Source organism: Bubalus kerabau, chromosome 5 (assembly GCF_029407905.1).
Source record: "Bubalus kerabau isolate K-KA32 ecotype Philippines breed swamp buffalo chromosome 5, PCC_UOA_SB_1v2, whole genome shotgun sequence".
Classification (NCBI taxonomy): domain Eukaryota; kingdom Metazoa; phylum Chordata; class Mammalia; order Artiodactyla; family Bovidae; genus Bubalus; species Bubalus kerabau.
In genome coordinates this window covers 48,438,979-48,583,157 of record NC_073628.1, presented here as the reverse complement: position 1 = coordinate 48,583,157, position 144,179 = coordinate 48,438,979, and the positions used below count along the sequence as shown (strand labels likewise).

Genomic DNA, 144,179 nt, shown 5'->3' with positions numbered 1-144,179 from the left:
TTTGACAGATTTAAGAAAATCTATGGTTTATTCGGATGAATTTCCTATGTGTTTCTCCAGTTAGTTTATGTCTGTAAGAATGGTCTTCTTCTCTAATTTGAAGATTGTTGAGGATAGGAGTCATTGTTGATCCCTTTACTCTCTTTGGCTCTGAGCCCTGTTCAGTTTGGTCGCACAGTCATGTCTGACTATCAACACCATGGACTGCAGCATGCCAGGCTTCCCTGTCCACCACCAACTCTCAGAGCTTGCTCAAAATCATGTCCATCGAGTCTGTGATGCCATCTAACCATATCATCCTCTATCATTGCCTTATCCTCCTGCCTTCAATCTTGCCCAGCATCAGGGTCTTTACCAATGTCAGTTCTTCAAATCAGGTGGCCAAAGTACTGGAGTTTCAGCTTCAGCATCAGTCCTTCCAATGAATATTCAGGACTGATCTCCTTTAGGATGGACTGGTTAGATCTCCTTGCAGTCCAAGGGACTCTCAAGAGTCTTCTCCAACACCGCAGTTCAAAAGCATCAATTCTTCAGTGTTCAACTTTCTTTATAGTTCAACTCTCACATCCATACATGACTACTGGAAAAACCATAGCTTTGACTAGATGGACCTTTGTCGGCAAAGTAATGTCTCTGCTTTTTAATATGCTGTCTAGGTTGGTCAGAGATTTTCTTCCAAGGAGCAGGCTCTTTTAATTTCTTGGCTGCAGTTACCATCTCCATAGTGATTTTGGTGCCCCCCAAAATAAAGTCTGCCACTGTTTCCATAGTTTTCCCATCTATTTGCCATGAAGCGATGGGACTGGATGCTATGATCTTAGTTTTCTGAATGTTGACTTTTAAGTCAGTTTTGTCTCTCCTTTCACTTTCATCAAGATGCTCTTTAGTTCCTCTTCACTTTCTGCCATAAGGGTGGTGTCCTCTGCATATCTGAGGTTATTGATATTTTTCCCACAATCTTGATCTGAGCTTGTGCTTCATCCAGCCTGGCATTTCGCATGATGGAACCTGCATACAAGTTAAAGTTGCCAGGTGACAATATACTGCCTTGAAGTACTACTTTCCCAGTTTGGAATTAGCCTGTTGTTCCATGCCTGATTCTAACTGTTACTCCTTGACCTGCATACAGATTTCTCAGGAGGCAGGTAATATGGTCTGGTATTCCCATCTTTTTAAGAATTTTCCAAAGTTTCTTGTGATCTACACAGTCAATGGCTTTGACATAATCAATAAAGCAGAAGTGGATATTTTTCTGGAATTCTCTCGCTTTCTCTATGATCCAACAGATGTTTGCAATTTGATCTCATGTTCCTCTGCCTTTTCTAAATCCAGCTTGAACATCTCAGTTCACTATTGAAGCCTGGCTTGGAGAATTTTGAGCATTACTTTGCTGGTGTGTAAGATGAGTGCAACTGTGTGGAAGTTTGAACATTCTTTGGCATTGCCCTTCTTTGGGATTGGAATGAAAACTGACCTTTTCCAGTCCTATGGCCATTGCTGAATTTTCCAAATTTGCTGGCATTGAGTGCAGCACTTTCACAGCATCATCTTTCAGGATTTGAAATAGTTCAACTGGAATTCCATCACCTCCACTAGCCTTGTTCATAGTGATGCTTCCTAAGTCCCACTTGACTTTGCATTCCAGGATGTCTGGCTCTAGGTGAGTGATCACACCTTCATGATTATCTGGGTCATAAAGATCTTTTTTTGTACAGTTCTTCTGTGTATTCTTGCCACCTCTTCTTAATATCTTCTGCTTCTGTTAGGTCCATGCCATTTCTGTCCTTTATTGAGCCCATCTTTGCATGAAATGCTCCCTTGGTATCTCTAATTTTCTTAAAGAGATCTCTAGTCTTTCCCATTCTATTGTTTTCCTCTATTTCTTTGCACTGATCATTGAGGAAGGCTTTCTTATCTCTCCTTGCTATTCTTTGGAACTCTGGCAGCAAGGGAAAAACAACAAATAACACACAAGGGGATTCCCATAAGGATAACAGCTGATCTTTCAATAGAAACTCTTCAGGCCAGGAAGGAATGGCAGGAAATACTTAAAGTGATGAAAGAAAATAACCTACACCCCAGATTACTGTACCCAGCAAGGATCTCATTCAAATATGATGGAACTCTGCATTCAAATGGTTATATCTTTTATTTTCTCCTTTGCCTTTATTTTCTGTTCTTTTCTCAGCTATTTGTAAGGCCTCCTCAGGCAACCATTTGCCTTTCTGCATTTCTGTTTCTTGAGGATGTACTTAATCCCTGCCTCCTGTACAATGTCAGGAACCTCCGTCCATAGTTCTTGAGGCCCTCTGTGTATTAGATCTAATCCCTTGAATCGATTTATTACTTCCAATGTATAATAATACAGGATTTGATTTAGGTAATACCTGTGGCCTGCCACAGGGGCGGGGGCTCTGGGTGCAGCTCCCTGAATCACACAGCCTGTGGCATAAACCCTCTTTGAGGAAGTCGCCATTAACCCCACCCTCGAGGCACCATTAACTCCACCAAGGTGTAATATGAGCTTAATGAATGAATTTTGTCTTTGAGAGGACTCTATACTTACCTAAATTCATGACAGGAGGATCCAAACTGAGTAGCTAATTGACTTTTTATGATACATATGGTCAAAAAGAAAAAAAAAAAAAAACACAGGAGATTTCTATTTTTTGCTTGCAAGTGATAGAAATACAATTAAACTAATTTAAGCAGGGGGAAAAGGTTGTTTTCATTACTGGTTCAAAAAATTATTCATGTTGCTTTCTGGATATAGGCATGGCTATTCTAAGGTTCAGTGAAATTATTAGTGCTCTTTTTCTCTCAATATTTTCATTCTACTTCATTCACCCTTTTACAGACTATCTCTGTTGCAGCATGGCAATAAAATGAACCTTAGGTAGTTGTATTTGCACAAATTCTGAAGGAATAAGGGATTTTCTTAGAGTAAATTCAAACTCCTTGAATTACAACTGGCTGCCTTCTCTGAGGCCCACTGTATTAGCAAGATATTAATTTCATTCAACAAGTGGCAAGAAAACACAGAACTGAACAAAAAGATCATCATGACCCAGATCACCACTGTGGTGTGATCACTCACCTAGAGCAGACATCCTGGAGAGTGAAGTCAAGTGGGTCTTAGGAAGTATCACTATGAACAAAGCTGGTGGAGGTGATGGAATTCCAGCTGAGCTATTTCAAATCCTAAAAGATGATGCTGTGAAACTGTTGCACTCCATATGCCAGCAAATTTGGAAAACTCAGCAGTGGCCACAGGACTGGAAAAGGTCAGTTTTCATTCCAATCCCAAAGAGGGCAATGCCAAAGAATATTCAAACTACCATACAATTTCACTCATTTTTCATACTAGCAAAGTAAAGCTCAAAATTCTCCAAGCCAGGCTTCAACTGTACATGAACTGAGAACCTCCAATATTTCAAGCTGGATTTCAAAAAGTTAGAGAAACCAGAGATCAAATTGCCAACATCCGTTGGATCATTGAAAAAACAAGAGTTCCAGAAAAACATCTACTTAACCTCATTGGCTATGTTAAAGCTTTTGACTATGTGGATCTCAACAAACTGCGGAAAATTCTTAAAGAAATGGGGATACCAGACCACTTTACCTGACTCCTGTGAAACCTGTATGCAGGTCAAGAAGCAATAGATAGAACTGGACATGGAGCAACGAACTGGTTCAAATTTGGGAAAAGAGTATGTCAAGACTGTATATTGTCACCTTGCTTATTTAACTTCAATGCAGAGTACATGATGCAAAATGCCAGGCTGGATGACCCACAAGCTGGAATCAAGATTGCTGGGAGAGGTATCAATAACCTCTAAAGAGCCTCTTGATGTAGATGAAAGAAGGGAGTAAAAAAGCTGGCTTAAAATTCAACATTCAAAAAACTAAGATCATGGCATCTGGGCCATCACTTCATGGCAAATAGATGGGGAAACAGTGACAGATTTTATTTTCTTCGGCTCCAAAATTGCTATGAATGGTGACTTCAGCCATGAAATTAAAACACGCTTGTTCCTTGGAAGAAAATCTATGATAAATCTAGACAACATATTAAAAAGCAGAGACATTACTTTGTCAACAAAGATCAGTGTAACCAAAGCTATGATTTTTCCAGCAGTCAGGTACAGATATGAGAGTTGGACAATAAAAAAGGCTGAGTGTTGAAGAATTGATGCTTTTGAACTGTGGTGTTAGAGAAAACTCTTGAAAGTCCCTTGAACTTCAAGGAGATCCAACCAGTCCATCCTAAAGGAAATAAGTCCTGAATAGCCATTGGAAGGACTGACGCTGAAGCTGAAATTCCAATACTTTGGTCACCCGATGCAAAGAGCAAACTTACTGATACTAGGAACCTGATACTAGGAAAGACTGAGGGCAAGAGAAGGAGACAACAGAGAATGAGATGGTTGGATGGCATCACTGACTCAATGGACCTGAGTTTGAGCAAACTCTGGAAGATGTTGAAGGACAGATAAGCCTTGCATGCTATAGTCTATGGGATCACAAAGAGTTGGACACAACTGAGCTGTTGAACAACAATAACAATTTCACTCAACAGCTATAAAGGGTAGAAGAGGTAGAAGAGTCACAAAAGTGTATGTGGCTATTGAGAGGTAGAATGTTATATCTATATCATGATATCATTCTGCATGCTCCCTAAATTGCCTCAGTCATGTCTGACTATGTGGTCCTATGGACTATAACCCACCAGGAACCTCTGTTCATGGGCTTCTCCCAAGAAAAATACTGGAGTGGGTTGCCATGTCCTCCTCCAGGAGATCTTCCTGACCCAGGGATCGAATCTGCATCTCTTATATCTCTTGCATTGGCAGGTGGATTCTTTACCAGTAGCACCACCTGGGAAGCCTGATATCACTCCAGTTGTAGCCATGGTTTGTCAGATGGTTGGAGTTCAGCCTATGTACCACAGAAACATTAGTGACCTGGAATTAGGTTTGAATCAGGAAACACCATTATACCAACACTATTTGGTATTTTTAGAAATTGGTGAGAGTACTATTATTTATTTCAAAGTCAGGAAAGTGTTAGAAAACATGAGTTCATAGCCATATAATATAAATAAAACAAACAGACATTGTTTTTGCAGAGCTTAAATTATGGAGGTCCACTCAGACAAATAGGGAGGCAGTTCCAATAAACAGCATTGATAAGCTCTACAGTGAGACAAGTATAAAGTATTATGGGTGAATTTATGAGGGAGTGCTAATCTAATTAGCCAGTGGGCAATCGAGGATATGAAGTTAGACAGCACTGGAAAGGTATGGGAACAATATGTGAGTCGGTAAGTTGATTTTCAAAAGAAATATTTTGAAAAATATTCTTAATTACTTGTTTATTTGCTTTAACTATTAATAAATACCTATGTTAGAATCCTTGAAGAATTACCCTTCTTTCTTTCCCTCCACCAGTTGCTACTGCCTTATATGTAGCCCATTGATATGTACTGCGTTTAGTCGCTCAGTCATGTCTGACTCTTTGCGACCCCATGGACTGTAGTTCATCAGACTCTTCTGTCTATGGGGATTCTCCAGGCAAGAATACTGAAGTGGGTTGCCATGCCTTCCCCCAGGGGATTTTCCCAACCCAGGGATCGAACCCAGGTTTCCCACATTGCAGGCAGATTCTTTGCCATCTGAGCCACCAGGGAATCCCACTGATATAATGAGGGGGAAATATTTCCTGCTTTAATTTTTGGATCTCATTTGATTCTTCACTGAGAACTCAATGATTTCAGTTGTAAGGCAGAAAAGCATCTCTTAGAACATTGAAAGGCAAGCTGTAACAAGCCTAGCCTGGAATAGTACAAAGAATCCCTGAACAGACTTTTCAGGTTAGGCCCTTGTTGTAAAAGAAAGGAAATCAAATAGATGTGAGAGGCAGAAAATAATATAAAAAAGAGTTAAACTTTACAGCTAGAAAAAGCCTGGTAAGAAGCCACAGGTATGTTATATAAGTAACAGAATTTTCTCCTAAGTCTCAGTTTCTCCATCTGAACAGAGGTAATAACATTCATCTTCCAGGATTTAAACAAGATTCAAGTACACTACTACTCACTACTTAATACACAGTAGATCTTCAAAAAGCAGTGGTTTAGTTCTTGATTATTAATAAATGTTGATAGTTTTTGAGAAGTGAAAGTTATTATCAGTATATTCTATTTATAAAGATGACAGTTTGCAAATAAGAAAAAATCATTTATTGACTTTTCAATATAGGTCAGGCTTTGTTCACGTGTACTTTCTTAAGTGTTTTTCAAATGTCGTCTGGGATATTTGATTTTATCTCTTAATTTTAAAATCAAGAATAAGTGAAATTTCACTTGAGGAAGAATGGAGAATCAGAGTGGTCTAGTGAGGTTAAACAGATGTGTGTTCAAAATACAGCTCTAAACATTAATAGCTTAATGATCCCCTGATGTGCTTGGCACAAATTAAGTCATCATTGTTTTTTATTATTCATACTCTAAGTATTATAAATTGATTAATCTCATTGGGCTTTTGAGGAATATTGAGTATTACACAGGGAACGTGAAGATGTTTAAGCAAAGTGCATGGGATATAATTGAGACCTAAAAATTATTAATTAGCCTTCCCTTATTATATTCCAGGGAGAACAAAGCCCAGGATTATCTAGCAAAAATAAGGTGGAATTTGAAAAATGAGTATAAACTGGAGAGTTTAGTCCCTAAAGTTGATTGGAAGTTTTCACAAATTTTTAGCCCGGGTTTACTCTGTAATTGATTAGTCTTCTGCTTCACTTCTTTTGTCTTAAGATGAATTAGCATGAAATATGTGGCCTAATAAGCAAGGCTATGGAGAAAATTCAAACAGTGAATTCTATTTCACTAGTTCTCCCCATGGTTATCAAGAGGGTTTAGGGAAAGCAATATGTAGAGTATGTTCTATTGGGATTATTTCATGGTTAAAAGGGTGCCTCTGAAGTTTCCATTGGTGTATTTCAATTCAAACATCATTGAAGAGTACTAAAAAGCCAGAATGTATTGTAGTGAGCTGAGAGCTGGCACTCCAACTCTTGTTCACACACACACACACACACACACACAGTGTTAGATTTCAATGACTGGCAGTGTCTAATTGCTCTCAGAGATGGCGTCACAGAATTTATATGCAGAGCTGAAGATTCTCTTGTGCACCACAGACCTAAAAGCATTAACAAACTCTGCTGTCTAAGACAGCTTCCCCTGTAGGAAACAAATAACCTAACAATAATATTTATAGCAATAGCTATAGGTTTTATTGGGTGATAAATATATTGCAACAATATACAAAATTCTTATGAGTTTCTCTTTATAGGTAAAGAAATCAAAATTGAGAAAAGGTTACATAAATTGCTTAAATTATCCAATTGGGTAATATGGTTTCAAATATACATTCACTGAATTCAAAGCATGATTTCTTATCCACCTCATTTATGGCAGTAGGAAAGCTAGCCTGTTCTTAGGGGGCTCAAAGTGATTAGTGGTCAAGAGTTGACTAATTCTTTTCTCTTCTGACTCTTCCACTTCCTTTCAGTTAGCCTGCTGCTTTTCGAAAATATTGAAAAGTTCCTTGTTGCCTAGTGAATCAAGTACAAACTTCTTAAGGTTTTCCATAATATGGCCCAAGCCAGTGTTTCCAAAAAGCTTTCAGCACTCACTGAAAGCAATAGTCAAATTGGATTATTTATTGTTCTCAGAACCTACGGGCTTTCACATGATTGTTTTTGCTAATGATAGTCCCTCTGATCCCTAGAGAAGGGAATGGCTACCTACTCCAGTATTCTTGCTTGGAGGATTCCATGGAAAGAAGAGCCTGGCAGGCTGCAGGTCCACAGGATCGCCAAGAGTCAGACTGAGCAAGTAACACATACATACTGCCTAAAAGACACCATTCTATCAGTTAAACTGTTGGCTATTTTTCAAGCATCAGGTTAATTCTCTCTTGTCTAAGACTTGCTTGAACCCTACAGGCAGGTATTATCTCACTCATTGTAACACCCAAGGTACTTACCATTACTTTGCTCTGTACTGTGGGTGAGAAAATTCATAGAAAAGATGCAACGGTATATTTTATGGCTTGATAAAGTTGTGATCCTCCTACAATCCATTATTATGCAGAACTGATCACTCAGAAGAGGGTAGATAACATTAGAGGCCAAGTAGTTAGTAGAGCAACTAACTCTACTAACTCAGAGAAGGCAATGGCACCCCACTCCAGTACTCTTGCCTGGAAAATCCATGGATGGAGGAGCCTGGTAGGCTGCAGTCCATGGGGTTGCTAAGAGTCGGACATGACTGAGCAACTTCACTTTCACTTTTTACTTTCATGCAGTGGAGAAGGAAATGGCAACCCACTCCAGTGTTCTTGCCTGAAGGACTCCAGGGATGGGGGACTGTGGTGGGCTGCCGTCTATGGGGTTGCCCAGAGTAGGACATGACTGAAATGACTTAGCAATAGTAGTTAGTAGAGCAATGATTTAGAGAGAAGCACAGAGGTTACTGGAGAAGGCAATGGCACCCCACTCCAGTACTCTTGCCTGGAAAATCCCATGGACGGAGGAGCCTGGTGGACTACAGTCCATGGGGTCTCTAAGAATCAGACATGACTGAGCGACTTCACTTTCACTTTTCGCTTTCATGCATTGGAGAAGGAAATGGCAACCCACTCCAGTGTTCTTGCTTGGAGAACCCCAGGGATGGGGGAGCCTGGTGGGCTGCTGTTTATGGGGTCGCACAGAGTCGCACACGACTGAAGCGACTTAGCAGCAACAGCAGAAACAGCAACAGAGGTTACAGCTGAACTAAAACTTAAACTATGAGAAAAAGCTGACCACTTATGGAAACAGAGAAGAACACATCAGACAAAGGGAATGCCAGTTGTAAAAGCTAGAGAACAGAAAGAAGCCAGGTATATCCCTGGAACCTAGGACCAGTGGGGCTGGAGCCTCATAAATGAAGAGGGAGGAGGTGTAGCATGACGTGAAATTGGAGAATGAAGTGGGCCATGGAATGTCTTCTGAATTCAATGGATGGTAATGGAAGGGCATACAAACATTGAGATGGCATAATCTGATTTTCTGATTTAAATGTTCATTCTTGCCCTTTGTGTAGAGTTGAATGGAGGAAGGAAAAATGGCAAAAATCAGTTAGGAAGCCATTATAGTAACTCAGATAAAAGGTGTTGATACTTAGGCCAGGATAGTGTCTGTGGATATGAGAAGAAGTGTGTGGTTCTGGGTATACACTATTATGGAGATAGGTAAAAGCAGAATGGAGGTGGATGAGTAGAATATGCAAAGTATTAAAAAAATGAATTAAGAGGTGCTTTTGTTTTTTATTGTTTTGGCTGTGCTGGGTCTTTGCTGTGGCCTATGGGCTCTTTGTTGTAGCACACAGGCTTTCTCTTGTTGCAGAGCAGAGGCTCTAGAGCACATGAGCTCAATAGTTGCAACCTCCTGGCTTAGTTGCCCCGCAGTATGTGGGATCAAACTCATGTCTCCTGCATTGGAAGAAGGATTCTTAACCACTATACCATCAAGGAGGTCCCTAAGAGGGACTTTTAAAATGTTGTGATCTGCTGGGGCTGTGGGGCTTCCCTGGTGACTCAGTAGTAAAAGAATCTGCCTACAAATGCAGGAGGCTCATGAGACATGTGTTCAATCTGTGGGTTGGGAAGATCTCCTGGAGGAGGAAATGGCAACCCAGTCTATTATTCTTGCCTTGGAAATCCCATGGACAAAGGAGCCTGACATACTGTAGTCCATGGGATTGCAAAGAGTCAGATGCAACTGAGCAGGCAAGCATGACATACTGAGAACACAGGGGCACCAAAAGTTTTAGAAATAATTTAAAATGGTAGGCTTTCGGTGTCTTAAGATTGAAGTCATAATTGTAATAAATTTAGATGTAAATTATATGATTGGATATCAGGTGGGTCTAAGAGGAGTGATCAAGACTATATCTAAAATGTGTAAGCTAGCATATGTAAAGCCCAGTGAGGGTATAGATAAAAATAGAATATCCACACTGAGTCTTAAGCCACTTAACATCCAAAGGCTCAGTAGAGAAAAAGAGTCAGCAAAGGATATTTAGAAAAACAGCCAAAGTGAAGTGAAAGAAAAACAAAAAGAAGAGATAGCACTAAGACCTGGAAATGAAGTGTTTCAAGAAAGATGGTGTGGTCAGCTCCACTGAAAGCTACTCAGTGTCAAGAGAAGTGCAGAAAATGATGTATGCATCATTATTGTACCCTTAATAAAAAGCATTTCTGGGAAGTGATTGGGAGAGTGGTCACATGGGAATTGGTTAAAGGGTGACTGAGACTTGTAGCTTTGAAAAAAAAAAAAGATTAAGGTAATGTGAGAAATATTTACAGATGGCTAACTTCCTACAAGTTACATTTTAAACTTTAAACATAAAGAACAGAAGTCATAAAGATGGCAATGATACAAAAGAATGGTCAGTATAAGAACTGATACTGTGGTTGCCCTTTGGAAGATAATAATTACCAGTAACATAAGAGCTTGAAGTTTAAAGGCAAGGACAAAAATTTAGGTCCCCAAACAGGTGAGATAATACCGAAACACTTGCAGAAATTCTTCACCTATGAAGGACTGTATTTCAGGAAGTTGTTTTTGTGTGATGGAAAATAATCTCCCCAGAGAAAGCAAAATTAAAAGCAGATATTTCACATTATCCAAATGATCCAGATCAATATATACATTGACATCAACACCAGGGATACACCTATGGTGTCTGAAAGAAGCAATTATTAAAATAAACAAACACAGAAGCAACTGAAAATTCAGCCTGCAAGAAAATTCTTCCATGGAAGGGAGGAGAGGGGGCAATACAAACATGAGTCCATAATTTTAAAAAAGGCAAGAATGATTGTATTAACTTTCAAGAATATAATATCATATAATGAATTTAGCAAATGGAGATTGCAAAAAAATTATATTTAAAACAATGTCCCTTCTATAGATATATGAAAGGCTATATACTCTGAAAATTCCTCAAACTATAGATATTTTTTCATGCTTGTGAGGCACAAAAGAACTTTTAAAATATATAACTATTACTTGAATAAGAAATTGGAATTTTAGGGACCAATATAGAAAAAATATAAATGAAACCAGAGTGGTAAAGTAACACTGAAGCTCTGTTTAGTAGAGAAATTTAAAACATTAAGGATTTTTCCCTAACATTTTTATTATGAAAGGTTTTGAACATACTAAAAAGATGAACAGGGAGAATTCACATTTTCACCACCTAAATCCTGCCATTAACATTTATATTTGTGTTCTTACGTATCCACCCATTTATCAACTTATCCTTTATTCTATCTTATTTTTGATGCCTGCCAAAGTGGCTTCCCTGACAGTAAAGAATCTGCCTGCAATGCAGGAAACCTGGGTTTGATTCCTGGGTTGAGAAGATCCCTGGAGAAGGGAATGGCAACCCACTCCAGTATGCTTGCCTAGAGAATTCCTTGGATAGAGGAGCCTGTTGGGTTATAATCTGTGGGGTTGCAAAGAGTTGGACATGACTGAACAACTTTTACTTTCACTTTTCAAAGTAAATTACAGGTATCAGTACACATTACTCTCAATATTTTGGGATACACATCATTAATTGGAGTTCTTTTCATATAAAATCCAACATTTTTCTTTTTATATAAAATCTATATGCAATTGAAGGCATAATTTAAACTGAATTTTGGCAGTTGCATAGAACTGTGAAATCTAGCACCTATTAGGATACAGATTGCAACATATTACCAGTATTTCAGAAAGCTCTCTGATGACCATTCCCAATTAATATCCCTCCCCCTTCCACAGGGAACTATCTTCTTGATTTTTTCTTACCTTAAAATATTTTATATAAAAGGAATCACATTGTATATACTTAACTGTGTAAGAATTCTTTCACTTATCATTAATATATTTGAGATTTATTCATGTTATTGCTTCTATCCATTATTCACCCCTTTTAACTCTGAATATATTTTACTGTGTGAGTATACTATAATTTTATATTCATTTTCTCTTTAACAAGAAGTTTCAGAGGTCAATGCTATAAAAATTTCAAAGAACAAGTAGTATTCATTTTACATAAAACTATTTCAAATATATTACCACAGCTGCAATAGAACAATTTGAAAGAGAAAAATCATAGTCAACCTGGCTTATTAATATTGGTGCAAAAATATCTGTTAAGATTTTAGCAAATACGAGCCAATAGACTCTAACAGAAGAAACAAGCCAACAGTTTCGTCAGTCAAACACACATGCAAATAGTCATCACTACCAAGTGGAGTTTAATCTAAGAATATGAGGGCGATTTGCTTTTCAGATGATTATACATATTTGTAGATGGATAGGAAAGAAACATTGTATCATCTTCATGATTATTGCCAAAAAAGCATTTGATATAATATAATGTCCATCCATAATAAAGCAAGCAAAACCTAAAAAAAAAACAAAACAAAAACAAAAACAAAAAAACCTCTCAGTAAGCTAGGAATAGTTTGGCATAGCTGTATACAGAAGTATCTACAATCATAAGGTTGATGTGTATCAATCTTAGGTCTGTTTTTATACTTCTAATATGTGCCTATACAGAGAATGTAATAATATTTTTATGCTCAGTTTTTACAGAGAAGGCAGGAATTTAATAATGCTTATTTGTTTGCTGTTTATCCCCTTTAAAATTATGAATTTTGTAACCTCATGGACTGTACCCTTCCAGGCTCCTCTGTCCATGGGATTTCCTAGGCAAGAATACTTGAATAGTTTGCCACTTCCTTCTCCAGGGGATCTTCCCAAACCAGGGATCAAACCTGGGTCTCTTGCAACTCCTGCATTGACAGGCAGATTGCTTACCACTGTCCACCTGGGAAGCCCACCAATATTATGGATTTATCCATGTTGGTGTCTCTACTATAGTTCATTTGTTTTAATTAATATATCTGCTGCATGAACCAGATATAGACCATTTCTGAATTCTATTGAGGAACAGGTAAGGTTTTTGTTTGTTTGCTTGTTATAGAGATGTGTCCTTGTGTGTATCCCCTTAATGCACAAATTTTATCAAAGTAGTAGGGAGAACAAGATGGCAGAGTAGGTGGATGTGGAGTGCATCTCTCTCCACATATACATCAGGAATACAGCTTCAGACACAGAAGTGCAGGCAGAACACCAGCTGAGACAGGCAGGGGTACCTGACTGGCAGAAAAGAATATATAGAACCACACAAAACTCGGTAGGATGAAGGAACTAGTGGGGGAAACGGGAGTGTTAGTAGAACTGGACCTGCCCTCAGTGGGTGGAGGAACTGAAGCAGAAGTCCAATCCCCACATCTGGGCAATTGTCTGAGTCAGAGGAGAAACATGTAAGGCTGAGAGTGAAACAGCTGACCTGTGGCAGCCTAAATGAATGAGAATCAGACAGTCCTTGCCACAACCATGCATACCCCAGACAGGGACACAGGTCTCCTGGAAGGTGCAGAGGCTGGGAGCTGGAGTTCAGGGATTGTGGAACAATCCCAAGGCAAGGGCTGGTGTTGACGGTGGAGAGACAGATCGAGGGTGTGTGAGGGAGGAGACTGTGGTGGGAAATGCCTGTGGAGGAAAGCCAGGCACCATGGAAGCAAGGCGATACTGCTGAGTCACATGTAGTGGGTGCAGCCATCACCATAGCCTCTCTCTCCACATACCAGCATCTGCAGTTGAATAATAGAGAGGCTGGCCCATCAAACACCTGATGCACTGAACTACACAGAGCAGGACCCCACCCAGGGTGCCCCTTTAAGTGCCTGACACACCGATCTCTCAGCCAGGGGGCTCCTTTAAGTGCCTGATGCGCAGAACAGAAAAGGACCCCAGGCAAGGGGGCCCTCTAAATGCCTGAACTGGTGGAGCTATGGAGAAAGACTGGTCAAAGAGGCTTTCTGATCGCCAGCTACAAGAGGCTCAAGGAAAGACTCTGAGCAAGCCATAACTCCTGCTGTGAAGGCAATCTGTGTCCCTGTGTATATGGTGCCACCAGGGTCCCTGCAAGCCAAGAATCTGCACCACCTTCAGGGTGAACCCTCACTGGGGCAAAGCTGCCACAGGCAAAAAAAAAACCTCGTGTCAATGTGTGCAGGGTCGCTTCAGTCGTGTCCAGCTCTTTGCGACCCTGTAGACGGTGGCCTGCCAGGCTTCTCTGTCAGGGGGGTTCTCCAGGCAAGAATACTGGAGTGTATTGGCCAATACTGGTTGCTATACCCTTCTAGAGCACTGTATTTCTTGCTGCCCTAGCCGCCAACTCCCGTGAGTACCTGGTGCTGCCAGAACCCCTGTGACCCAAGCAGCTGCACCGCCCCCACACCTGGCCCTCTCAGGGGCTAACCCATGTCCTCCAGGGCAGCCTCAGGAGCAAACCCCAGTGCCGACTCACATGTAGAGGTGGAAATAAAACCACAGTTGAAACCCAGGGGCAGTGTGGCTAAGGAAAAAGGCTTAAAACCCTCCCACCAGTTCTACAAGCTGCAGATTAAATCCACAAGGTCAACTAGGCAGACTCTGTGTCTATGGAATATATAAAAGGACAATGAGCACTCCCACAAAAGAAAACTCACTAGCTCTGATAGCTGTGGACACTGAAGACAAGAACACACAGGGGTAGGACCAGATTAGAATCTGAGCCGCCCCACAGCAGGTCCAGAGACCAGTTCAGTGTTGGAGGGCATCCTAGGGAGGTGAGGTGGATTGTGACTTCCAGCGAGGGAAAGGACTCTGACAGAAGTGACTCAAGAAAAACATTTATGACTTTTATGTTTTGACTTGTGTAGATCTTTTGGATTTTTTTTTAATTTCTTTTTCACCTCTTTTTCTCCCTCTCTGTTGTAGTTGTTGATTTTATTGGCATGATAAAGTCTACTTAAGGTTCTGAACACTTTTACCCCCTCAGTCACATATTTTTTTTTAATTGTTGTTATAAACCTCTGCCTCTGTGTTGGGCTTTTGCAGTGAAGTTTTACTTTTTTTTTCTCTCTCTCTCTCTCTTTTTTTTTTAATTTTAATTTTTTAAACCTATTATTTTTTCTACATGTATTCCTTTGTTTTTCCTACTGTTCTTTTCCCCTTGCAGTTAATCTTAATGTATATAAATCTTCTTTATTTACCTCTATTTAAATTTGCATATCTATTCTTTCTTTCCTTTCCTCTCAATATATTTGTTAGTTTTGTTTTCATTGCTTTATTCCCCACTTGGCACCTTGCTTTAGTTTTATTTTCCAGTTTGTGTTTTCGTTAGTTTTGGATTTAACTGGTAGATATAGTTTTTGGTTTCCTTTGTTTGCTGGGTCAATCAATCTACTTTATTTTTGTTGGACTGTTTTGACTTTGATTATGGGTACATAAGTATATGTGTATATTCCATTATTTTAATTATTATTTGCCTGATTTTGTAACTTCCATTTGTCTGGGATTCATCTTTTGTTTCTCATTTTTGAGTATTTGTTTTAATCTCACTCAATGCCATAACAAACCACTTTGGGAATCTTTGTTCCTGACCAGATATCAAGCCCTGGGCCTTTGGAGTGGGAACACTGACTCCAAGACCCTAGACGACCAGAGAACTAACTCTAAGGGGTATCAGATAGTGAGAACTCACCCAAAGGAAACCACTTGAATATGAGACTCAGCATCACCCAACCACTAGTGGCATGCTATGCAGGTCGCCTCATCTAAACCACAAACAAAGCAAAAATACAAACCCAATTATTGGCAGACAGGATTACCACCTCATTCAACCTTATGCATCAGAGGAAATCAGTCAAAGGAAGAAACTAACAAACAAAAAACACAGCACAAATCTCACCCTATATGAAGTTAACAAAAACCACTGGACCAATCTTAGGAGGGCAGAAACCAAGAGGAAGAAAGAATTCAACACTGAAGCCTGGAAAAAGGAGGCCTCAAATATAATAAGTTAAAAAAAAAAAGGCAGAAATATACTACACAAATGAAGGAACAAACTAAAAACACAGAAGTCCAAATAAATGAAGACGAAATAGGCAAACTATCTGAAAAAGAGTTCAGAATAATGGTAGTAAAGATGACCAAAAAACCTTGAAAACAAAATGGAGAAAATGCAAGAATCAATTAACAAAGACCTAGAAGAATTAAAGAATAAATATACAGAGACAAGCAACACCATTACTGAAATAAGAAATACTCTAGAAGGAATCAATAGCAGAATATATGAAGCAGAAGAATGAAGAGCTGGAAGATAAAATGGTGGAAATAACTTTTGAGGACCAGAATAAAGTAAAAAGAATGAAAAGAACTGAGGATAGGCTCAGAGACCTCTGGGACAATATCAAATACACCAACACTCGAATTATAGGAGTCCCAGAAGAAGAAGAGAAAAATAAAGGGTATTAGAATATTTTTAAAGAGATTATAGTTGAAAATTTCCCCGACATGGACAAGGAAATAGTCAATCAAGTCCAAAAGGCACAAAGAGTCCCATACAGGACAAACTCAAGGACAAACATGCCAAGACACATATTAATCAAATTAACAAAGACTAAACACAAAGAAAGAATCTTAAAAGGAGCAAGAGAGAAGCAACAAGTAACATACAAGGGAAACCCCATACATTTAACAGCTGATTTTTCAGCCGAAACTCTGCAGGCCAGAAGGGAATATATTTAAAGCACAGAATATATATAAACTATGAAAGGGAAAAATCTACAACTAAGATTACTGTACCTGGCAATGATCTCATTCAAAATTGATGGAGAAATAAAAAGCTTTTCAGACAAGCAAAAGTTAAGAGAATTCAGTACCACTAAACAAGCGTCTGTCTACAGTGTGGGAGACCCAGGTTCAAGCCCTGGGTTGGGAACATCCCCTGGAGAAGGAAATGGCAATCCACTCCAGTACTATTGCCTGGAAAATCCCATGGACAGAGGAGCCTGGGAGGCTGCAGTCCATGGGGTTGCAAAGAGTCAGATATGACTGAGCAACTTCACTTCAAACCAGCTTTACAACAAATGTTAAAGGGACTTTTATAGTCAAGAAATACAAGAGAGGAAAAAAGATCTACAAAATCAACCCCAAACAATTACAAATAAGAATATATATATATATATCAATAATTACTTTAAACATAAATGGGTTAAATGCACCAATCAAAAAACACAGACTGGCTGAATGGATCCAAAAACAAGACCCATATATATGCTGTCTACAAGAAACTCACTTGAGACCTCAAAACACATATAGACTGAAAGTGAGAGGATGGAAAAATATATTCCATACAAAAAGGGAAGCAAAAAAAACCTGGAGTAGCAAACTCATCAGACAAATAGACCTTAAAATAAATGCTTAAAGTAAAAAGCATTCACAGATGAACAAGAAATAAAAGGAATCCAGATCAGAAAAGAAGAAGTAAACTGTTCACAGTGTGAAGATGACATGTTACTGTACATAGAAGACCCTAAAGATAATATCAGAAAATTATTAGAACTAATCAGTGAATTTAGCAAAGTCACAGTATACAAAATCAATACCCATAAATCACTTCCATTTCCATATACTAACAATGAGATATCAGAAAGAGAATTTAAGGAATCAATCCCATTCCCCATTGCAACAAATAAAAAAAAATAGAATTAAATATCTAGGGATAATCTTACCTAGGGAGACAAAAGAACTGTACACAGAAAATTATAAGATGCTAATGAAAGGAATCAAAGACAACATACACTGATGGAGAGATATTCCATGTTCCTGGGTAGGAAAAATCAATATTGTGAAAATGACTATAATACCAAATGCAGTCTACACATTTAATGTGATCCCTATCAAATTACTAATGACATTTTTCACAGAACTAGAACAAAACAATTTTACAATTCATATGGAAACCCAAAAGACCCCGAGTAGCCAAAGCAGTCTTGAGAAAGAAGAATGGAGCTGGAGGAATCAACTTCCTGACTTCAGATTATACTACAAAGCTACAGTCATCAAGACAGTATGGTAGTGGCACAAAAACAGAAATATAGACCAATGGAGCAAGACAGAAAGCCCAGAAAAAACCCTTGCACCTATGGGTACCTTATTTTTGACAAAGGAGGCAAGAATATATAATGGGACCAAGACAGCCTATTCAATAATGGTGCTGGGTAAACTAGACAGCTACATATAGAATGAAATTAGAACACTTCCTAACACCATACACAAAGATAAAATCAAAATGGATTAAAGACTTAAATATAAGGCCAGAAAGTATAAAACTCTTAGAGGAAAACATAGGCAGAACACTTGATGACATAAATCAAAGCAGTATCCTCTATGACCCCCTACTAGAGAAACAGAAATAAAAAGAAAAGTAAACAAGTGGGACCTGATTAAACTTAAAAGCTTTTGCAGAAGGAAACTATAGGCAAGATGAAAAGACAGCCCTCAGAATTGGAGAAACTAATAGCAAATGAAACAATTGACAAATGATTAATTTCCAAAATACACAAGCAGCTCATACAGCTCAATGCCAGAAAAACAAACCCAATCAAAAAGTGGGGAAAAGACCTAAACAGACATTTCTCCAAAGAAGACATACAGACACAGGAAATGATGCTCAACGTCGCTCATTATTAGAGAAATCCAAATCAAAATACAATGAGATATCACGTCACATGGGTCAGAACGGCCATCATCAAAAAGTCTACAAAAAATAAATGCTGGAGAGGGTGTGGAGAAAAGGGAATGGTCTTGCACTCTGGGTGTGAATATAAATTGATACAGCTACTATGGAACATAGTATGTAGATTCCTTAAAAAACTAGGAATAAAACCACCATATGACCCAGCAATCCCACTCCTAGGCATATACCCTGAGGAAACAAAAATTGAAAATGATACATGTATCCAATTTTTCATTGCAGCACTATTTAAAATAACTAGAACATGGAAGCAGCCTAGATGTCCATCAAAAAATTAATGGATAAAGAATTGTGGTACGTATTATTCAACCATAAAAAAGAACACATTTGAGTCCGTTCTAATGAGGTGGATGAACCTAAAATTTATTATACAGAGTGAAGTGAGAGAGAGAAAGATAAATACCATATTCTAACGCATATATACAGAATCTAGAAAAATGGTACTGAAGAATTTATGTACATGGCAGCACTGGAGAAACAGACATAGAAAATAAACTTATGGACATGGGGAGAGGGGAGGAGAGGGTGAGACGTATGGAAAGAGTAACATGGAAACTTACATTACCATATGTACAATAGATACTAATGGGAATTTGCTGTATGGCTCAGGAAATGCAAACAGGAGCTCTGTATCTGTGGGTTGGGGAGGGAGATGGGAGGGAAGTTCAAAAGGGAGGGGATACATGTATACCTATGGCTGGCTCATGTTGAGATTTTACCAAAAACCACAAAATTCTGTAAAGCAATTATCCTTTAATAAAAAAATAAATACATTAATAATAAAAAAGTAGAATAGCTAGGTGGAAGGTTTATGGGGATTTTTCAACTTTTTATATGCTGTTAATTTGCTCTACAAGTTATAGCAATTGATATTCCTACCACAAGAAATAAATATCCCTTTCTCCATATCCTTCCTAAAATCTAATCTTATCAATTTCCTTAATTTCTTTTTAAAAAATTCACAGGAAATGAGACTGTTTTCTATTCATGTTTAAATTTGGATTCTCTTATGATTACATTTTATTGACTAGTTTGGTTCCTATCAGAATGCTTGTTCAAAGCTTTTGTCTATTTTAAAAACCTGATCTATTCATCTATTTATTATTTATTTGAAAGGAAATCTTTATGTAGGTTGTATTTAAATATTTGTTGGCTACGTGATTTCTCATACCTTCTGCTTAATAGTTTATTCACTTCTGATATCTTTTATCAAATAGAATATTTCATTTTCAGTGACCAGATATACTAATCTTTTCTATTATGATTTGTACCTTTTATCTTATTCAAATATTTTCTTATCCTGGAATCATGAAGATATTTTACCATATTTTCTAAAAGTACTATGGTTTTCCTTTGTAGAAGCCTATAAAAAAATGACATTAAGTTAGGAAATATTTTCCTGAGTGATGTGAACTCAAGCATCATGAGATAAAGTGACTTGCTTTGCTTTGTATAGCTAACCAGAGTTAGAATTTGCATTGAAGTCTGTAGCCTTGATTCATAAGCCCAGATATACTTTAACTCTATAAAATCATTGGAAATTAAAATATTTTCTTCTTAGAAATACATGCATCTGAGCCTCTTTGAGATTTGGCACCTTATACCAATATAATGTAGCTGTAATGGACATTTCAGATATTTTGACGATCTTGCACAGATTCTGCTGCTGCTGTGTCACTTCAGTCGTGTCCGACTCTGTGTGACCCCATAGACGGCAGCCCACCAGGCTCCCCTGTCCCTGGGATTCTCCAGGCAAGAACACTGGAGTGGGTTGCCATTTCCTTCTCCATCACAGATTCTACCTTGAGGTAAATGGGAAAGAAATAAGAAACAGCAATACAATTTATAGTGTTATTTACACCACAATCACTATGTTTATCTTATAAGGATAGTTGATTTTGTAATACAATTGCAAGGTACTGTGTACTATGCATCTTAATTCAGTGAATTTGAAATTCATTTAATCCTGTGGCAGGTAGTGTCACTAACTTGAAAGAAGAAGCCACTGAGGAACAGAAAGGTAAAACAATTAGCCCAAGTCACAGAAAAGTTGAAATTCAAATTCAGAGAGTTTGATTTCAGAATTTATAACTACTGCATTGTATTTATTCTTTGTATATTAGATTCTGCTTACTTACAACAATTTTCTTTAAAATAAATCAATATATAAATTTATAATGATAATTTATGTTTATTATACAAAAATTTAAAATACAGATACAAATAACTAAACTCCTTACTATTCCATTTCCTCAGGGGTAGTTATGCTCTGTATATCCTGTGTGAATTTCCTCTCACAACATATCACAAAAATCATGTGTACCAACAAAAATTGTTTTTGAGATTTTTAAAGTAAGGATGAAAGATAGTTGGAAATTTAAAAGGATGTATAAGACATTTCATGGCGATAGTAACAAACTGATGGAGAATATTTAGGTTGTATACTGCAGTGTCCCACGACTGGAACTTGTATATAGTTATTTTCAGCTTTACCTGGATTAATACAAAATGTATCAGTTGTGATCGGATTTGGTTACATATGTCAGAAAACCTGAAATTTCAGCAGCTTAAGCATTGCTTTCCCTGGTGGCTCAGACAGTAAAGCATCTGCCTACAGTGCGGGAGACCCAGGTTCAATCCCTGGATCAGGAAGATCTCCTGGAGAAAGAAATGGTAACCCACTCCAGTATTCTTGCCTGGAAGATCCCATGGACGGAGAAACCTGGTAGGCTAAAATCCATGGGGTTGAAAAGAGTCGGACAAGATTAAGCGACTTCACTTTCACTTTCAATCATTGCAGTATTTATTAATACTCTCTAATTCCTATTATTGTTGCAAAGATAGATAGTTATACCCAAAAGCACAGTGATTGGCAGGCAGCATGCTATGATTATTATTGTTGATATAGTTATTGTTACTCTAACATCCCCTGATATTATTACTGGATTAGATGGATTAAATTTTTGAGTTATCAACCTTCATCTAAATGTCTTTCTGAACATCACAATCCAATATTAAACTCAAAGGGAACTAGAATTTTCTCTAAAAAAAAAAAATGTTGCTTTTGAAATTCAAAAGAAATGAAAAGAAAAAAAATTGTTAACATGGTAAAAGCATGTTAAAGAATCTTCACTCTTCACTTTAGTTTTTCTGAGATTTGCCTGACAATTCACATATGTTCCTGTAAAAAATTTATCATGACACGAAATAAGGGATAAATAAAATTGAGTAGGTACTCTTAGAAAAAGGCACAGATATTTAACCCTGACTTTCTCAACCCCACTCTCTTTTCCTCAGAAAACTAAAGAAAGCCTGTGATGAATAAAACTCTGAATTTTGATTAAAATATTAAGCTTGAAAGATTGTCAGATTTTCTTAAGTGCAATTAAGTAGGATGAGATACTAGAATGGATGATGGCACAGGCTATTCAAAGAAAAAATATTGTGTGTTTAAAGACTCTCTTCATAGTGATTGCAGCAGGGCTATAAACAGACCAAGCTGGATGAAAGTAAATATTCAGAAAATTATCAAAGAAAAGAAATCAGTGTCTTGGATGTCTGAGATTTTAGAATAAGCATACTCCAGAGATATGTAAAGGCTTCATGTTCTCATTTGAGAACAAGAGCTTATGAAAAGAGGAGCTACTCTAAATAATATAATATAGTACTTTTCATTCTAGAGCATTTGGTAAGTAGATATGAAAACTGTATTGATCACATTATTCTAGCAGCAGAATTCATTGGGCATTTAACCATTTCAGGTTACTATGCATAGGATGAAAGTCTGAAACAACAAAGTGCAATTAAGTAGCTTTTTTAAATAAATAGAATTGACTATATAAGTAGAAATTTCTTCTGTTTATTAAATATTTGATTTGAACAATGCATTTTGTGGAAGTATCACTTGTTACAACACTTTCTTGATTATAGGATTTCGGCAAGCTTTTCTGCATTTTGGTTTCCTCATTCCAAATAAAGCAATATATCTAAAGAAGCTCTGTAAACAGTAAGTTATATTATAAATATCAGTTGTGATCAGTAAGTTATATTATAAATATCAGTTGTGACTGTGTCCAAGACTGATCTGAACTCTGTGTGTGTGTGCAAGCACACACGCTTGTAGCTCAGTCTGAGTCTTTGAGACTACATGAACTGTAGCCCACCAGACTCCTCTGTCTGTGGAATTCTCCAGGCAAAAATACTGAAGTTGATTGCTATTCCCTTCTCCAGGGAATCTTCCCAATCCAGGAGTCAAACTATATTCTCCTGCTTTGCAGCCAGATTACCTACTGTCTGAGCCAACAGGGAAGCTCTTTGATTGTATACAGAGGCTAAATAATATTTATATATGTTGTACACTTAAGAACTTGTGGGAAAATGTCAACATTTCTGAATAGAGTAAAGAAACAGCCAATAACTTCCTGCTGATTATGTACTCTAGCACCAATTACATTGGATTCTAATTTTTGAGTGCCAGTCTCCCTTTGAGTGCCAGTCTCCCTTTGAGGTCCAAAGGAAAGTCTCTTGTGTCCAGAGAACTCTGCATTTAGTAAGCCCTTCTTACTGGATGCTTTGCTGATTGACTTAGGGGTTGACTAAGGGCCAGAGCAGGATGTCTATTATATGATCAGATACAGCACACTAAGCTAACAATTAACTGTATACCTCATCTCCTGAAAGTGATTTACATCTGTAACTATTGCTTAAATGAATGCTTAACAAATCTTTTATTTTTTTGTATATATAATTGACAAATAAAATTATGTAATTTTAAGGTGTACAATGTGTTTGATATATTTATATATTATGATATACTTATCACAGAAATGTGAGTGATTTTGGTCAACAAGACTGTATTATATACTTGAAAGTTGCTAAGAGACTAGATGTTTAGTGTTCCCATCACAACCCTTGTGGGATATCTCAGGAAAACTATAGACTCTCTCCCAGGTGAGGAATACCAGGGGAGGAACATTAGACACAGAGAAACAAAATCCTGCATCTAATTTTAGAGGAGCCTCAAAGCTATTGAAAATCATTGATGTGCTCTCTAAACATTCACAAACCTCAGATTAAGGATTCCTAAACTAAATTTCTAGTAGGAGAGGAAAATTTGAGAATATTTCTCTAGACAACTAATTTAATTACATTTTCACATCCAGCAATTTCATATATTCCTTTTTAGTCCTACTTTGTATCTTTAGGTTTGAGAGTTTATTCAAGTCAAGTAAAAATTGATTTTTATTGCCATACTTTGGCCACCTCATGTGAAGAGTTGACTCATTAGAAAAGACTCTGATGCTGGGAGGGATTGGGGAAGGAGGAAAAGGAGACAACAGAGGATGAGATGGCTGGATGGCATCACCGACTCGATGGACATGAGTTTGAGTGAACTCGGGGAGTTGGTGATGGACAGGGAGGCCTGGCGTGCTGTGATTCATGGGGTCACAAAGAGTCGGACACGACTGAGTGACTGAACTGAACTGAAGTTATCAAAACAACCTGTTTACTAACAAGTTCTACTTTATCTGTTCTAATATTTGGAGGGATTATTTCACCAAATCATGACAAGTGCCATTTAAGTCTGTTTCAAGGGAGTCAAAATAAGTAACATAAATATTAGATATGTATATTAGATATATACATGCACATAAGTGAAAATATGTATATGAAAAAAATATTGCTTTTTACCTGTCTCCTCTGCTTTAAGACCAAGAATATTCATTTGTTTTATTCTTTGTTGTAGCTCTAACACCTAGAGCATAGTTCATGGCACCCAAAATATATGTATAGAATAAATGTTTTATTAAAAATAAAAGGAAAATTTATCACTGTATGTTTAAGTACATGTCAGGAAAATTAAATAAATAGTCTTGTTTAGGCTTCAGAGACAAAGCAGAGCAGGCCTCTGACCTTGCTTCTGACCTGCCCCGACACTGCCCTGACTGCGACTGTGAGTGACTGCCTGCTGTGAGTGCAAGACTTGCAGCACCTTAGATAAGATGGGGGAGGAATCTTGAGATTGTTGAGCCCCTGGAGGGGGCCTGGCCAACCCAGCTCCAGGCTCAGCAACATCCAAAGCTTTCCATGGTAAAACCAGCAGCATTAACATGAAACCAAACTTGCAATTTGGTCACAGACTTATGACAATATCAGTTTGAATCCATCCTGAAATTAAAAGGGGGATACAATAGACCAGTTAGACCTAACTGATATCTATAGGACATTTCATCCCAAAACAATGAATTTCACCTTTTTCTCAAGTGCACATGGAACCTTCTCCAGGATAGATCATATCCTGGGCCATAAAGCTAGCCTTGGTAAATTCAAAAAAATAGAAATCATTCCAAGCATCTTTTCTGACCACAATGCAGTAAGATTAGATCTCAATTACAGGAGAAAAACTATTAAAAAATCCAACATATGGAGGCTGAACAACACGCTGCTGAATAACCAACAAATCACAGAAGAAATCAAAAAAGAAATCAAAATTTGCATAGAAACGAATGAAAATGAAAACACCACAACCCAAAACCTGTGGGACACGGTAAAAGCAGTCCTAAGGGGAAAGTTCATAGCAATACAGGCACACCTCAAGAAACAAGAAAAAAGTCAAATAAATAACCTAACTCTACACCTAAAGCAACTAGAAAAGGAAGAAATGAAGAACCCCAGGGTTAGTAGAAGGAAAGAAATCTTAAAAATTAGAGCAGAAATAAATGCAAAAGAAACAAAAGAGACCATAGCAAAAATCAACAAAACCAAAAGCTGGTTCTTTGAAAGGATAAATAAAATTGACAAACCATTAGCCAGACTCATCAAGAAACAAAGGGAGAAAAATCAAATCAATAAAATTAGAAATGAAAATGGAGAGATCACAACAGACAACACAGAAATACAAAGGATCATAAGAGACTACTATCAACAATTATATGCCAATAAAATGGACAACGAGGAAGAAATGGACAAATTCTTAGAAAAGTACAACTTTCCAAAACTCGACCAGGAAGAAATAGAAAATCTTAACAGACCCATCACAAGCACGGAAATTGAAACTGTAATCAAAAATCTTCCAGCAAACAAAAGCCCAGGTCCAGACGGCTTCACAGCTGAATTCTACCAAAAATTTAGAGAAGAGCTAACACCTATCCTGCTCAAACTCTTCCAGAAAATTGCAGAGGATGGTAAACTTCCAAACTCATTCTATGAGGCCACGATCACCCTAATACCAAAACCTGACAAAGATCCCACAAAAAAAGAAAACTACAGGCCAATATCACTGATGAGCATAGATGCAAAAATCCTTAACAAAATTCTAGCAATCAGAATCCAACAACACATTAAAAAGATCATACACCATGACCAAGTGGGCTTTATCCCAGGGATGCAAGGATTCTTCAATATCCACAAATCAATCAATGTAATACACCACATTAACAAATTGAAAAATAAAAACCATATGATTATCTCAATAGATGCAGAGAAAGCCTTTGACAAAATTCAACATCCATTTATGATCAAAACTCTCCAGAAAGCAGGAATAGAAGGAACATACCTCAACATAATCAAAGCTATATATGACAAACCCACAGCAAACATTATCCTCAATGGTGAAAAATTGAAAGCATTTCCTCTAAAGTCAGGAACAAGACAAGGGTGCCCACTTTCACCATTACTATTCAACATAGTTTTGGAAGTTTTGGCCACAGCAATCAGAACAGAAAAAGAAATAAAAGGAATCCAAATTGGAAAAGAAGAAGTAAAGCTCTCACTGTTTGCAGATGACATGATCCTCTACATAGAAAACCCTAAAGACTCCACCAGAAAATTACTAGAACTAATCAATGACTATAGTAAAGTTGCAGGATATAAAATCAACACACAGAAATCCCTTGCATTCCTATACACTAATAATGAGAAAATAGAAAGAGAAATTAAGGAAACAATTCCATTCACCATTGCAATGGAAAGAATAAAATACTTAGGAATATATCTACCTAAAGAAACTAAAGACCTATATATAGAAAACTATAAAACACTGGTGAAAGAAATCAAAGAGGACACTAACAGATGGAGAAATATACCATGTTCATGGATTGGAAGAATCAATATAGTGAAAATGAGTATACTACCCAAAGCAATCTATAGATTCAATGCAATCCCTATCAAGCTACCAACAGCATTCTTCACAGAGCTAGAACAAATAATTTCACAATTTGTATGGAAATACAAAAAACCTCGAATAGCCAAAGCGATCTTGAGAAAGAAGAATGGAACTGGAGGAATCAACCTACCTGACTTCAGGCTCTACTACAAAGCCACAGTTATCAAGACAGTATGGTACTGGCACAAAGACAGAAATATAGATCAATGGAACAAAATAGAAAGCCCAGAGATAAATCCACGCACATATGGACACCTTATCTTTGACAAAGGAGACAAGAATATACAATGGATTAAAGACAATCTCTTTAACAAGTGGTGCTGGGAAATCTGGTCAACCACTTGTAAAAGAATGAAACTAGAACACTTTCTAACACCATACACAAAAATAAACTCAAAATGGATTAAAGATCTCAATGTAAGACAAGAAACTATAAAACTCCTAGAAGAGAACATAGGCAAAACACTCTCTGACATACATCACAGCAGGATCCTCTATGACCCACCTCCCAGAATATTGGAAATAAAAGCAAAAATAAACAAATGGGACCTAATTAACCTTAAAAGCTTCTGCACATCAAAGGAAACTATTAGCAAGGTGAAAAGACAGCCTTCAGAATGGGAGAAGATAATAGCAAATGAAGCAACTGACAAACAACTAATCTCAAGAATATACAAGCAACTCCTACAGCTCAACTCCAGAAAAATAAATGACCCAATCAAAAAATGGGCCAAAGAACTAAATAGACATTTCTCCAAAGAAGACATACAGATGGCTAACAAACACATGAAAAGATGCTCAACATCACTCATTATCAGATAAATGCAAATCAAAACCACTATGAGGTACCATTTCACACCAGTCAGAATGGCTGCGATCCAAAAGTCTACAAGTAATAAATGCTGGAGAGGGTGTGGAGAAAAGGGAACCCTCTTACACTGTTGGTGGGAATGCAAACTAGTACAGCCACTATGGAGAAGAGTGTGGAGATTCCTTAAAAAACTGGAAATAGACCTGCCTTATGATCCAGCAATCCCACTGCTGGGCATACACACTGAGGAAACCAAAAGGGAAAGAGACACGTGTACCCCAATGTTCACTGCAGCACTGTTTATAATAGCCAGGACATGGAAGCAACCTAGATGTCCATCAGCAGATGAATGGATAAGAAAGCTGTGGTACATATACACAACGGAGTATTACTCAGCCATTAAAAAGAATACATTTGAATCAGTTCTAATGAGGTGGTTGAAACTGGAGCCTATTATACAGAGTGAAGTAAGCCAGAAAGAAAAACACCAATACAGTATACTAACGCATATATATGGAATTTAGAAAGATGGTAACAATAACCCCGTGTACGAGACAGCAAAAGAGACACTGATGTATAGAACAGTCTTATGGACTCTGTGAGAGAGGGAGAGGGTGGGAAGATTTGGGAGAATGGCATTGAAACATGTAAAATATCATGTATGAAACGAGTTGCCAGTCCAGGTTCGATGCACGATACTGGATGCTTGGGGCTGGTGCACTGGGATGACCCAGAGGGATGGAATGGGGAGGGAGGAGGGAGGAGGGTTCAGGATGGGGAACACATGTATACCTGTGGCGGATTCATTTTGATATTTGGCAAAACTAATACAATTATGTAAAGTTTAAAAATAAAATAAAATTAAAAATTAAAAAAATAAAATTAAATAAAAAAAAAAGGGGGGGGGAATCCCAAACTTCAGTCTTTGAAGTCTCACCCATGGAGTGGACTGGGACCTTTTCCCAACTGGGACTCCAGATGTGCTGTGACTCGGGCCTTACAAGCACTGCTTAAGTCTGGATGTTGGTCAAAACCCAATTTGGTGATGTATTCTCTGCTCTTTCTATTTCTCTTTCCTTTTAATGTTAGCATGTTGAAAGTAAGCTAGATAATTCTCTAATAAATATCTGTATATTGTATATAATGAGTGGCTTAGTTTGTTAACAAATTCTTTGAATCTTAGATGAAAGTGAAAACTTTCGGCAAAACAGTACACTACTTTAAAATGTGTATCTGCTAAATTAATATCCGTGTTTACTTTTCAGGAATTCCCTAATGACTGAGACAGTAAAGAATCTGCATGCAATGTGAGAGATGTGGGTTCGATCCCTGGGTCTGGAAGACCCATTGGAGAAGGGAATGGTAACCCACTCCAGTATTCTTGCCTGGAGAACAACATGGACAGAGGAGCTTGGTGGGCTATACAGTCCTTGGGGTCGCAAAGAGTTGGACATGACTGAGCGACTTTGAGAGAGATACAGTTTTCATGTGGCTCGTAACAGGTAAAATTCGCTTCTGCATAATAACATTTACCTTTATTGAATACTACTTTATACTAGATATCATTCCAGGTGCTTTATAAAATTAGCTTATTAATTCCTACAGCAATCTGCAAAGTGGGTATCATAATGCTAATTTTATAAATGAAGGCTGAAGATTCTAACAGTCTATAAAAAGTGAAACAAAGTATTCAGAGGCTTCCAATTTTACCCCTATCAGCCTTCACTTCAACCTTCATCTACATCCCTATGAGAACCTAAAAGGTGAGAAACTAAAGTAGTCCCAAGCAAGTAAACTATAAGAACAAATATGAATCACTATGTGCATATTGCTTTACAGAAAGTTATAAGCAAGCCAGGGTAACTCTTGACTATGATCAAACTAAAGGTGTTACATTTTCTCAGGGAAGTAGGCACATGAGAACAGAGTTGCTTTGCAGTCATGAAGCTCACACACAGGGAAACCATGGAGTCAAAGGCTGGCATGATCTCTCCAAGGAGAGGTCCTGGCTTCCAGGCAGATATTTCTCCAAAGGGGATACGGATGTGCATTTTCTGTATCATATCGTTTTTTATCATGTTCATTGAAAAATTAAAATTTAGGCATAAGATTTCATCTCTGGAGACATGACACACTGCAACAACCAGAAGAGAAACAGAGCAAGAAATGAGATCTTTAAAGAGGAGTCAAGTAGTTCACTACACAATCTGACAAGTTCCATGTGGTCAAAGGTGAGCAGTCACTGTAACTGGGGACTTGAAGTATTAAGTAAGATTTTGGATTTTGAGGACAATATGAGATTTGCATCACCTAATATGTATGCATAGGCAAATTTATGCTCTTCATTGTTTGTAATTGGGCTAACACATTCAACCCAGAGAAAATTAATTTAGCTATATTAAGTAAAATAGCAATGTGAAAAGGAAGACAGAAGTAGACTAGATGGGAAAATCAATGCCAGGAACACAGCATATTAAAACAGTTCTAATTTGTTTGTCTTTTCCAGAGGAAGTTGGGAAGAAATAGGACTGTCTGTCCTGTGCTATCTAATAAAGTCTTGCCACATTGCTACTTTTGAATTTGTTTAGCATACCAATTTTCATAATAAATTTAGAATTTAGAGGGAAACACAGATTCCAGTTGTCTGGATTCTGATTTGGTGGTTGCAGAGTAACAAAGACAATTTGTAGTGAAGAAATCAAGAAGCCAAGCAACCCATCCTAAGCTGAATTTTGTGAGATCAGCAGGATGAAAGGTGTATGAAGAGCTTAGGGATGGTAAATCCTGGGATTAGATCTTCAAGTGAACCCAGCAAGTCAGAACCCAGCTGAGAAAGAGACAGGGGAGTTGGTAGTTGCTGTGATATCCTGAATCTTTTGCCAAAAGTTGGAAGAACGAAAAAAAGAACAGGGAAATGCAATCCTGTTATGTCTATCCTGAGAGCTTGAGAATATAAATCATATGACAGTTATTCCGGTGAAATAAAATATAGAGCCTTAATCCTCTGAAATCCCTGTCACTAGGTTCACAGGGAAGCTTAGCCATCAGGATCTCCAAAGACTTAATTCTAATTGCTTAGATGGTTTCTTAAAAAAGACCAGAAACCAAGGGAAGGGGTAGAGAAGGACAGAGATTTAGATTAGATTTTCCTCTCAGAGAAGTAGCATTCAAATATGGCCAAGAAATCTTGTTTAGTTCAGCAAGCAAAATATTTACCACATGATTTTCTACTTGATGCTGTATTAGACACACTGTGGTAATTTTCTTTTTTTAAGTGCCAAAGGAGCTAGAATGCTAGATACTGTCATAATTACAGCTGTGATAAGTGACATAAAAATAAGTTTCAATTAAAAAAGATTAAACAAATCAACATAATATAGTTTCAGGAACTAAAGGGATTAACCTAAATTCTGTCCTGAAGAATGACAGGGATCAGTAAATATATGTGCAGAGACCATTCTGGAGGCAACATCAAGCAAGCAGGCTCTAAAGTAGAAAGTAGTTGGATATATGGAAGGAACTAAAAGAAAGTTGCTGTAGTTACCAATACCAAGTGAGGTAGAAGTGATATAAAATTAGTGAGGTAGAGGTCACCATTTAGTAAAAGCTAAAAAGCAGATAAATACTGATTATGTGTGTCTATATATTCACACATGTATATATAGCATATCTATAATATATACTCAGAGAAGGCAATGGCACCCCACTCCAGTACTCTTGCCTGGAAAATCCCATGGACGGAGAAGCCTGGTAGGCTGCCGTCCATGGGGTCGCAAAGAGTCGGACACGACTGAGTGACTTCACTTTCACTTTTCACTTTCATGCATTGGAGAAGGAAATGGCAACCCACTCCAGTGTTCTTGCCTGGAGAATCCCAGGGACGGTGGAGCCTGGTGGGCTGCCGTCTATGGGGTTGCACAGAGTCAGACACGACTGAAGTGACTTAGCAGCAGCAGCAGCCTAACATATACTATATTTATGTATATATGTGTATGTGTGTCATTATAATCATGGTCATCATTATAACTTTGGATGTTGGCCTTCTTCACTTCTGCACAACTTAGAAAAGTATTGAAACTGGGCTTGTCTGTGTGATGTTCACAAACACTAGTTTGCTTCCAGTCCTATGTGAGACTGTGCTACCCTGGACCTGTGAAACTAGGTGATGTCTTGTGACTTGCTTTGGACTATGCAATGTGAGCAGGACTATTGGCGTCACTTATAAAGATATATGAAGAGCTAGTGTGCAATCTTCCATGTCCTCTTTCTTGCTGCAGCAATCACAAAATTTCGTGTAGAAATCAGTTTTCTATCAGCCCATACCCATGGGTAACTAAGGTAAGCAGATTTCTCTGCTTGAGCTGCAGTGAAATGTTATGCTTATTGTATCACGAAGGGTTTTGATCATCAAATGGTAGTTAAAATCATCACTGTATCCCCCTATATTATGATATAGACATTCACAGAATTCTTACCACTGGACAATTGACTTTCAAAAAAAATAAATGGAAGGAATACAAGAGTGGAAGACTTAGGAAAAGCATGACCTTGTAGATGCTAAGAGTTAATTGTTCTTCTTCATTCATCAGACAGAAGTACTTGCACCCTGTCTGCACTTGTGTGCTGTGTTGTGCTAAGTCGCTTCAGTTGTGTCTGATTCTGTGACCCTATGGAGACTTTCCAGGCTAGAGTACTGGAATGGGTTGCGTTGCTCTCCTGCAGGGGATCTTCCATACCCAGGGACCGAACCCAGCTCTCCATGTCTCCTGCATTGGCAGGTGGGTTCTTTACGACTAGTGTCACCTGGGAAGCCCATCTGCACTTACACTCCAAAGCAATGGTTTTCAAAGAAGGAGGGGTGTGGCATTAGTATGTTGCAATAATTCTCAAGGTAAATCATACATAATAGATTGTGCATAACATAGCACTGAAGTTTGTAAATTATTGACTTAATCAGAATGAATTCAACACCATTCCCTTTAACTTGCATTGTCATTCTTCTTTGAGTGGGAAGAGTATATGGGAATGTAGGATATCTGAAGCTAAGTCTATGGTCAAGTTCCTGTGAGAACAACTGGGATTCTAGTTAGATGTAGAACCAGGGATAGATTTCTTATTCCCTCTGAGTCTGTGTGCTCATTTACTAAATAGTAATAACTCCTTCCAACAGGGGAGTTCGGTGTATAATATAGATTGATAGACACAGCCGTTATTATTATTAGTATAGTTCTATACCCATACGGATTCAGAAATGTGGACAGGAGGAAGTTTGACACTATGAAAACTCTGGGATTGTGTCCTCACAATGGGCTGTATTGACCCAGTTCACATCCCTCTTCATATATGTTGCTTTTAAATTCAGAAAGATGCTTTTAAATTCACAGTGCATTTACTGCAGTCCTAATACCAAATTAGAAACAGCAATTGTGGTTACAGGGGATGCTTGCTGATTATCTACTGAAAGTAAAGGAGAAGTCAATGCAAGTAAATGCAAATTATAAGGGACAAGGAAAAACAGAAGTGACATTTACTGAGTGCAAATTGAGGGCCAAACACTAGTAGACATTTTGCATACATATCATCCAATTATCAGAAAACCCTGCAGTGTGGATACTATTTTCCTCAATATAGAAATGAAGAAACTGAGGCTCAGAAGGTTTAAGTAAATTTTTCAAGATTTTATAGCACAGAAGTAGAAGAGACAGGATGTGTACCCAAACTGATCCGACATCAAAACCTCTGTGCATTTTATCAGTCCATTGTTCATTTTGTCAAAGATTTTACAAGCTGGTGGTGGTAGGAGTGAGTGTGAAGGAAGTAGAAATTATACACAAGTAACAAAATAAGATAACTTGTGGTAAGTCCACATTGCCAATATTTAAATTAGGATAGAAAGTCTAGCTGAAATGAACTTAAAAGATATACTATCTTTGATAGGATTAGATCCAGGACAGGTATAGCAATCAGCTTATTTTTGCCATGAAAGACTGTTTTTTTGTTTGTTTGTTTGTTTTTTCATCTCTGCCCAGTCATCCTCATGTTGCCTTTAATCTCAAGCTGAAAGCAAAATGGCACCAAGGGTCATAGCCAGACCCAACAACACACAGAGGCAAAACAGAGATTCTTCACGTGACTCTGTTTGATCAGCGAAGACACTTACCTCACGGACTTCCCAGTCATGCTTTCTTGTCTCTCCATCCACAAGTAGGTCACATTCCCACTACTAAATCATCTATAATTAGGAAGAATGGGTTGCTCTTACTAATACTACCAACATTTGTTGAGTATTTACTGGGTGCAGACAATGTTCTATGTGCTTCACCTACATTTGATGCTCATAAAAGCTCTATGATACCGGTGTTAGTATTGTCATGATTCACCACGTTAAAATTGGAGAGACTAAGGAAGACAGAATAAGTACTTTTCTCAAAGTCGGGAAGTGAGCATGTGACTCCACCAAGTCATTGATTCTGCAATGAATCTCAGCACTGTACTGCTTCATGTCATGCTACCCAACTACACAGACCACTTCTAGAGCTGGCAGAGAGGTCTGCATCCCTGAAGTGCACGGGACAAAACTGAGGTATTACATAAAAGAAGGAAAGAGATATATACCATAAGATACCAGGAGATAAAAGAGAGATTAATTTATTCCTGAGATAATCAGTGAAGATATAATGGAGGAAGAAGCATGGCACAGCTTTTTGATAGATAAACAGAATTTTCTTCTATTAGATGTGTATGGGAGGATTAAAAAATATTTAAAAAATTAATATTAAAATATTAAAAAATATTATTTAAAAAATATATATCAAACAATGTGCTTAATTATTTCATAGGTGATATTTATTTAATTTTTATAACCCAATATAGGGTTATTTCTGCTTTTACCATGCCATTTTTGTAAATGAGAAAACATCAGCTTGGAGAATGAAGGTACAAAACATGCCACTAGAAAATGGTAGAACTAGAATTCAAACCCAGTTCGGACTCTAACATCTAGCTCTTATAAACTACATCTGATTTCATGCATAAAACACATGTTTGGAACCTGAGAAAGGAGATCCCCATGATTCAGTGCAAACAGCAGTCCTACATCAATTCATGATTATAAACTCAATTGACCATCTAGGCACGCATCCATATAAATCCATTTCAAACCTCCTGACCTATCAACAATCAATAAAAGTAAATTTGAAATAAATAAAAGTAAATTTCTCATCGTGCTGTGTGATCCCAATTATATTATTTGCCAGTCTATCTCCAGCTAAGCTTGTGTAGAAGAGCAGAAATCAGGACTTTGATGAAACTCTGGGTGTCTTTCCCTTCTTCTTGCTTTACCTGTTGCCAGAGAAAGAGTCCAATATTCTGGGGATACTGACCCCTTCTATAAATCCACTTTGCTTGTATTCACAAAGATTGAGGCTGCCTTGAAAGGCTTGAAGCATGGGCCATGCTGGTTCACATGTTGCTTGCCAACAGATTTTAAGTAATTATAGCAGATAATCGGTCTGGCTCCATAGTGCTGTGTGCTGTGCTTAGTCACTCAGTCGCGTCCGACTCTTTGCTACTCCATGGACTCTAGCCTGCCAGGATACTCTGTCCAAGAGATTCTCCAGGCAAGACTACTAGAGTGGGCCATTCTCTCCTCCAGGGTATCTTCCCAACCCAGGGATAGAACCCAGGTCTCCCATGTTACAGGTGGATTCTTTACCATCTGAGTCACTAGGTTAGCCCAAGAATACTGGAGTGGGTAGCCTATTCCTTCTCCAGGAGACCTTCCTGACCCAGGAATCAAACCAAGGTTTCCTGCATTGCAGGTGGATTCTTTACCAGCTGATCTACCAGGGAAGCCCCTGGCTCCACTACAGACATTTAATAGTGGGAAAATAAATACTTTAATAGCTTTGGTAATGCTTTTGATGTTGAAACCAAAATCTGTAAAAATCTTTGGGAACCATATGCTAAGGGCTGTCAAAGAGAAGAAAAACAGGCAGTCTCTGTAATTCCACTGTCACTTACACACTTGCCTATAAAGTGGGATCTGTGCAGCTCGGAATTAACGTAAGTGGACATTCTTCTAACTTTAAACGGCAAATGCATACAAATGGCAGCAATGCTACAGTCGTCAGTGCTGATCTCCAGGCTGACGAGTCCTTTCATATCTGTTAGAATTTTTCTGGATACTCAACTTGAATTCTTTTAATGGTTACTTAATTAAAGGGAATTAGAACTTTAAGCAGAGCAGCAATTTAATTTAAAAAAATGAGAGAGAAGTGTCACAGAGACACCTTTCATTCATTTTAATGAGAAAATGTGTTCTCATCTCAGAGAATGTAAAAGAAGAGCTGAAAGCATTTTTCCCAAAAGAAAAGTGGGCTATAATAACATGAATCACAAAGTTGCCTCATATTCAGTTGTCATTTAGTCAATGTTATTAACTTGGTTTTATAATAGCTTAAGGGGGTATATTCTCATAGAGTAATTCAATCAGTAAGAGCAAGTTCCTTAACCCCTGTTATAGCAAATCTCTCCTATTGATTTATAGGGCATGTGGCAAATGAGAAGAAATGCAAAGCAATCAAATTGCTATGTGGAATATCAGACTTCACACGCAGTTAGTCTTGACCGCTGGATACTCATGTTTGCATGTTCTTTCTTTGCTACGTGAGTCTATCCACTAAGAGTTTTTAGGGTATTTCAGATACAGCTTCTAAATGCCACACACAATTTTAATTCCAGGATCATTTCATTTATTGGAGAGCACAATATATACAGCTGTGGGTCCGATTTCCCAACTGCACCGACATATGTGGCTGTAGCTCGCCTAATGGTACACATTTGGGAAGATGCACTGAGTCAAGGGCTCAAAAAGTTTGTTACTGTCTTCATTTAAAAGATGTTTGAAAATGCATCAGATTTTTTTTTTTAATTAGAATGCCCCAAACACAAGAATAGGCAATATCTGTGCTTTTTTTTTTATGTTAATCAAGTTCAGTTGGATGAGTTATTTTTATGCCACTGGCAATCAAAACTTTTCTATTCGTAATCATGTTTGTTCATCTAAAAACATCCAATTAGTAATTCAGTGCTTTTAAATAGAAGAAAAGGCATCCCTCCTTGGTGCTGAGAAGGAATGAAAGACAGAAAGAAATAAGGATTGCCGAGGCTTTGGAGCTAAGAGAGAATGCTCGATGGAAAGAAATGAACAAGAAACAAAATATATCTGGGTCTTCTAGGAATATCCTTTCAAAGCCCATGTATCATATTAAAGCAAAATCTGTTAGCAATTTCATTTAAAGTTATTTAAATGTTTGCTATTCAGTTTCTTCTCTAGCATACTATATATACTAGGAAAAGAGTATTTAAGAAAGAAAAGTGTGAAAAAGACCACATATGGATTCACCGCATATTGTGTTTGAAGAAAACTAAAGAGACTAGGCCTGTCTGGAGCAGGGGAGTGAGCAAAGGAGAATGGGAGATGCCCTTGGGAAAAAAGCCAGGATCTTGGCAATACAAGGCCAGGTAAGAACTTGAGATTCTTTTTTTATCCTAACAGGATGTCACTGGGGTGGGGGTGGGGGGAGGGAGCTTTGAGCAAGTTGAGATATGATCTAATATTTAACAATCTATAATTTCATTTTGGGCTTCCCAGGTGGTGCTAGTGATAAAGAACCTACCTGCCAATGCAGGTAGACATAAGAGACACAGGTTCCATCCCTGGATTGGGAAAATTCCCCTGGAGGAGGGCATGGCAACCCACTCCAGTATTCTTGCATGGAGAATCCCGTGGATGGAGGAGCCTGGTGGGCTGCAGTCCATAAGTGGCACGCAGAGTTGGACATGACTGAAGTGACTCACACAAACACAACTTTATTATATATTTTATTTGTTTATATATGCTATGTGAAAATATTCAAATATACACAAAAGTGAAGCAAATACGGCATTGAACATATGCAGCCATACTTACATTCAATAATTATTAAGAAACTGCCATGCTCACATGTTGATATAAGGAACCACATATACATATTCTTGCCATTTTTTTTTTCAAAATACTGTATTATATTCCATAAATGTGCCTTTCTCACTTACTGTATCTCAGAGGCTAGTTCCTTTCACAGTATATGAAATCATTTTCACTCAGCTTTACTGCTTCATGTTAGTCCATTAGTATGGCTTCAGTGGTGGTGCTAGTTTCTAATCTGATGGGATAATGTATTGTAAGATAGGGTGTTAAGTGCAGAAGGAAGGAGCAGCTAGAAGACTGTAGCAGTCGTCATATGAAAAATAGCTTGGATGAGGGCAGTGGTGGTAGAGCTGATAAGTAGTGATATTAGGGAAAAATTGGAAGATGCAGCCATTTGGAGACACTGCTAACCTGGATATGGACTGAAAGAGGAAAGTATCAAATCCACCTTTTGTGTCTGAACATGGTGGGGGCTGAATATCAAACACCAAAGGAGAAATTGTTACAAACATGTGGAATAGCAAATGTTCATTATGGGATTATGGGACATACTACTTTGAGATGCTTTTTAGATATGCATGTGGAAATGATGTATAGCTAATTATATGAATCTGAAATCTGAAGTCTAGCATAGAGTTCTAGATTTGGGAATTAATAATTTAATTATATTTCTTCACTTCCTACTGAGCATTCTAATGAAAATTAGAGTCTCTTTCCTGTTAGAGTTTGATTTGGGTCTTGACTCTGACACTTGCTATGTGATCTTGGACGAGTCACTAGACTATTTCAGTTCAGTTCAGTCGCTCAGTCGTGTCCGACTCTTTCCGACCCCATGAATCGCAGCACACCAGGCCTCCCTGTACATCACCATTTCCTGGAGTTCACTCAAACTCACGTCTATCGAGTCGGTGATGCCATCCAGCCATCTCATCCTCTGTCGTCCCCTTCTCCTTCTGCCTCCAATCCCTCCCAGCATCAGAGTCTTTTCCAATGAGTCAATTCTTTGTATGAGGTGGCCAGAGTACTGGGGTTTCAACTTTAACTAGACTATTTAAAACTGCTTTTTTTTCAGCCTATAAAATGGTGACAATAATTCTATCTACCTCAAAAAAGTTAATGATTGAAGATAAAATATTAATATGCAAAGTACTTACAATACTGTCTAGCATTTTGTACACTTTTAATTAATGCTGGATAGTACTATTTTTGGAGAAGGAAATGGCACCCCACTCCAGTACTCTTGCCTAGAAAATTCCATGGATGGAAGAGCCTGGTGGGCTACAGTCCATGGGGTCATGAAGAGTCGGACACGACTGAGCAACTTCACAACGACAAGTACTATTTTTAGTAGTCACTCCTCAGGGCAATCTCAAGATTATATAATTAATCCAGCAAATGTTATTTTACCTCTTTTTAAGCCACCAGTGGTCATGTATCTGCTGGGTTTGGATATATATATATATAACATAGCTCCTGCCTTGAAGACCTCATGGTATCATTATTTCTATATTATAACTGGAAAAATTGGTTCAAGGGAAGATTTGCACTTGTTTAAATTATTAGTTAATGGAGTATTATTTTTGCAGTCAGGCATGCTTTGAGCATATTTGACCAAGCAACAATTGATGAAGTATGAGAATGAATGATGAAGCTGAAGCTCCAAATCTTTGATCACCTGATGCAAAGAGCTGACTCATTGGAAAAGACCCTGATGCTGGGAAAGGTTGAAGGCAGGAGGAGAAGGGGGCAACAGAGGATGAGATGGTTGGATGGCATCACCAACTCAATGGACATGAATTTGCACAAGCTCTGGGAGTTGGTGTAGGACAGGGAAGCTTGGCATGCTGCAGTCCATGGGGTTGCAAGGAATCAGACATGACTGAGTGACTGAACTGACTGGGAACAAATTTAAATAAAAGCCATGCCTGACTATATTTTCATTTTGTCCTGAAAAAAAAAAATGTGTGGTCTTTTTATTTGGGATACTGAACTAGCATATTGATTTAAATAACCTAAAAAATGTGCTTATTTCATATCAATCTAATGGTAGCTAAATCAGTTGTTAGTTCAAATGGACAGGTGGATAAAACATAAAAGGTGAGAGGGTGAAGCCATTTATGTTAGAAGGTGGTGGCCCAAAGAATGAATGAATCTAAATGCATTAAGAAGACTGGGTGAAGCACTAAAGAAGAAGTTTTGATTCTGGCAATCACACAATAGGGAAACTGAAGTCAAGTGGTAAAAATATACAGAGAATATTTGCATAAAGAAAGGAAAGGTTTCTTGGCATTTGACTTTTACATATATGCCTTTTCTCATAATAATGATAATACTCATACCCATGAGAATTCTATTGGGGTTCCCACTTTAAAGATGAGAAACAGGATTTGGAGAGGATAAATAACTTATCCAGAGTCACTCAGGAAATGAATTCGAGTCCAGATTCCCAGTCTTATATAGTCACTACCACATTCTCACTCTGCTTATCACGCTGCAGTCTGAGTCCATTTATGACTCAGCAGTGAATTATTTCTTACTTCTGGTGTCTTTCCTTGTACTTCAGCGAAGCTGTTCACTGCATTTGGTTGCCAGGAAGTGACTCTAACTTTGAATGAGTATCACTATTCATTGAGAATTTAAAATATATTTCCCTGATTAATCCTCAAATTAACTCGATGTAGTGGAAGTGATTATTACTCGTTTTAAAATGAGGAAATCATGCCTTAGAGATTAAGTAATTTGTCAAAGTTCTCACAGGTCACACAGCAATTAATGGAGCCAGGTTTCCTTCTCAAGTTTACTGAATCTAGTCCTTTTCCTCACCCAATAGAGCTCTTGTGTCATAGGCCAGATGAATTTGTCAGTTTTGTGTGACATAGTTTCTGACTCCCTTTCTGATTCTTATTTATATTTCGTGGTGAAACTAAAGCATTGTTTCTATGATCCTCTTAAAAATGATCGAGCTCTGTACTCCCCCAATGTGTTCCTATGGCCAGTCACCCATGGCAGCTCTTCTCTTTTCTCCCTGTATTCTGCTGTAGTGATTTGTCTTCCACACTAGACAGTGAATTCATCCAGGCCACGAGGTTGCTTAACATACCTTTGAAACTGGAATGCACTAAGTAAATTTCTCTCTAGAATGCAAACATCATTGTTATTTAGAAGGTAATAGTTTTCCTTATTTAGTAGCTTAAAAAAAAATGTGTTAGTCATGCACACGTGTCCGACACTTTGTGATCCCATGGACTGAAGCCTTCCAGGCTTCTCTGTCTATGGTATTCTCCAGGCAAGAATGTTGGAGTGGGCTGCCATTCCCTTCTCCAGAGAATCTTCCCTACTCAGGGATCAAATCTGGGTCTCCTGACTTGCAGGCAGATTCTTTACTGTCTGAGCCACCAGGGAAGCAAAGGTATATAAAGCAACTTAAAATATTTTTGCAATGATGGAATCTTGTGGACACAAAAGGAGGGAAGAGTTAAAGTAGAGCTTCAGATTTCCTCATATTTTTCAAATTGTTGATTTATGCAGCTTCAAGTGAATATTGATGGCTTTAGTTCAAGGACTGACTACTAGAAACATAGAGATAACTGAGATGATTAGGTAACTCAGGATGCTGAGGTGTTTTTCTTTTTAATTAAAAGTAAAGGGTGGTTAAATATAAGAAGAGAAGAAAGAAACCAGTATAAATGATTATTTTTTAGTGTGTGGGGAATAGTTGAATGAAGCCTCAAAGCTTGCCCTAAGGATCTGATGCTACAGATCAAAAAAGATAAGAGGTTTACTAGTGGAAATACAGTGACACTAACTTCAGAGACCTCAGCAGGGGAGATTAGAGAGAAAGGAGCACCAAGGAGTCCAGAGGAGCTATTCTGTGCTGAGAAAATGGTGACTTAGAAAGGCTTAATATGGGGCTCCTATGGGATCCACGCTGCCAAAGGGAGCACAAAAGAAACTAAGGTAGATGCTGTATAGTAAGCTTTTATTTGATGGACAACTTCATGTGTAGAAAGAATATAGACTTAGGAATCTCCTTGACCTGACTGAAATCCCAGTTCCAACTCTTCCTTTTTAACTTTTAGGAACCTTACTTTCTGGGAGTAGAGTGAGGTGGGTCAAGTAGACAAAAGAGACACCTGCCCAGTGGTTCTTTTGGAACTATGGTTGACATAATGCATGTATAGAGCATAACTTAGTATCTGGCACATCCTAAGTTATTAATTTATCTTCCCTCCACAGTCTGCACTTCTGTTTCCTTGCAGATTATTAAAGCCCTTTCCTTCTCATTCTCTTGGCATGAGTTTAGAAATAGGAGCAGATATTGGAATCTCTTATGGTAATACAAGATAGACAAGGTAAACAAAAAGGAAAGGATGTAATAAAATATCAGTAGAAAAATACAGAGACAGTTAAAAAGAAGGCAGTTTTTAGAATTATTTTATTGTCAATGGAACAAAATTAGGATTTAGAGTCTAACAGTGGGACTGTGGTACACAACGACTAAACCTTTCTGTTCTTGAGTCTTCTGATGTTTATATCTGTCCAGTGAGTACAATAACATCTGGATAGCCGTATAAAGGGCTTCCCTGGTGGCTCAGACAGTAAAGAATCTACCTGCAATGCAGGAGACCCAGGTTCAGTACATGGGTCAGGAAAATCCCCTGGAGAAAGGAATGGCTACCTACTCTAGTATTCTTGCCAACAGAACTCCATAGCCAGAGGAGCCAGGCGGGCTACAGTCCATGGGTTCACAAAGAGTTGAACACAACTGAATAACTTTGAGAGAGTCATTTAAAAAAAATGGGGAAAGTAGAATATATGTTTAAGTTCATTAAAGAAGTTTAAGCCTACAATCATGAAACTGATTGGCATTCATTAAGTTATAACTGAACTGAATACTGCTACTGCTAAGTCACTTCAGTCATGTCCGACTCTGTGAGACCCCACAGACGGCAGCCCACCAGGCTCCCCTGTCCCTGGGATTCTCCAGGCAAGAACACTGGAGTGGGTTGCCATTTCCTTCTCCAATGCATGAAAGTGAAAAGTGAAAGTGAAGTTGCTCAGTTGTATGGGACTCTTAGCGACCCCATGGACTGCAGCCTACCAGGCTCTTCCATCCATAAGATTTTCCAGGCAAAAGTACTGGAGTGAGGTGCCATTGCCCTCTCCGAATAAATAGGCCTATTAAAATAGGAGACCTGGGTTTGATCCTTGGGTTCGGAAGTTCCCTTGAAGAAGGGAAAGTCTATCCACCCCAGTATTCTTGCCTGGAGAACCCTATGACTAGAGGAGCCTGGCAGATTACAGTTTATGGGGTCACAAAGAATGGTACATGACTGACACTTTCACCTTACTTTTGGGCTTCCCAGGTGGCTCAGTGGTAAAGAACCCACCTGCCAATGCAGGAGACACAAGAGACTCAGGTTTGATCCCTGAGCCAGGAAGATCCCCTGGAGTAGGAAATGGCAACCCACTCTAGTATTCTTGCTTGGATAATCCCATGCGCAGAGGAGTCTGGAGGACTACAGCTCATGGGGTTTCCAAAGTCAGACACGACTGAGTGACTGAGCACACACAGAACTCTCTGATTTTGAGTTTGTATCCTCAGAATTCAAGTTGCTGCAGACTTATAGGTTAGTTAATTTACCAGGTGTGTAAATGAAACATTTAAATCATTCTCCTATTATTAATGGGTAAGGAGCTGGAGATAATACCTGAATATAACTAATTTAGATGCAGTCAAACAAAACAAACTGTTCATTAAAATATCAGTGCTGTTATTAAGCATTGCCATAGAAATTTATTTTAAATGACACTTAAATTAATAATAAATAATATTAATGAATATAAATTCATAAAATATCATTATTAATCATAATGATAGTATTACATCCTCTTTTATTAAGCACCATATCTGATAGTCTCAACAATCCTGAAAATTGATAATGTTACCTCACTATTCCTATTTAATGGGTGAAAAAGATATGATGCTTAGAATAGCTTATTGGCTCTCAAAAGTCTTAAAGTAAGAATACAGAACCAGAAATTAACCAGTTCCTCAGAGGTCAAAATTTCTTGTCCTACTAGGCAAACTATGTTTGGAACATTTATATTTAGACAGACTGAGGGTTCTGTGTATCAAAATTGGAAATGCCATTAATAGGATTTAAGATTTTGCCTTTTAATCCTCTCTTCTAAGAAACTGTGTATCTGACTCTCTTCCAGGTCTCTATTCTTGAGAAGCCCCTGTATTCGTTTGCTAGTGCTGCCATAATATAGTGTCAGGAAGTAGATTGTCTAAACAACAAAAAGTCACATTCTCACATTTCTGGAGGCTAGAAGTTCAAGATCAATGTGTTGTCCAGGTTGGGTTCTGCTAAGTCCTCTCCCTGCTTTTAGATTTGTCCTCTTCTAATGTCTACACGTGGCCTTCCCTCTGTGATTGTGTACTAATCTCCTCTTAAAAGACACCAGTCATACTGAATTAGGTCCCACCCATAAGACCTCATTTTACATTAATTACCTCTTTATAGGTACTATTCTAAATACAATCTCATTTTAAGATCCTGGGAGTTAAGGTTGCAATATTAGAATCTGAGAAGGACACAATTCAGTCCTCTCCTTTTATCCTCCAACAGCATGTGTATGTGTGTGTGTGTGTGTGTGTGTGTGCTCAGTTGCTCAGTCGTGTCAAAGTCTTTGAGATTCCATGGACTGTATCCCCCGTGGCTTCTCTGACCACAGGCTTTTCCAGGCAAGAATACTGGAGGGGTTGCCATTTCCTCTTCCAGGGGTTCTTCCCGATCCAGGGGTTGAACACACATCTCCTACATTGACAGGCAGATTCTTTACCACTGAGCCACCTGGGAAACCCCCAGTTTTACTGAAGTATAATTGACATATAACATTATATTAGTTTGATACATAATGATTGGATATGCAGGTGTACCTTTTTTACTTGTGCTTTGCCTTACTGTGATTTTAGATATTGTATTTTTTTTTTTTTTTACAAATTAAAGGTTCATGGCCACCCTGTATCAAACAAATCCATTGGAATCATTTTTTCCAACATTTGTTTACTGATCTCACAACATTTCAAACTTTTCAGTAACATGTTTCTTAGGGTGATCTGTGATCAGTGATCATTGACATGAGCATTGCTACTGTGACTGGCTGAAGACTCAGATGACAGTTAATAATTTTTAGCAATATTTGTTTAAATTAAAGTATGCACATTGTTTATTTAGACCTAATGCTATTATGTCCCCAATAAACTACAGTATAGTATAGACATAACTTTTGTATACACTGAGAAACCAAAAAAATAAAAAATGTGTGACTTGATTCATTCCAATATTTACTTTATTCTAGTGGTCTGGAACAGAACCCACAATATCTCTGAGGGATGCTGTATATATATATATATATATATATACATATATATATATATATATACACACACACACACATATCTTGCAAAATGACAGCCACAATAAGTTTAGCGAACATTCATCGCATGTACTTAACAATATTTTTTCCTTGTTATGAGAAATTTTAAGATCTACTCTTTTAGAAACTTTCAAATATAAAATACAGCATGTTAACTATACTCATCATGCTATGTATTACAGTTCCAGGACTTATTTACCTCGCAGCTAGAATTTTGATCATTTCACCCATTTTTGCCTATACTCTCCCCCCATGTAGTAATCACCAATCTTCTCTGCATCAATAAGTTTGTTTTTTTTAAGGGTCCATGATATGTAAGATCATATCATATTTATCTTTCTTTACTTCTCTTAACATAACACACTCAGAGCCCATCCATATTGTTACATTTGTCAGGATTTTCTTTTTCATAGAGCAGAATTACATATATTATATAATATATGAGAGAGAGACAGAGAGAGATTTCTTTTAATCAATTCACCTGTCAATGGATGGTTACATAGTTTTCATGTCTTGCTCATTGTAAACAATGCTGGAAGAACATGAGAGTGCATCTGTTCCAGAAGTGGAATTACCACATGCTTTTTTGTTGTTCATACTTTGTTCTCCTGACTGTGGTAACCATCTTTATGACCATTATTTTGAACCCTTCATCAGGTAAACAACTCACCTCCATTTCATTAAGGTCATCCAGCCTGGCCCTAGCTTTCGGTTCTCTCTTAAACCTTTGTGATTGCCCAACAACTTTGTTGTTGTTGTTTTTAGTGGTTCTTAGTAGTTAAGGGTGAGCCAAGATCTCTCAGTGTCCCAAAGAGGAGATCTCAGTCAGTATCTAGATGCTGATTGGAAGTCAGCTTTTCAGAGAAAAGCTTTTAAAATAGATCTATATCAGGGAAATACTAGGAGCTGGGTGCTTCCATCGCTTTCCTCTGTTCTGAGCCCTGGGGGAATAGTCACAATAGAACTGTTCCTTTTTTTTTGTTCCAATCCTGTGGGACCCATGAATGCAAGCCCCCTGGCCAACAGAACCATAAGATCAAGCTACACATCTTAGCATCAGCTGAAAAAGTAGAGGCACCAGATGTATGTGTAAACTTGTTCCAGATAGACACCAGGGACCAGGAATGGGCAAGAGGGAAATTTGGAGATGGTCACTGCCGGCCTCGCTGGTTTCCAGGATAGACTGCAGTCTGTCCCTAGATGTTCGTTAATCAGAAATCAGCCATTGGGTAGCTGCTGCTAAGGTGTGCAAATAGGCCTTTTTAGGGGAAAGAATGGGAGCCAGACATTACTTTTTGCTCCTTTTGCATTAGTATTTCCTGGTAGCCCAACTGGTAAAGAATCCACCTGCAATGCAGGAGCTCTGGGTTTGATTCCTGTGTTGGGAAGATCCCCTGGAGAAGGGAATGTACTCTGACCTGGATAATTTCATGGACTGTATAGTCCATGGAGTCCCAAAGAGTTGGACACAACTAAGTGACTTTCACATGCACTTTTCTTTCCTTGCACTGAGTGCTGGGGGATAGCCACTTAAGAAGTATTCCTTTCATTCCTGGGTGGTCCAGTGGTTAAGATCCCTGATCCTTTCTCATGGAACTAAGATCCCACATGCCATGTGGTGCAGCCAAAAATAAATACAGAAATAAATAAACAAAACAAGCTAAGTCTTTAAAAAAATGTTAATAAAAAAATAAGTATTCCTATGTTTGTTAAAATCCTGTGGGTTCCCGGAACTTAAGCCCCACTAGCTAGCAATGGGAAGTGATCAAGGATACATTCCCTGGGTAGCAGCCAGTGTGCTAGATGTAGGCACTGGCAATCTGGATCTGGCCAGAGCAGACATGCAGAGAAGCCACCGGCAGATTTGTAAGTCTCTGGAGAAGATTCCAGTACGTCCCTAGAGGTTTCCTTAATTAGGAGAATGACCCTCAAATGGAGGTTCAGGATATGAAAATGGACCTCTTTCAGGAATAGTAGAGAATTATGATATATTCAGTGGCCTTACTGAGGATTATAAGCAGATATGGTTGGATTGCATGACTCATTCAAGGGAGATAAACTTGGGTAAACTCGGGGAGATGGCGAGCGATAGGGAAGCCTTGTGTGCTGTAGTCCATGGGGTCACAAAGAGTCAGACATGACTTGGTGACTAAACAACAAAAACAGTCTCTCGGATAACTCTGAAGAACTGTCCCAAAGACATAATGGAGGGGCCAGGATATAAAGGAGTTTTGCAAAAACAAAACACATCAAGAACAAAAAACTCATGCAGTTGAATATCAACAGATTATTGCTAATCGCACACACACACACAGATATCTTAAGTTAATGATTGTAGTACGTTTCTATGTATAAGAAGCTGCAGGAATCTGGATTTATTGAAATGATTCCTTTGATATGCATCTTATTTCTCCATCCTGAGTTCCCCTCAAAGTGCACAGTCTGGGGCGACTGTAGTGACTGACAGTTTTCTGGAGAAAGCACCTTTTGTTTACTGAAATGGCAGGCAGCATTCTGTCCACAGGGTATAGCCATGGCTAGACTCTGAGATCCCATTTAGAAGTGTTTCTTTCTTTAATTGTAGTTTGGTGGGTTTTTCAGCCTTGTCTAATTCCATGAAACTATGAGCCATGCTGTGTAGGGCCACCCAAGATGGCTGGGTCATGGTGGGGAGCGCTGACAAAACATGGTCCACTGGAGAAGGGAATGGCAAACCACTTCAGTATTCTTGCCCTGAGATCCCCATGAACAGTATGAAAAGGCAAAAGATAGGACACTGAAAAATGAACTCCTCAGGTCGGTAGGTACCCAATATGCTACTGGAGAAGGGTGGAGAAATAACTCCAGAAAGAATGAAGAGATGGAGCCAAAGCAAAAACAACACCTAGTGTGGATGTGACTGGTGATGGAAGTAAAGTCCCATGCTGTAAAGAGCAATATTGCATAGGAACCTGGAATGTGAGGTCCATGAATCAAGGTAAATTGGAAGTGGTCAAACAGAAGATGGCAACAGTGAGTGAACATTGACATTTTAGGAATCTGTGAACTAAAATGGACTGGAATGGGCAAATTTAATTCAGATGACTATTATATCTACTACTGTAGGCAAGATTTCCTCAGAAGAAATGGAGTAGCTCTCATAGTCAACAAAACAGTCTGAAATGCAGTATTTGGGTGCAGTCTCAAAAATGACAGAATGATTTCTGTCCATTTCCAAGGCAAACCATTCAATATCACAGTAATCCAAGTCTATGCTCTGACCAGTAATGCTGAAGAAGCTGGTGTTGAATGGTTCTACGAAGACCTACAAGACCTTTTAGAACTAAAACCCCAAAAAGATGTAAAGATGTCCTTTTCATCATAGGGGACTGGAATGCAAAAGTAGGAAGTCAAGAGATACCTGGAGTAACAGGCAAATTTGGTCTTAGAGTACAGAATGAAGCAGGGCAAAGGCTAACAGAATTTCACCAAGAGAACACACTGGTCATGGCAAACACCCACTTCCAAAATCACAAGAGATAACTATACACATGGACATCACCAGATGGTCCATACAGAAATCAGATTGATTATATTCTTTGAAGCTAAAGATGGAGAAGCTCTATAGAGTCAGCAAAAACAAGACCAGGAGCTGACTGTGGCACAGATCTTAAACTCCTTATTGCCAATTCAGACTTAAATTGAAGAAAGTAGGGAAAACCACTATACCATTCAGGTATGACCTAAATCAAACCCCTTATCATTATACAATGGAAGTGACAAATAGATTCAAGGGATTAGATCTGATAGACAGAGTGCCTGAAGAACTATGGAAGGCAGTTTGTGGCATTTTACAAGAGGCAGTGATCAAGACCATCCCAAACAAGAGAAATGCAAAAAAGCAAAATGGTTGTCCAAGGAGGACTTACAAATAACTGAGAAAAGAAGAGAAGCTAAAAGCAAAGGAAAAAAGGAAAGATATACGCATTTGAATGCAGAGTTCCAAAGAGTAGCAAGGAGAGATAAGAAAGCCTTCCTCAGTGATCAATGCAAAGAAATAGAGGAAAACAATACAATGGAATGACAAGAGTTCTCTTCAAGAAAATTAGAAATACCAAGGGAACATTTCAAGCAAAGATGAACACAATAACGGACAAAAATGGTATGGACTTAATAGAAGCAGAAGAGATTAAGAAGAGGTGGCAAGAATACACAGAAGAACTATACAAAAAAGATCTTCATGACCCAGATAATCATGATGGTGTGATCACTCACCTAGCGCCAGACATCCTGGAATGCAAAGTCAAGTGGGTCTTAGGAAGCATCACTATGAATAAAGCTAGTGGAGGTGATGGAATTCCAGTTGAGCTATTTCAAATCCTAAAAGATGATGCTGTGAAAGTGTTTCACTCAATATACCAGCAAATTTGGAAACTCAGCAGTGGCCACAGGATCAGAAAAGGTCAGTTTTCATTCCAATCACAAAGAAAGGCAATGCCAAAGAATGTTCAAACTACTGCACAATTGCACTCATTTCACACGCTAAAAAAGTAATGCTCAGAATTCTCCAAGCCAGGCTTCAATAGTATGTGAACCATGAACTTCCACATGTTCAAGATGGATTTAGAAAAGACAGAGGAACCAGAGATCATCATTCTTAGAATTATACGAGAAGTAAGAGAATTCCAGGAAAACATCTACTTCTGCTTTACTGACTATGCCAAAGTCTTTGACTTGTGGATCACAACAAACTGGAAACTTCTTAAAGAGATGATAATACCAGATCATCTTACCTGCCTCCTGCAAAATCTATATGCAGGTCTAGAAACAACAGTTAGAACCGGATATGGAACAAAGTTTACTGGTTCCAAATAGGAAAAAGAGTACAAGGTTGTATATTGTCACCCTGCTTATTTAACTTATATGCAGAGTACATCATGTGAAATGCCAGGCTAGATAAAGTGCAAACTGGAATCAAGTTTGCTGGGAGAAATATCAGTAACCTCAGATACACAGATGACACCACCCTTATGGCAGAAAATGAAGAGGAATTAAAGAGCCTCTTCATGAATGTGAAAAAAGAGAGTAAAAAATCTGGCTTAAAACTCAACATTCAAAAAACTAAGATCACGGTATCTGGTCCCATCACTTAAAGGCAAATAGATGGGGAAACAATGGAAACAGTGACAGACTTTATTTTCTTGGGCTCCAAAATCACTCTGGACAGTGACTACAGCTGTGAAATTAAAAGGTGCTTGCTCTTGGAAGAAAAGCTATGACCAACATAGACAGCATATTAAAAAGCAGAGACATTACTTTGCCAACAAAGGTCCGTCTAGTCAAAGCTATGATTTTTCCAGTAGTCATGTATGGATGTGAGAGTTGGAGTATAAAGAAAGCTGAGCACTGAAGAATTGATGCCTTTGAACTGCGGCGTTGGAGAAGACTCTTGAGAGTCCCTTGGACTGCAAGGAATTCAAACCAGTCCATCCTAAGGGAAACCAGTCTTGAATACTCACTGGAAGGACCAAGGCTGGAGCTGAAACTCCAATTCTTTGGCCACCTGATGCAGACAGCTGACTCATTGGAAAACACCCTGATGCTGGGAAAGATTGAAGACAGGGGGAGGAGGAGATGACAGAGGATAAGTTGGTTGGATGACATCACCGACTCGATGTACATGAGTTTGAGGAAGCTCCAGGAGTTGGTGAATGACAGGGAAGCCTGGTGCTGCAGTCCATGGTCACGAGGAGGCAGACACAACTGAGTGAATGAACTGACTATGGAGAAAAACACAACCAGAAAAGTGCAGCTGATGGGTCGATGAGACCGCTGTTAAGGTGATCAACTACCTTAGTTCGCCTGGGACTAAGGGAGTTATTGAAAGTTAAGACTTTGACTGCTGAACTCAGGATAATCTGCAGCAAATGAGGATGTTTTGTCAATATACTGCAAATTCCGGAAGTATTTTGGCAGGAAGTACTGGCTGGAAGTTGTCTCTTAGAAGGGACATTTGACCTAAGACCTGTAGAAGTGAGGGGGAGATCCAGGTATGTATTTAGGAAAATGTAACTCTTGGGCAGAGATTAAAGCAAATTCTAGAAGCCTGGTCCAGTAGCTCAATCACGTCAAATTCTTTGAAACCCCATGGACTGTAGCCCACCAGGCTCCTGTGTCCATGGTATTTTCTAGGCAAGCATACTAGAGTGGGTTGCCATTTCCTACCCCACCTAGAAACCTGCGAGAGATGAATGCCATGTGATTCAGAAGTAACAAGTGGGAATGGCTGGGAATTACGACTACTCTGTGCTATTACTGCCAAGGGCCCAGGTTCAATTCCTGGCTGGAGAACTAAAATGCTACAAGCTGCAGGCTGCAGCTGAAAGAAAACAGCAGCAACAAAGCAAAGGGGCTAGAGTGTTTGGAGTCTAGGAAGTGTAGGAAGAGAGTGGTAAGAAACGAAGTCAAAGAAGTGAAAGGACTGGGTCACGAAAGACCTTACAGTCAAAAGAAAGACATTAACCTTTACTACAGGCATAGTAAAGAACTCACGGAGGAACATAGGTCAAATATTGTCATAATCTGACTTAAATTTTAAAAAGATTATCATTGAGATTGCTGAAAATAAATTTCAGAGGGCAAAGGTACAGAAAGAGAGACTAGAAAACTGTTGCATTGTTCCAGGAAAGAAATGATGGCAGTTCAGAGAAAGAGGCATTGATGAGCTCTGGTGTTCTGTTTATATTTTGATTTGTAAACTGATAGATATCACTGATATAGTGGATATGGACTGTAAAACAAAGGAATAAAACTGCTTTTTAAGACATTAAAGTGGCGATACCGAGTAGAGTAGTTAAGAGTCTCGAATTCAGGGCCTATGAAGAGTGGAAGACATAAATTAACTCATGCCATTAGACCCTGACTTGTTGAGAAGATACAGAGTATATTACACAAAAGAAATCTATTCTTTACACAGAGGATTAGAGAAATATCATCTAAGTTGACAGGAAGAAAGAACATTTGCACAGGGGTGAGACATGGAGAAGGGAGTTTCTGGAAGTTCTTTTGTAATTGTTCTTGCTTTTTAGGTTTGTGAAAAAATATTAACTGAGAGAAAGGATGGGCTTTCCTGGTGACTCAGATGGTAAAGAATCTGCCTGCAATACAGGGGACTAGGATCCAATCCCTGGGTCAGAAAGATCTCCTGGAGAAGGGAATAGCTGCCCACTTCAGTATTCTTGCCTGGAGAATTCCATGGACAGAGGAGTCTGGTGGGCTAGAGTTCATGCTTTGCAGGTCACAAAAGAGAGAAAGGATGGAGAATAGGGGAATAAAGACTGGAGGTCTGAGGTGATAGAGAATATGAAACATCACATCAATACTATGAAAGTAAATAGTCCTTGGAAAGGTGGTAAAGTTGTTGGGTAATATTAAAGCTCACTTGAAATCAGAGGTTACTGTATTAAAATAGATTCAGACAACATGATCATGTGAATTTTATAGCTACTTTTAGCTGCACTGTATTAGACATGAAATAACTGGAAAACTGGATTTAATGGGTTGAACTTTCAACAAAATTAGTATTTAAAAGTTAGAAAGAGGTAAGAAGATGAGAAAATAAACAAGAAATTCATTTTTAAATGATTGACTTTGGAATTTAAGCTGAGCTAAGAGGGAAAAGAAAGGAAATTGTGAAAGTAAAGTGATAATGAAAAGGAAAGATAAGAAAAGTGGATTGTAGGCTTGATGTGGTGATAGCATATTTAAAAGCAGAGACATTACTTTGCCAACAAAGGTCTGTCTAGTCAAGGCTATGGTTTTTCCAGTAGTCATGTATGGATGTGAGAGTTGGACCACAAAGAAAGCTGAGCACCAAAGAATTGATGCTTTTAAACTGTGGTATTGGAGAAGACTCTTGAGAATCCCTTGGACTGCCAGGAGATCCAACCAGTCCATCCTAAAGGAGATCAGTCCTGAATATTCACTGGAAGGACTGATGCTGAAGCTGAAGCTCCAATACTTTGCCACCTGATGCGAAGAAAAGACCCTGATGCTGGGAAAGATTGAGGGCAGGAGAAGAGGGGGACGACAGAGGATGAGATGGTTGGATGGCATCACTGACACAATCGACATGATTTTGGGTGGACTCTGGGAGTTGGTTATGGACAGGGAGGCCTGGCGTGCTGCGGTTCATGGGGTCGCAAAGAGTCGGACACGACTGGGTGACTGAACTGGATTGTGGTGAAATGATTACTAAAATGCAGAAATAAAAGGTAATATGTATGTGGAATATAGCATGGATTCCAAGAGAATAAAGGGTCTGCAATATTCCTGGAATCAAAGATGAGAAAGTTTGCCTTTTCTGTGTTTCTGAGGTTGCACAATTTCTCATCTCTGTTTCTCTTTGCACACCTGCTTCCTTCTTTGTTTCTGAAGGGTTACTTTCTCTCCCTTTGTGGATCCGTAGTTATACCTAATCCACAATTACATTAGCCAGTGTCAGGGGTATAATGTCCCCTACCCCTCAGCATGTGTAGTGGGAACTGACTTCTGAGAAGAGAGTACAAGCAGACTTTTTAATAAGAGTGTGTAAAGGTTAGGAGGAGATTATTATTAGAGGACCAGTTGGTATTATGTGAAAGTAGAGGAGCCATCAGGTCATCATGGATTAGTTTCAGACTAGAGTGAGGAAAGGGAGGTAGTCATGCGTTAGCTGTCATTTGAGTCTGTAAGGTAGTGGTTATTTGCCATACCTTAGTTGAAAATGAGTTGATAATGTATGTCCACTGGGCTTTTCAGCCACCCAAGGCACCCTTGTCTCAGTCTTTGCTCTCCAATATCTCACCCAACTTTTGAGATTTGCTATATGTTCCATCTATAAGTTTCATTTCTCCAACTCATCTTGTTCATATGATTTTCTGAGCCCTGTATAATATATAATATCTATACCACTTCTTTAAATATCGGTCATTGACAATTTGGCATTATCTTTTAGCCTTCTATGTTTCCCATGTACTCTTCTTTCTTACATCTTACAAGTAGATGATGATTTCCTTAAGAAAAGGAGATTTATTTGTGTTTTCATCCTCCTCAATTCAGTGAATATTAATAGCTATTAAGCATCTTCTATATGCTCACACTCAGTACACATTTATATTCAATTTTAAACCAATGAGTAACCATTTATTTAAAACAAAACAGAACTACAGATATGGCACTATAACCACAGTGGAATATATTAAAGTGAAGAAGCATATAATGTCCTCCTAGACCTTTCATCTGATAGAAGTTCTCATTTAACTTAAGATGAATAAAGACTACCTAAAATAAAAAGCAACTTTGCTGGCATATTGAGTGTAGCACTTTCACAGAATCATCTTTCAGGATTTGAAATAGCTCCACTGGAATTCCATCACCTCCACTAGCTTTGTTCGTAGTGATGCTTTCTAAGGCCCATTTGACTTCACATTCCAGGATGTCTGGCTCTAGGTGAGTGATAACACCATCATGATTATCTGGGTCGTGAAGCTCTTTTTTGTACAGTTCTCCTGTGTATTCTTGCCACCCTGATGCTGGGAGGGATTGGGGGCAGGAGGAGAAGGGGATGACAGAGGATGAGATGGCTGAATGGCATCACCAACTCGATGGACATGAGTTTGAGTGAACTCTGGGAGTTGGTAATGGACAGGGAGGCCTGGCGTGCTGTGATTCATGGGGTCACAAAGAGTCAGACACGAGTGAGTGACTGAACTGAACTAAACTGAAAATAAAACCTTTGTGAGCAGAATCCTGAATCTGGCATTGGACATGTGATTAGAGAAGAGAAGCACTTCAAAACGGATATGATTGACAGGCAAACTCTTGGCAGAAACATAACCAGGCACTGTTTTATGGAGGCTCTTGAATGCAATGCAAAAGATTTGGGACTTTCCTTCCTAAATATGTGGGAGCCACCAGTGAATTCTGAGCTATGAATTGTGATCAGAATGGTGCATAGGATGAGCTCAAAATAATTGATAATTATGTAGTAGTGTTAAGATTAAAAGTATGAAAATGTAAGTGACTGGATGAATGACAAAGACTTATTGTCTTCACTTCCTCTGTGATAAATTCTGAGAAAACCAAGCTCCCTGATAAACAAAATGGGGAATATAGGTGGTATTTTACTTTTTATCTCCATCCTGGCAAGTTTTTTATGTATTTGTTATGTAGCATTGGCATCAATTAACTTAGAAGACACAGTTAATAAATGCAGCTGCTCAACTCTTGATTTTGGATGTAAGACATAGTATGGAAGATCCAGATGAAAGATACAAAGTTATTCTGCTCCATTATTTCCTTTGGCTCCATTCTGGCAGGCCTGAGCTGGTGTGCATTTAAGAGGAGTCAAGCACCATGCTATAGGATTCAAGCACTCTCTGACTACTATTCCCTTACTAGTGGTGCAATGGAGGAGGGCATGTCTACCCACTCCAGTATTCTTGCCTGGAGAATCCCCATGGCCAGAGGAGCTTGCCAGACTACAGTCCATGGGGTTGCAAAGAGTCGGACATGACTGAGTGACTAAGCACAGCACGAGTGGTGTGTGCTGTGCTCAGTCGCTTCCGTTGTATCTGACTCTTTGTGACCCTATAGACTTAAGCCCATCAGGTTCCTCTGGCCATGGGGATTCTCCAGGCAAGAATACTGGAGTGGGTAGCCATGCCTTCCTCCAGGGGATCTTCCCAACCAGAGACAGAACCTAAGTCTCTTGTTTCCTGCATTGGTAGGCAGATTCTCCGCCCCTAGCACCACCAGTAGGATGAAGTGCTTTCCTAGCTGGCATAGGGAAACCTGAAAATTTATGTTTGTGAGGGGCTGGAGAGAAATCTCCTTTTAATATCCCAGGAAATCAAGGGGTTAATTTCACAGCTCACATCCTTTATGAGGCAAGCAGTGGACCTATGTGGTGTCTATGTCAGTCAGTTAATTGAACTATGTACTGAGTAGTAGACCTTCTGGTTTTTCCTTCTTGTAGAGTTATATGCTGAAAATTTCCTAGTGTTTTACCTCCATCAGCTAAAATTTAGTAGAAAACTTCTATGGTGTAGATACCAATATCTCAGTGTATTGAAGACTTAAAATTGCTGTTTGTAAGAGCCATTGATGAGGCCACTGTGATTTAACAATAGGCTTGACTCTCAGTTGAATGAATGAGTGAATGATGAATACAATTTCGAAGTCTTTATATTCATTTAAGGCCATTTTTAATCTATGATTCAGCTATTTATGTGTGCGTGCTCACTCAGTCGCTCAGTCGTGTGCTACTCCTTTGTGACTCCATGGACTGTAGTCCACCAGGCTCCTCTGTGCATGGAATTATCTGGGCAAGAATCCTGGAGTGGGTCACCACTTCCTACTCCATGGGATCTTCCTGACACAAGGATCAAACCTGAGTCTCCTGAATTGGAAGGCAGATTGTTGACCACTGAGCCACCTGGGAATTCCCTTAAGTATTTATATTGCTAAACAAAGGCCTATGATCCAGTCATCTTTCCGTATTCTTGATTTAGCATACAATAGGCACCCCACTCCAGTACTCCTGTCTGGAAAATCCCATGGATGGAGGAGCCCGGTAGGCTGCAGTCCATGGGGTCATGAAGAGTCGGACACGACTGAGTGACTTCACTTTCACTTTTCACTTTCATGTATTGGAAAAGGAAATGGCAACCCACTCCAGTGTTCTTGCCTGGAGAATCCCAGGGACGAGGAGCCTGGTGGGCTGCCATCTATGGGGTCGCACAGAGTCGGACATGACTGAAGCGACTTAGCAGCAGCAGCAGCAAGGTATATTAGAAAAGAGATCTTGATGAAAGACCATCTTGGGCTTGAATTCTGGTATCAGGCTTTGTTAACTAAGAGGTTGATCAAGTAATTCCAGTGTTGTGACATTAACCTCCCCATCTGGGTAAACTTTTCTGGATTCAAATCCCAGTTCTATCACTGTCTAGCTTATAATATTGAGAGCACTCCGAACTTTCTGTGTCTCAGTTTCCTTGTCACTATAGTAATAGAATACACTGAACTCATAGATTTATTGTAATGTCTGTGATAGATAGATGGATAGATGTTAGAAAGATAGATACAGCTGCTGTTGCTGTTTAGTTGCAAAGTTGTGTCTGACTCTTCTTCGACTGCCACCTGGCTCCTCTGTCCATGGGCTTTCCCAGACAAGAATACTGGAGTGGGTTGCTATTCCTTCTCCAGGGCATCTTCTTGACCCAGCGATTGAACCTGTGTTTCCTGCATTGCAGGTAGTCTCTTCACCACTGAGCCACCTGGGAAATCCCAGATAGATACATAGAGAGATAGAACAGAACAAACATTAGGCTGATTTGGATCTGGGTCTGGATGAAGTGCATTTCCTCACACTCCTTTCTTGCATCAGCAGGAGGTCAGGCCATGGAGTCAGGCTAAGAAGTCCTCCAGGCATGACTCAGGGTGATGAGTAACTGAGATGCATCTCAGATAAAAGGTGTGAAGGTGAGAGAGTGACAAGGAGAAAAACTAAAAATAAAGTGAGACAGAAACTTTATACAAGATCAAGAGAAATAGTTTCTTGATATCCAATTTTACTGTTCATTGGAAGGACTGATGCTGAGGCTGAAACTCCAGTACTTTGGCCACCTCATGCGAAGAGTTGACTCATTGGAAAAGACCCTGATGCCAGGAGGGATCAAGGACAGGAGGAGAAGGGGACAACAGAGGATGAGATGGCTGGATGGCATCACTGACTCGATGGATGTGAGTCTGGGTGAACTCTGGGAGTTAGTGATGGTCTGGCATGCTGCGATTCATGGGGTCGCAAAGAGTCTGACATGACTGAGTGACTAAACTGAACTAAACTGAATTTTACTGGATACTATTTACTGGAAACTATTTCTTGGTGTTGGAGAAAACTCTTGAGAAACGCTTGGACTGCAAAGAGACCCAACCAGTCCATCCTAAAGGAAATCAGTCCTGACTGTTCATTGGAAGGACTGATGTCAAAGCTGAAACTCCAATACTTTGGCCACCTGATGTGAAGAACTGAGTCATTGGAAAAGACCCTAATTCTGGGAAAGATTGAAGGTGGGAGGAGAAGGGGACGACAGAGGATGAGATGCTTGTATGGCATCACTGACTCAATGGATATGTGTTTGAGTAAGCTCCAGGAGTTGGTGATGGACAGGGAGGCCTGGCGTGCTGCAGTCCATGGGGTCGCAGAGAGTCAGACATGATTGAGCAACTGAACAGCAACAATGCAATAAAATTACTGGAGCACAGAAAGGTTTAGAAGGATGAGAGAGAGAGGCAAGTGCCATGAGAAATTCCTTGGTTAACTGTTCTTTTCTGCTGCTTGAACTTCTAGGCTTTGGAATGGTGTGGACACCATTGACCAAACAGTTAGTGAGTGCCTTTCCAATAGTCTGCTCAGGTGTTGAGAAAGGGGGTGGGCCTCCTGATTAACTTACTTTTTTCCAAAGACACAGGTGCAGGTAGGGAGTTCTTGTTTCATCCTTGAGAAGGAAATGGTGTTGGAAGACACCTCTAAGTCTCTCTACCCTCATGGACTTCCTCCTCTCTACCAAGGAAGAATATTTACTGGTTAATGAAATTGGATCAGAGGTAAAGCCTATCCTGGCTTTTTCAATCTTGCTCTTTTTATCTGGGTCCTATTTGTATTCAAATCAATGGAGTTCATTTTCACTATTCCTGCTCACTATAAGTAGCCATCCACACCCACTGTCTGCCTTGCACCAGACACAGACAGCAGTGGGGAAGCTGCCCTTGGGAACAGCTGCTCTGCCTTGGAGCCATGCAGCGAAGGAGGAAGGGGCTCCTTGGTCTCCTTTATTAGGAAACCTCCTCTTTAGGTTATGAGGCTGATACCCTGTTTAGTGCTGGTTTCTAGTCGTCCATATTTCCTATCCTTTTGCACCTTATATTGGAGTTTAAACTGCTTAGTAATCACACCATTCCACCACTTTCATCACCTACTTATTTAATCAATTGAAATGAGTTCAGAGAGGGGGTGGAAAATGGGATGGTGATCTTCCTGATGCTGTTCCCTTCTAGGCATGGATAAATCATTCTTTCCCCCTTTTAAAAAAGAAAGAAAGGAAGAAAGGATTAGGATAAGTGTCATTCCCTAACAAGAACCAGTTTAAAATGATTGTGTTTGGATGTGACATATAAACATAAACTTAAGTTCCCATCTAACTCCATAGTTCTAAAATATTGATACTACTGATAAAATCCAAACTATCCACTGAATGCAATAAACCTAATATAATTTGTGTAGACCAGAGACAGGGCAGGAATTAATTTTAAAATGTTCAAAAGCTGCCTATTTATCTTTTTATGTACTAATCAATAGAGACATTTTATGCAATCCTATTCTCTAAAAATAAAGTCATGTTCATAGAGTGATGCCAGAGAGCAAATTGATCAAAGACTAACAACAAAAAGAATTGATAAATATAAATGCACCTTGTTAGGGTGTCTGGGTGAGTGTCATGAGAGTTGTAGTAGATCCAATTTAATTAGCAGTTTAATTCTCTCTTAGAATGGTGCAAATAGTAAAGGAAATTTGCAAATTAGGGCAGTTGGAAAGATATAGCACCTACTAAGAAAAATAGATACATTGCTTAGAAAAAGAAGTAGGAAAATGCCTGCTGAACAAATAAAAGAGAGCATAGCCTTGCCAGCTTCTTAACTTTCAGCCTGTATCACAGTGAAAGAATAAATTTTTGTTGTTTTGAGCCAATGGTTTGTGATACTTTGTTGTGGCAACCTAGTTAGAGCAGAGAAGCACTGCTTTAGAGTCAGAGGACCTAAACTCGACTCAATCAGTTTGTCACTAATTAGCTTTGAGCCACTGAGCTAATATTTTTGGGGTGCCTTTTTCAATCTATGAAATGGGCATAAGAAAAACCACAAGCTGCGGTATTTTAAATGAATAATTTTGGGTTTAGTATTTATAATTTTTTTAAACCCTTTTCATTTGTCATTATTGTTGTAGTTGTTGCTGTTAAGTGAAACTATACGGGTGGAACTTCTACCCAAGGGACAATCCTAAAAGAAAGCTGGTATCCTATCGGGAAAAATGTCATAGTTAACACGTCAGCCTGCCTACTTCTATGAGCTTTTGGCTGAATTTGGATTCTCCTCCTACTCTTTTGTCTATAAAATATAATTAGACTATTCTATAGGGATGAATATTACCCTTAGTGAACCTCCCTCTGGTCGTGGATCCCACCCTCTTTTTAGGCTGTCACCACCTCCCCACTGTGCTGGGATCATAGAGATGCCTTCTCTCTCCTCACTCACAGGGAATTCATTCTACAACATCAATTGAAACCGCAGCACAGCGCTGACCTTCCCGGGCTGGAATAGAGCCAACATCATTAACAGGCCAGTCTTTGTAGCTAACGGCTGCTCGTTTTCTCCTGTCAAGTTTCCAGTTCTTAGGGAGAGAGCTAGGGAAGATGAGGCAGAGCAGGCTTTTAGAAAGCGCTGGACAGATGGGTCCTCTGACTGTCTGGAGCCTAGGTAGGATCAATAGCAACTTGTCACACACATGCGCATACAAAGCTCAGTGTAATGAGTAGTGACTGATACAATTTTATTTGTACTTCTGCAAAATGTTTCTGGTCAGAGGTCAGTGTCTGTGGGCAAACTCTTGCCTCTGGTATTTACTAGTAGAGGTTGCTGGACAACTCACTGGAGTGGGATTTTTGAACCCTGAAAATACACAGACTGTCATTTCTTCCCACCACTGCCCACCTCATATGTACATTCACACAAAAACACCAAAACATATTTATCAGAAAATTTTTACATTTAGAAAGAAGAGGTTGAGAGCATCAAGTCTAGAGTCAGCCAGATCTGGGCGTCCTACGCACGGGCTGGATGACTGCTCAAAACCCCGATTCTCTAATCGACATAAAAAGGAAGCATTTTTCTAGTCTATCTTATTTCTGATTATATGTTTTTGGCTGTGCTGGTTCTTCATTGCCACCTGGGCTTTCTCTAGTTGTGGCGAGTTGGGGGCACTCTCTAGTTAGGACGTGCAGGCATCTCATTGGGGTCGCTTGTCCTGACGCTGATCATGGATTCTAGGGTGCATGGGCTTCAGTAGTTGTGGTGAGCTAGCTTAAATGCACCATACGATGTGGACTCTTTCTGGACCAGGGATTGAATCCATGTCCCCTGCACGAGCAAGCAGATTCTCAACCACTGGACCACCAGGGAAGTCCTATATGTAAAGGAAATTAGCAGCCTCAAACTCCTAGGCTTGTGTTGGTTTTGTTACAAATTTAGCTCCTCCTTTAGATTGACTCATTAAGAAGATAGTCTATATTTTATTTCTACATCTTCAGCCTCTAGCATAGTACTTGGCACATATGACACATTTCACACTTGCTGAGTAAAGGCTGCTGCTGCTGCTAAGTCGCTTCAGTCATGTCTGACTCTGTGCTACCCCATAGATGGCAGCCCACCAGGCTTTCCTGTCCCTGGGATTCTCCAGGCAAGAACACTGGAGTTGGATACCATTTCCATCTCCAATGCATGAAAAGGAAAAGGGCAAGTGAAGTCGGTCAGTCATGGCCAACTCTTCACGACCCCATGGACTGCAGCCCACCAGGCTCCTCCGTCCATGGGATTTTCCAGGCAAGAGTACTGGAGTGGGGTGCCATTGCCTTCTCCTAGTAAAGGCTAGATGATGCTTAAGTCAGGTTTGCTTCTTGTACAGTGTGTTGTTGTTGTTGTTGTTTTTTTTCCAAGTCACTTTACTTCTCTCTAACTCTGTTTCCCTAATGTGAGAACTATAATAGATAATGTATAAAATAATTTCTTAGGTCTTTTTCACTATTAATATTCACAGTGTCACTGTTTGTTCATTGTAGGGGGAAAGGAGATGCGTTTCCATACAAGAGTTTCCTTATCTGGATTTAAGTTCATAGCCATTGGACTCTTCCCCCAGTGCTTGCTCATATGTGTGTGTGTGCGTGTGTGTGTGTGTGTGTGTGTGTGTGTGCGGGTTTAGTCATGTCAGATTCTTTATGATGCCATGGACTATAGCCTGCCAAGTTCCTCTGTTCATGGAATTTTGCAAGCAAGAATACTGGAGTGAGTGGCTATTTCCTTTTCTAGGGGAGCTTCCCAACCCAGGAATTGAAGCTGTGTCTCCGGCATCTCCTGTATTGACAGGTGGATTCTTCACCATTGCACCAGCATTCCTGGTGCCTTTTCATGGTGGGGGCAAGGAGATACTGTTTCCCTGGGAGAGTCTCCTCCTTTGGATTTAACTTCTAGCCATTGCACTTTTTCCCCAGTGTTTGCTCATTTGTATCCAATGGTGAATACTCAACTGAATAAAATGGAATCTAGCAGAACATGCAGTATTTAGAGGAACCTCAGATCTTTGAGTGTCTTGCTTCAGTCTGAGTTAAGAATGAGGAATGCAACATCACTCACCACTTTGTCATGATCTACATAGGTGCTATCTTTTGATAGTTTTCACCCTTTTTTTTGTGGAATAATCACATTTCCTTGCCTTTTGGGGAGAAATAAGAACGAGCCAAAATGATACCGCTTTAGGCAAAACATATGCTTTGCATTTATCATGCTTTTCAGTGATATCTATATTGTCTCCATTGATAGTTTGTTTTAAGCTATTCCTGGTTACGTGCATTTCTTCTTTTAATTAAATATATCATCAGCAGAGCACTTTAGACTACTTCCTTCCTCCTATCCTAGGCTAGAGGAATTAGGAAATAGCAATTCTGGTATTTTCTTCTTTTCACACATTGGAAATCGGTCAAATTTAACTTTATGTATGAAAAGCAAAATGAGTAAAAGTGTATATTTTTCTGACTGGCTAACAAAGATGCAATCTTGCACTTTGAGGATTCAGAGAGAAGGCTCTGTGGTGTCATGAGGTGTCGTACATACAGGAAGTACAGGTGGCAGCTGGTTGTTGTAGAGGTAGCGAATGTGCAAATTCACTAATTAGAGACATGCAAATTTCAAAGGCATATTCTGTTATACCCTGGAGCCACGATGAAGCAGTCAACATAAGGAGGGCACTAGGACGCCGACGTTGGGGATCTTGGAGCCGAGATGTAGTTGGTTACACTTATTGGTACACCTTACAGCAACAGCTGCTGACTTTAGAAGTAGAGAAGTGGTATACAGGGAAAATTTCAATTGTGAAGACCTTTAACCTGATAGACCTTTAACCTGGGTGACCTTTTTGTAAACCATTTGATATCACAGAGTCCCATGTATTCCTAAACCCTGTCCTGTCTTTGATTCAGTCTTGGATAGTACAAGGTGCAGAATGTTCTGATCATATGAAATGAAAGGATTTTATTTCTGAACAAGTCACTAACTATGAGGAAAAAGATACTAAACTAGCGTTAGAAACATAAACAAATTTAAATAAATGCTTGATTGTTTTTGTACATGTTTTGGTTTTGCCTGATGACCTGTAGATTTTTTCCTGCACAGAATGAATTGACTTTTAATTAAATCAAAGTAATTGGCTGATCATTTTTAACATCAAGCTCCCTAAATGTTTGTCTTCCAGTGCTGAAGTCCTAGCATAAAGTTGTTGATTATCAGACTGTACATGTCAGCTGTTCGCAGTTTCAAGTTTACAGATTTCATGGAGATTTTTAAGTTAACGATAAGCAATCTATAAATAGCCCAGAAATCTAGGAAACAGTGCTTGTTAAAATGCATTTCTACCTTTTTCTAAAGGGAAGGTTTATGACTTCTAATGTATTATTATATGGGATCAATCCCAGCCACCAAATTTAAGAATGTTATTGCAGCTTTATCACTAAGATAGTTCAGGCAGCCTTGATTAAGTGTGTCAGCCCATTTCTCCTCAATCCCTTCATTTGCATTCATTAATGCAGGATCCGGGGGAGCTCACATTGCACAGAATATTTCATAAGTATAGACGTCAGACTCACTCTTCACATAGCCCTTAATGCTTTAACTCATAGCTTCCTGATATTTGGAAATCTCAGGTCCTTGCTACCATGATTGGATTCTGCAGGAACATTCTCTTTACCCTAGAGGGCAGGCTGTGGGATGGCCTTACCTATCCAACAGACACTCGAGAGTTGAATAAAGACCTGACATTTTCCTGGGCTAGGAAAATAATGTTTCCTCTCCTAGGCATTTTTCTCTTTCCTGTTTCTTTTTCTTCTTGCTTCCACAGCACTCAACTCCAGAAGTTTTCTTTCTTTCTTTGGTTTTTAACATAGGTTGACACTAACATGAAATAGGTAAAGGAATACGTCAAGGCTGTATATTGTCACCCTGCTTATTTAACTTATATACAGAGTACATCGTGAGAAATGCTGGACTGGAAGAAGCACAAGCTGGAATCAAGACTGCAGGGAGAAATATCAATAACCTCAGATATGCAGATGACACCACACTTATGGCAGAAAGTGAAGAGGAACTAAAAAGCCTCTTGATAAAAGTGAAAGAGGAGAGTGGAAAATGTTGGCTTAAAGCTCAACATTCAGAAAACTAAGATCATGGCATCTGGTCCCATCGCTTCATGGGAAATAGATGGGGAAACAGTGTCAGACTTTATTTTTTGGGCCTCCAAAATCACTGCAGATGGTGATTGCAGCCATGAAATTAAAAGACACTTACTTTTTGAAAAGAAAGTTATGACCAACCTAGATAGCATATTGAAAAGCAGAGACATTCCTTTGCCAACAAAGGTCTATCTAGTCAAGGCTATGGTTTTTCCAATAGTCATGTATGGATGTGATGGTTGGACTCTGAAGAAAGCTGAGTGCCAAAGAATTGATGCTTTTGAACTGTGGTGTTGGAGAAGACTCTTGAGAGTCCCTTGGACTGCAAGGAGATCCAACCAGTCTATTCTAAAGGGGATCAGTCCTGGGTGTTCTTTGGAAGGACTGATGCTAAAGCTGAAACTCCAGTACTTTGGCCACCTCATGCGAAGAGTTGACTCATTGGAAAAGACTCTGATGCTGGGAGGGATTGGGGGCAGGAGGAAAAGGGGACGACAGAGGATGAGATGGCTGGATGGCATCACTGTTTCGATGGACATGAGTTTGAGTGAACTCTGGGAGTTGGTGATGGACAGGGAGGCCTGGTGTGCTGGAATTCATGGGGTTGCGAAGAGTCAGACACGACTGAGCAACCGAACTGAACTGAAATGAACCTGAATCTAGAGCCTTAAAGGCAGTTTTGCATTGTTGTTCTGGCTTCACTATCCCCTGGTTCTACGATGTTGACTTCCTATTTTATATTGTCAAACCTCTGTTTCCTTATCTGTAAAATGAAGGCAGTGATCCACCCGTTGTTTTCTTACAGGGTTAATAGGGAAAAAAAATGAGATGACAATGAAAACTCTCTATGAAAATTTAAGTTTCTAATAATATAAGTGGGTTCTATTTAATTTAAAAGAGTTAATAAAGTTGTTCATTCAGGTAGAGAAAACTACTTCAGATCCTTTATTTTTATTAGTAAAATAACTCTTTGACCTAATAGGAAACTTGGTTTTCCATGTACCCCTGTGTATTAAATAAATAGAAATGCTGACTCAGGGATAAGAGCGTGGGTCTGAGGTTCAATGTTAGTATTTTGACAGCTATGAAAGGAAATGCTTTCGGTTTATTGATGACAATTTTGTGTATTTTTTTATATTATAAAGAAATATCACCTTATGAATATATATATATTTGAAGCTAGTTTTTGTGGAGTTCAGGAGAGGTTAACTCTATGGCTTTTGCTCCTGAAAAACATTTTTTGAAAATTATCTATATTGAGAGTTGGGAAAACATTGCAGGTCTAGTTTTATTCCATCTCACAAGGTACTACACTGCTGTCTTCTACTTCTTTTTTTTATTTGGAGCATAATTGATTTACAATGTTGTGTTAATTTCAGGTGTACAGCAGTCTCTCTCTCTCTCTCTCTCTCTCTCTCTCTATATATATATATATATATATATACACACACACACTCTTTTTTTCATTTTTTCCCATGCAGGCCATTATGGATTATTGAGTAGACTTGCCTGCACTATACAATAGGTTCTTATTTGTTGCTTATTTTACATGTAGTAGTGTGTATATGTCAGTCTCAGTCCCTCAGTCCCAATTTATCCACTCTTATCCCCTAGTAACCATAAGTGTGTTTTCTACATCTATGACTCTACTTCTGTTTTGCCAATAAGTTCATTTGTACCTTTGTTTTTTTTTAGATTCCACATATACATGAGATCATATTATATTTGTCTTTCTGTGTCTGACTTACTTCACTCAGTATGACGATCTCTAGGTGTGTCTATATTGCTGCAAATGGCACTGTGGCCATTTTTATGGCTGAGCAATATTCCATGGCGTATATGTACTACTTCTTCTTTATCTAGTCCTCTGTTGCTTGCTCTTTAGCTTGTTTCCATGTCTTGGCTATTGAGAATAGTGCTCCAAGGAACATTGGGGTACCTGTATATTTTTTAATTTTCTCTGAGTATATGCCCAAGTGGAAATACTGGCTTGCATAGTAGCTCTATTTATAGTTGTTTTAAAGAAATTTCATACTGTTTCCAGTGGCTGTATCAGGTTACATTCCCACCCACAGTGCAAGAGGGTTCCCTTTTCTCCACAGTCTCCTCAGAATCTGTTTGTATATTTATGATGATGGCCATTCTGATCACTGTGAGGTGATACTCCATTGTAGTTTGGATTTACATATCTGTAATAATTGCAGCACTTTTCCTGTTTCTTTTGGTCATCTCTACGTCTTCTTTGGAGGAATGTCTATTTAGATCTTCACCCATTTTTTTGACTGAGTTATTTTTTTGGTACTGAGTTGCAAGATCTCCTTGTATATCTAGGAGATTAGTCCCCTGTCAGCTGTGTCATTTCTAAACCACACTGTCTTCTGAGAGAGGCTGCCCTGTGGCAGAAGGAGAGTGTTTGCAACAACTGTGAGTGGGGGACCCTGACAGCTCCCTTAGTGAAGGTTCAGATCCCAGTTTCCAACCCACCAGTCAGAAAAGTGCGTTGACTACTTAGTGCCCATTTGGCAGTTTTTAGGTGCCTGCCCCAAGGATTTATAAAACCAAAGACCATTTCTTTCTGGATAATATACTTGTATGTGTGTTATACAAAGATAAAAATCTTGAAATAAAATATACTTATTAGGTATAAGGAGGTAATAATCCAATGGTTATTACCTCTTTGTAATATAATCTCAACCATTTTTTTTTAATAAAACAGAGACACCTAAACCTCATTAATTCAGGGGCTGTAATATATTGTTTGCAATTATTGGCCTGAATCATTCTGACATTTACCCTGGCGTTATATATGAAGAACAGACACAATGAAATAATAGAAAAAATACTTGCCTCTCAGTTTCCTGATACAGATCTGCCCTTCAGTTCCTAATATAGATTTCCTGAAACCCTAAACCTGTATCTAAATCTATTCTATTTCTTAACAGTGATATAATTTTTAAAGAGACATTTTTTTTCTCTCTTCACTTTTTATTTCCATCTTTAAAAACTCATAAGAAACTGATGGAAGTCGGGTATATCGATAAAATAACACGAGAACATCTGGCTTATGGCAGCCTGTTGATAGAAGCAGAGGAGCAGTGTGGTGTAGTAATGGAAACAGAGTAGTACTTGGGATTTGGAGAGATCTGACTTCCAATGCTGGCTTTGCTGATTTCTATGTGCGTGACCTTAGGCGAGTTTATTCATCTGTCTGTAATCCATCTGTAAATGCATATTTGTTTGAATAAAATAACATAGACGAAAATGGTGCATAATGCCTGACATATGGTAGATAGTGCATAAAAAAAATATGTCTGTTGTGTCAACCAGGCTGCTTGCATGTCCTCACCTACAGTTTATAATAAAATCCCAGCACACGCTGGTGCAGAAAAATAATACAACACTTACAATGTAATATAATTTACAGGAAAATTTAATTACCCGGAATAGAAAGCAAATAGTAATTTTTTTTTGGACTGATAAAACTTCACCCTATGTTAGATGAAGTCTGGGAACAGAGTCTTTGAACTTTACCCAGGACGCAGGATTATGTTCCTGGATCTTACGGGTTATAATTTTCACCTGCCTTGGACTTAGAACTTGAATTTAACTGAAATAGGATCCTGGCCCAAAATGTATACGATTATTTCAGTCAGATTCGAGTTCAGAGTCTCCAGAATCTTAGTTTCATCCTCCCAAGTTGGTTGTAAGTTATGGACTCAGAGGATCACAGAAAGTCAATGGCAATTTGACCACAATAAATCTAAACCTGATTGTAGCATCATTGTCATGACAATCCCAAAACGATGACTCCATTTTGGAGACACCTGTAAAACATCTATTATAATGACATGAACACATGAAATGTCTTGGGTAGTCTGTTGTTATATCATGCCAAACTTTTCTCCAAGAACTTTAAGGGAGATTATTTCTCCCCATTTAATTTTCACCCCAACTCTTCACTTTTACATTCTTATAATACATTTTTTAGGTTAAATTTTGAACTTCTCTATTAACAATATATTCAACATTTGCCAATAAATACAAACTATCTTACACATAGTATAGAATATCATTTCAAAATATCCTCAGAAATGTTCAGCAAGTCCAAGTTTACTCTCCAAAAGCATTTAATATTTCATAATATTTTCATTCCATGTTTAAATATACTAATCTGCTAGTAGTTCCATTGTTCAGTTAATCACTCTGGTCTAATCAATCAGTTTATAGTTTATCTGAGTCACTTTTGGCCTAACTGAAGGGCAAAATCCCTTTTCTACAGTATGTCTCACAGGTCTGTGTGTTTAGGGAGTACATACAATATCCCTGTCTTTGAACTAAATCCTGAGGATTCAAAATGGATAAAAGTTTCCTGTCATCGAGGTGCCCCCAGCTTTCCACCAGCTATGCAGTTTAAACACGCAGTGCGTATATGTCAGTGCTGCTCTCTCGGTTTGTCCCACGCTCTCCTTCCCCTCTGTGTCCACAGTCCGTGCCCTAAGTCTGTGTCTCTACTCCTTCCCTGTTAACAGTTCTTTCTTTAACGGACAGTCTAGATTCTAGAGGCAGACTAAAGGATATCATATCCTAAATGCAGTAAATTGTTTATTGCTGTTACTATTTAATTGACATTCTCCATTTTGAAATACACATTGTATACTGTTCTTTTGAGTACTTTAGATAAATGGGGGATGGCATTTAAATTTTATAAACTATAACCCACTTGAATAAGTATAATTAAATTAAGTTAAGCATGTATATATATATATATATATAATTTAGGTGGTGGTGGTGGTAGTGGTTGTTCAGTCGCTGTCATGTCACATTCTTTGTTACACCATGAACTGAAGCACACCAGGATTTCCCATCCTTCACTACCTCCCGGTGTTTGCTCAAACTCATGTCCATTGAGACAATGATGCTATCCAACCGTCTCATCCTCTGTCATCCCCTTCTCCTCCTGCCCTCAATCTTTCCCAGCATCAGGATCTTTTCTAGTAAGTCGGCTCTTTGCATCAGGTAGCCAAAGTATTGGATCAGCTTCAGCTTCAACATCAGTACTTCCAATAAATATTCAGGGTGATTTCCTTTAGTATTGACCAGTTTAATCTCCTTGCTGTCCCAGGGACTCTTAAGAGTGTTCTCCAGCACAACTTGAAACCATCAATTCTTCAGTGGAGAGCCTTCTTTATGGTCCAACTCTCATATCCGTACTGACTAGGAAACCCATAGCTTTGGCTATATGGACCTTTGTCGGCAAAGTGATGCCTCAGCTTTTTAATACACTCTCTAGGTTTGTCAGGAGAAGGCAATGGCACCCCACTCCAGTACTCTGGCCTGGAAAATCCCATGGATGGAGGAGCCTGGTAGGCTGCAGTCCATGGGGTTGCTAGGAGTTGGATACGACTGAGCAACTTCACTTTCACTTTTCACTTTCATGCATTAGAGAAGGAAATGGCAACCCACTCCAGTGTTCTTGCCTGGAGAATCCCAGGGACGGGGGAGCCTGGTGGGCTGCCGTCTATGGGTCGCACAGAGTCGGACAGGACTGAAGCAACTTAGCAGCAGCAGCAGCAGGTTTGTCATAGCTTTTCTTCTTCCAAGGAGCAAGTGTCTTTTAATTTCATGACTGCAGTCACCATCCACAGTGAGTTTGGAGCCCAAGAAAATAAAGTCAGCCACTGTTACCATTTTTTTCCCCATTTATTTGCCATGAAGTGATGGGATTGGATGCCATGATCTTAGTTTTATGAATGTTGAGCTTTAAGACAACTTTTTCACTCTCCTCTTTCACTTTCATCAAGAGGCTCTTTAGCTCCTCTTCACTTTCTGCCATAAGGGTGGTGTCATCTGCATATCTGAGGTTATTGATATTTCTCCCAGAAATCTTGATTCCAGCTTGTGTTTCATCCAGCCCAGCATTTCTTATGATGTACTCTGCATATAAGTTAAATAAGCAGGGTGACAATATACTGCCTTGATGTACTCCCTTCCAAGTTTGGAACCAGTCTGTTGTTCCATGCCTGGTTCTAATTGTTGCTTCTTGACCTACATACAGGTTTCTCAGGAAGCAGATAAGGTCTTCTGGTATTCCCATCTCTTTAACAATTTTCCACAGTTTGTTGTAATCTACACAGTCAAAGGCTTTCATGTAGTCGATGAACCCAAAGTAGATGTTTTTCTGGAATTCTCGTGCCTTTTTAATGATCCAGTGTATGCTGGCAATTTGACCTATGCTTCCTCTGCCTTTTCTAAATCCAGCTTGTACATTGGAAGTTCTCAGTTCATGTACTATTGAAGCATAGCTTGAAGGGCTTTGAACATTGCCTTGCTGGTATGTGCAATGAGCATACTTGTCTGGTAGTTCGGGCACTCTTTGGCATTGCCTTTCTTTGGAATTGGAATGAAAACTGACCTTTTCCGGTCCTGTGGCCACTGCTGAGTTTTGATAAAGACATTAATGTAATATATTTCTAGATGAAGCACTCTAATACTTTCCATTACATTGCATTTTAATCTATTCTGTTGTTAGTAATAGCCAGAAGAATCCTTGTCACAACCCACTAATTTAACTTAATGATATGATAATGGGCTGAGGTCTACAGTTGGGCCACGCTGAGGTATATTTGCAATATGGCCAACTAATTAAGAAACTGCACAAAGTGGCAAGTCACACAAATACATGTAAAGACGCCAAAAAAGGCTAGGGGGGTTCTGAAAAGCAGGTTCGTTGCCAGCAGTGGAGTGTAGTCCTTTTTTTACACTATGTATTGTTTAGCATTTGTTGGTTCTTAAGAAATGTGTGTTAAATGAATGCAGCTGGGTGAAGGTCTTACAAATAACTGCCAAGCACTCCATTTCTTCTTTGAGTTACGACAAAGAAGACAAGGCACGAGGCCTGGGCCACCGCCCTTGCCTGCTCATGGCAAGGTGATGATACCCCTTCTATGAACTGCGGATTCTTCCCCAGTACAAGGATGGCAGCAGCTTTGACCAACCTCCTGGATCTGGCTTGGATGAGGAAATATGCTTTTAGCATATTTCTTTACAGGGCTTTCCTGATAGCTCAGCTGGTAAAGAATCTGCCTGCAATGCAAGAGACCCTGGTTCAATTCCTGGGCTGGGAAGATCCACTGGAGAAGAGAGAGGTTACCCACTCCAGTACTCTGGCCTTCAGAATTCCATGGACTGGATAGTCCATGGGGTCCGCAGAGTTGGACACAACTGAGCAGCTTTCACTTCACTTTTATACCTTTGTATATTACTGACAGTTTGACCAGAGGCAAGTTCCCTTTCTCTCTGGACTTTCTCCTTCTTTAAAGATAAGCATGGTGTCACTTAATTCATTTCAACTCCAAAGATTGTCTAATTGGATTTCTGGCACACAGTGGGTTCACATATTGAAATGATATATATTTGTTAGAAATACATTCAATTCCACTTTCCCATCAAATGAGACTGTTAAATTGTGAACATATTTTTTGCTTTCCTGCTTCATAAAATATGAGCACTCTAATCCCAGATGGCACATCCTCCAGAAACATATGGACAAGACAATTTATAAGGAGTGCTCTTTCAGGAGCTGGTTTCACTTAGCCAAGGAGGCTGTGTGATTTTGCCAAGACCTTTCAAGCAACTCATTGAGGAGGGTGAGCAGGTCTTAGTCATGTAGCCAAGGGATTGAAAAAAGTCTAACACAAAGCCCGTTTTGGAAAAGGTCTGGGTTTTCACAGTTTAGGGAAGGAGTGGCATAGATTGAGGTGGGAAATTTCTCTCTACAGCACAGGGAGCAAAGACATTGTAGTGAATATAAAGCATGACACTGTTGTTTTCTTTTGTTTGTTACCTATGACAAAATAGACTATGCAGGTCATTCCAGTCCAGGCTTAGCTCATTTGCAAAGAATAAAAATGACCGGATGTTTACTTCTCACCTATTACACACCATTGTCTAAATGCTTGCGTTAATCTTTGTGTATTAAGAATGTTATATTCAGGATGTGCATCTGGTCCCAACACTTCATGGGAAATAGATGGGGAAACAGTGGAAACAGTGTCAGACTTTATTTTTCTGGGCTCCAAAATCACTTCAGATGGTGACTGCAGTCATGAAATTAAAAGACGCTTACTTGTTGGAAGAAAAGTTATGACCAACCTAGATAGCATATTCAAAAGCAGAGACATTACTTTGCCAACAAAGGTCCGTCTAGTCAAGGCTATGGTTTTTCCAGGGGTCATGTATGGATGTGAGAGTTGGACTGTGAAGAAGGCTGAGCGCCGAAGAACTGATGCTTTTGAACTGTGGTGTTGGAGAAGACCCTTGAGAGTCCCTTGAACTGCAAGGAGATCCAACCAGTCCACTCTGAAGGAGATCAGCCCTGGGATTTCCTTGGAAGGAATGATGCTAAGACTGAAACTCCAGTACTTTGGCCACCTCATGCGAAGAGTTGACTCATTGGAAAAGACTCTGATGTGGGAGGGATTTGGGACAGGAGGAAAAGGGGACAACAGAGGATGAGATGGCTGGATGGCATCACTGTCTGGATGGACATGAGTCTGAGTGAACTCCAGGAGTTTGTGATGGACAGGGAGGCCTGGCGTGCTGCGATTCATGGAGTCACAAAGAGTCAGACACGACGGAGCGACTGAACTGAACTGATTCAGGATGCGCAGTGGTATCGAAGTGAAACTACTTCTCAGGCTGGGCTGTGTGTGTGCTAAGTCACTTCAGTCATGTGCGACTGTGACCCTATGGGCTGTAGCCTGCCAGGCTCCTCTGTCCATGGGATTCTCCAGGCAAGAATTCTGGAGTGGGTTGCCGTGCCCTCCTCCAGCGATCTTCCTGACCCAGGGACTGAACCTGTGTCTCATGTCTCCTGCATTGGCAAGTGGGGTTTTTATCACTAGGGCCACCTGGGAAGCCCACTTTTCAGGCTGATGAGAGTCAGATGATGAGAAACTCTATGTACTATGCTAAGGGTTCGTATTTTCACTTGACACTGGGCAGGGCATAGGAGGTGTGTGTTTTCACTTCCAAACATACAGTTTACAGAGTTAAGAGCTGGGTCCCCCCTGGCTGTGTCACAAGAGGTAAGAAAGTTTCAAAGCAGAACTGCTGTTGGTGCTTTTAGGAGCACAGCCCCTCAGCACCAGAAGCAAGAAGGGCTGAGCTACGCATGAACAAGCCTGCTCTCTATATAAGCGATCCATAATGAACAGAGTTGGGGAGGGTTCCGGTTTTACTTTGCCCTGTGCACACCAATGTAACCCCTGTGAACAGAGTCCAGTAATGGAGCCAGGACATCTATCCTGATGTGTCTGGCTCTGGCACCTACGGTCTTTTCGTCGCACTGTGCTGCCTTTCCCGGTGAGCATTCTCTGCAGTGTCTGATACATACCGAACCATCCATAAGTGATGCTTGCATGAACAGGCATTGGATTGTTTCCATGAAAATTTCAATGGACTATTTCAGTACACCCCTCCACCACCACCTGCTCCCACTGCACATGTGCTCCCAGCACTTTCCCCTGACATTCCCTTTGCTTTTAGGTCACTGGCAGCTGGAACAGTTATTTATAATCCTTTATGTTGCCTTTTAGACTGATGGTCAGGCCAGAGTCCCAGACCCTTTGCTCCATGGCAGATCAAACAGTCTGCTGAGGTGTTTTTCCAGGTCCCTGTAATCCGATGACTAGTATTTGTAGGAGATCTAAATAATGTTTGCACGGTTTAGCAAGATGGGATCCGAAGCTTAAAATATGTAGTGAAACTTTTAGGGGCTTACAGATACATCACAGCTTTTATTTACTTTCTGTTGTTAACAGAAGTTTAAGTCCACACAGTCGGAAAAACATCACAGAGGCAAACAGACTGGGAGAGTTACTTTGTACTTATTTTATTTTTAGCACTGGGCAAAAAGCATCATTACGTTATTGTTTAATCCTTATAATCATAAGATGTAGGCATCATTAGTCCCACGTTTCTGATGATAAAGCAAATACCAAGGTTAGATAACTTGCCCACAGTCTTGCCCCTAAAAAGAGTAGATCTGAAAGCCTCCAAAATCCTGTACGGCACAGGTTTAAAACCCAGCAGTTGAAAGAGCCCTGCTTATTCTTCTGTAAATTTCTACCATCTGCCTAGAAGCTGGAGCATCACCTAGCCCGAACACTGTCTTATTATCAGCAAATAAATGTCAGAGTAAAGACCATGAAAATCATCTGTTACCTTCGCCTTCAAGAAGTGCATCCACTTCCACCTGACAGTGATGCTGGGAAACAAATAGATTAGCGAGGCTGGAGTCATCGGGGGTACGCAACCTTATGTTTCTGAACATTTAACTTATTAAAATTCACAAAGAGAGACCTTATGGTGCCATCATTTTACCCAACTAACATCTTCAGTAGGGCTCAAGGGCTGTGGCTTTTTACAGCCACCCTAGCAGCGGTGAACATATGGTTTTACTTCTCTCTCAAGCCTCAGGGCATCTGACGGTGCCTTTCATGGATAATGGATAAAGGCTACCACACCAGTAGGTAACTTCTGTTCCGTCAGTATTGCCTTCGTGCCAAGAATGCTGAATGAATTCCAGGCGCTTTTGAGCTGACCTAGGTCTATTCTGTCAGCAGTAACCTCCTCAGGAGCAGCAGGGGTCGTGTTTCCTGTTTACCTGCGTTTTGGAGTTTCTCTGTTTGCCTGAGCTCCTTAGAACAGAAGCCTGTGGAACACTGATAAGCCACAGGTTGTAGCTCCCCCAATTTTCCAGCTGTTGCTTTGATTGTGTTAGTTTGTTCTTTTGCTACTTCCCCTACTGCATTTGGGTGAGAAAGTGTTTTGTTGTAATAGTCTCCAAGAATTACTGCAAGTGCATTTTGAGAATATGTCCAAAGAAAGCAAGAGAAGAGAAAATGTTTTTGCACGTTATTTCCCAGGTTCCCTGTGGCATCTAAGCTACAAATGGCTTCACTGTTTGTCAGTGTGGTGTCTTCCTAGCAATTAAGTGCAATTCCATCTAATGTGTGTTCCACTGTCAATTGTTCAGAAGGTCAACATCCCCTTTCTGCATTCTCCCAAGAATGCTTAATATTCTGAGAAATAGTGCAGTGAATTTACCAAAGGCCTGGAAATACCCTAGGCTCAGCAATGGATTTTTCACTTACTTTGAAGAGGAAACGTGGGCAGTTTCTACGCTTTCAGGATTTACTATAGTATAGTGAATGCAAAGAGGGCAGGCTTTGGAGCCAAATCAAACTGGGTCCAAATTTAAACTCTTGTAGTATTCTGGGTTGGGTTTCCCTGGTGGCTTAGCTGGTAAAGAATCCGCCTGTAATGTGGGATACCTGGGTTTGATCCCTGGGTCAGGAAGATCCTCATCAGCAAGTTGCTTAATTTTCTGATCATTGGTACTTTCACTTCCCCTCTTATGTTTTGGTATGTTTTACACATATTCATGCATATTACCATGATTTAAATACTTGTTATACCATCCGCGATTGATTTCCTTAGTCCAGTTTCACAAATTGATGTTTAAATTCTATTCTGAACTTTTACCTTTTCTCATCAGCTTCAAAACAAATACTAGTCAAAGGCATCGTCTTGTTGATCTCTCTGCTTTTACTTGTGCATTCCTTACAGTTTATTCTTCACAAAATTTATCTCCATTATCACTCTATGGCCAAGTCAAGTAGTCAAAGTCACTCAGTCTTGTCCGACTCTTGCGACCCCATGGACTGCAGCCCGAAAGGTTCCTCTGTCCCTGGGATTCTCCAGGCAAGAATACTGGAGTGGGTTGCCGTTTCCTTCTCCACTCTATGGCCAAAGTAAACTTCAATTTTTTTTTTTTTAAATCATCTAATTCTTTAGCTAGAAGTCTTTCTTGGTTCAGATTAATATTACATATTCCTTGAGGTTGCTATTAAGACTCTAAATTATCTAGGCCCTTCTCTAGCTTTCTTTCCTGACCCCTTTCTACTTTTTCCCAGGACTACTCTGTTCCAAGCAAGCTAGCCATTTTGATGCTTCTTGCACTCACTGAATTCACTCCCATCTCAGGGCATTTTCCTCTGCTGTTCCATCAAACTGGAATTCCTTTCCCCAAGATGTCTATGTTAGATCTTTGATATGAATAAGGGGTCAGAGACCCCTCCTACGTTTATCATGTTAAAATAAAATGTATCCCTATCCTGACTTTCTATCCTATAACTCAGGTGGTAGTCCTTCATTTGATCACCACTTTGTTGGTGGTGTTCAGTCACTAAGTCGTATCCTACTCTTTGTGACCCCATGGACTGTAGCACACCAGGCTCCTCTGTTCTCCACAATTTGTTAGCTCAAATTCATGTCCATTGAGTTAATGTGAGTCAAAGATGCTATTTAACCACCCCACCCTCTGCCACCCCCTTCTTCTTCTGCCCTCAATCTTTCCCAGCATGGGGGTCTTTTCCAATAAGTCAGTTCTTCGCATCAGGTGGCCAAAGTATTGGAGCTTCAACTTCATCAAAAGTTCTTCCAATGAATATTCAGAGTTGATTCCCTTAGGGTTGACTGGTTTGATCTCCTTGCTGGTCAAGGGATTCTCAAGAGTCTTCTCCAGAACCACAGCTTGAAAACATTAGTTCTTTGACACTCAGCCTTATTTATGGACCAACTCTCACATCTGCACATGACTGCTGGAAAAAACATAGCTTTGACTATTGAGACCTTTGTCAGCAAGGTAATGTCTCTATTTTTTAATAAGCTGTCTCATTTTGCCATAGCTTTCCTTCCAAAGAGCAAGTATTTTCTCCCTTGCAGTGTTGCCATAAGGATTAGAGTTAAAATATAAGGGGACCAATTCAATGGACATGAACTTGGGCAAACACCAGGAGATGGTGAGGGACAGGGAAGCCTGGTGTGCTGCAGGCCATGCGGTTGCAAAGAGTCAGACACAACTTAGTGACTGAACAATAATAACAGCATAAGGGAGCTAATTATGACTGGCATAAGTTTCACATAAAGTATTGCTGTTACTACTAAAATGTGAACTAACTAAACTTTTAAAGACTGATCTTATTGGCAAGTAGTATGTTTTGAAACTACATAGAATGCAGTGAATCTAGATAATAGAATGGAGTGCATGGAGGTTTTTGAGTACTCACATTTTGACTCAGACACATTAGCCCTCGTGCGATTATTGAAGAAAATGCATTTTATTATATTTTAGATTTATATAACACATTAAAATTTTTGGACATGCACAAAAATGTAACATTCTTAGAATTGTCTGTAGCTTATTATTATTTATTAGTTTTGAAATCTAAAGAAATGCCAAGAGCACTAGCTGAGATTTGGGCGTAACTCACAGTGGCTCTAGCTGCCACTGTCTATATATGTGTGAATTTAGTTATGTGATTATCTGACTGTGACTTTGTCAGTATTATTTACACTGGTAGAAACACATTCAGATTAATATTAGCTGAAGTTTTTATCTATAATCGTTGTTTAATGTATCTCCCAATTGTCACACAAGAATTTCATATTGCAAATGATTATTTTGTGTGTATACTAAGTTTTGTAAGACAAACATATGCCAGTGGAATCCTCTCTTAGTTACTTTTTAAATCCATTTCCTGCATATTGACTTGTCTTTATTACTGCACTTTTAGTTTGAAAGATTTTATGACGTGCCTCTTGACATGAGTCCCCTCCTGGACTTTTGGAACCTAATCAGTCCAAGGGTCCTTTTCCTTGACAAACAGTGCAGAAAGGTTTACAAGACATAGAATGATATGGACTGTTCTTTCAGGCTTTAGTCCATTTGCTTTGGTCACAGTGGCCAGGGTACTTTTTGAAGCTTGCTCCAGCAGAGACCATCAGAGGCTGGCACACAGCTGACTTGAAGCCATCCCTGGTACCAGAACACAGCTGGCCAAGCTGCAAGGCTGCATTTGAGAGGCTTGGACTTGTGTGTGCAGCCACATCTGTGCCACTTGCTAGTGCTCTCCTGGAAAATGGAGGAACTTTCCACACCTATACCACTCTCCTTTGGCTGAGCACTGCAGAACTGATGCTTTTAAACTGTGGTGCTGGAGAATACCCTTGTGAGTCCTTTGAACAGCAAGGACATCAAACCAGTCAATTCTAAGGATATCAACCCTGAATATTCGTTGGAAGGACTGTTGATGAAGTCGAAACTCCAATACTTTGGCCACCTGATGTGAAGAACTGACTCATTGGAAAAGACCCCAATGCTGGGAAAGATTGAGAATAGGAAGAGAAGGAGGCAACAGAGGATGAGACGGTTGGATGGCATCATCAACTCAATGGACATGAGTTTAACAAACTCCAGGAAATAGTGAAGGATAGGGAAGCCTGGCATGTTGCAGTCCATGGGGTCACAGTTGGACACAACTGAGTAACTGAAAAACAACAACAACAATCACTCTTCTTTCCTAAGGTATTCTCCTTTGACCTGGGGAGAAGAGGGCTTAGTCTGGGTCACCAGCTCTTCTCCAGCAGACCCCAATGGCTATATTATGGGAGATGAGGCATTAAGTACACCAATGCCTCTCTGCAGTGCTGAGAGCTAAGGACAGGGGGTAGGAGGCAGGATCAGCTTCACTAAATTTCAGTTTCACTCCAACTTTTCCTTGGATTGTGTGTCTATTCACCTTGCACATCCTTAAATACATATAGCCTCTCAAGTGACTCTTCTGCACACGTCAACATCTGCATGAAGCAATTATTGATTTAAAAAAGAGAGAATAGCACCTACCTATATCTCATTATCGGTTGATAAATTTACAAAGCATGGATGCTTGGGGCTGGTGCACTGGGACGACCCAGAGGGATGGAATGGGGAGGGAGGAGGGAGGAGGGTTCAGGATGGGGAACACATGTATACCTGTGGCGGATTCATTTTGATATTTGGCAAAACTAATACAGTTATGTAAAGTTTAAAAATAAAATAAAATTAAAAAAAAAAAGAAAACAAAACAAAACAAAACAAAAATTTACAAAGCAGACAAACCATAAGGAACAACAAAATTTACTGCATGAATTTAGAGTGGTATTTTGTTGATCCTGAAAAATTATTCTTGACTTGAAGGTGTATTTTAAAATCACCGATAATTTTGGGATTTAGAAACTATCAGACAATGAGCAAGTGTGAAGTGAAAACTATTATTCCTTGGTATTTTGGTGTCAAAATGGAGAAATAAATAGGCAGAGAACAGAGGATTTTAGGGCAGTGAAAGTAATGCATATGATATTATAATGGTGGATTTGTCATGATATATTTGTCTAAACTAATAGACTGTACAACACCAAGAAAAAAACTTAAGATAAATTACAGACTTTGGGACATTATAAATGTATTGATGTAGGTTCATCTTTGATTAAAAAAATGTATCATCCTGGTGAGTAATATTGATATAGGGAAGGCAATGCATGTGTGAGGACAGGGGCATATGGAAAAATCTCTCTAAATTTGATTATAAAACTAAAAATCTTCTGAAAAGTAAAGACAAAATGAAAAGGGAGCTGTATGGCTTTGATGTTTGGAGTAACTCAAAGATAAAAAGACAATGGCCTTGTGACCTGTGATCTTTATCACCAAAGAAGGGGATGTGCTTACATGCATGCTCAGTCGTGTCTGACTCTTTTTGACCCCATTGACTAGCCTGCTAGTCTCCTCTGTCCATGGGATTCTCCAGGCAAGAATACTGGAGTGGGTTGCCATGCCCTCCTCCAGGGGATCTTCCTGACCCAGGGTTCAAACCCATGTCTCTTACATCTCCTGCATTAGCAGGCAGGTTCTTTACCATTAGTGCCATCTGGCAAGCCCAAAAGAAGTATCTGGGAATATAAGCGAGTTGAAAATCGCAGAAGCTGAGGAATGGATATGTGGGTCCATCACATGTGTACGCTCAGTCGCTCAGTCATGTCCGACTCTGCAAACCTATGGACTGTAGTCCGCCGGTTCCTCTGCCCATGGGATTTCCTAGGCAAGAATACCTGAGTGGGCTGCCATTTCCTTCTCCAGGGATCATCCTCATCCAGGGATTGAACCTGTGTTTCCTGAATTGGCAGGATTCTTTACCACTGAGTCACCTGGAAACCAAATAAGACTATGCCCATTATAAATCCTGAAATTCATCCAGGATAGGTCAGGCCTCTGCCCCATAGGAAGTCTCATAACTTATCCTTGATTCTGATTTATTTTAGTGGTGTTTTTGAGTTAAAGGAATGAAACTATTGTGCTGTTCTTCCAGAAGCTGCCAATAACTACAAAAGGCAGATCCAATCAATGGGATTCTGCTTACTCCAAATGCATTATTAGAAGAACAGGGTAAGCTGTGAATTTTTCCTGCAGGGTTCCAATTGCCTGGGATCTTATTTTATTAACAGAAGTAAATCCATAAATATATAACTTCAAGTGATTCTTCTTTTACACTTGTGTTTGGAAAAAAAATACTTCTCAGTTTATTGCAAGAACCCTTTCATAACAAATCAACAATAACAGACATTGTAAAATTTTTTAATCAAGAGGAGCTTTAAGCAAAATTTAATTCTTCATTTAAGTATCTCTTGAGCAATCCTTTCCTAGTTGCAAAAATGTAAATTGCTACCCATTGTCTGAGATATTGAGGCAATGCTGTTAAGTCACTTCAGTCATGCTTGACTCTGTGCAACCCCATAGACGTCAGCCCACCAGGCTCTCCTGCCCCTGGGATTCTCCAGGCAAGAAAACTGGAGTGGGTTGCCATTTCCTTCTCCAATGCATGAAAGTGAAAAAGTGAAAGTGAAGTCGCTCAGTCGTGTTCGACTCTTAGCGACCCCACGGACTGCAGCCCACCAGGCTCCTCCATCCATGGGATTTTCCAGGCAAGAGTACTGAGTGGGGTGCCATTGCTTTCTCCGATTGAGGAAATAGACTTACCTTTTGTGACTGATGAAGTTTAACTTTTTATTGTCACATAAGAAGTACTTGACTGCTTGGCATAAGAAGGTCTGGGAAGAAAAGGGCTGAGTCCGATATCTTTTCTTTCAATTTTTAGTTAGCAAATAGGTAAGAGAAGACTAGAAAACCATGCAGAAGGCCTTTTTGCTATTAAATTGTTAGATTCCAGAAGTTCATATACGCTTAGTCTTTAGTGATCGCATAGAATCATGATAACAGTATTGACTGCCCAGCACAGTTGGTACAGAATCTGTCTGCAAGTGCAGGAGACATAAGAGACGAGGGGTCAACCTCTGGGTCGGGAAGATCCCCCAGAGAAGGAAAAGCCAACCCACTCCAGTGTTCTTGCCTGGAGAATCCCATGGACAGGGGAGCCTGGAGGGCTACAGTCCACAGGGTCACACAGAATCAGACAGGACAGCATCACACACCAAAAATCGCCATATGGGTTAAATGAGACAGTGCATGCAAAGTGCTTAGAAAAGCACCTAAATGCTCCTATATTTGCCGTGACATCCACTCTCTGCTTTTTCTTTTTTCAGGGAGATAAACAAATTTAATCACTGGCATATAAACATCACTCAGTGAATGATAATATTGTGATTTTTATTAGCCATTAAACTTCTACAGTATATAGTGAACTCTATGATAAACAAAATCCTCATTTATGTTTTTTCTACAGTGTGGTTGATTTGCATTTATTAATGGAAGCAAATGATAATATGGTGTGCCATACATGAAGATTATTTAAAAAATAAATTTCCAGCCTGCACTAGGTTCAGTCTATTCTTTTTTCAATTCGAATTTAAAGGAAGTGATTGGAAACATGTTTGAAAAGGGTATTCTTGTCCTCTAAAGAAACTTTAGTAAAATCTGTCTTCCAATTTGATTGGAGAAGGAAATGGCAACCCGCTCCAGTGTTCTTGCCTGGAGAATCCCAGGGACGGTGGAGCCTGATGGGCTGCCGTCTATGGGGTCGCACAGAGTCGGACACGACTGAAGCGACTTAGCAGCAACAGCAGCAGCATCTTCCAATTTGAGCTTCCCACGTGGTGAAAATAGCAAAGAACCTGCCTGCCAATGCAGGAGAGGTAAGAGACTCAGTCAGCCCATGGACTGTAGCCCTACAGCTCCTCTGTCCATGGCATTCTCCAGGCAAGAATACTGGAGTGGGTTGCCACACCCTCCTCCAGGGGATCTTCCTAACCCAGGGATCAAATTCAGGTCTCCCACATTGCAGGTGGATTTTTTTACCTCTGAGCCACCTGGGAAGCCCAAGTACACTGGAGGGGGTAGCCTATCCCTTTTCCAAGGGAACTTCCCAACCTAGGAGTGGAACTGGGATCTCCTGCATTGCAGGTGGATTCTTTACCAGCTGAGCTACCCGGGAAGCCCCTACAATCCATAGGGTCACAAAGAGTCTGACATGATTGAAGCAATTTAGCACGCTTCACATCTTCCAGTTCTGCAGCTACGTATGAAAAGCACCCAGACAAAACTTCTTGACACTGCTGCTGCTGCTGCTAAGTCACGTCAGTCGTGTCCGACTCTGTGCGACCCCATAGACGGCAGCCCACCAGGCTCCCCCATCCCTGGGATTCTCCAGGCAAGAACACTGGAATAGGTTGCCATTTCCTTCTCCAATGCATGAAAGTGAAAAGTGAAAGTGAAGTCACTCAGTCGTGTCGGACTCTTTGTGACCCCATGAACTGCAGCCTACCAGGCTCCTCTGTCCATGGGATTTTCCAGGCAAGAGTACTGGAGTGGGGTGCCATTGCCTTCTCCATGTTGACAGTAGCTAAACTCAGATAGTTATCTGTTTGAAATCCACTGTTACCAGCATCCCATGTCTTGCTGCCTCTATATTTTTCTTTTCTTTAAGCAGTGATAAAATCTCAGGATAATTACCACTTGGGTGTTTGTTTTAGACTGAAATATATCAGATCATTAAATAGTAGTGGTAGTATTAGTCACTCAGTCATGTCTGACTGTGACCCCATGGACTATAGCCCACCAGGCTTCTCTGTCCATGGCATTCTCCAGTTAAGAATACTGGAGTGCCATTTCCTTCTCCAGGGAATCTTCCCAATCCAGGGACTGAACCCATGTTTCCTGCATTGTAGGCAGATTCTTTACTGTCTGAGCCACCAAGGAAGCCCAGATCACTGAATAAAAAGCAATGATTTGACCATATATAACGTATAGGAATAATATTGAACATAAACACTGCATGCAACTCCTTCTCCTCTGGTGGTACAAAGATCAAGGTGATGAGCAAAGCGACACGAGACACTTTTAGCAGAAAGGACATAAATCAGCCCCGCTACCACAGTGCACTTCCTGATCTTGAGTTTTATGGCATTTTTCTCTTATGGGTTTTCTTGACAATTTAATTTGTGTTTCACCTAACTCTTTACAAATCCTTCCAAATGCTTGTATGTTTTCTGGATTCTGAGCATAACTAGTAAAGTGTTTAAAGGGAGAAAAACCAACTGCCTTCTCACTTGATATGAAGAACCCACTTGTGACGATCTGGCTGGAAAGTCTCTTCTCTACACAGCTGTGCTAACAGATTGCTGATCAGTCAGTGACCTTTCTCACTAGAGCAGTTCAAAGCCTTCTTCCCAACTTTGCTTTTAATTTAATTATCATTTGAAGAGAGGAAAATCCTTTTATGCATCACTGAGAAAGAGATATATCTTGGAACTGCAATGATAATGATATTGCCTATTGTAAGGCCTGAGAACTGTCTGATAAATGCAAATCTTTGTTCCAGATCAGAGAAGTGTTTAGTTTAAAAAAGTTTTGGGTTGCTCTTCAAATAATGCAGAACTTAGATAGATTGAAAATAAGTAAATGTTCTCTATGAATCACAGACCCTACTTGGAGCAGCAAAATTCTTTAAGCTGAGGATTGTCTTGGTTTATTTGATTGGTGTTAAAAAAATCAGTTTTGTTCCAGTGTGAACTTTTTAATGTTGCTTTCCCACGTGAACTAGGGCAGAAAGTATTTCATGATCTTGTTTATTCTAACACTAGAAAGGTATGTGTGAAAAGATGAAAACTTAGGAAAAGCTAAGTGGTTTCTGATCAAGAGATTGATACTGATGATATATTCAAATTAGAAATTTCTTTTATTAACTTTGAATGAAGGTCTCAGATTCATAAATTTTCCCTTTCATCCCATTTTACAATGGTCACTAGTTATATGTGGATGACTGATTCATCTCTCGACATTTAAATCAGCCTATGGACCCCAGTCCTTTGGATCATATCCATTATCAGTTAATCCTTGAACAGGACTTTATCCTTAGCCTTGCTCTCTGAAAATCATATCTTACTCTGTCCTTTGCTTCCCAATCTGCTCCTGCTATTTTCCATTTCTGACCACATCAGTTCAGTTTAAATTGATATTTTTTATTTTGATGAAATATGTTTGCTTGTGTATGCTTCCTATATGTAATGTTAACCACCAAGGATACAAGAAGATACATCTTCCTTCCTTGAGACATTGTCCCATGATAATGATACACAAAATAATCATTTCAGTAAACAATTAGATATTAACAGATGGTATTCCACAGGTTGATTAAAAGACTAAGGCTTCTTTCATCATGTAGCTCTACCATCTCCAAGGTGTAGTCTATCTATAAACTCTTGGCTTCCAGTTGGTAGACAAGAGACAAAAAGAGAATGAAGTATTATGTGAGGTTTTTATGAGTTAGGTCTATTAGACACATTAACTTTATCAACATTTTCCTGGTCATGTCTTGCTTACGTGGCCATATCCATTTATAAGTTAGCTAGACATGTCAGCTTCCTATAGTTGCTGTAATGAATTACATAACCCACTCCAGTGTTCTTGCCTGGAGAATCCCAGAGATGGGGGGCCTGATGGGCTTCCATCTATGGGGTCGCACAGAGTTGGACACGACTGAAGCGACTTAGCAGCAGCAGCAGTGTTTTAACAGAATACAAATTTGTTCTCTTACAGTTCTTACAGTCAGAAGTCTGAAATCAGTTTCACTGGGCACAAACAAGACTGAGGGAAGAAGTAGTTTCCCAGCCTTTCTCAGCTTCTAGGGGCTGCCTGAGCCCTGGTTCATGTGGTCCCCTCCTCACATCATGCCAGCCTCTTGCCTCCATGGTCATTTCTTCTTCTATTGAGTTTTAATCTCCCGTCTCCCTCTTATATGGGTCACTGTGAACACACTGGGCTCAACTAAATCTTCCATTATAATCTCTCCAGCTTGAGATGCTTAACGTAATCACATCTGCAACGTGCCATTTACAACATAAGGTAACATACACACAGATTACTTTGTGGGCATCTTTTTGGACTATTATATCTGTCACAAGAGGGGAACTCTAGCTGGGAAGATGTGCTGGAGAAGGGATAGGTTACCCACTCCAGTATTCTTGGGCTTCCCTTGTGGCTCAGCTGGTAAAGAAACCACCTGCAATGCGGGAGACCTGGGTTCAACCCCTGGATTGGGAAGATCCCCTGGAGAAGGGAAAGGCTACCCACTCCAGTATTCTGGCCTGGAGAATTTCTGTATAGTCCCTGGGTTTGCAAACAGTCGGACACAGCTGAGCAACTTTCACTTTAACTTTCACTCATGACCCTAAACTGATGCTGACACTGGGAAAGGAAAAAAAAGAAAAGACAAGATTCAGGTCAGGAAGAATTCAAAAGACAAAAATGCAGAGCAGGGGCTGAGGCCTGCTCAAATCGTCAGCATATCCTGCACAAAAGGGCCTGGGTGACTCCCACTTCAACACACCTTTCTGAGGCGGCTCTGCTTGCCCTGAAGCCGGGGTCTTTCAGCCTCGGGTCAGCTGACCTCTATTCTCACCTCACCATACTGCACAGGTCAGAACTGCATAGAGCACCTCTTTAGCAAAGAGATTTTGACTTGTACCTACCCAAAATAAATCATGGTTTCTGTCTGGACTCTCTCATTTGGCAGAAATTAAGTGAACATGCCCGCACACGGATGACCCAAATGATCTTTTCCCGAAAAACATCAAAGTGAGCCATTGTGGTTTTGCACTAATAAGCACTGAGAAGGGCTGATCGCTCTTTCCCTTATTTTTTCACAGCAGCATCTGTTAACCTTTCCCTGACTTTCTCATAATGTCTATGCTATGTATAGAAGGAGACAGAGTGGTACAAGGTAACAAAATATGAAGTCATTTGAACAGAGTACAGTAGACAGTGTCCTTTAACCTAAGACCAGATTTCCAGACGTGAATATACTCAGCACATATTCAGTAAGGACCTATTCTTTACCAAACACCATGCTAGGTGATGCAGAAAATCTGCATTCTTGTACCAGCTTTGCTAATAATTAGCAATATGAATTTAAGGAAACAAAATTTCCTAAGCCACAAAGTTATAGTTTCTCAAATGGGTAATAGTTGTCCATCCATACTCAGGAATATGCTGTGAATTTCATATAGGGTAATATATATGACATCCCTTTGTGAACAGTAACAAATGACTCTATAATCATTTATTATTCATATAAATGTGATGAGCTTTACTTTCCATTCGAAATAGTATATATGGTTTACAAAATTGATGAAAAAGAACTTACTTTCTAAGCACAGATTCTGTGAAAATCATTGTTACTCTGTTCCCTCACATTGATGGGCATGAGATTTTCTATATTAATTTCTGGATAACCTGTAGGTTAAGCCATTACAATGTAATGTCTTTCTGGGCTACAGGGCAATTATATACAATACCAGCATTGCCAGCACAGGAGTGCACTACTCATGAATATACAATGTGTAACTATTCACCTCTGACATGTTTAAGTATATGCATGTTGAGTTTCCTGGCAAAATTACAGAGAGTACAAATTATTTCAATTAAAAATAAACATGCTTTTTATGAAATTAATTGCACGTTCCATTTAGACTTGGTGAAATATGGCTGTAAACACAGTTATTAAAACGGCATCGGGAAAACTCCAGTCTATCCAAATCCCTCTCTCCAACCCATGTTTAAAACTGTATTAAAGAATTGAGTAACTTGTATTTCTTTACCAGAGAGCACTCTTTATAAAAGCAGTGGTATTTTCATGTACTTCCAATTGATTAGAAGCTTTTAGGTGAAATACTGATTAGTGAAGTATATTTTCACTGGAAAGAACACTGAACAAAATTTGAAATACATAAAAATGTCTCTGTGTAATTGTGTACTATCCCCATACTCACAGACTCAGAGCACTGGAAAGGAGTGTGGATTTAATGCAGCCTGAGGCAATGGCACCCCACTCCAGTACTCGTGCCTGGAAAATCCCATGGATAGAGGAGCCTGGAAGGCTGCAGTCCATGGGGTCACTGAGGGTCGGACACAACTGAGAGACTTCACTTTTACTTTTCACTTTCATGCATTGGAGAAGGAAATGGCAACCCACTCCAGTGTTCTTGCCTGGAGAATCCCAGGGACGGGGGAGCCCGGTGGGCTGCTGTCTATGGGGTCGCACAGTCGGACACGACTGAAGTGACTTAGCAGAACTAACCTTAGGTGACTGAGTGCTCCCTTGGCACATACTTGAGTGCATTCTAAGTGTGGATTGTCTACCCTTAAATCTCCCAGTGTGGAGATCATTACTACCCAAACAGTTACATTGTATTTTGGGTAACTCTCTTTAAGTTCATTGTAATTAAATATATTTTTAGCCGGCACAATGGTAGGCTCAAGGCTAAACAGATAATAAGAAACACATCATTTATCTTCTGGAAGTTTAGAAGCTAGATCAAAAATATGATAAAATAATGAATTTCTAAAATATAATGAATTTTGTTTAGTCACAAATGTGAAAATAATTATTTGTTGTTATTCAGTAACTCAGTCATGTTCGACTCTTTGCAACCTAATGGACTACAGCACACCAGGCTTCCATGTCATTCACTATCTCTTGGAATTTGTTCATACTCATGTCCATTGAGCTAATGATTTCATCTAACCATCTCATTCTCTGTTGCCTCCTTCTCCTCCTGCCCTCAATCTTTCCCAACATCAGGGTCTTTTACAATGCTTTGCATGAGGGGGCCAAGGTATTGGAGCTTCAGCTTCAGCATCAGTCCTTCCAATGAATATTCAGGGTTGATTTTCTTTAGAATTGAATATTAACTGATCTATAATTTATAGTATTCTTCTTTGAAGATATGTTAGAAATCACATAGTTCTAATTGTCTGATTAGAAGATGTGCTGTGCTTAGTCGCTGTACTTAGTCATGTCCAACTCTTTGCGACCTCATGGACTGTAGCCTGCCCAGCTCCTCTGTCCATGGAGATTCTCTGGGCAAGAACACTGGAGTGGACTGCCATGCCTTCCTCAATTAGAGGATGTATACACATTAGCATGAGTAGAAAACAGTTTCCTGAAATCAAAGTTTAAATGAATTTTCTGAACATTGGATGAAATATGAAATAGTATTTAAATGGTAACATCATCTATTATTTTGGTAAATAATACAAATCTTCCTTGAATGACTCATTGTTCTACAGAAAGTGAAAGAAAGTGAAGTCGCTCAGTCATTTCCAACTCTTTGCGACCCTGTGGACTATAGCCTACCAGGCTCCTCTGTCCACAGAGCTTAGATCAGTTTTGACCATTGGACAAAATATGCACAGCATTCAGAACTGCTCTGACCACTTCACTTTTCAGAGTATCGAAAATCATTTTCTATAATAAATATCCTCCCCAGTTCTACAACTTCTGAACAACTTAGTACACATAAAGTGATTTGGATGGAACAATTTAAGGAATTGTTAACAATTTAACAATTCCCATCCAATGGAACATTTGGATGGTAACCTTAATTTAATTTAAGATCCCATCACTTCATGGCAAATAGATGGAGAAACAGTGGAAACAGTGGCAGACTTTTTTTTGGGGGGCTCCAAAATCACTGCAGATGGTGACTGAAGCCATGAAATAAAAAGATGCTTACTCCTTAGAAGGAAAGTTATGACCAACCTAGACAGTATATTAAAAAGCAAAGACATTACTTTGCCAACAAAGGTCCGTCTAGTCAAGGCTATGGCTTTTCCAGTAGTCATGTATGGATGTGAGAGTTGGACTATAAAGAAAGCTAAGTGCCGAAGAATTAATGCTTTTGAACTGTGGTGTTGGGGAAGACTTTTGAAGTCCAAGGGACTGCAAGGAGATCCAACCAGTCCATGATAAGGAAATCAGTACTGTATGTTCATTGGAAGGACTGATGTTGAAGCTGAAACTCCAGTACTTTGGCCACCTGATGCAAAGAGTTGACTCATTGGAGAAGATCCTGATGCTGGGAAAGATTGAAGACAGGAGAAGGGGACGACAGAGTATGAAATGGTTGGATGGTGTCACCGAGTTAATGGACATGAGTTTGAGTAAACTCTGGGAGTTGGTGATGGACAAGGAGGCCTGGCATGCTGCAGTCCATGAGGTCGCAAAGAGTCGGACACGACTGAGAAACTGAATTAAACTGAACTGAATTTAAGTAATCAATCTTAGTAGACTATCCTTGTGTAGCTAAACTTTATGAGTTGAAGTAATATTACAATTAGATATCTAATGATAGAAATGCATACAGAAAATACACACATTTACTTGCTTTTGCTTTCTAATTTCTGAGTTGAACTAAGATATCCTAAAATATTTTTAGCAATTTTTAATTTAGAGATTACCTTAAAACATTGAAGAATAAATGAATATAACCTTTTTTAAGAGGAATAATTGTTTATAATACCCTCAGAACAGATGTGAAGTAAGGAATATTTTATTCTGATGATCCTAGGTCAATAAATATAGTCTCAAGATGTAATTATTTTAAAATTAATTTGTTATATTGTGATCAAAACATTGTGATTTTTTTTTTAGTCAGTTTTAATGAGGTACAATGACATGTCATTCAATTCACCTAAACTGTACAATGAAATTTTTTTTAGAACATTTAGAGTTGTGTGACTTCTAACATTCAACTTTTGGAAAAGTTTTTGTCCCTCTAAAAAGAAGCCTTGTATCCATTAGCAGTCTCTCCCCTCCAGGTCCAAGACAAGCAATGCATTCTGTATATAGATTTGCATTTGGGACATTTTTTTCTAAATGGATTGATACAACATGTGATCCTTTGAAACCAACCTCTTTCACTTATCATAATGTTTTCAAGGTACAGTCATGCTGTAGCAGGTACCAGTACTTCATTTTTATTGCTGAATAATGTCCTATTATTCATCATAATCATGTTATGATTATCCTACATTTTATTAATTTATCAGTTGACAGAGACTTGGATTTGGAGAAGGGAATGGCAATCCACTCCAGTATTATTGTGTGACATTTAGATTATTTTACATTTTGGCTATTATGACTAATGCTGCTATGTACACCCATGTAGGTGTTTTTGTGTGGACATTTATTTACATTGATGTTAGATATTTACGTAGGAGTGGAATTGCTGGTTCAGAAGGCTTTCCAGGTGGCTCAGTGGTAAAGAATCCACCTGCCAATACAGGAGACACAGGAGGCTGGGGTTCGATTCTAGAGTCAGGAAGATCCCGTGGAGAAGGAAATGGCAACCTACTCCAGTATTCTTACCTGGAAAATTCCATGGACAGGGGAGCCTAGTGGACTACAGTTTATGGGTTCGCAAAGAACTGGACACAACTGAGCATACACATATACACACTGTAACTCTATGTTTACCATTTTGAGAAATGGTTAAATTGTTTTTCAAGGTTGATCTATTATTTCGTATTTCACCAGCAGTGTATAAGGATTCCAATTTCTCCTTTATCTTTGCCAACATGTTATCATCTGTCTTGTTTATTTTAATGATCCTAGTGGATATGAAGTATTATCCTGTGTTTTGAAATTGCTTTTACCTAGTGACTAATGTTGCTGAGCATCTTTATCTGTGTAAGAGCTCCTTACATAGTACAAGCTTCTTATCAGATAATGCCATGAAAATGTTTTTTTCTCCTAACCTGTGTGTTGATTTTAACATTTCTCATAGTATCAATTTCCAAACAAAAAAATCATTTTTATAAAGTCCTATTTATCTATTTTTAAATTTTTTCATTTGTGCTTTGGTCTAGATTTTCTGAAGACTGTGCCTAATCTAAGGTCATGACGATCTACATGGATGTTTTTTTCTGAGTTTTTTTTTTAATCCCCTATATTTGATCAATGATCCTTTTTGAATTAAGTTTTCTGTATGAGATGAAGAAATAAAATTTATCTTTTCAGGAGGGACAAGAAAACATAAACATAAAATTCTCTGTGTGTGTCTAAGTTTCTTCTCTCCCTCCCTCATACACAGTTCTGCATCTGCAGTAGACATTAACCATACCTCTTCAAAGATGGGCGTGCCTGCTCCACCTTAATCATCTATTTCTTCTGACTTTAGCAATATAACATCTTAAAAGAATACTGCAGTAATTTTTTTCCAACTCTGTAGAGGGTCATGGTGACTTGCTACTCTTTGTTTTGTGTGTACTTACCTGGACTATGTATCCTTGGTGAACTTTATGTAAAATATTAGTATGTCATTTTGATGTATGCTCCTTTGTCTACAAATGTATAGAAGTGTGCCTTCAACTTCTAACATTCAGAATACTTTTCATAGCTTTCTGAGCGTCTGTCTCCTGGTAGTAATCCTTAGTTTGGCTTGAGTTAAGTTCCCTTTTTTCTTCTTATGCATGCTAAATCACTACACAAAGAGTTGTGTCCAACTCTTTGTGACCCTATGGACTGTAGCTCGCCAGGTTCCTCTGTCCACGGGATTTTCCAGGCAAGAATACTGGAATGGGTTGCCATTTCCTCCTCCAGGGGATCTTCCCAACCCAGGAATCAAAGCTGCATCACTTATGCCTCCCTGCATGGGAAGACGGGCTCTTTACTACTAGCACCACCTGGGAAGCCACCTTTTTCTTCTTAATTTGATTTCTTTTATTTTATTTTATTTTTAAACTTTACATAATTGTATTAGTTTTTCCAAATATCAAAATGAATCCTATTTGAACTTTTGTCAACAGGCATAAGGAAGGGATCTGACTTCACCCAACACAGTTTTCTCAGAAAAGGTTATCAAAAAAATGATAATTTTCCCATTTAAGTGTCTCAGAAACCATGTCAAAAAGGAATTGACCAAAATATATGAGTTTATATTTTGACTCTAAATTCTATTCCATTATTCTGTATGTCTATCCATATGTTGGTATTACACTGTCTTAAATTATGTAGCTTTATAGTAAGTTAAAAACATATTCTGGGTTCAGTTTTGTTAACAATTTTAAGATAACTTTGGCTGCTTTATTTATTACAATTTCAATATGAATATTAGGATCTGCTTGCTAATTTTTGCCAAAACTGAAGCCACCTAGGATTTTGATAGATAATGTGTTGAAGTCATATGTCAATTTGGGGAATATTGTTTTTAACAATTTAAATATTAGTTTAGTCTATAATTTCTTTTAATGATATTTTCAAGTTTTCGGTGTACAAGTCTTATACTTCTTTATTCCTAAATATTTTATTCTTTTTGAGTCATTATCAGTGGAAACACTTTCTTAATTTCATTTTAGATTCTTCATTGTGAGTGAATAGAGATATATTTAATTTTTCTAAAATCATCTCACATTCTATAAACTTGTTGAACTTGTTTATAAGTTACATAAGTCACAGTGCCCCCAGGAGTCTTTTCAGTTTTCTATATATAAGATCACTTCATTTGCAAATGCAGATAACTTTACTTCTTGTTTTCCAGGCTGAATGCCATTTAATTCTGTTTCTTGTGTACTTTCTCAGGCTAGAACTTCCAATGTAATATTGACTAGAAATAGCAAGAGCAGACATTGTTGTCTTGTTCTGGATATGAGGATAAAAGCATTCTGTCTTTCACAATTAAGTCTGATGTTACATGGTATTTGTCAATATTATTATTCTCTTAAAAAAAAAACAACAACAACTTTTTGTTTCATTAATTTTCTCTATTTTTTTTCCTTTACTCTACTTCATTTACTTCCACTCTGAAGACTATTGTTAATTTTCTTTTACCTAGTTTCAATTTAGTTTGTTTCCAGTATCTTTAGGTAGTATAGTCAAGATATTGATCTGAGATTTTAAAAATTATTCTTATAGCATCTATGACTATACATTTTCTTAAGCACTGCTAATATTTTATTATTATTATTTATCTCAAAGCATTTTCTAATTTCCCTTGTGAGTTCTTGGACTATTGGTTATTTAAAGGCTTATTCTTTTGTGTCCATATATTTCTTAATTATCAAAATTTCCTTCTGTTACAGATTTCTAATTCCGTCCCATTGTGGTGAGCAAGCATACTTTGTATGAATTCAATCATTTTAAATGTATTAAGGTTTGCTTTATGGCCTTGCACTAATAGTTGGCTTATTCTTGAGAATGTTACATGTTTGCTTGAGGAGAATACATGTTTTTCTATTTTGGGTGGAGGATTCTGTAAATGTCTTTTAGGTCTGGTTGGTTTAGAGGGTTTTCCAAGTCTTCATTTTCCTAGTCACCCTCACCTAGCTGTTCTATCTGTTACTGAAAGTGGGAGGGTATTAAGGTCTCCAATTCTTATTGTTGATTTGTTTGTTTCCCTTCAGTTCTATCTGGTTTACTTCATGTATTTGGAAGCTCTACTGTTAGATGCATGCACGTTTATAATCGCATTTTTCTGATGGAGTCACTCTTCTTTATTCTACTTTACCTCTTTTTAAAAACAATTAATTATTAATAAATGTATTAATAATGCTTTGAATTATTGTTTAATTTATTGAATTATTACAATAATAAAATTATCAATTGATAATTAATTAATTGGTGGGTTATTACTTTACAATATTGTGATGTTTTTGCCATATAACAACATGAATCAGCCACATGTATACACGTGTCTCCCCTCATCCTGAACCCGCTTCCCACCTCCTTCCCTGTTTTCCCTCTAGAAGCACATTTTTTTTCTTTTAAACTCTATTTAGTCACCCACTCTAGCTCTGTTATGATTGCTTCTTATAGAACTTTGCTTCTATATAGCTCTATCTTCTCTTTTCCTTTTTTTGGATTTATTATTCATATACTCATATCGTATACTCATATCGTATGGATTTATTATTCGTATACTCATATCGTTAGATATGTTCCAAATCCAACAATGCTCAGTTATAATGATCACTTTACATAATCTGTGTCTTTTTAGGAAACAGGAGGCGGATAGAAAGCGAGCACACTCTGTGGGCCCAGTGTTACTGGCCTGCCTCTCTTCAGGCAGATCTTCCTTTTCATACGCAGGGAGCCCAGTGGGCTAAAACGAGCCCCAGAACCCTGGGCAGCACTGCCTGGAACAGAACTTCTGCAACAGGGAGCTGACGTGAGGGGTGAGGAGCGTGAGCAGCACTGACAGTCTGTTTAGTCTAGCAAGAAACTGTAACCCTAGAACAGGAGTTGGGGGACAAGATAACCCGTTCTTGGCACACCTGACCAGAGGGGAACTTCCGTCACACTTGGCAAAGCAGTATGGACGGAATGGATAGTAGCAGAAATGCCACACATTTGCTGTTCATAGTGAGATTTTGTAGCTTATCTCCAGCAAACCTTTCTCCATCTTCTGCACACATTCAGGACGATTTCTAGACACTTAAAGGTTCTTGCTTTTTAAATTTTGATTTGTGTTTGCTCTAATCATGATGGTTTTGCTGGGGAGAGTTTGATGGACTCCGCACGTCACTATTCCAGAAGACTTGCCTGAGAGAGCTGTTTTTTTCATTGACCTAAAATTGTTTGTTTGCACTTAAACTGCTCTTAGGTTTGTCTCTTTTCATTGGCAGATCGTCTGTGCCACTGATCCAAAACTTGGGGTGTATACAGGTGCCTGTGTTTCCAAGAGCAATGCCCCTGCTATCTGAACAGGACACTGGGTTAGGGTGAAGCCCCCCATATCTGCCTCATTGAATACCCCTTGTGTTCACAGCCATGCTTGTATCCTTTTTTACCCACGACTTAATTCCTGTAATATATAAAGTTCCCTTGGGTTGCCCTGATGGTTCAGCAAGTAAAGAATCTGCCTGCAATGCAGGATACACAGGATACATGCGTTTGATCCCTGGATGGGGAAGATCCCCTGGAGAAGGGCATGGCAACCCACTCCAGTATTCTTGCCTGGAGAATCCCATGGACAGAGGAGCCTGGTGGGCTACAGTTTAAAGGGCCACAAAGAGTCATACATGAATGAGTGACTTAGCATGCACACATGCCCACATGCATAAGGTCCTCTTACATATACAGTTTCTTGTATAACATGGTTTTTAGTTCACTATAACAAATGCTCTGTTATGAATGAATTTCTATTTGTTGGTGTCTCTCTTTAAGTGTGGTGCCAAAATCTCATACCACACTTAAGGTGTCATTTGGAAAGCAAGGCAGAAAGTGATCCCAACACCTCATCTGTTGAGAAACATATTTGCAATCTCTTCTGTGAGTTCCTCTTTTCACAGTTGGCACATAAAGCTCTATTGTTAGCTAAAACAACACATTCTTTTTGTTTGTTTGTTTGCAGTATTTTTTTCCATATCTTTCTCTAACCTTCATTTATATAGTATCATCAGAAAATCATCTTGATCATCTATCCACTACATCAAAGTTTGGGGTGGTAGTGGACTCTTGAGGTCATAGCTTTGGATATTCTTACTTGGGCAAATTAAGTGTAAATAACTTCTTCCTTGTCAAAGTAGTGTCAAAGTAGCTTTTTCTCCCTAAGTTAGTTGTCTCTTTCTTTGACAGATGGTCAGTCAAACTTTTAAAAGGCTGATCAATTTCTGTTAGGGCTTCCCCAGTGTCTCAACAATAAAGAGTGTGCCTGCAATGCAGGAGATGCAGGCTTGACCCCTGGATCAAGAAGATTCCATGAAGGATGGAAATGACAGCTCACCCAGTATTCTTGCCAGGATAATCCCCTGGATAGAGGAGCCTGGCAGTCTAAAGTCTGGGCAGAGGAGCCTGGCAGACTAAATTCCATGAGGTCACAAAGAGTCGGACATGACTGAAGTGACTGAGCATGCACGCACAAGTTCTGTTAACTTTGTTTTTTTTTTTTTTTTTTTTTTTTTTTTAATACATTGCTTCCTGTTGCTGTTGCTTTCCCTGCTCTGTATTTACAGAGGGTTCTCCTGTGCTACATTAAACAGACCATACCTCTCCTCCATTCCTCCAATACTTCAATAGGTTATTTTTAAAAGTTACTTAGATTAAAATACTCTTAATTAATACATACTAGCTTGTGAACGAATAAAAAAAATTATCTTCTTCCAAGTGATATTTGTTTATCTCTAACAAATGAATAACATATTAATTATATTCAGAAGTTATCAGGGCACTTGGTTTTCATGCTACCTTCACAGTGTAACTATAACATGTAAATGATAGGTTAGTTCATTTATACATAAAGTACTAACAATTATGATACTGCTTATTGCTTTGATACTTAACAATGTTCAAAGCATCTTTGGCATTAAAATTTCATTGGAACTTAAAAATATCTTGTGAGGTAGCTATCATAATCCTCACCTGCATTTTACAAGTGTATTTATTTTAACATGAAAGAATTTGCAGCATTGCTCCTGTTTTTTCAGTCATGATATAGGGCATATCTGCATATAGCCTTTATTTCCTATATTGAAAATTATCTTCTCATTGAAGATCCTGTAAAGTTGATTACAAAAAGTTTTGCTATTCTGCAAGGAAAAGTGATCTGATTTCTAACTCATTATTAGGAGCCAAATAATGCAGTATTGCTAGTAATTCTCTCTTTCTCTCAAGCCTGCAGAAGAATTAGAAAGTAAGTGTCCACTTGCCTCCTGATAGAAAATGAAATTAGCTGCTGAATAAAGTTTCAGACTCACACCCTCCTCCAACACCACTGAGTTTTTAATGGCCTGTGTTTTAATTTCTTTCTCAGTTGTGCAAAAGCAGTGTGTGATTGCGAGGTGGGGAAAAAGGTATGTGAGATGTTGATAATTTTTCCTTTTGATAGTGTTATAGTACACATTACACATTCCTTAAAGGTTAAAAAAAGGGTAGATTAGGCAATATAATAACATATTCTGCTTCATAGAAATGTTCCATTTAAAATGTCTTACCAGCATTAATTTATTCATTCATCACTATTTTAAGCTGAAGGTACAAGATTTGCTTAAGATTTGGCCACTAACCTCAATTGGCTCACAGAATGGCACCCCACTCCAGTACTCTTGCCTGGAAAATCCCATGGACGGAGGAGCCTGGTGGGCTGCAGTCCATGGGATCGCTGAGGGTAGGACACGACTGAGCGACTTCACTTTCACTTTTCACTTCCATGCATTGGAGAAGGAAATGGCAACCCACTCCAGTGTTCTTGCCTGGAGAATCCCAGGGATGGAGGAGCCTGGTGGGCTGCCGTCTATGGGGTCGCACAGAGTCAGACACAACTGAAGCGACTTAGCAGCAGCAGCAGCAGCTAGTGGTAGAATTAGTTAAGTCACTTAGTCATGTCCGACTCTTTGTGACCCGGTGGACTGTAGCCCACCAGGCTCCTCTGTCCATGGAATTCTCCAGGCAAGAATACTGGAGTGGGTTGCCATTCCCTTCTCTGGGGGATCTTCCCGACCCAGGGATCAAACCCAGATCTCCCACATTGCAGGCAGACTCTTTAACCTCTGAGCCACCACATGTAACCAAATGATGCTACTGAGTGTTAACTAGAGGCCTTGGTAGAATTATTCAGTCCATATCTTTTGTGTTATTCCAGAAGGTAATATATACATGGAAATACAATAAGAATGCTTTAGGAGAAATCTATGTGTATTTCACATTATTCATATTCTATGATGAACAAGATAAACTGTTCTTTAACTTTCTTAAACGTGGAATAAATGTTGAATCAGGAAGTGCATTTTGTTGTGTGTGTATGTGTTTAATTCTCAGTGTTTTGATTGAGGATACATTTCTACCAGCCAAATTGGGATTTCAGGACTGTGTGCATGAAGACATGAGGTGCTCCACTTAAGAGAACTTGGAAATAAAGGTCAAAATGTTACTTCCTGAGATTTAGACAAGTAATTTAACATACTATTGATTAGATTAGATATATTTAGGCATAACTCCGAGATATTGCTGGTTCAATTCCAGACCACTGCAATAAACTGAATACTGGAATAAAGCAAGTCAAGCAAATATTTTGGTTTTCCAGTGAATATGAGTGTTATGTTTACACTATACTATAATATATTAAGTGTGCATAGCATTATGTCTAAAAAATGTACATGCGTTAATTTAAAAATACTTTATTACTAAAAATGCTAACCATTTTCTGAGCCTTCAGTGAGTTGAAATCTTTTTGGTGACAGATTTTGCCTTGATGTTGATGGCTACTGACTCAGCGTGGTGGTTACTGAAGGCTAGGATGGCTGTGGCAATTTCTTAAAATCAGAAAATAATTGAATTAAGTTTGCTGTTATGGATTGACTCTCCCTTTCATGAATGATTTCTCTGTAGTGTGTAATGCAATTCAATAGCATTTTACCCACATAAAACTTCTTGTGAAACTGGAATTGATCCTTTCAAACCTTGTCAATGCATTATAAACTCAGTGTATGCAATATTCTAAAGTTTTTATTGTCAACAACAATCTTCACTATAAGTAGTTTTCATCTCAAGGAGCACTTTCTCTTCTCATCAATAAAAAGTACCTCCTCATTTGTTCAAGCCTTATCATGAGCTTGCTGAAATGCAGTCACATCTTTAGGCTCCACATCAAGCCTCTTAATATTTCTACTATTTCTGCCTTGAACATTACAGTCAAGCCTTGAACCCTTCAGAGTTATCAGTACTTCCAAGCTCCTTTTAATGTAGATATTTTGACATTTTTTTATGAATAACAAATATTCTTAATGGCATCTAGAATGGTAAATCTTTTCCATAGGGTTTTCAATTTACTTTGCCCAGATTCATTAGAGGAAATCACCATCTATGATGGCTATAACTTTACAAAATGTACTTCCTAAATTATAAGACTTTAAAGTCAAAATTACTTGATCCATGGACTGCAGAATGGATGCTATATTAGCAGGCATGAAAACAACATAATTTCATTATGCATTTCCATCAGAGCTATTTGATGACCAGGTGTATTGTCAATGAGCAGTAATATTTTGAAAGGACTCTCTTTCTGAGCAGTAAGTAGGTCTCCATAGTGGACGTAAAGCAATCAGCAAACCATGTTATAAACAGATTTGCTGTCATCCAGGCTTTGTTGTTCAATTTACAGGGCCTAGGCAAAATGGATTTAGACTATTTAATAGATAGGAAACAATTTAGATAATTCTTAAATCTGTTGTTTAGTGTACCCACTGTATGTTATTTTCTTAGTTAGATTTTCTGGATAATTTGCTATAGCTTCTATATTAGACCTTGATATTTCACCTTGCACTTTTATGTCACAGAGATTTTTTTTTTCCATTAAATCTTCAGAACCTTTAACTACTAGTTTCAAACTTTTCTTCTGCAGCTTCCTCACCTCTCTCAGCCTTTGTAGAGTTGAAGAGAGTTAGAGCCTTGCTCTAGATTAAACTTTGGTTTAAGGGAATGTTGTGGCTGGTTACATCATCTATCCAGACCACTTAAAATTTCTCATATCAGCAATAAGTCTGTTTCACTTTCTTATCATTGCTGTGTTCACGATTCCATTCGGTTCAGTCACTCAGTCATGTCTGACTCTTTGCGACCCCATGGACTGCAGCACACCAGGCTTCCCTGTCCATCACCAACTCATTGAGCTTTCTCAAATTCACATCCATTGAGTCAGTGATGCCATCCAACCATCTCATGCTGTGTTGCCCCCTTCTCCTCCTGCCTTTAATCTTTCCAAGCATCAGGGTCTTTTCAAATGAGTCAGCTTTTCACATCAGGTGGCCAAAGAATTAGAGTTTCAGCTTCAGCATGAGTCCTTCCAATGATCATTCTGGACTGATTTCCTTTAGGATGGACTGGTTGGATCTCCTTGCAGTTCAAGGGACTCTTAAGAGTCTTCTCCAACACCACAGTTCAAAAGCATCAATTCTTTGGCACTCAGCTTTCTTTATAGTCCAACCCTCACATCCATTCATGACTACTGGCAAAACCATATCTCTGACTAGACAGACCTTTGTTGGCAAAGTAATGTCTCTGCTTTTTAATATGCTGCCTCTAGTGGAGGTGATGGAATTCCAGGTGAGCTATTCCAAATCCTGAAAGATGATGCTGAGAAAGTGCTGCACTCAATATGCCAGCAAATTTGGAAAACTCAGCAGTGGCCACAGGACTGGAAAACATCAGTTTTCATTCCAATCCCAAAGAAAGGCAATGCCAAAGAATGCTCAAACTACTGCACAATTGCACTCATCTCACATGCTAGTAAAGTCATGCTCAAAATTCTCCAAGCCAGGCTTCAGCAATATGTGAACTGTGAACTTCCTGATGTTCAAGCTGGTTTTAGAAAAGGCAGAGGAACCAGAGATCAAATTGCCAACATCTGCTGGATCATGGAAAAAGCAAGGGAGTTCCAGAAAAACGTTTATTTCTGCTTTATTGACTATACCAAAGCCTTTGACTGTGTGGATCACAATAAACTGTGGAAAATTCTGAAAGATGGGAATACCAGACCACCTGATCTGCCTCTTGAGAAATTTGCATGCAGGTCAGGAAGCAACAGTTAGAACTGGACATGGAACAACAGACTGGTTCCAAATAGGAAAAGAAGTTCATCAAGGCTGTATATTGTCACCCTGTTTATTTAACTTATATGCAGAGTACATCATGAGAAATGCTGGACTGGAAGAAGCACAAGCTGGAATCAAGATTGCCGGGAGAAATATCAATAACCTCAGATATGCAGATGATACCACCCTTATGGCAGAAAGTGAAGAGGAACTAAAAAGCCTCTTGATGAAAGTGAAAGTGGAGAGTGAAAAAGTTGGCTTAAAGCTTAACATTCAGAAAACGAAGATCATGGCATCCGGTCCCACTACTTCATGGGAAATAGATGGGGCAACAGTGGAAACAGTGTCAGACTTTATTTTTCTGGGCTCCAAAATTACTACAGATGGTGACTGCAGCCATGAAATTAAGACGCTTACTCCTTAGAAGGAAAGTTATGACCAACCTAGATAGCATATTGAAAAGCAGAGACACTACTTTGCCAACAAAGGTTCGTCTAGTCAAGGCTATGGTTTTTCCTGTGGTCACATATGGATGTGAGAGTTGGACTGTGAAGAAGGCTGAGCGCCGAAGAATTGATGCTTTTGAACTGTGGTGTTGGAGAAGACTCTTGAGAGTCCCTTGGACTGCAAGGAGATCCAACCAGTCCATTCTGAAGGAGATCAGCCCTGGGATTTCTTTGGAAGGAATGATGCTAAAGCTGAAACTCCAGTACTTTGGCCACCTCATGCGAAGAGTTGACTCATTGGAAAAGACCCAGACGCTGGGAGGGATTGGGGGCAGAAGGAGAAGGGGACAACAGAGGATGAGATGGCTGGATGACATCACTGACTCGATGGACGTGAGTCTGAGTGAACTCTGGGAGTTGGTGATGGACAGGGAGGCCTGGCGTGCTGCGATTCATGGGGTCACAAAGAGTCAGACACGACTGAGCAACTGATGTGATCTGATCTGATCTGAGGTTGGTCATAGCTTTTCTTCCATGGAGCATGCATCTTTTAATTTCATGGCTACAGTCAGCATCTGCAGTGATTTTGGAGCCCAAAAAAATAAAGTCAGCCACTGTTTCCACTGTTTCTCCATCTATTTGCCATGAAGAGATGGGACCGGATGCCATGATCTTAGTCTTTTTAATGTTGAGTTTTAAGCCAGGCTGTTTACTCTCCTCTTTCACTTTCACTATATTGTGTTTCACTATATTGTGTTTCACTATATTGTGTTCACTACAGTAACACTTTTAATTTCCTCCAAGAACTTCTGTTTTACAGTCACAGCTTGGCAAACTGGTTTAAGAAGCATATTTGCCATGCCGTTCTCACTAAGCTTAATCATTTTTAGGTTTTGATTTAGTCAGATAAATGCAACTGTTCCTTCCATTTGGACACTTCGAGGCCATGGTAGGGTTATTAATTGGCCTAATTTCAATATCATTGTGTCTCAGGGAACCAGAAACTCGAGGAGAGAGAGATGGAGAACAGCAATCAGTGGAGCAATCAGAACACACATGATATTTATCAGTTAACTTTGTGATTTTACATGGGTATGCGGCACCCCAAGGCAATTACAATAGTAACATCGAAGGCCACTAATGACAGAATCACCATAACAATGGTGATAATATCAAGATGTGACCCAGAGACGCAACCGAGGAAAAACCATTAGGAAAAGGGCACCAGCATTGCCCCAAAATCTTGTTTTGTAAAAAATGCAACATCTATGCATGTCAATAAAACAAAGTGTAATAAACTGAAGTACACCTGAACATTTATGCATTGATGGTACACCATGGCTCCAAAATTCATAATACCTTGTCTTAATCTAATTGAAGTTTTGGTTCATCAGAAGATTAAAAACACCACCTGTTAATTAGGTTAACGATTGGTCAATCATGACAGCATGGATAAAAGAGGACCTGCAATTCTAGTGTTGACAGTATCTATAAAATACACTATTTCATGAAAAAGCTGGCCAAGTAGGACATAGCACGTTTTAGAAAGATTAATGCTCATATTCCATGTTCAGTCTGGATAGTGAATATGAATTAAATTTTAGCACATCCAAGGACTGTATAAAGAATCCTGCATTTGTAATTGGAACTGCCTGAATTAAGCATTACTACAATTATTTATCACTTCAATTCTCAATTGCTGAGGAATCATTTTGTTTGCTTTATTTTTCAAAATAAAGTCAAACATCCTTTGGTCCATTCTTTCCCCTCTTTCCTACATCCCTGCCCCCTGAAGCCCTACCTAAGGGGTAATTTATTGATACAGGACTATGAAATGATGAATTTAGTGATATTCTGAACTGATGAAAAGGATAATAGCCACATTTTGTCTAGATTTATAAAATGCCATCACTTTGCTAAGAATCTTATATAAATCAATTTTATTATATATTAAGTTTATTAAGAATTATTTATTTAGTTTTATTTTATAACAATATATATCAATATAATAATATTATATACAATAAATATATACAATATATAATATAATAATATATAATATATATAATATGTATAATACAATATATATAATATATATAATACAATATATTATATATATCTATACATATAATATACATAATACAATATATTATATATATCTATACATATAAATATATATAAATATATAAATATACATATTTATATAGAGTATAATATATTATATAATATAACATATAATAAATAAATATATAAGGTAAATATATATAATACATATATATATTATATATGCTATATATAATAAATTATACATTATATAATTATATTATATATGATTATATAGATTGTATCATTATTATGCTTATATAATGATATATATTATACAATTTATTTTTATAATTTACATTTTATTATATATTATATTATATTATATAAATTATATATCATATATAATAATTATAAAAATTAATATAATTTTAATCACACATATAATTTATATATAATAATTATATAAATTAATGTATACATATATAAACTATAAATTTTTAAGTATTAAAATTTATGAATTATAAATATATATGTATTAAATCAGAGAAGGCAATGGCACCCCACTCCAGTACTCTTGCCTGGAAAATCCCATGGATGGAGGAGCCTGGTAGGCTGCAGTCCATGAGGTCCCTAAGAGTTGGACAGGACTGAGCAACTTCACTTTCACTTTTCACTGTCATGCATTGGAGAATGAAATGGCAACCAACTCCAGTGTTCTTGCCTAGAGAATCCCGGAGACAGGGGAGCCTGGAGGGCTTCCGTCTAGGGAGTCGCAGAGTCAGACACGACTGAAGCGACTTAGCAGTAGCAGTAGCATGTATTAAATATATATACATTATAATACACATAAATAATATATATAATATGTACATAACTCATATATATAAATATATAATATAGATACTATCATTATATATATAAAATATGCACAATAGAATATATAATTATATATTATTTATATATATAATATACAATATAAACTTTCATTATATAAAATATATAATGAGATATATATAATGATATATACTATCATTATATGTATAAAATATATAAATATATATATGAAACATATATAATATAATATATAATTAAATACTATATACTATTATTATATATCAGATCAGATCAGATCAGTCACTCAGTTGTGTCCGACTCTTTGCGACCCCATGAATCGCAGCATGCCAGGCCTCCCTGTCCATCACCAACTCCTGGAGTTCACTCAGACTCACAGTATTACATATATATTATATATTATTATATTGTACTATGTATATAATATAATACATATGATATTATACATTATATATATGATATGTATTATAATATATTATATAATACATACTATAATATAACTATAATATCTATAATACATATGATGTAGTATATATAATATATAAAATATAATTATATATACTATATAATATAATGTATAATATTATATAATATATATAATATAATATATATTATATTATATATATTATATATATAATATAAAATAATAATATACTAATAATATTATATTAATTATTATAATTAATGACACTTATATCATTATATAATTATTTTATAATACATAATTATATAATATTAATTGTATAATAATTAATCATATGGTTATATAATTATAATATAATTATTTATAATTCTTTATTACATATAATATATTAATATACTGAAAATAATATATTATATATATTATTATATATAATGCATATGCTTCTGCTGCTAAGTCGCTTCAGTCGTGTCTGACTCTGTGCAACCCCATAGATGGCAGCACACCAGGCTCCCTCGTCCCTGGGATTCTCCAGGTAAGAATACATGAATGGGTTGCCATTTCCTTCTCCAATGCATGAAAGTGAAAATTGGAAAGTGAAGAAGCTCAGTTGTGTGCGACTCTTCGCGACCCCATGGACTGCATGCCACCAGGCTCCTCCATCCATGGGATTTTCCAGGCAAGAGTACTGGAGTGGGGTGCCATCGCCTTCTCTGATATAATACATATATAATATTAAATATATATAATATATATAATGTATATTAATTATTTATATATTATATAATATACATTTATATATTACAATATATAAAATATATATGTATTATTATATATAGTATTAATATATTATATATATTATATATACCATTATATATATTATAGTATATATATATACATAGATATAATATTATATATATAATATTATATATGTTATGTATGCTGCTGCTGCTGCTTAGTCACTTCAGTCGTGTCCGACTCTGTGCAACCCCACAGACGGCAGCCCACCAGGCTCCCCTGTCCCTGGGATTCTCCAGGCAAGGACACTAGAGTGGGTTGCCATTTCTTTCTTCAATGCAGGAAAGTGAAAAGTGAAAGTGGATGCTCAGACCTATCCGACTCTTAGCGAACTCATGGACTGCAGCCTACCAGGCTCCTCCGTTCATGGGATTTTCCAGGCAAGAGTACTGGAGTGGGGTGCCATTGCCCTCTATATAGTATATATACTATATATACTAAATACATATGTAGTATATACATATACTGTATATATTATATATATAATATAATAATTATATATAATTGTATATGATTATGCATATATAATTTTATATAAGTATTAAATATAAAAATTATTATAATTACATAATATATATTATAATTATCATATTATATGAGCGACTGATATGATCTGATTTGATTATTTTATTGCATAATTATCATTGTATATATAATTATTATATTATTACATAATTATCATAGTACAGTTATTATATTTTTACATATTATATTATATATATTATTATATTATATTATATAATTATATATAATTATACCATTTGTATTATATATATGATATATATGATATATATAATTATAATGATATGTTTTATATATTATGTATATAATTATATAATATAATTACATATATTTATATATAATTACTTATATTATATATAAATACATATATATTTGTTATATGTAATAATATATTATAAATAGTATATAATTTTATATATTATATATAATTATATATATTATAGTATATATTTTATATATGGATTATATATTATGATTAATTATATTATATATTATATATAAAATATAATATTTAATGTATACTATAATATATAATCATATACAATATATAATATATGAAATAATATATAATATAATATATATGTATGTTAATTTATATAATATAATTTAATATATATTTTTTATATATTTTATATATAATGTATCTATTTATAAATAATTTATATATACTAATATATAATATATATGTTGTTATATTATCTATATATTAATTACATTAGCATTACTATTTATATATTATGTATATTAAATTATACATGATATAATATGTATTAAAAATATATATAATTATTATATATAATATATATAATTATATATAATTATTATATATAATATATATAATTATATTTAATAGTATATAATAATATAACAGTTATATATATTATTGTATTATTTTACTATATATAATTATATTATATTATGTCATTAACAATAAATATATAATATATTTATAATATATATAATATATAAATAATATATAAATATTATAAACCAAAAATTTTTAATATTATGAATTTATTAAGTTTTATTTATAACTTTATTGATTTATTAAATTTTATAATTTATTGTTTTTTATTTCCATTTCGATATTAAGTAGCTAATTTGCTCAACCTCACAGTCATCAAGTATCAAAATTGCATTTAAATCCAGATCTGTTAGCCTTCACAGTTCAGGATTTTAAACCAATGATACATAAACTTTTAGTCCGTGTGTAATTAAATTTTATTGAACTACTCACAGTAAACAACAATGATGACATATGAGCTGAGTCTTCTATTAGAGCTATTGTCAAGCCTAACTAAAACTGCAGCATTAGAGCCAGAAAAGAATATAGTGCTTGTTATCTCACAAGATAGACTTTGGGGTCAGGAATTCATCTTTTAAAGTTAACTGTTCAAATGCAAATGGAAATATTCCTGTAATAAAAGAGATTAGAAAGTAGTTTTTGAGTTTATGTCTATGTTCTTGGATAAAATTTCACTGTAAGCCAAAAATACTTTTACACCTAGCTTTATTTTAGTTATCTTGAAGTGGGTACAGAAAAAGTATTATTTTTAATTTTTGTCCTTGTTGGATTCAGTTCCTGCATATGTAACTTACATATACATAATTACTTTGTACTGCTTTTTGCATATTCTCCTTGCTTCTTTTTGTCTGCTTATTCTATTAGTTATAAAAGTTTTTAACACTTCCGTCATGATTGTAAATTTCTCTATTTCTTTTAATTGTCAATATTTGTTTTATATGTATTGAATTTATGTGATTGTGTGCATAGACATAGAATTGTGATATTTCTGTTTGATAAACTTTGTGATCATTATGTAATATCACTATTCTCTAGCAATTTTTTTTTTTGCATTACTCTGTTTTCTCTGATAGTAATATACCTGTATCTTATTTGTTTTGTATCAGTAACCTCAGATATGCAGATGACACCACCCTTATGGCAGAAAGTGAAGAGGAACTAAAAAGCCTCTTGATGACAGTGAAAGTGGAGAGTGAAAAAGTTGGCTTAAAGCTCAACATTCAGAAAACGAAGATCATGGTATCCGGTCCCATCACTTCATGGGAAATAGATGGGGAAACAGTGTCAGACTTTATTTTTCTGGGCTCCAAGATCACTGCAGATGGTGACTGCAGCCATGAAATTAAAAGACGCTTACTCCTTAGAAGGAAAGTTTTGACCAACCTAGATAGCATATTCAAAAGCAGAGACGTTACTTTGCCAACAAAGGTCCTTCTAGTCAAGGCTATGGTTTTTCCTGTGGTCACGTATGGATGTGAGAGTTGGACTGTGAAGAAGGCTGAGCACCACAGAATTGATGCTTTTGAACTGTGGTGTTGGAGAAGACTCTTGAGAGTCCCTTGGACTGCAAGGAGATCCAACCAGTCCATTCTGAAGGAGATCAGCCCTGGTATCTCTTTGGAAGGAATGATGCTAAAGCTGAAACTCCAGTACTTTGGCCACCTCATGGGAAGAGTTGACTCATTGGAAAAGACTCTGATGCTGGGAGGGATTGGGGGCAGGAGGAGAAGGGGACGACTGAGGATGAGATGGCTGGATGGCATCACTGACTCGATGGACGTGAGTCTCAGTGAACTCCGGCAGTTGGTGCTGGACAGGGAGGCCTGGTGTGCTGCGATTCATGGGGTCGCAAAGAGTCGGACACGACTGAGCAACTGATCTGATCTGATGTTTAAGGTACATGTCTTTTAAGCACAGCATACTTTTAAAAGTTTATTATGCTTTTGTATTTTTTATTTGATAATCTAATCTGACAATGTTAGCTTTATCTTTAAATATTTATTCTGTTTGTATTTATTATAACTACTGCCGTAGTTGGGTGTGTATTTATCATTTTATTTTTTGTATCCAATACAACTGATAAAGGAGGAAAGGGGGCATGTTTTTAAAAAAATGGCACAGCCTGAGGACATGGCATAAACTGATTAGAACCAAATAGGTCTAAGAAGGCAGATGAGTTACTTCCACTAGACCTTGGTCCTCAGTATACACTCATTGTGAATATATCAGCAAGCTAAGTGACACACCCACCAGCACCATGACAGTTCTGAGGCTAATCATCAAAGACCAGAGAGCGGATGGTGGCCCAATTCCTGGAAATCCCTGCCCCTTCCCCCCAAATAAGTGAAATAATCCTTCCACTTATTAACCTATGAAATCACCCAGCCCATAAAAACTAACCGCACCGTCCGTTTCAGCCACTCTCTCCTTCTGAGGTGGCCCATACTCTGTGGAATGTGTTTCCCTCTAAATAAATCCACTTCTTCTTACCTACCACTTTGTCTCTCCTTGAATTCACTCTGCAATGAGACATCAAGAAACTGAGTTTCATTAAGTCCTGAAACCAGGTGTGTGGATAGAATTATTGCTGTAGGATTTGATAAATCCTCTTCTTTTTGACTCTGAGGTTTTCCTCCTACATTCTGTGTTAATTCCTGTTGCATTTTTGTCTTTCTTTCTTCTTTTAACAGCATAAAAACTATGTAGTTTCCAAAATGTCCATTTTGTTGACAAGTGCTGACACTTCCTTTCCAACTAGATCACCTCTCACACATCATCAAGATCACTGAGGATGACTTCAGTGTTTTTCCTTTCAGACAATATTTTGGGCACTAACAACTGGTTGGGAGACTGCCTTGGAAGGGATAACATCTAAAATCATAGGAGCAACTCTTGAACAAATTGTGATGCTAGAGATATCGCATCAGGCGTGAGTCTAATATGGGTTCAGTTCAGTTCAGTTCAGTCACTAGTCTTGTCCGACTCTTTGCAACCCCATGAATCGCATCATGGCAGGCCTCCCTGTCCATCACCAACTCCCGGAATTCACTCAAATTCTTGTCCATCGAGTCGGTGATGCCATCCAGCCATCTCATCCTCTGTCGTCCCCTTCTCCTCCTGCCCCCAATCCCTCCCAGCATCAGAGTCTTTTCCAGTGAGTCAACTCTTCGCATGAGGTGGCCAAAGTACTGGAATTTCAGCTTTAGCATCATTCCTTCCAAAGAAATCCCAGGGCTGATCTCCTTCAGAATGGACTGGTTGGATCTCCTTGCGGTCCAAGAGACTCTCAAGAGTCTTCTCCAACACCACAGTTCAAAAGCATCAATTCTTCGGCACTCAGCCTTCTTCACAGTCCAACTCTCACATCCATACATGACCACAGGAAAAACCATAGCCTTGACTAGACGGACTTTTGTTGGCAAAGTAATGTCTCTGCTTTTCAATATGCTTGGTCATAACTTTCCTTCCAAGGAGTAAGCGTCTTTTAATTTCATGGCTGCAGTCACCATCTGTAGTGATTTTGGAGCCCAAAAAAATAAAGTCTGACACTGTTTCCACTGTTTCTCCATCTATTTCCCATGAAGTGATGGGACTGGATGCCATGATCTTTGTTTTCTGAATGTTGAGCTTTAAGCCAAATTTTCACTCTCCACTTTCACTTTCATCAAGAGACCTTTTAGTTCCTCTTCAATTTCTGCCATAAGGGTGGTGTCATCTGCATATCTGAGGTTATTGATATCTCTCCCTGCAATCTTGATTCCAGCTTGTGCTTCTTCCAGCCCAGCGTTTCTCATGATGTACTCTGCATAGAAGTTAAATAAGCAGAGTGATGATATACAGCCTGGACGTACACCTTTTCCTATTTGGAACCAGTCTGTTGTTCCATGTCCAGTTCTAACTGTTGCTTCCTGACCTGCATGCAGATTTCTCAAGAGGCAGATCAGTGGTCTGGTATTCCCATCTCTTTCAGAATTTTCCACAGTTTATTGTGATCCACACAGTCAAAGGCTTTGGTATAGTCAATAAAGCAGAAATAGATATTTTTCTGGAACTCTCTTGCTTTTTCAATGATCCAGCACATGTTGGCAATTTGATCTCTGGTTCCTCTGCCTTTTCTAAAACTAGCTTGAACATCAGGAAGTTCACAGTTCACGTATTGCTGAAGCCTGGCTTGGAGAATTTTGAGCATTACTTTACTAGTGTGTGAGATGAGTGCAATTGTGTGGTAGTTTGAGCATTCTTTGGCATTGTCTTTCTTTGGGATTGGAATGAAAACTGACCTTTTCCTGTCCTGTGGCCACTGCTGAGTTTTCCAAATTTGCTGGCATATTGAGTGCAGCACTTTCTCAGCATCATCTTTCAGGATTTGAAATAGCTCAACTGGAATTCCATCACCTCCACTAGCTTTGTTCATAGTGATGCTTTCTAAGGCCCACTTGACTTCACATTCCAGGATGTCTGGTTCTGCCATGTGCTTTGGGATTGGGAAATATTCAGACAACGGGAATTAAAAAAAAAAAGTATTAAATTATGTAATCAGGTTTGGCCACAATATGAGTTAGGAAATTTAAAATGGAATGAAGTAACCTATGTTCAAATTTTCATGGACTTTTATCTAGGCAATGGAGCCCAGAAGGAATTTAAAGCAGGTGCAGCTAGAAAGAATACAGAGGGCATTTTAGCTGAGTCTCCCCCACATGACTAGTGTCGCCTCCTCCTCCCTCGAGGCACAGGCCCTTTTGGCTACGCATTCAGTAGCTCAATCTGCCCAAGACGTGAGGCACCAAATTCAGAAAGCAGCTGCTTGTCCTCAGACTCTGAGGAATAACTTGTTCCAATTAGCTAAGTCAGTTTTCAATAATAGGCCAGAAAAACTGAACACACTGAAAGAAAAATGCAAACAGCCCAAGTGAGGGTAGTGGTTTTGTCTCCTCAGAGATCATCTAGGGAAAGTGTTAGCTGCTCAGTTGAGTCTGACTCTGTGATTCCATGGACTGAAGCCCACCAGGCTCCACTGTCCATGGATTTCTCCAGGCAAGAATACTGGAGTGGGTAGCCTTTTCACTTTTCAGGGGATCTTCCCAACCCACGGATCAAACCCAGGTCTCTTGCACTGAAGGCAGATTCTTTACTACCTGAGCCACCAAGGAAGGCCTAAGGGAAATCAACTTTTCTGGGCCAATCTGGTCATGGTGGCCCGCTAGGCCCATGGGCACCCAGACAGGACTAGTATACCCTGTGTGGATAGAAGGGACGCTGGAGAGAGGATTGCAATTGATGAGCCCTGTGCAATCAGCCAGGAAATCAGAAGCAGGAATTCCCCAGACAGCAGAGAGTGACAGTGGTTTCTCAGCCACTGATGATTTTGCAATCAGAAGACTGAAGTGACCCCAGGCTAAAGGTGGCCCTGCTTAGAGACAGCATTTATAGGGAGATACTGGTGACATAAGAGAAGTTGGTTAGCAAATAAGTGTCAAGCTAATGAATTTCTATTACAGAGGCTTATTTTGTTTTGATTTTCATTTAAATCTGAAGGAAAGCAAGTTCAGGTCTCTCAAATGCTAAAAAGAATATCTTGTCTTTTCCTAGTGTTCAGCCTGGTGCCAGACTTTCAGTGAAATTCAAATGTGCATGTTCTGAATTTTGTCCACAGAAATTATCCTAATAGATTAATCCTTCTCTTTTAGTACATTCAACTGTCTTAAATTTTCCAAATTCAAACCACCCTGTTTCTTGATTGAAATGATGGCTTGTGTGTGTGTGTGTTTGCCTTTTTTTTTTTTTTTTTGCTGGTTTTTGGTATTTTAAGTGCGAGAAAAAGATAAGCTAAAGAAAACTCTGCTGGAACGCTAAAAAATCAGCCTTTTTAATTGTAGAGTTTATAATCAGTATTGGGCTTCCTAGGTGACTCAGTGGTAAAGAATCCATCTGCCCAACGAGAGACACCTGCCAAGCAGGAGACCTGGGTTCCATCCCTGAGTAGGGAAGATCCCCTGCTGCTGCTGCTGCTAAGTTGCTTCAGTCCTGTCTGACTCTGTGTGTCCCCATAGATGGCAGCCCACCAGGCTCCCCCGTCCCTGGGATTCTCCAGGCAAGAACACTGCAGTGAGTTGCCATTTCCTTCTCCAATGCAGGAAAGTGAAAAGTGAAAGTGAAGTCGCTCAGTCGTGTCCAACTCTTAGCGACCCCATGGACTGCAGCCTACCAGGCTCCTCTGCCCATGGGATTTTCCAGGCAAGGGTGCTGGAGTGGGGTGCCATTGCCTTCTCCGGAAGATCCCCTGGAGAAGGCAATAACAATCCCATCCAGTATTTTTGCCTGGGAGATCCCATGGACAGAAAAGCCTCCTGGGCTATAACAAATGAGGTTACAAGGAAAGGGACACAACTTAGAAATTAAACAAACAGCAGCATACTTAGGTTTATTTATTTCATAGTTAGAGTAACATTTCTCAACTTTGTTTTAAGTTTGTGAACAAGGCAAATCCTCTACCAGAAACCCAGAAATGAGTGAGGGATAAAGCACAAAGAGGCAGGAAGCAGAAGAATCTGCTTGAACGCGGTCTTGTTGAGGAAGGAATCATAGGAAATAGTCACTCTTGAGAACGGTTCTTTAGACACCAGGCTAGGCTATAATCTCTTGGAGTTGTAATGTTTGCTTGATGATCTATATCAGAAGGTGGTAGCAATCTTCTTACAATCTAGTGAAATTGAATTTTAAATTTTTCTGTACTTTCCATATATGATTAAATTAAGTACTAAAAGCAAGAAAATTGGGATTTTATTTTTCCTTGTCAACAAGTTTTCCAAAAGAGTGGGTTCTTCTCATTACTGAGGCTTACTGATTTACAATTATCTCTTAATTGACTTTTGATAACTGCACTGAATGTTTAATATTATACTATCATTAGCACATTTATTATTAATCCAAATCATACAATTGTGGCAATTAAGTTGGCTGCATTTAAACACTTGCTTCATTGATCTTTAATTACACTTATAAGAATTGCACTGAATAGGGAAGTTGCTAAGTGATACAATTCCGTTTTGTTGTCCCCTAATTTGTGATCACATCATTTAAATTTGTAAATAGGACTGAAATTTTCAGTGAGATAGTCTTTATTTATACATTGTACAAATTTTCTATTTCTATTTTCAGAGAGTAAAAATAATATAAAGAACAGACAATAGCAAGAGAGATATATGGGCAATATGTAAAGATCACACACAATTTTACTTAGAGCCACAGATGAAAAGAAGAGAGATAATAGGGCAAATAAATACTTTAAGTGATGAAGGCTGAGAGTTCTCCAAACTGATGAGAACTATCACCTATAAATTCAAGAAGCTTTGAAAGTTCCGATCAGAATTAAACAACCGCCAAAACCACTTGTGCACATCAAAGCCAAAAATGCTAAACGCCAAGGAGAAAGTTTTAAAAGCAACCAGTTGTATGCGTTTTTCTTTATGGATGTTATATTTCAATGAAAAGATTAAAAAATTTCAGAGAAAAGCAAGTCTTTTAATTTCAAAGTAGCAAAAAGACCCCAGTTGGCTGCTCAACATAAATTATTAGAAGTCATAAGAATATAATGATAGCTTCAAAGTTCTGAGAAAAAAAATAACTGTCTTAAATTCTCTAACCCCCAAAATATTGCATAGATATGAAAATGGAATTAAGATGTTTTCTGACAAAAATAGAGAATTGGTGACCAATAAACTTATATCAAAAGATGGAATAAAGAAAAATTTTAGGTAGAAACACATCACAAAGGAAAACGTTGAATTAAAGGATGGTGTGAAGTGCAGAGAAAATATTAAACATTTGGGGAAATATAAGGAATACTCAAATAAATTTTGAAAAACAAAGGACACCAAAAACTCTGGGAGTTGTTGCATGTGTCTATTACTTTGATTGTGGTGAAGACTTTATGGATATTTACATATCTACAAATTCATTAAATTGTATACATTCCATATATGCAACTCTTTGTGTATCAATTATAGCACAACAAGACTGTTTTAAAAATTAAATTTGATTGAACAAAACAATTGTAATACCTTCTGGGTAAAAATATATAAAAATTTTAAATGTATGAAAATATTAACAGCTGGTGTGGGATAGAGACAAATACAGTAAAAGAGTCCTAGTGTTCCTCTATTACTGGAAAAGTTGTAAAGTAATAATTTGTATTGGACTGTAATAAATCAAAGATACATGTTTAATCTCAAATGTAATAAAAATACACATGCAACAAATTACTGTGTGAGAAAAAAAAGTAAAATGAAAACACTTGATTAATCCAAGGGTAACGAAAAAATGTGAAGAAAAATATCATGAAACACATGGCTTTGAAACTGTGCTGCTCAGATTGGGACTTGAACCCCTGGACTTCTAGCTGAGACCACACATCTGATTTTAAGATTTCATCATCATTTTGGGGTCATGCAGTTGTGTCTGACTCTTTGTGACCCCATGGACTGTGGCATACCAGGCTTCCCATTCCTTCAGCATCACCTGGAATTTGCTCAAACCAATGTCCATTGAGTCGGTAATGTCACCCAACCATCTCATCCTCTGCTGCCCCCTTCTCTTCCTGCCCTCAATCTTTCCCAGCATCAGGGCTTTTCTAATGAGTTGGCTTTTAGCATCAGGAGGGCAAAGTATTGGAGCCTCAGCTTCAGCATCAGTCCTTCCAATGAATATTCATAACTTATTTTTTCAGGATTGACTGGTTTGATTTCCTAGCTGTCCAAGGGACTCCCAAGAGTCTTCTCCAACACAACAGTTTAAAAACATTAATTCTTTGGCACTCAACCTTCTTATGGTTCAACTCTCACATCGATACATGACTACTGGGAAAACCATAGATTTGATATATGGATCTTTATATGGCAGGACCTATATTTGGCAAAGTAATGTCTCTCTCTGTTTTTTAATAGGCTGTCTAGGTTGGTCATAGCTTTTATTCCAAGGAGCAAGTGACTTTTAATTTTATGGCTGCAGTGATTTTGGAGACCAAGAAAATAAATTCTGTCACTATTTCCATTCTTTCCCCATCTATTTGCCATGAAGTGATGGGACCAAATGTCATGATCTTAGTTTTTTGAATGTTGAGTTTTAAGTCAGCTTGTTCATTCTCTTCCTTCCCCTTCAACAAGAGGCTGTTTAGTTCCTCTTCACTTTCTGCCATAAGGGTGGTGTCATCTGCATAGCTGAGGTTATTGATATTTCTCCTGGCAACCTTAATTCCAGCTTGTGCTTCATCCAGTCTGGGATTTTGCATGATGGATTCTGCATATATGTTAAATAAACAGGGTGACAATATACAGCCTTGATGTGCTCCTATTCCAATTTTGAAACAGTCCATTGTTCTATTTATGGTTCTAATTGTTTCTTCTTGACCTGAATAAAGGTTTCTCAGGAGGCATGTAAGATGGTCTGGCATTCCCATCTCTTTAGGATTTAATGTAGCTCATGTTCTTGATGTCTCATCACAGAGAGAATTCAGTGAGAGACAAAGTGATAGGTAAGAAGTGGATTTATTTAGAGAGAAACACAGTCCACAGATAGAGTATAAGCCATGTCAGAAGGAGAAAAATATGGTGTGGTATATTTTTATGGGCTTGGTGATTTCATAGACTAATAAATGGATGGTTATTTCCACTATTTTGGGGAAGGAATGGGGATTTCCAGGAATTAATTAGGCCACTATCCACATTTTGGTCTTTGATGGTCGACAGCAGAACTGTCGTGGTGCTGGTGGGTGTGTCATTTAGCTGCTGATATATTCACAATGAGTGTATACTGAGGACCAAGGTCTAGTGGAAGTGGATGCATCAGCCATCTTGGACCTATCTGGTTCAAATAAGTTTATGCTGTGTCCTCCGGCTATGTCTGGGTTATGTCATTTTTTTTTTTTTTTTGAAGTTTTTGCTCTGCTCCCTTCCCTCCTGTTTCATTCTCCCTTCAGAGATTTTACTTCCATATGCTTATGGGAAGCAGACAGTTGCAATGGTTTGTCTTCTATAACTGCTTCAAGCCTTGGGGAGATGTCAACCTTAGCTGTCAGGGAAAAAAAATCTCTGGATGTCTGATCTAAGTGCCCCAGGGGCAGAGCAGCTACTTGCTGTAAGTCAGTATGGGCTGGAAATCTCACAAAGCCATCATCTTAACATGGAACAGTTTTAAGTGCTTCCATAGCCTTTCAATGAATCTACTTGATTATTAAGCACTTTTTGCAACAGCATCAGGGTACAAATATATCTGTAAATGATGTAAGGCTTAAAAGGCATAGTTAAACATCTAATTACAGTGTAGGTGAGAAACTTAGTTATAATAACCAGAATTAGGATTGATTACATTTAACTTAACATGCCAAATAATCCTAGTTAAATAATTTGTCTTTGGAATATATCAGAGACCCCCTAAAACATCCCAAAGTTAGCTGGAAATCAAAGGAGCTTCAATTAAAATTGGTATTTGGGAAGCATCAAAAAGCTTTAAACTTACTCAGATAAGATCACAAGTCATTATGAAACAATGCTTATTACTTAACCAAAATTACAAAAGATCTCAAAAGCAAATACAGATCATTTGAAAGCAAAGAAGCTCATAGTGTCTGTTATTAAAAGCAGCATTTCAAGAAAACACTGAAGAAGCAAAATACAATCTCTTGTTCCAGTGCACTCTGAACAAAATCTATTTATTCAACTAAATTTAATCTGATCTCAGAAAATCCTGATCATGCAATTCTTTTCTCAGTACTTTTCTCATTCTTCCTACCTTCTTTTACTGAAAATTTACATCTAATTTTCCTTAAGAGTTTATTTATTTTTTTTTTTCCCCACACAGGGTTACTTTTCTTATGGAAAAATTTATAAGAGCTAGAAAAAGGTCTTATTTGACCTCTGGTAAAACTAGGTATAAGACCTTCTAGAACTAACAACAAAAAAAGATGACCTTTTCATCATAGAGGACTAGAATGCAAAAGTAGGAAATCAAGAGATACCTGGAATAAAGAGGCAAAAGTGGCCTTAGAGTACAAAATGAAGCAGGGCAAAGGTTAACAAAATTTTGCTAAGAGAACACAGTGGTCATAGCAAACACCCTCTTCCAACAACACAAGAGAAGATGTTACACATGGACATCACCAGATGGTCAATACTGAAATCAGATTGATTACATTCTTTGCAGCCAAGGATGGAGAAGCTCTACATTCAGCAAAAACAAGACCAGGAGCTGACTGTGGCTCAGATCATGAACAATTTATGGAAAATTCCAGACCTAAATTGAAGAAAGTGGGGAAAACCACTAGACCATTCAGGTATGACCTAAATCAAATATCTTATGATTAAACAGTGGGACTAACAAATAGTTTCAAGGGATTGGCTCTGTTAGATAGAGTGCCTGAAGAACTATGGATGGAGGTTTGTAACATTGAACAGGAGGCAGTGATCAAAATCATCCCCAAGAAAAAGAAATGAAAAAAGGGAAAATGGTTGTCTGAGAAGGCCTAACAAATAGCTGAGAAAAGAAGAGAAGCAAAAGACAAAGGAGAAAAGCAAAGATATACCCACCTGAATGCAGAGTTCCAAAGAATAGCAAGGAGATATAAGACAGACTTCCTCAGTGATCAATGAGAGAAGATAGAGGGAAACAAAAGGTGGAAAAGACTAGAGATCTCTTCAAGAAAATTAGGGATACCAAGGAAACATTTCATGCAAAGATGGGCTCAATAAAGGATAGAAATGGTATGGACCTAACAGAAGATATTAAGAAGAGATGGCAAGAATACACAGAAGAACTGTACAAAAAAGATCCTCATGACCCAGATAACCAATATGGCGTGATCACTCACCTAGATCATTCCACCTCCTAGAATGTGAAATCAAGTGGGCCTTAGGAAGCATCACTCTGAATAAAGGTAGTGGAGGTGATGGAATACCAGCTGTTATTTAAAATCCTAAAAGATGATTTTTTTAAAGTGTTGTACTCAATATGCCAGAAAACTTGGAAAACTCAGCAGTGGCCACAGGACAGGAAAAGGTCAGTTTTCATTCCAATCCCAAAGAAAGGCAATACCAGAGCATGTTCAAACTATTGCACAATTGCTTTCATCTCACACAGTAGCCAAGTCATGCTCAAAATTCTCCAAGCCAGGCTTTAACAGTACATGAACCGTGAATTTCCAGATGTTCAAGCTGGATTTAGAAAAGGCAGAGGAACCAGAGATCAAATTGCCAACATCCATTGGATCATAGAAAAAGCAAGAGAATTCCAGAAAAACATCTACTTCTGCTTTATTAACTACGCTAAAGCCTTTGACTGTATGGCTTACAGCAAACAGTGGAAAATTCTTAAAGAGATGGGAATAACAGATCACCTGACCTGGCTCTTGAGAAATTTGTATGTATGTCAAGAAGTAACAGGTAGAACTGCACATGGAACAACAGACTGGTTCCAAATCAGGAAAGGAGTAAACGTCAAGGCTGTTTATTGTCACCCTGCTTATTTAACTTATATGCAGAGTCCATCATGCGAAATGCCAGACTGGTTGAAGCACAAGCTGGAATCAAGATTGCCAGGAGAAATGTCAATAACCTCAGATGTGCAGATGACACCTCCCTTATGGCAAAAAGCAAAGAGCAACTAAAGAGCCTCTTGATGAAAGTGAAAGAGGAGAGTGAAAAAGCTGGCTTAAAATTCAGCATTCAAAAAGCTAAGATCATGGCATCCAGTCCCATTTCTTCATGAGAAATGGATGGGGAAAGAATGGAAACAGTGAGAGACTTTTTATTTTCTTGAGCCCCAAAATCACTGTGCAGGGTGATTACAGTCATGAAATTAAAAGATGCTTGCTCCTTGGAAGAAAAGCTATGACAAACCTAGACAGCATATTAAAAAGCAGAGACATTACTTTACCGACAAAAGTTAAAACTATGGTTTTCCCAGTAGTCATTTATGAATGTGAGAATGGGACCACAATGAAAGCTGAGTGCCAAAAAATTGATGCTTTTGAACTGTGGTGATGGAGAAGACTCTTGAGAGTCCTTTGGACCGCATGGAACCCAACCAGTCAATCCTAACGCAAATCAGTCCTGAATAGTCATTGGAAGGACTGATGCTGAAACCGAAGCTCCAATACTTTGGCTACTTTTGGGGAAGACTGACTCATTGGAAGAGACCCTGATGCCGAGAAAGATTGAAGGCAGGAGAAGAAGGAGACAACAGAGGATGAGATGGTTGGATGGCAACACGGACTCAATGATATGAGTTTGAGCAAGCTAAGGGATTTGGTGATGGACACGGAAGCCTGGCATGCTGCAGTCCATGGGGTCACAAAGAGTTGGACACAACTGAGCGACTGAACTGACTGTCTGACAACAGATGTATTATGCTTAACACTGATGACTCTAAAGATCAGTCTATTTTAATCAAACAAACAAGTTTAAGCCACTTTCAATACCAGATATCAGCTTAGTACTGAATACTTTTCAAATGATATTAACCTGAAATTCGTTCTGGCTGGATAATTTTATTTCTGAGGATATAAATGCTTAATTTCCTTTAAGTCAAGTAGATAGAGATCTTTTATAGATTACTTTGGCAATACCACACAGCTGCAACACACATGTAGACATGTACAAACACACAAAGCACAGAGACCTCATAGTTACCATTTAAAAATTTCACCTCTGTGTCCGTCCTGGCACCAAAGCCATCGTTATCATACCTAACCTTTCTAGTTACATGTTTATTTATGTCTTTTAGCAATTTGTCTCCAAATGCTGCCCTTTCCACAGCCTTCTAAATATTCCATTTGCTCTGTGTCTTAAATGGAATCATGTCTTTCTACTCAAGAAACCACTGTGTTTCCAATAGCACATCTAAAACTCTAATTCCCATCCCTCATATTTATATAGAAAGATATTGTTAGTTACTATTACATCTTACAAACATAACTTCCTCTTCTTTTAGCAAAATTACCAGCTCCAGGAGTGTTTATATCATCTAGAAACTATTTTCCCACCATATTTAAGTAATGCCCGATCTAGCCCCATCCTCCCCACCTCACGATTCTTTTTTTTTAAACAAGGTACCAGGAGGTCTACAGAGAATTTAGCAGGCTTCTGGTCCAAATTCTGGCTTGGTTTTGGCAGATCTGAAGCTGGAAAGACCTTGTTGCAATGAGGAGTCTTCTAAGATACTGCTAAAAGGAATGTCCAATAATGAAGGTCAGGACTTGGCATCCAATCCTGGATGGATGCCATCTGGAACCTACTTACCAGAGAGTAAGACTCTAAAACACTTGTGAATGCCACCAGAAGTTGCAGCCATAGCCAAACACTGAGTAACATCCATAGCTCCAGGTAAATGATCTCTCCATTCAGATCGTCTCCTCTGTCTCTGACTCTCTACACAAGGAAACCCCAGGTGCTACAGGCGTGCATGTTGCAACATGAGCCCAGGCAACTTTGCAGGTGACCTTCTACTAACCCCTGCTCTCATTCTTACCAACTCCAGTAACCAAAAGATTACTCACTCAATGCCCTCAATGTTCAGTTTTCATATTAACAATATTTCTAACTCTACCAGAGACACTAGCTGCTATACTTTCATTGACACTTAGCAGCTGCTGCTGCTAAGTCGCTTCAGTCGTGTCGGACTCTGTGCGACCCATAGACAGCAGCCCACCAGGCTCCCCCGTCCCTGGGATTCTCCAGGCAAGAACACTGGAGTGGGTTGCCATTTCCTTCTCCAATGCATGAAAGTGAAAAGTGAAAGGGAAGTCGCTCAGTCGTGTCTGACTTTTCGCGACCCCATGGACTGCAGCCTACCAGGGTCCTCCATCCATGGGATTTTCCAGGCAAGAGTACTGGAATGGGGTGCCATTGCCTTCTCCTTAATTGAGATTAGAATCTATTTAAAGTTAGATTCAACCACTAGATTAAGATCTAAACAGTAAATTCATCAGCATTAAAGTTCTAACTTTCCAATCTTTTTCATATTTTTATGATATATAAGGACTTTTAGATGATGTTTTGCAATCTATTTAATCCAGTCCTATCCCTTTTAATTTATTCACGTACATTTTATATTTTGCTTTTCAAATAGATGTATTACATTCTTAAACTTTTATTGGGCTGTAGATGATTTACAATGTTGTATTAGTTTCTACTGTAAAGTAAATCAGTTGAACATATACACATGCCTACTCTTTTTTAGATTCTTTTTCCATATAAGTCCTTACAGAGTTGAGAAGTGTTCCTTTGGCTATAGAGTAGGTCCTTATTAGTTATCTATTTTATATATGCTTTATACTTTGTAATTCATCACTGTAATCACTCCATTTAAACACCTGCAACATTTTACTCCTCTGTCATATTTGCCTTGACTTGCCCAAACAGACAGGAACACAATTAGGAACACATTAAATTTTCCTCAAAATGGATTTTCTGATCAAAATAATATCAACTAGACCAAACATTTTTGCCTTCGAAGAACACCCAATACTACCTAAAAATCCCACTTCAATTTGGTGTTCCCATTACATGAAAACGACTTCCTTGATAGCTAAGTTAGTAAAGAATCTGCCTGCAATGCAGGAGAGCTCTGTTGGATTCCTGGGTCAGGAAGATCCACTGGAGAAGGGGTGGGCTGCCCACTCCAGTACTCTTGGCCTTCCTTTGTGTGCTCAAAATTCTCCAAGCCAGGCTTCAGCAATACATGAACCATGAACTTCCAGATGGTCAAGCTGGTTTTAGAAAAGGCTTACTCCTTGGAAGGAAAGTTATGACCAACCTAGACAGCATATTGAAAAGCAGAGACATTACTTTGTCAACAAAAGTCCATCTAGTCAAGGCTATGGTTTTTCCAGTAGTCATGTATGGATGTGAGAGTTAGACTATAAAGAAAGCTGACCACTGAAGAACTGATGCTTTTGAACTTTGGTGTTAGAGAAGACTCTTGAGAGTCCCTTGGACATAAAGGTGATGAAACCAGTCCATCCTAAAGGAGATCAGTCCTGGGTGTTCATTGGAAGGACTGATGCTGAAGCTGAAACTCCAATACTTTGGCCATCTGATGTGAAGAGCTGACTCATTTGTAAAGCCCCTGAGGCTGGGAAAGATTGAGGGCAGGAAGAGAAGGAGGCGACAGAGGATGAGATGGTTGGATGGCATCACCGGCTCAATGGACATGAGTTTGGGTAAACTCTGGAAGTTGGTGATGGACAAGGATGCCTGGCATGCTGCAGTTCATGGGGTCGCAAAGAGTTGGACATGACTGAGTGACTGAACTGAACTGTGGCTCAGCTGGTAAAGAATCCACATGCAATGTGAGAGACCTGGGTTCGATCTCTGGGTTGGGAAGATCCCCTGGAGGAAGGGAAAGTCTACCCATTCCAGTGTTGTGGCCTGGAGAATTCCATGGACTATACAACCACTTTCACTTTCTTTTCATTACATGAAATGATAGCCTCAACAGATTTTCCCCTCCCATAAGTAATCCTGATCCTGACTACTCACAATCAGCAGAGAGGCTGACCATAGAGGACATTGATTCTACCAGGAAAGAAACTCTCACCTCCTTACCACCCACACTGCCACGTGCATATATGTTCACGTGGTCACCTGTGGGGGATGACAGAAGTTTAAGTGTGATTTAAATTCCTCTCTCTCTCTCTTCTTCAGCAAGTCCTGTCATTTCAGCTCCTTTCTCCGATCTCATGTCTACTCTATCTGTCCAGAGCCACCACCTATTTCTGGGTCCACTCTTCTCCTCAGGGACTAAGTACAAGTTAGGCTCTCCAGGTCCAAGCTTGCTTCATTCTGCCTACACTCTGTAAAGAAACTCGGCTTCTACTTTATGACATAGCGAGTAACCTAACCTATTCAGCCATGCCAACTACCTCTCCTTGATTTTCTTCTGTAAGTCACATAGGCCTTGGTGCCACTGCTGAGCAGAACCGAGAATGTTGCAGTTCACTGTAGTGTGGGTCTACTTTCAGAGGAGCACAAAATGCAAAACTATCAATGCCTTAAGCGTGAAGAAGTTTCTCATTAGGAAAGAATGCTTTTCTCCATGGAATTCACATGGCTTAAACAATAAGAATCCAAGGGGCTCAGTTTGTATATGCATCCCCTACCACAAACAAAAAGACATATTTTCTTCAAATTAAGGGTTTTATTTCATTTAGCAAGCTACTTAATTGAACAGATCATGCCAAGATTTTAGTAATAAATGCCATCCATTATCTACCCTGAGTTTTGAATAAAGTTGGCATTAGTAAAAGACATACAATCTAAAACTAAAAATATTTCTAAGTTCATACATTCAGTACAATACTCTCTCACCACACACACAAAAAAATAATAATAATGTTTAACATTATGCCAAAAGGGCAAAATGAAGTTGTTAAGTTGTTATCAATATAAATGAATGGAACAATTTGTTTTAATAAGAATATCCTTCAACATATCACTTGTTCATTATAAGCTTGGTTTGTTCATCAGAAAAATGGAGTCCTAGAGATTAACTTCTTTGCAAACTGTGAGCATTGAATTGTTCCTTCCAAGTACCCACACCATTGTCCTTCACATTGAAAGGGTTTTGATGCCTACTTGTAATCCATGTTCTATTTCCTTTAAAATCTTTTTCTCTTCCACTTCCTTCCCTGGGTGGGGTATATCTGAAAAAGATCATACAGATAACTATTAGTGGAAAGGGCTTTGAAGATGTTTCTCACAGAAAGTGATGACTTGCCCAAAAATCCAGGCACAAGTTCTTACTAACAAAGGAGCTGAAACCAGCCAAGATCTTCAGCAGAAGCAGATCATGTGCAGAAAGCACCTTCCTGTTTTCTCCTTTGCTTCCTGGAGCAGCTCAGCGAGACTGCTTTCCATGTCCTCAGCCTGCTGGAGACCTTGGCAGAGTTCACAGAGGATCAAAGCTCCCAGGGTGGCTGCCTCCAGGGTGCCCTCCATGTCCACATTGATCACGTGGACATCATTGTCACAGGCTGGACAGTCTCCTCTTCTCTGGCACATGGCTCTGCCACCACTTTGAAATAGACTCTCTCCATACAGGTGAAGATGATGTTGGAGGGATCTCTGCACCCTTGAAATCTTTCTGGATGGGACTTGATTTTCTCATTGTTTCCCCCAAAATTTGTAAGACTCCCTTCCTTTGGTTGTATTTTCGGTCTTTACAGGAAAGGTACTTGTGCATCTTCTTATATGAAGTTGAACATAACACATCATTGGTTGGTTGGATGCCAGCCTTGGGAGCTTACTCAGGATACTGCCTGAAAAGGCCTGACACTGAAGCCTTTCCTCTTGAAGATGCGTCAGTATCCCTTGCTCCTATTCACATTACTCATATAGACCACCGCCACCCTGAGGGGACAGGAAGGCATGATGGTGCTCGTTGGGACTCCAGCCAGACCGATAGATTTCAGGGACTGAGGGGGGACTCTGAAGCCACAGAGAAGATCGGCTGGGTCCTGTTCTTCCAAGCAGTGTTAATGGCAAGGAACAAAACCTTATTTATATGGAGTCACCTCCCCCCATTGTGGAGAGGGAACTCTTGATTGGTAATTGGGTTAAATCTTGAGTGATTGGGTTTTTGCTTTTCAGTATTAAATTAACTGAATTTGGATAGGGGCTCTCACCAGAGAAATGAATCCAATCTAGTCATCAGAACAATCTGGTGATTAAATCACCCTCTACTGCAATTACTTGCCTACTCGCCCACCAGCATCATGCAACCTCCAGTTAAATCTGTTGTGCTGGTGTGTATGGGGCTAAGATCAGTTAGACAAAACAACTACTCAACCTGCCTGCCTATCACAGGCCTCTCCGAAAACCTGAAGAATGTATACGGGAAACGTCTTTGAAATTTCCAAACCTACTAATTCAATGATACAAAGAATCACAATGGCTGTTCTCTACTTCTCATGTACGGTTGATACCCCAGAGTGTAGTTGTGTTAAATCATATGAAGATATCTGTAGTTGTGCCCATCAATCAATAAATTGATTTGCCATTGTCAAAAGCAACCTCTGGATAACAGGCCTGCCAATGGTGTTTCACAAGTTGCAAGAACATCACATTTTCTCCATTGGCTTTTTCTCAATTCATAATGATTCTGAAGAGAGCAATGTGAATTCCCTCTCCTTTAACATGTCTCCAAGAGCAGCTCTGTCTGAGCATTCTGTACTCACAACAGAAGACTTTTCATTACATTTCATGATACAGATGTCAAAATTGGAAATGGGGCCCTTCACTTTGAAATGGCACAGGAGAAAGATCTCTTCATAGAGCCACAGACTGAGTGTTCCCAAGAATCTGTCTGTTGCAGTAATTCTCACATTGCAAAGAGTCCTCCATCAGTAAGTATCCCAAGTCTACTCTAAGTGTCATTCCTGAGACCCACAGCATCAGCATCGACCAGCAGCTTGTTCACAGCAGAAATTGGGGCCCTGGATCACTGAATCGGATTCTCTGGGAGTGAAGCCCAAACATCTGGAAAGTACAAAGCCCTTCATATGACTGTGATGGGCTCCAAAGTTTCAGAGCAACTAACTCAAAGCAGAGGCTTCTGAAACTTGGATGGACATTGATAGTCCCTGGGAAGGCATCCAAAGCCCTGCCTCCAGATGGGAGATGGGATTTCTGAAGAGAAAAGCCAGATTAGAGAAAAGGCCAGGCATAACTGAAAAGGTAGTCAGATCTTAAACATGGTGTGAAAATGTTTTTATGAGTCAATGACTGAGACCTAAAGCATTCTTGGGGGAAAAGAGAAGGAAAAAAAAAAAAAAAAGATAGAAGCAAGATCTTACAGCCAGAACTATAATCCTGATTCAAGGGAAGGGCCATGTTTCAACAGAGTTGAGATAGCGTATGTCTTCATAGAATGGCTCTAATGTCACACAGTGGAGGAAATCCTTACTTGTGATTTGTGTGCTCCTGAGTTTGTCTCTGAGCCTGGGACAGGTCTTGTGAAAAGTGTCGGTACTGTGGCAGTCAGCACTTGAGCTCTCAGTGCTCGAGAAGTGCTCGTGTGTCACTCCACAGGTCTTCCTGATGTTTGCAGTGCCGACAGGGTCCCCAAACCCTGGGCCACAGACCAGCACTGGTCCATGACCTGTTAGGAACCAAGCCACACAGCAGGAGTGAGCGAAGCTTCATCTATATTTACAGCCGCTCCCCAGGGCTCACGTTGCAGCCTAAGCTCTGTCTCCCGTCAGATCAGGGGTAGCACCAGATTCTCATGGGAACACGAATCCTACTGTGTACCACCCATGGGAGGGATCTAGGCTGTGTGTTCCTCATGAGAATCTGATTCCTGACGATCTGAGGTGGAGCTGAGACTTAGCACTATGGAGCAGCTGCAAATACTGATGACCTTTAGAGGAGAGCTGTTACTGCATAGAGACACAATAAGTCTACTCCTTGCAGATTCATATCAGAACCCTATCAACTGAGTGGCAATTAAGCTACATCTAGTGACAGGATTTACAGGGGAAAGTGAGTTGATGTGCTCTAATTGTGCAGCTGTGTCTGGTGGCAAGCTTTAAGTCAGAGTCCGGCACTTATTTTAGTTCACTTGTGGTCCACCTATTATTTTCTTCACCACTTTCATCCATGCCTCTTTCCCACACTGTGCACTTGTCTCAGTCACAGTTTTGGTAAGCTCAGATGCTAACCCTAGCCAAACTGAGTAAAAAACAAAACCATATGTCACTACAGGTGTTCTTTGGAAAGGGGGAAAGACCCAATGATGAGACAGCAGAAGATTCTAAGACTACCAACAAAAACAAAGCTGTATTTAAAAGTGAATATCAAAAGTACATGTGCTCAGTCATGTTCGACTCTTTGTGACCCCATGGGCTGTAGCCCACCGGGCTCCTCTGTCCATGGAATTTTCCAGAAAAGGACACTGGAGTGGGTTGCCATTTTCTTCTTCAAGGGATCTTCCCAACCCAGAGACTGAACCTGTGTCTTATGCATCTTTTGCATTGGCAGCAGTATTCCTTATTACTGAGCCACCACGGAAGTCAAATACCAAGAGTCCTACTTAAGTTATGGGTTCATTGCAACAGATGAAACACATTCACCAAGCCAGCTTTGTATAATATATGGCAACCGGCTATCCAACAAAGTCATGACACCTTAAAAACTGCTTCACCACATGGAGACTAAACACTTTGCATTAAAAAATAAACTTTGGAGTTTTTCAAAATGAAAAACAAGCAAACAACAACAAAAAAATACCCCATGAACAAGAAGAACAGACTTCATCAAATGTGTCTGTGCTGAAGGCATCGTTCTTAGGGGCTAAGCACATTGCTAAAGCCAAGAAGCCCTTTACTCTTGGTGAAGAGTTGATCCTACCTGCTGCCAATGACATCTGTCATGAACTTTTAGGAGAGATTGCCATTCAAAAGTGGTTCCATGACTAGGAAAAGTGATGAAATAGCAAAAGATATTGAGGCATAATTGTGCCATGGTGTGCAATCCAGGTTGATGAGTCTATGGATGTTGACAACAAGGCAACCATGCCTGTTCTTATGAGACACATTTTTTAGGAGGATATGCATGAAGATATGTTACGTGCACTTTTGCTGTCTACCAACATCATCACTGCAGAATTATTCAAGACTTTGAAAGAATACATATCAGGAAAGCTGAATTGGTCATTTTGTGGTGGTATAGTATGGGGTCTCTATGGGGTCACACAGAGTCAGACACGACTGAAGCAACTTAGCAGCAGCAGCAGTAGCAGCAGTATGGGTGGAGCAGCCGCCATGACTTTCTGGTTTCACTACTTGAGTCGAAGAGGTTGCTTCTGAATGTGGGTCTATGCACTGTGTCATCCACAGAGAAATGCTGGCTAGCCAAAAACCATCACCTGAAATTAACAACATTTTACAAGATGTGATTAAAATTATCAGCCACGTTAGAGTACAGGCCCTTAACTCATACTTTCCATCTGTTGGCACAGCTCAGTGAGGTGATGGACACAGCACACATGTCTTCTCTTATACACAGAAGTGAGATGCCTTTCTAAATGTAGGCCATTGGCCAGAATTTCTGAGTTACGTGAGCCATTTCAGAGATTTCTTTTAGAGAAACAATCATCACCGGCAGCACATTTCAGTGACAAAGAATGGGTCGTAATACTTGCTTACTTGTGTGATGTATTCAACCTGCTCAACAAACTCAATCTATCAGTTCAGGGGAGAATGACAACAATGTTCAAGTCGGCAGATTAAGTGGTCTCGTTCAAAGCCAGAGGGTACTTATGGGGGCAATGAGTGAACGCTGCAATTTTTGACATGTTTCAAACATTAGTAGACCTGATGTTTATTAACTAGTAGACCTCTTAATTAGGAGAGGGAACTGGAAACCCACTCCAGTACTCTTGCCTGGAACATCCCGTGGACGGAGGAGCCTGGTAGGCTACAGTCCATGGGGTCCCAAAGGGTCGGACACGCCTGAGCCAAGTTACCACCTACCACCAAACATTAGTAGAGAATTTTAAAGATTAAGTCAAGGACTTCTTCCTCCCAGTTGGTGTGTGATCACCTATTTCAGCTTTCAAAAGAGTATGAGCATTACTTCACAAGCACAAAAGACCCCCAGAGTGGGAAGGAATGGATCTGTAATCCATTTGTGAATAAGTCAGGTGAATCAACGTTTTTTGTTTTTTGCCTGTGCTAGAAGAGGATCAACTGCTTGCAATCACAAATGGTGGTGGCCTTAAAAATATGTTTGGGACAACTTCCAATCTCTATATATTCTGAATTAAATTCAAGGTGGAATATCCTCAGATTGCTACAAAAGCCCTGAAAAGCCTGCTTTCATTTCCTACATCTTATCTTTGTAAAGCAGGATTTTCTGCAGTGAGAGCAACCAAAATGAGATTATGGAGTAGAATGGACATAAGCAACATACTTTGAGGGTCACTGTCTCCCGTCTCCCCTAAAGGGACCATTTAATTGCAGGAAAACAAGCTCTGGGCTCCCCTGATTCTGCATTAAGGTGAGTTATATAATTATTTCATCATCTATCACAATGTGATAGTAATAGAAGTAAAGTATACAATGAATTCAGTGTGCTTGAGTCACCCCCAAACCACCAGACTTACCCCCAACCCCCCAGTCAGTGGGAAACTGTCTTCCATGAAACCAGTTCCTGTTGCCAAAAAGGTAGGGGACCACTGTGCTATCATATTTCAGTTAATGAAAGCAAATTGGCCTTGACCCAAGGAATTTGAAACCTCAGTGAGTTGAGAATTTACAAAATGTCTTTTCTTTCGTGTAACAAAATGCATTCCCTCCAGGTATTACTTCTGCTTTACTGACACTAAAATCCATCAAAAGGCCTCTAGAGTCCAATTTTTATATCTCCAGTAGGATTGCTAGATTTTGATCCTTAAAATATCAAGCTAACAGAGTTTTGTTATATCAAATATTTATTTAATTTCAATATAAAAGCTTTTAGTCTTATTATTAAAGTCTCCTTTAAATATATGAGATGGATGACATAAACCAAAGACTCAAAGAGGCGGAAGATGTGTGTTTTAGGTGACAAAATTAACCCTATGTATTCTTTTTTATTTTAAAGATTTTTTTTAATGTGTTGTTGTTCAGCACTCAGTTTTGTCTGACTCTCTGGGACCCCATGGACTGCAACATACCAGGCTTACCTGTTTTTCATTGTCTCCCAGAGTTTGCTCAAACTTATGTCCATTGAGTTGATGATGCCATCCAACCATCTCATCCTCTGTTGCCCCTTTTTCCTCCTGCCCTCAATCTTTCCCAGAATCTGGATCTTTTCCAATGATTTGACTCTTTGCATCAGATGGCCAAAGTATTGGAGCTTCAGCTGCAGTATCAGTCCTTCCAATGAATTTTCATGCTTGATATTCTTTAGGTTTGTTTGGTTTGATCTCCTTGCAGTCCAAGGGACTCTCAAGAGTCTTCTCCAACACCACAGTTCAAAAGCATCAATTCTTCGGTGACAATACCTTGGACAGTGCTTTTTTCACTCTGTGATTCTGTTGCCTTTAGTTGCCATGGATGACTGATTCTTCATGGTAAGCCTTCTGAGAGTTTCAGGAAAGACACAGTTTTCACCTTGTAAGTCATTTGTGTTGTTGAAATTTGGGGGTTGATACATCAGGTGGACCATCTCTGGAATCAGATATCCTGGGCTTTAAATCACCTGTACAACATACTAGCCATGTGATTCGGGGCACTTTTCTAATCTTTAAATTTTAAATTATAATAATAAAAAGTTTAATGATATCTTTAAGAATTTTATGTACCAAGTGAGAATTTTAAAAAATGACTAGATTGCACTAAGCATTAACTATTAATTAATGTTAATTGTTTGCATATCTTTTCACAAATACATAATGCATTGTTTTGGTTTTACTCTCATAGGATAGTGATTTCATTTTTTTCCTACATTTTGGAGAATGTCTCACACTAGATTCCAAGTTTTAATAGCTATAGTTTGTGACCTTAACGATAACTAATGATTTGTTTGTACGTCAGTTTCTCCCAGGGGGCATAGAAGAAAGAGTCTGCCTACAGGAGATGCGAGAGGCTCAGATTTGATCCTGGGTTGTTAAGATTTCCCTGGCGTAGGAAAGGGCTACCCACTCTAGTATTCTTGCCTGAAAATTCCAGGGATGGAGGAGCCTGCTGGGTTATAGTCCATGGGGCCACAAAGAGTGAGACACAACTGAGCAACTGAGCACACACAGACATTGCCTTTTATTGAATACATCTTCTGCACCTCCTTAAATTCTCTCAGTCAAATCTCTCTTTCCGCCCCCCTGGCTACTTATCTCCCTCAACTTCTGGTTTACTGATGCCAAGGCAGACCATGAGGTGTATTTTCTGAGGCCTCCCCCAGGCTCAGAGCTGGAACTTCTGGCTCTTTCCAGAAATTTCAGACATCTCAAGATAACACAAGACATGGATCTGACATTCTGAAATGTTGCAAAAAGGTTATGAATTCTGGAAGTGAGTGTGAGGAGGTGTGGGATCTGATATGGTTAGTTCCCCATAGGGCAAACTTTAAGCAAGGGAAGACAGGAGACAGATGGAACAGGAAGATGGGTTGTCTTTATCTCCATTTTTCCTTCTGATATATAGTTCTGAAGAGTGTTTTCTCTATGATGTCGTGGATGTACTTGAGGTGTGTATTGTGACTTGTCAAGAAGGAATGGCCAACACAGTACGTCATCGCCTTGTATGGCTCAACTCTCTTTTCCTTTGATTACCTTGAAAGTATGCTGTTGCTATAATTTACTAAGACATGGTTACGTGCAACTCTTTGCAAGCCCTGTGGACTGTAGACCACCAGGCTCCTCTGTGGGATTTCCCAGTCAAGAATACTGGGGTGAGTTGCCATTTCCTTCTCCAGGGGATCTTCCTAACTTAGGGATCAAACTTGTGTCTCCTGCATTAGCTGGTGCATTCTTTACTGCTGAGCCACCAGGGAAGCCCTTTGAAATTATATGCCCTATAAAAATCTTTGGAGCTTCCCTCGTGGCTCAGATGGTAAAGAATCTTCCTGCAACATGGGAGACTGAGATTCAATCCCTGGGTTGGGAAAATCTCCTGGAGAAGGGAATGGCTACCTACTCCAGCATTCTTACCTGGAGAATTCCATGGACAGAGGAGCCTGGTAAGCCAACAGTCCATGGGGTCACAAAGAGTCAGACATGAATTGGTATGTTACCCTTGGTTGAGGCTTTGTTTCTAGAAATTCAAAGCTATGACACACCTCTTTATTCATAAGTCTTCAAATACAGTAGCAGTCTTATCACTAACTCTCATTTATGCATTCATTTATTTATTCCATCACAAAATCCACCACTTATGTTATTTAAATGTGATGTGCACAATTGGAGATACAAAGGTGACCAAAATACGTTTTCATGCTTTATGGAAATTACAGTCTAGTAGCAGTGGCTGTACAAGTATCTGTATTAAAATTGTAGAGTAATAAATGCCTTGAAGTGAAATGTGTATGAAGGGCAGAGTTTGAAGGTAACAGTTTTAGCTGCGAGATTACAGAAATCAAATACTCTGCTGGTGACATTTGTTCTGGGTCTTTTTGTTCAACTAAATGTGTCACTTTTGACTGAATCAATGTGTGGATAAATAAAGTGATAGCTTAAATACCCTATAAGCTCTTTTCCATCACTGAAATGATTCACTATGTCAGAAAGTTTAAGAACTCAAAGATATTGTTACTTATAATGGGCTCAAAATCATTATATTTAGTTTAAATATTTAAATAAATAGGTTTAGATATTCCGTTACATGAGAATATGATTGTTATAGAAAAAATAAGGAAATAAAAAGTGAATAACATTCATAATTCTACCAGTTTTAAACTAAGTTAACATTTCAGATATTTTCACATGTATCCATTTTTAAAAATTGGATTATATAGGAGATAAATTTTTTGTCATCTTAGTATTATTCTGTGAATATTTTTCCATATCAGTAATGCTAGAGAAGCTTTCAGATGACTGCATAGCTAATGTGCTTAATCATTTCATTGTAGTATTGTGCTATTGTTTATCTAGCCAAAGCTTTTTTGTGGTCATTTATTTTGTCTCAACTTTTTTTAATATCTTAGGTTATTTTACATTAAGCATTCCAAGTTAGTGTAATCTTTCTGTATAATCTTAGTTATATCCTTACATAAAATTTTATAAGTATAATACTTATATTAAAGAACACAAGCATTGCTACAATTTTTTTCAATTGTTGTTTAGTTAGCAGCCAAAAATATTATCTTAACATACAGGTTTACCAGTACTAGGAAATACTGCCACTGTTCTAGGATATAAAATGGATTTTATAATTGAAAATGCACGACATTGATTGGGAGAAACTCATGTCTCATCTGTAACCCAGAGATGGTAATAACTATTTCATATATTTTGTCAAGATTAAAAAAATATTTTATAAGTAAATATGTGAACATTAATCTGATTTTTTAAAAAAGATAGCAAAAATAAAAAAGGTTAGATGGGAGAAAAGGACACAACCACAGATAAAATAGTTAAAATTTATGAGAGAATAGCTTTGCATTTCAAAGATATTTTATTCCAAAACTTAGAAATGAATAATTTCTGAGCAAAATATAAAATTTTAAAAGTTGACACAAAATTAGAAATCTGCAATGGAAACATCAAAATAGATGAGATTGCAAAGTGATTAAAAATCTATTGTAAAAGGACAATAAGATCAGAAGTGTTTATTAAATAGTTTCTGTTTTCCTTTAATATTAATAGCAGATGGTATTCATATTTAGAAAACTTTTCAGGCCATTGAAACAAATGGAAAATTCCAAGATCAGAATATTCTTAGAGATAACATTTGATTGGGAGTTCACATAAAAAGAAATCCATAGAATGTACTTGTATATATACATAGACAAAAGATTTAAATAAAATATTAAAAGTTAAATCCCTCCATATTGTAATAAGAATAATATACTATAGCAATGTGGGTTTAGTGACAGAGAAAATGATTCAATATCAGGAAGCCTAACAACATTGTTTATTATAATAACCAATTAAAGAAGAAAATAATTAGGTCATATGAATCAATGATGAAAAAGAATTTGATAAAACTTAGCAGCTCTTTCTAATAACTCTATAAGTAAAATGGAAGCAATTACTAGAATATTATAATTACCATTTATCAAATTCCCCCAGTATGCACTGTAACAACGATGAAATGTTAAATCCAATCCAATAAGCAAAACTATAAGGAGATATCACAGCACCATTTAATAATATCCTAAGAATGTAATGAATCAAAAACATAAAAGCCACTATAAACATTGTTAAAGGCATAGGGTGTTCATTTTTGTCAATGATATGATTGCATGTCTATAACACCAAGAAAGTTCTAGTAGCAAACTGCTAGCATTGATTTTTTAAATAAGTAAGACAGCTAGATATGAATTCAATATTTGTAAAGAAGTTCTCTTTATCAGAATATAAACAATTTATAAAACTTTTATAATGAAGAATATATATTCAACTTTTATAAAGATGAATAAAATAAGGTTATGAACAAATTTTATGAGAATATACTATAAATTATTCTTGATAAAATAAAAATATATCAACTATTGTAAACATTGGCCATTTTATCATGTAGAAATTCTTTATATGATAAATATATCAATTGTATAGAAATAGGATATAAATTTACTGCAGACGCAGTTGGAGCATTAACTGTTATGCAGAAGAATCATTGTTGAAAGGTAGTAAAGAAAATTTTGAAGAACATTAGTGCTGCTTTAATCAAATCAGCAGAAATAAGAGAGGGAATTCAGATCAAAGGATATATTTCCCATTATAGTTTTCATTTTCATTTTCCTTTTGAGTTGTGTATTTTCTGTTGGATCATTGAGATTTTGATTTGCTTTTCTGTGAATTGCCTCCTTAAAACTGGGTCTTAATTACCTTCTTGATAATTTTCAAGAGTCTTTGTATTTCTAACTGTTTTCTATAAGCTTTACTGCAAATTTTTTTGTTTTATTAAAAATGTATAAGAAAACAATACATTATATTATCTAAAATGAATAAAACTAAAAACAATTTCAATCCTTACTACTAGCAGGATGTGGGCAATATATTTGCTCACATTTACTCATATATTTGTTACATAAATGTAAATTATTTAAATTTATTAGAAAGTAAAGCTAATAAATAGCTAATAAAATTATATAGCTATAAAATAAATATATATATAGCTAATAAAATAAATATATCCTTTAACAACAAATTCTCCTCTTTGGAGTCAATTGCACAAAGTAAATACTCCTAAGGATATAAACACAAGTATGTGCAACACCAAATGTCAAGGAAAACAAACTCAAAACAATACTTAGGGCATGCTGCTGCTGCTGCTGCTGCTGCTAAGTCACTTCAGTCGTGTCCGACACTGTGCGACCCCATAGACGGCAGCCCACCAGGCTCCCCCGTCCCTGGGATTCTCCAGGCAAGAACACTGGAGTGGGTTGCCATTTCCCTCTCCAATGCATGAAAGTGAAAAGTAAAAGTGAAGTCTCTCAGTCGTGTCCGACTCTTAGTGACCCCATGGACTGCAGCCCACCAGGCTCCTCCATCCATGGGATTTTCCAGGCAAGAGTACTGGAGAGGGGTGCCATTGCCTTCTCCACTTAGGGAATAATGAGTGCCTTTCAGCTGGTCAATTTCTGTATAAATTATGTGACACAGTAAAGAATATGGCACAATCTTTAGAAACCATGAATTTGAACTCTCCCAATTCATAATCAGGAATTTACATGAAGCATTCTTAATATTTTTTAAAAAAGCAGAATGGAATGTGCTTAAATTATTTTATTGTCATAAAATGCAAATGATAAGTATATTTCTAATGGATATAAATGTGCATAATTTCTGATAAGTGTATTTTGTAAGATAATATGATCCCAGAGGAAAATATGAAAGTGTATAAATTATGTTTTCAAGGGCTTTGGAAAAGTGAGAGAAATGAAAGAGGGAAGAAACATAATTAAAAGGCTAATAACATGTATACTAAAACCTATGTAATGCATATATGTATGTGTCTATGTAAACATCTATATACTTATGTATATCTAAAAAATTAAAATGAATCAGGGGTAAAAACTGTTCTTGAAGTTTCCAATTTCCTCTAAAACAAACAAACAAACAGAATGGACTTTTTATAGCAGTATGAAGCTCCCTTATACTATATTTTTTTGCTTATTGTACTTGCTTGCCCACATTAAATTTTCAATAAATTAAGATGAATGGTATAAGCAGAGATTGGCACACTATGACTTACTAGCAAAATCCAGACTATAGTCTCTTTTGTTTTTCTTTTTTAAAGACCCAGAGACAGAGACCAGTTTTTGTGTTTTTAAATGATTGTATTCTCTTGGAGATATATATAGATATATATATATGAATTTTATTATTGGCCCACAAGGCATAAAATATTTAATACCATTTCTTTCAGAAAATATTTCCCAACCTGATACAAAGGGCAAAGACTAAGGCAAGGTGTTTCCAGTAGGTGAGGTACATGGTCAATTGGTGGGTGAGAGTTTATCACAAGCTGTGAAAATCTAAACGTACACTGTGAACTGACATAAGAAAACTGACCTATGAAGGACAGAACCTTAATTGGTCAATCACCATGAAAGTGATTTAATCCTGTCTTAGAAATGATTCCTTATCTTCATTAAACTTTTTGAATTAATGTCAATTTTGGGGAATTTCAACCATAACTTCATGAAACACTTTCCTTGCTACTTTAACCATTCCAGAGTATACAAAAATGGAAAGGCTGCTACAATATTATTATATTGACACCAAATGCTGATAAAAATTGCATGCAAAAAACTAATATTGGAGACTTCTGTAAGTGTAGATATTACAATCTCAAATCAACCCCCACCTCCATGGAATATTTACAAGTATCTTAAAAGTCGGACATGACTGAGCAACTGAACAACAACTCTAAGTGGGATTTATTCCCCAAATGTAAAGATGATTGAAAATGAGAAAATATATCATTCTAAATCATTGCATTAATAATCAAAGGAGAAAAATGACAACTCAATGACACCTAAAGGACATTTGATATTTAAAATCCATTCAGAATCTTGTTAATTAGAAATAAAGTGATGCTGTGGCAACAAGGTAAAGAAAACCAACTGAAACCTAAAGCATTATTTAAAGAAGAAACATTAGATATGTTCTTATTAAAGACAGAAACTAGAGACAGATGCCTGCTGTTACTTCTTTAACTCCTAAAAGAATAGCATGAAATTATCTCAATGTCACTTGGTCTTAGCAGAGGTTATGGATACATTTTATTGTGTCTGCCAGCTCATCTACTTTGTAATAATTCCTCTGAGAATCATTTCCCCTCCCTCCCACATCTATAGAACACAAAGGTGGGTCCTTGTGGTGGACACATGCTAAGGTAACCTCCAGTATGTAACACAGTTTTAACAATTTTAAGCAATGTTTGGAACCAGTGCCTTGCTTCTAACTGATGGAAGATGCTAAGTAACATGATGGCATGTCACTCCCTTGGTTAAGCTGTATTAAATGGAACAAGCAAGGAGATGCCACTCTCTGATTATCTTTTCTTAGGGTGTGTCTTAGTGAGAGTGACAAATTCTCCTCCTTTTCTTGAAGAAGTAAACATCCACATTATGAACTTTTAAGGAGAGAGTCCCACAGCAGGGAGCTGTAGGTGGCCTCTGGGACCAGAGGGCAGATTCCGTCAATTGCCAGTAAGACTTGGGACTTTCAGTCATACAGTCCTTTAAGGAAATGAATACTTAGTGAGTTTGGAAGCAGATTCTTTCCTAGTGGTGTCTTCGGTTGGGAATAACAGATGAAACTATTATATATGTAATAGTTAACCAATAAGGACCTCTGTATAGCACAGGGAACTGTACTCAATATTTTTTAAAAACCTATAGGAGAGAAAAATCTTAAAAAGAATATGTGTGTGTGTGTATGTGTGTATATATATATATATATATATATATATGTATGTGTGTGTGTGTATGTGTGTGTGTGTGTGTGTGTATGCTGCTGCTGCTGCTGCTAAGTCGTTTCAGTCGTGTCCAACTCTGTGCGACTACCCCCCTCCCCCAGAGATGGCAGCCCACCAGGCTCACCAGTCCCTGGGATTCTCCAGGCGTATATATATATATATATATATATATCAGGAAGCAACAGTTAGAACTGGACATGGAACAACAGACTGGTTCCAAATAGGAAAAGAAGTTCGTCAAGGCTGTATATTGTCACCCTGTTTATTTAACTTATATGCAGAGTACATCATGAGAAACGCTGGACTGGAAGAAACACAAGCTGGAATCAAGATTGCCGGGAGAAATCTCAATAACCTCAGATATGCAGATGACACCACCCTTATGGCAGAAAGTGAAGAGGAACTCAAAAGCCTCTTGATGAAAGTGAAAGAGGAGAGTGAAAAGTTGGCTTAAAGCTCAACATTCAGAAAACAAAGATCATGGCATCCGGTCCCACCACTTCATGGGAAATAGATGAGGAAACAGTGAAACAGTGTCAGACTTTATTTTTCTGGGCTCCAAAATCACTGCAGATGGTGACTGCAGACATGAAATTAAAAGACACTTACTCCTTGGAAGGAAAGTTATGACCAACCTAGATAGCATATTCAAAAGCAGAGACATTACTTTGCCAACAAAGTTCGTCTAGTCAAGGCTATGGTTTTTCCTGTGGTCATGTATGGATGTGAGAGTTGGACTGTGAAGAAAGCTGAGTGCTGAAGAATTGATGCTTTTGAACTGTGGTGTTGGAGAAGACTCTTGAGAGTCCCTTGGACTGCAAGGAGATCCAACCAGTCCATTCTGAAGGAGATCAGCCCTGGGATTTCTTTGGAAGGAATGATGTGAAAGCTGAAACTCCAGTACTTTGGCCACCTCATGCGAAGAGCTGACTCATTGGAAAAGACCCTGATGCTGGGAGGGATTGGGGGCAGAAGGAGAAGGGGACGACAGAGGATGAGATGGCTGGATGGCATCGCTGACTCGATGGACGTGAGTCTGAGTGAACTCCGGGAGTTGGTGATGGACAGGGAGGCCTGGCATGCTGTGATTCATGGGGTCGCAAAGAGTCAGACACGACTGAGCGACGGATCTGATCTGATCTGATATATATATATATATATATATATATCCCTGGAGAAGGAAAAGGTAACCCACTCCAGTATTCTTGCCTGGAGAATCCCATGGACAGAGGAGCCTGGCAGGTTACAGTCCATGGGGTCACAAGAGTCAGACATGACTTAGCAACTAAACCACCACTATATTTATATAAACTGGATCACTTTTCTGTATTCTTGAAACTAGCACAACACTATAAATAAACTGGTCCCAAAGAGTTGGACACAACTGAGCACACACACAGAGTGTAAACCTTTTGATAGTAATTTTTACTCTGTTACCAAATTTGGGGTCCAGCTGCTTGTTGCTTCAGAGTCAGTACTCAAGAGGTAAGACTGGTGGAAAGGAAAGTTTGCTTTATTCCAGAAGCTGGCAACTGGGGAAGAGGATGGACTCATGTCCAAGGGCCAGCTCTCTCCTGACAAACAGCGGCAAGAGTTTCTAAAGCAGGAGTTTCAAGAGCGTATTGGTGGAGGGAAGGGGCTACAAGTAGAAACAGCACAGTCAGCTCTGAAGGCCATCTTGAAATAGGTCATGTGGTTGTCTGATGAGCATCTTGATTGCTTTAAGTGCATTTAATCTTCAAGTCCAGGGTCAGTTTGTTTCCATTTCTTTGGGGCCAGTTCTTGGAACTGTGGCAGCTTTTGTAATGGCTACAGCCTGATCATCATGTATTTAACTTCTTTCTGGTGGAAGAAAGTGGAGGTTTAAGTATCTATAAAATAGCTCGAAGGATATTAACTACATAGCCCTTGTATGTGCTCATGCACTTAGTCGTGTCTGACTCTTTGCGACCCCATGAACTGTAGCCCATCAGGCTCCTCTCTCCATGGAATTTTCCAGGCAAAAACAATACTGGAGTGGGTTGCCATTTCCTCCTTTAGGGGATTTCCTGACCCCAGGATTGAACCCACGATTCTCCGGTCTCCTGCATTGGCAGGCGGATTCTTTACCACTAGCGCCACCTGGGAGCCCTTAGGGAAGAACTAAAAATCCCTGATTTTGTTTAATGACAAAAATATTGTTATTTTGTCCTGATTGATGACTTTTTTTTTTTGTTTGTTTCTCTTTTTTCTCATTTCTCTGCTTAAATTTATTGTTTGACTAAAGTTTTTCCAGAGACAGAAAGCAGCAGGACATGGAGGGGAAGGACCCTGGGATCCTGCTTCATTTCACCTCTACTGAATGAGTCAATAAGAAAATAAATAATTTAAAAATGTGTTACTTACATTTGCCTTTGCTGTTATTGTTGTGTGTCATTCTATGTCACTTCAAAATAATTGATGGAAATGTGACTATTAAGCTAAAACACCATTTGCCGTTATGAAGTGAAGAATGACTTCCCCTCAACTTAATATCAAACAATTAAATTCTGTCAAAATAATGTGTAAAGTCATCCATTGCACCCAGTATTTTAAAAATTGGTTATCTCACATGACCAAATGACTGGCCTATATACTTGTACAATTTGACACAGACCCTGAAAATCGTCCCCATGTTATTCTGAACTGATGTGTCTTATAAAATCGGGATTGGTTTTGGTCTAAAAACAGAAAATTAAATGATAGACTCTTCCTGCTAACATTATGCATATCATCCCTACAGAACACATTACCAAAATAAAGCCACACCAAGAGATATGAGATCTAGACCCTCTCTAACTGTCCAACATCCCTATAATTCAGTCAAGGTCTTCAGAAATCAAAAGGAACCTCCTAACTGAGAGTTATGGAACATGGGAATGACGGTTACTCTCCTGTAAGCTAGGCCTTTATCACTTTACTGTGATCTTTAAATTCTTCCATGACAGAAATGCAAGTTCAGTCTTTGTTTCAGAGTCACACAGTCTGCCTAGAGTCAAAGCATAAGCCCATACTTTTAAGACTGCAGAGGCTGCTAACCACTTCATTTCACTAGTGACCAGGGGGAAATATCACTAAACTGAACCAAAGGAAAGAGGACATTTAAAGAGGAAAGATTTGTTTCATAAGACCAAGATCCATGCTCCATGGACCCTATTCAGATGGAGGGTTGCAGCCAAGCAAAATGTGAGGGTTAGATGCTGTGCCCCTGATACCACTGAATCAGCAGGGCAGAGTGGCTGGCTGGCAAGTTTGAATTGTGCATGCTTCAGCACATTTGCAATGCCATTTACAAAATAAATGATTCCCTTGCCATCATGTGAACATTCAAGGCACATTGGTCATTAATTCCCAGGTCAACCAAAATTAAGAGCATAAATGGCATTGAGAAGTCTTTTGTCTTCTACCTTGCGGTAGTAATACAGGGCTTTGGGGAAATATTCTGTTAATGTTCCTTCTACCCGGTTTTATCCAGACATCCAAGCTCTTTCTTTAATTTCAGTGTCTTTCTTAAGGTGTGCTTTTTTATTTGAATCCTGAACCAGAACATGCACATCACATGTATATTTTCACATTCCCAGAAGACTGCAAGTTCTATATTCTATATGTATGTTAGACTGATTGTCCCTTCAAATCCTGAACAGTTCAATGTCTTTTGTTCTCAGATTTTAATTTATATGCTTCAATATTTTTGTTATGACTAAATCTAATCAAACCCAGGAAATGCTCAATAACAAAGTTGTTTCACACACAGCTGAATCTTTTGAGAAGTCAAGTTATGAAATGTAAACTATGATTCTCATTTCCAGTGATGATTTATATGCAAAATAGTAAAAGCTGCAGTGTTAGAGGTTTGGTATCATAAGAGAAAATCAAAAATATATACCAAGGTGTAAAATAGAGGCGGTTCAGAAAATAAAAAATGCATGGTTTGGGGGAGAGGACATTTGACCACTTAAATCCCCTCAAAAATCAAAACCTGCTGTCTACTTTCCTAAAGTAGATTTAAGAAGACTCTCAACATTTCTGTATAGTCTGTGTATGTGAGTAGAATACAAAAATGAACAATATTGGAATGGTAGAAACCATGTTTGTAATCCCATATGGCTTAAAAATTCACTTATTACTGTGATAATTAATGAAAACCATGAGTATAAATTATTTTAAAAAGCACCCTTCCTTTTCAGTTTTGTAAATTATGTGCACACAAAACTAAATGTTTAAAAATTAACTGAAAAATATAATCAATTATCAAGATATTCAAAAACATCTAGTAACAAAAATATCAAACAAATGCCTGGAATGAGAGTCAAAAAGTTATTTTTTTTTTCCTTTTAAGAGAAAAGTCAAAAATGGAATGTGCCTACTTAATGATTTTTTTTAATAAGAAAATGATTTCAACATAACCTTTACTCTTGGAACAGTAAAATGTTTTGTTACTGCTTTGCCAGTAATTCATCACATTATTTGAAAAAAAAGCAAAGCAAAACTTGTCCACCAAGAGTTCAGAACATCTATGTGGAATACAAAGCATTCTCACATCCAACTGACTATCTCCATAGTGCATTATTCATATATTTGTATACCCGAGCTCACCATAAGGACATCTGTGAATATGCTTTGGCCACAATAACAAAGCATAAAGCAAAACATAAAATAGCAAACCAAAGCAATCCTAAAGGAAATCAACCCTGACTATTCATTTGAAGGACTGAAGCTGAAGCTGAAGCTCCAATATTTGACCACCTGACATGAAGAGCCAACTCATTACAAATGACCCTGATGCTGGGAAAGATTGAGAGTCGGAGGAGAAGGGGACAACTGAGGATGAGATGGTTGGATGGCATCACCAACTCAATGGACATGAGTCTGAGCAAGCTCCAGGAGACAGTGAAGCGCAGGGTATGCTGTAGTCCATGAGGTCACAAAGAATTAGATACAACTTAGCAACTGAACAATAGCAAAGCACTGCAATGGCGAAACAATCAATGCTGATTTATACAATGGTTATGTCCTTTGTTAAAGGGAGGAAAAATTTTGGTAGGACACAGACAAAAAATAAAAGGTCATTTAACCAACGTAGTCAGTCAGGCTGTTTTATTTTACATAGACACTGACAAAAAGTATACAACTAAAAAACTTGCCCCAAATAACAATATAAGTCAGTTAATAGGTTTAGTAATCAGAAATCTGAGAAAAAAAGATGCTTGGTTATTCTTTATTATGGCATAAAAGTGAAG

At 38.5% G+C, this 144,179-nt stretch overlaps 1 long non-coding RNA gene across 1 annotated transcript; it reads left to right on the top strand.

Moving 5' to 3' along the window:
• Positions 1-58,097: 58,097 nt before the first annotated feature.
• Positions 58,098-141,267, top strand: LOC129652717 (uncharacterized). The gene is made up of 3 exons (XR_008714707.1): positions 58,098-58,777; positions 130,199-130,351; positions 141,188-141,267. It is a non-coding gene; the product is annotated as an uncharacterized LOC129652717 (long non-coding RNA).
• The last annotated feature ends 2,912 nt before the right edge of the window (positions 141,268-144,179 follow it).